This window comes from Pisolithus orientalis, assembly GCF_024613125.1.
Source record: "Pisolithus orientalis strain OTSU chromosome Unknown F5J12scaffold_50, whole genome shotgun sequence".
NCBI classification, from domain to species: domain Eukaryota; kingdom Fungi; phylum Basidiomycota; class Agaricomycetes; order Boletales; family Pisolithaceae; genus Pisolithus; species Pisolithus orientalis.
Window position 1 is genome coordinate 2,130 of NW_026260831.1, and position 122,150 is coordinate 124,279.

At 46.6% G+C, this 122,150-nt stretch overlaps 24 protein-coding genes across 24 annotated transcripts in view; 15 read left to right on the forward strand and 9 right to left on the reverse strand.

The window, feature by feature from the left end:
* Window positions 1-94, forward strand: part of F5J12DRAFT_786134 (uncharacterized protein) — a gene marked incomplete at both ends in the record, with an annotated part of 2,199 nt that extends 2,105 nt beyond the window's left edge. The window contains one exon of the mRNA XM_051743373.1: window positions 1-94. This exon is cut by the window's left edge and continues 31 nt beyond it. Within this exon, the coding sequence (XP_051595657.1) occupies window positions 1-94 (94 nt within the window).
* A 2,955-nt stretch (window positions 95-3,049) lies between these two features.
* On the forward strand, window positions 3,050-4,090 carry F5J12DRAFT_786135 (uncharacterized protein; the record flags this gene model as incomplete). The annotated part of the gene is made up of 6 exons (XM_051743374.1): window positions 3,050-3,271; window positions 3,325-3,426; window positions 3,451-3,642; window positions 3,674-3,751; window positions 3,779-3,837; window positions 4,066-4,090. The coding sequence occupies 6 exons, from the start codon at window positions 3,050-3,052 to the stop codon at window positions 4,088-4,090; spliced, it is 678 nt and encodes a 225-aa protein (XP_051595658.1).
* A 4,873-nt stretch (window positions 4,091-8,963) lies between these two features.
* Window positions 8,964-10,749, forward strand: F5J12DRAFT_907396 (uncharacterized protein; the record flags this gene model as incomplete). Its single annotated transcript, XM_051748932.1, has 9 exons — window positions 8,964-8,968; window positions 9,070-9,257; window positions 9,334-9,413; window positions 9,459-9,827; window positions 9,858-10,075; window positions 10,106-10,170; window positions 10,192-10,233; window positions 10,290-10,492; window positions 10,516-10,749. The coding sequence occupies 9 exons, from the start codon at window positions 8,964-8,966 to the stop codon at window positions 10,747-10,749; spliced, it is 1,404 nt and encodes a 467-aa protein (XP_051595659.1).
* A 1,703-nt stretch (window positions 10,750-12,452) lies between these two features.
* On the reverse strand, window positions 12,453-13,197 carry F5J12DRAFT_859832 (uncharacterized protein; the record flags this gene model as incomplete). Its single annotated transcript, XM_051746828.1, is given in 2 exon segments — window positions 12,453-12,595; window positions 12,606-13,197. A coding segment is annotated over 1 exon segment (409 nt), but the record flags the coding sequence as incomplete, so codon positions are not given.
* F5J12DRAFT_859834 (uncharacterized protein) lies at window positions 12,946-14,240 on the reverse strand. Its single transcript, XM_051746829.1, has 5 exons — window positions 14,008-14,240; window positions 13,793-13,951; window positions 13,521-13,738; window positions 13,113-13,471; window positions 12,946-13,067 (listed from the first exon to the last, which is right to left on the reverse strand). The coding sequence occupies exons 1-4, from the start codon at window positions 14,202-14,204 to the stop codon at window positions 13,113-13,115; spliced, it is 933 nt and encodes a 310-aa protein (XP_051595661.1). The 5' UTR covers window positions 14,205-14,240; the 3' UTR covers window positions 12,946-13,067.
* Window positions 14,241-14,677: 437 nt separating this feature from the next.
* F5J12DRAFT_859840 (uncharacterized protein) lies at window positions 14,678-16,475 on the reverse strand. Its single transcript, XM_051746830.1, has 4 exons — window positions 15,928-16,475; window positions 15,255-15,875; window positions 15,161-15,188; window positions 14,678-15,102 (listed from the first exon to the last, which is right to left on the reverse strand). The coding sequence occupies exons 1-4, from the start codon at window positions 16,079-16,081 to the stop codon at window positions 15,087-15,089; spliced, it is 819 nt and encodes a 272-aa protein (XP_051595662.1). The 5' UTR covers window positions 16,082-16,475; the 3' UTR covers window positions 14,678-15,086.
* Window positions 16,476-19,735: 3,260 nt separating this feature from the next.
* On the reverse strand, window positions 19,736-20,879 carry F5J12DRAFT_859853 (uncharacterized protein). The gene is made up of 4 exons (XM_051746831.1): window positions 20,743-20,879; window positions 20,646-20,702; window positions 20,139-20,518; window positions 19,736-20,092 (listed from the first exon to the last, which is right to left on the reverse strand). Exons 1-4 carry the CDS (start codon window positions 20,872-20,874, stop codon window positions 19,744-19,746), a joined length of 918 nt encoding a protein of 305 aa, XP_051595663.1. The 5' UTR covers window positions 20,875-20,879; the 3' UTR covers window positions 19,736-19,743.
* Window positions 20,880-21,447: 568 nt separating this feature from the next.
* Window positions 21,448-22,511, forward strand: F5J12DRAFT_915481 (uncharacterized protein; the record flags this gene model as incomplete). Its single annotated transcript, XM_051749153.1, has 3 exons — window positions 21,448-21,546; window positions 21,622-21,642; window positions 21,700-22,511. Coding segments are annotated over 3 exons (930 nt in total), but the record flags the coding sequence as incomplete, so codon positions are not given.
* Window positions 22,512-22,594: 83 nt separating this feature from the next.
* Window positions 22,595-25,574, reverse strand: F5J12DRAFT_786142 (uncharacterized protein; the record flags this gene model as incomplete). Its single annotated transcript, XM_051743375.1, has 7 exons — window positions 22,595-22,938; window positions 23,307-23,564; window positions 23,843-23,991; window positions 24,170-24,417; window positions 24,723-25,070; window positions 25,377-25,454; window positions 25,488-25,574. The coding sequence occupies 7 exons, from the start codon at window positions 25,572-25,574 to the stop codon at window positions 22,595-22,597; spliced, it is 1,512 nt and encodes a 503-aa protein (XP_051595665.1).
* A 572-nt stretch (window positions 25,575-26,146) lies between these two features.
* Window positions 26,147-30,646, reverse strand: F5J12DRAFT_929650 (RNA dependent RNA polymerase-domain-containing protein). The gene is made up of 16 exons (XM_051749505.1): window positions 30,513-30,646; window positions 30,342-30,452; window positions 30,204-30,287; window positions 30,009-30,145; window positions 29,868-29,955; window positions 28,828-29,816; window positions 28,586-28,780; window positions 28,339-28,511; window positions 27,883-28,292; window positions 27,740-27,829; window positions 27,606-27,689; window positions 27,513-27,558; window positions 27,305-27,461; window positions 27,217-27,250; window positions 27,151-27,161; window positions 26,147-27,102 (listed from the first exon to the last, which is right to left on the reverse strand). The coding sequence occupies exons 1-16, from the start codon at window positions 30,601-30,603 to the stop codon at window positions 26,326-26,328; spliced, it is 3,477 nt and encodes a 1,158-aa protein (XP_051595666.1). The 5' UTR covers window positions 30,604-30,646; the 3' UTR covers window positions 26,147-26,325.
* Window positions 30,647-31,866: 1,220 nt separating this feature from the next.
* F5J12DRAFT_457302 (uncharacterized protein) lies at window positions 31,867-33,283 on the forward strand. Its single transcript, XM_051739532.1, has 3 exons — window positions 31,867-32,398; window positions 32,447-32,551; window positions 32,604-33,283. Exons 1-3 carry the CDS (start codon window positions 32,123-32,125, stop codon window positions 33,117-33,119), a joined length of 897 nt encoding a protein of 298 aa, XP_051595667.1. The 5' UTR covers window positions 31,867-32,122; the 3' UTR covers window positions 33,120-33,283.
* A 78-nt stretch (window positions 33,284-33,361) lies between these two features.
* Window positions 33,362-34,244, forward strand: F5J12DRAFT_726956 (uncharacterized protein; the record flags this gene model as incomplete). Its single annotated transcript, XM_051741762.1, has 4 exons — window positions 33,362-33,644; window positions 33,706-33,951; window positions 34,010-34,114; window positions 34,150-34,244. 4 exons carry the CDS (start codon window positions 33,362-33,364, stop codon window positions 34,242-34,244), a joined length of 729 nt encoding a protein of 242 aa, XP_051595668.1.
* A 4,245-nt stretch (window positions 34,245-38,489) lies between these two features.
* On the forward strand, window positions 38,490-40,239 carry F5J12DRAFT_859908 (Rcb2.42). The gene is made up of 5 exons (XM_051746832.1): window positions 38,490-38,806; window positions 38,856-39,035; window positions 39,101-39,238; window positions 39,295-39,733; window positions 39,781-40,239. Exons 1-5 carry the CDS (start codon window positions 38,578-38,580, stop codon window positions 40,028-40,030), a joined length of 1,236 nt encoding a protein of 411 aa, XP_051595669.1. The 5' UTR covers window positions 38,490-38,577; the 3' UTR covers window positions 40,031-40,239.
* A 3,049-nt stretch (window positions 40,240-43,288) lies between these two features.
* F5J12DRAFT_907401 (uncharacterized protein) lies at window positions 43,289-43,894 on the forward strand (the record flags this gene model as incomplete). Its single annotated transcript, XM_051748933.1, has 3 exons — window positions 43,289-43,501; window positions 43,551-43,739; window positions 43,844-43,894. 3 exons carry the CDS (start codon window positions 43,289-43,291, stop codon window positions 43,892-43,894), a joined length of 453 nt encoding a protein of 150 aa, XP_051595670.1.
* Window positions 43,895-45,044: 1,150 nt separating this feature from the next.
* Window positions 45,045-48,288, reverse strand: F5J12DRAFT_786149 (uncharacterized protein; the record flags this gene model as incomplete). Its single annotated transcript, XM_051743376.1, has 21 exons — window positions 45,045-45,357; window positions 45,400-45,414; window positions 45,562-45,692; window positions 45,733-46,128; window positions 46,174-46,228; window positions 46,289-46,316; window positions 46,469-46,637; window positions 46,699-46,706; window positions 47,045-47,104; window positions 47,197-47,230; window positions 47,285-47,318; window positions 47,361-47,395; window positions 47,438-47,471; window positions 47,602-47,635; window positions 47,678-47,711; window positions 47,754-47,787; window positions 47,829-47,864; window positions 47,917-47,949; window positions 47,991-48,024; window positions 48,067-48,141; window positions 48,216-48,288. The coding sequence occupies 21 exons, from the start codon at window positions 48,286-48,288 to the stop codon at window positions 45,045-45,047; spliced, it is 1,665 nt and encodes a 554-aa protein (XP_051595671.1).
* A 1,781-nt stretch (window positions 48,289-50,069) lies between these two features.
* F5J12DRAFT_915488 (uncharacterized protein) lies at window positions 50,070-53,143 on the reverse strand (the record flags this gene model as incomplete). Its single annotated transcript, XM_051749154.1, has 8 exons — window positions 50,070-50,753; window positions 50,808-51,289; window positions 51,339-51,416; window positions 51,474-51,560; window positions 51,634-51,726; window positions 52,595-52,720; window positions 52,774-52,941; window positions 52,988-53,143. The coding sequence occupies 8 exons, from the start codon at window positions 53,141-53,143 to the stop codon at window positions 50,480-50,482; spliced, it is 1,464 nt and encodes a 487-aa protein (XP_051595672.1). The 3' UTR covers window positions 50,070-50,479.
* Window positions 53,144-54,365: 1,222 nt separating this feature from the next.
* Window positions 54,366-55,284, forward strand: F5J12DRAFT_907402 (uncharacterized protein; the record flags this gene model as incomplete). Its single annotated transcript, XM_051748934.1, has 4 exons — window positions 54,366-54,658; window positions 54,744-54,869; window positions 54,923-55,085; window positions 55,135-55,284. 4 exons carry the CDS (start codon window positions 54,366-54,368, stop codon window positions 55,282-55,284), a joined length of 732 nt encoding a protein of 243 aa, XP_051595673.1.
* Window positions 55,285-55,337: 53 nt separating this feature from the next.
* On the forward strand, window positions 55,338-55,793 carry F5J12DRAFT_726978 (uncharacterized protein; the record flags this gene model as incomplete). The annotated part of the gene is made up of 1 exon (XM_051741765.1): window positions 55,338-55,793. The coding sequence occupies one exon, from the start codon at window positions 55,338-55,340 to the stop codon at window positions 55,791-55,793; it is 456 nt and encodes a 151-aa protein (XP_051595674.1).
* Window positions 55,794-57,451: 1,658 nt separating this feature from the next.
* F5J12DRAFT_897247 (uncharacterized protein) lies at window positions 57,452-59,833 on the forward strand (the record flags this gene model as incomplete). The annotated part of the gene is made up of 8 exons (XM_051748005.1): window positions 57,452-57,622; window positions 57,670-58,064; window positions 58,116-58,241; window positions 58,290-58,405; window positions 58,467-58,607; window positions 58,664-58,845; window positions 58,878-59,207; window positions 59,258-59,833. The coding sequence occupies 8 exons, from the start codon at window positions 57,452-57,454 to the stop codon at window positions 59,831-59,833; spliced, it is 2,037 nt and encodes a 678-aa protein (XP_051595675.1).
* A 630-nt stretch (window positions 59,834-60,463) lies between these two features.
* Window positions 60,464-63,415, forward strand: F5J12DRAFT_726969 (uncharacterized protein; the record flags this gene model as incomplete). The annotated part of the gene is made up of 8 exons (XM_051741764.1): window positions 60,464-60,678; window positions 60,733-61,023; window positions 61,075-61,444; window positions 61,500-61,737; window positions 61,765-62,153; window positions 62,204-62,870; window positions 62,919-63,049; window positions 63,098-63,415. Coding segments are annotated over 8 exons (2,619 nt in total), but the record flags the coding sequence as incomplete, so codon positions are not given.
* Window positions 63,416-63,756: 341 nt separating this feature from the next.
* Window positions 63,757-65,248, forward strand: F5J12DRAFT_786153 (uncharacterized protein; the record flags this gene model as incomplete). The annotated part of the gene is made up of 8 exons (XM_051743377.1): window positions 63,757-64,024; window positions 64,067-64,150; window positions 64,194-64,243; window positions 64,296-64,376; window positions 64,429-64,531; window positions 64,612-64,736; window positions 64,786-65,027; window positions 65,086-65,248. The coding sequence occupies 8 exons, from the start codon at window positions 63,757-63,759 to the stop codon at window positions 65,246-65,248; spliced, it is 1,116 nt and encodes a 371-aa protein (XP_051595677.1).
* A 965-nt stretch (window positions 65,249-66,213) lies between these two features.
* On the forward strand, window positions 66,214-68,404 carry F5J12DRAFT_897249 (uncharacterized protein; the record flags this gene model as incomplete). Its single annotated transcript, XM_051748006.1, has 9 exons — window positions 66,214-66,447; window positions 66,510-66,847; window positions 66,901-67,032; window positions 67,086-67,192; window positions 67,265-67,612; window positions 67,652-67,836; window positions 67,956-68,221; window positions 68,276-68,326; window positions 68,383-68,404. 9 exons carry the CDS (start codon window positions 66,214-66,216, stop codon window positions 68,402-68,404), a joined length of 1,683 nt encoding a protein of 560 aa, XP_051595678.1.
* Window positions 68,405-92,919: 24,515 nt separating this feature from the next.
* Window positions 92,920-95,565, forward strand: F5J12DRAFT_786156 (uncharacterized protein; the record flags this gene model as incomplete). Its single annotated transcript, XM_051743378.1, has 13 exons — window positions 92,920-92,937; window positions 93,131-93,266; window positions 93,539-93,708; window positions 93,739-93,810; window positions 93,910-93,970; window positions 94,051-94,223; window positions 94,274-94,455; window positions 94,500-94,532; window positions 94,565-94,623; window positions 94,730-95,020; window positions 95,068-95,199; window positions 95,272-95,294; window positions 95,341-95,565. The coding sequence occupies 13 exons, from the start codon at window positions 92,920-92,922 to the stop codon at window positions 95,563-95,565; spliced, it is 1,575 nt and encodes a 524-aa protein (XP_051595679.1).
* An 8,267-nt stretch (window positions 95,566-103,832) lies between these two features.
* F5J12DRAFT_786157 (uncharacterized protein) lies at window positions 103,833-104,764 on the reverse strand (the record flags this gene model as incomplete). The annotated part of the gene is made up of 5 exons (XM_051743379.1): window positions 103,833-103,912; window positions 103,969-103,996; window positions 104,254-104,296; window positions 104,326-104,526; window positions 104,718-104,764. 5 exons carry the CDS (start codon window positions 104,762-104,764, stop codon window positions 103,833-103,835), a joined length of 399 nt encoding a protein of 132 aa, XP_051595680.1.
* Window positions 104,765-122,150: the final 17,386 nt, after the last annotated feature.

A 122,150-nucleotide genomic window follows, 5' to 3' on the forward strand; every position in this document is an offset into this window, starting at 1 on the left:
GAGGGGTATGTGGCATTCAAACTGGGTGCAGAAGGTACCAAAGTGGCCTGATGATGACTTTCCTACTCCTAGTCCCTCCAAGAAATGTAGGTGATGTTAGCATTTGTATTTTTCATGGCCATGGAATGTGATACTACTTGTTGACAACCAATAGCTACAATTACAATAAATCCTCATCCAGTTCCAATTCATCCTCACCATCCCAATCCCTGGTCATCAAATCTTGTATGTATTGCTGAGTCCTTGCCAGCTGTGCTCTCCTTGCAAGCAACAGGCAAAACTGGATGCTTGATTCCACCAATATATTGCTGTAGTGGTTGTAGGCCACAATGATTGGCCCATTGGTGGTGGTGTTAAGATGGGGTGGGTGCTCATCAGCCAGTCCCAAGAGAAGAACCACAAGCTGCCATACTTTTTCCACTGCTGGATGATTGATATATATGTGAGGGATATCATAAAACAACTTACATGTTGTAATTGGCCCTTTGTCATGAATTCCTTGTATACCCAAGTCACTGGTGAACTGTTGCAGCACTGAAAAGCATACTATTACACTTAATACTGGGGGGAACAAGAGATGACATGGAACTCACCACTGGCAGCATCAGTGGCTGTAGGCCATGGAGATGGTTGCCATGATGTAGCCAGGATGGCCTGTGGCTCAGAGGCTGCTGCATCATCTGACTGCTCATCCATCCATCCATGCTTAGGGGGAGATGGCACAGTTGGTGGAATTTGTGCAGATGCCAACAGCAATCTAGGTGGCAGTGAGACTGTCAGGGAAGATGTTGGAGAATCCCAACTGGGGCCAATGGCAGCCAAGGATGGCATGGAATGACTTGCTTGTCACACCTCCCACTGTTGATCAGCAGCAGATGGCTGCACCTCAGGTGAAAGTTGTGGGGAGTCCCAAGATGGTGCAAGCATGCTGAGTCATGGCTGGTGTGAGTCCAAGTGTGGTTCAGTGGTGAAAACCAACCAAAACCAACACAAAAGACAAAAAGAGCAAGTGGTGGTGTGCCTATACAGTACCTAGATGGTAGAACCTTTGATTTGGGTGGGTTTTTGTGAGCTACAACACTCAAAGATGAGTGCTGAGGGTTGGGGTGCTCCTGACAAAGAGGGAGCAAGAATGTGATAGAAAGTGATAGGGTAGACTGCTGTCAGCCTACAGAAGGATGGATGGTGACTTAATTCAATGTCCTAAGCTGCACTGAGCTCAGGGAGGGCTTGGAGCAAAGTATATTGATGATAGACAAGGATAAGTGAAGTAGATGATAGTTAGACCCTTAATAAAGTCTCAACTATTGAAACTGCTGAATGAATTACTGAGTGATGATAAAATGTGAGCAAGAGGGGCTCTCTGATGTCTTCTTCTTTTTTTGCTGTCTAAGTACAGTGATTTATATACAGTACAGGGGTGTTGCCCATGGAAAACAAGGTGCAAACACTTGGTAAGTGATTGGTAACTGATGAGTAAGGAATGTAAGTGATGGGTAATCATCTTGGAAAGCATTGGTAAGCATTGGTAAGGATCAGCAAGCCAAAAAGGTGAAGGATGAGTAAGCAAAGTCAAAAGATTGGTAAGTATTGGCAATAAGTGAGTCAAAGACAGTCAAAACATCAAATTATGAGTCAAGTAATGTCAGGAACTGGGAAAGCACACTGGAATTGCATTAGGGGGAGGCTGTGCATGTCACATCTCAAAGAGATTGCTTCTAGGCCAAGGTGGGATGACAGAGAGGCAGTGCTGATCTGATGCCAATATAGTACATCCAAAAGTGGACAGGGTGAGTCAGATGTCAACAGGGGTCAAGCTTTGGGGGTCTGTGGGGTGACAGGAGCATAGGGAATTGCAACTTTCCCCCCCAAACCATCCTCTCAGTGAAGCAAATAAAAACTTCATGAATGAGGCTCTGTTAGAAGAGAGGATGAAGGGGGAGTGTCTTCTGCTGTATCTTGCAACAAGGAGGCAAGATGCACATCATACTTGTCATGGATGCAATCAGGGAGAGTGGAGAACAGTAGATTATACTGTAGCTGTTGCAATCTTGGAAGAATGATGGATGAGACTGGTATGAAGACATTGCAGGGAGCAGGGAGGAAGGATCTATATGCTTCTTGGACTAGAGAGACTAAAATGACCACATAAGACCTTTCCAAGTGAATGACAGACCTGAGGCAACCAAAGAACATCCCCCTAGAGGTCATACTGACAAAAAGAACACACTGTCCAAGCTGGATGGGCTGAGAGGGCACTGATGAGGGTGGGATGTACCAGGATGCTTCAGGATGGAAGCTGGTAGGAACTCCTGGTAGATATATGTACCATGGTCCCTAGCAAAGGGGACAAGTGAAATGATTGACATGGAGGCAGCCATATCAGAAGAATTAGTGAAATGAGCATCTTTTGGAGGGAGTGCTGTAGAAATGTGTGGAGTGCACAAATCCTTTCCAATTTTGGAAGGTAGGATCATGTGGCTGAGCACTACAAGTGAGTGTGGGAATGGTCTCAGTATCTGCAGAAACAGCAGAGATATGTCAAAAACCAGAATGCCATATACAGGTGCTTAAGAATTTTAACCAGTGCTTAACTCACTCCCTTTCTTTTTCTTTGGCACTGATGACTTGTTCTTGTGCAAGGGATGACTGCCAACATTTCTGGCTGTCCTTCTTTGCATGAGGGCTATGGTCTTCATCTCCATTCATCAGCTGTATCCATGTCCACCTCACCAAACACCTTTGGTGTGTGACACCACACAACAATCTCCTCAAATGGAACAATGGGGATTTGCACCTGTTCCACATTGTGATCAAGGTATGGGCATGAGCTTAATCTGATACACTGTTGACATTGATAATTTTAGTCCTGTGTGCCTTACATGCTGTGGTATCTCACTACCACAGAAACACCACTCCAAGCAACACACTGTTCAATCCCACCCTTGAAAAGCACCTTGTGTGGGCTGCAAATGCCATTGCGAGATAATTGGGCACAGCTGCAAGGGACCAGTATGGTGCAGCCTCTCAGGGTCTTCAACTCATCAATATGCTCAATTTGATTGAAATCATTCGTTATCCACATTCCACCTTTGAAAATTGTCCCAAGCCATTCATCACCAGCCAATCACACCCATCTTGCCAGTCTGTGGTAGAGATGGGTATCCTCTACTTGGCATGCCAGATCAAGGTAGCCTCTGTACATCTGAAGCAGACTGCTGATATCATGGGATGGCCCACACATTGGTTTGCAAACCTAGCCATGGACTTGGTAGGTTTTACATCAATTTTTCACAATGTGGGACTGATACATAATTCCTTCAGAATCAGCTTAATAGCTTGATTCTGGTGACAGTGTTGTGTGCCAGTTATACTCCTCCCCTCCCAGTGTGCTACCATGCATACCTCAGACACCAAGATGATGAGGTTAGCTTCTGCAATCAAATGCAGCTAATTCCCCTTAGTGCATTTTGCATAATCAACAATATCAGCACCATCATCCTGCATTGGACCCCACATGCAGCTGATCCCAATTCCAGCTTTGCATTCCCTTGGTGGCTATATCATTCTGAGGAATATGCAGTGGATTCCCAAAGATTGCAAGGCAAGGGATTGTTTTCTGCAGCCTGGGATTTTTTTAAGGTATGCCACTTATTCTCATCACTGCAAATAGTTGATGATGGCCCAGGGCTTATGGCCATTGCTTGAGGCACCAATCACAGACCATCTTGATGGCCATATTGAGGAGCAGGTAAACTACTGCATCAAAAATATTCAGAAATATGCCAATGTTGTCAACAGTCAGGGTCAACAAATTGACCATTTCTACACTAGGTGGTGAGCATTGTGTGGGTTGTTGGGCATGCTGCTTCAATAGTTTACATGTTTTTGACTGTGGAGTTGGCTGTATATACATTGCTATGAATGTCAATCATTTATGAGATACCACCCATTCACATGATGTCTGAACCCCTGCCCATCTGTGTGATGTCTGACAATCCACCCATCTGCATGATGGCCTGAGTAGGTTTACTTTTGTTGCAGTTTATGATGCACACCCTTTAGCTCTGAGTACCTGCCCAATCTATGATGTCAAAGCACCCACCCATTTGCAAAATCTTGGCAACACCACCCATCTGAAGTTTGAGAGCCAGCATATCCTAATAAAATATGAGATCTGCATCACCTACTAAATCTTACCTTAAATTCTGCAGCTTCAAATCAACAGTTCTCCAGTTGCAACTGGTCTAGGTAGTAGGTCATCCATCCATGGTGATTGACACATGGGAACATGCACTGACTGATGTACATTGGCATGCATGTAGTACACCAGGCATGCTCTGTCACCATCTACAGCTCCCACCCCATGCTCCAATGCTGAACCTGAAAATGCAATGATCATCCCTGGGTTGTAGCACAGCCACAGATTCAACATTGGAATGACAAAGTCCAAGGGTGGGCAGTTGCCCACAGTTACTAGCATGTCATACCATGGATCCCATCCACTGATATCCCTGTGGTAACAAGTTCCCCAAGTCACCTTCACAGACATGCTGCTATATGTGGAGCTCCATATCAGCAGTATGGAGCTCATATCTGAATCCACCTGCTGTTCCACCTGTTTTCCAAGGCAGATCAACACTTCCCTTCCATCTGCATACATTCACAGATGGATGACATGCAGGATTGCAGATAATAGGGCATTGGTGTCAGACATTTGGTCAACCCATTCCCTTGTAGGAGTGTTTTCTGTCCAGATTTGAGCAGCCATGAGGCTTCTGGGAAGCCATTTTGGGGCTTCAAGACAGATGAGTGCTTTATTCACAAGGCAAGAAATGATCACCCACCCCATGACCCTGTTTAAACCATGCAGGTGACAGGTTGATGGTGCCTTTCAACTCAGCATTATTGCAGAAATATGACTTGTCCATCTGCCATGCCTGTGGGGAAGCCTTTATGCTCTCCCACAGTGGTTCCCTCAGAAGATGAAGGTGGTTCCATACATCAGCCTGCCATTCCATTAAGTCAGTAGAATATGAGATTCTGCATTTCCTTACCCTTCTTTTTGGGCTGAGAGCATCCAGCAAATATCATACACAGATGGTGTTTGAGTTGGTCACCAAAATGGATGGCTCAGTCACTTCCATGTATCTCTCAGCAGCTTCTGCATTGCAGGTTTTTCCACCCCAATTTTTCCTGACATTGACTGTGGAAAGATTGAAACTTCCATTGCACCATTATGATGGACTTACTTGGGTGATGATAGGCCTGTGAGATTACTGATGATATGCGATCTGCTTCACATAACACTGGAAATGGAATCGATATATCTGGAAGGGCATGAGGTCTGCTGAATACCTCCTCTTGAAATCTGGCTTTCATGTATGACACAATGCAGTCTGTTAGTTCCATTTGCCATCTGTGGGGGGTTTTAGACATGTCTTGCATAGTATTCATGCTTGGGGTGGATGAGGTCAGAGTTGTGTAGTGGGCAAGCCACTTGCAGCTTGTTGGAAAATTACAGCATGTCAGGATGCTTGCCTCAATATTTTACTGTGATCTGATCAATATGTTGTGATGCTATATGTGCTATTGGTGTTGGGCCCATCTTATGTTGTGACAGGGGTGGATCTTACTAGATGGACCCATCCTTGTTTTATAGTGATATAAAAGATATTACTGAAGGGCCCATCTATACATTATGACCATATAAATAATGCTGCTGAAGGGCCTGTCCTTATGTTGTGACAGGGGCATATCTTACTAGAGGGCCCATCCATCTGTTGTGACAATGTAATTGATAATACTGACTGGCCTGTCTTTATGTTGTGACATGGGTGCATCTTACTAGATGGGCCCATCCATGTGTTGTGACCCTGTAAATGATATATATTGAAGGGCCCATCTTTATGTTGCAACAGGTACATCTTACTATGGATGGGCCTGCCCATGTGTTGTGATGGTATAAATGGTATTATGGAAGGGCCTGTCCATATGTTGTGATGCTATAAATGACATTACTGATGGGCCCATTGTTATGTTGTGGCAGGGATGCATCTTACTAGATGGGCCCATCTATGTGTTGTGATGCTGTCAATGATATTACTGACAGGCCCATCCTTATGTTGTGACAGGTATACATCTTGCTATGGACAGGCCTGTCTATATGTTGTGACAGGGGTATATTATCCCAAAGATGGGCCCTTCCATATGTTGCCAACTCTGTAATCTATCATAGAGGGGCCCCTCTTTATGTTGTGACCCTATAAAGCATATGATGGGCAGGCCCATCCATATGTTGCAACCTTCTTCATGATACAATAGGCAGGCCCATCCTGATATTGTGACTGGGGCACACTCTACCATGGATGGGCCCATCCATGTCTTACAGTAGCTCAGCATACTTACTTGGTCACAGGCCCATCTATATGTTGCAGCATCCTTACCCTCCACAGGCCCTCCCATATGTTGTGGAATTGCATTTATGGGCCCATACATATGTTGCTCTCACTATAGGCCCTCAGGCCTGTCCATGTGTCATGGCTAATCTATTTAGACAGGCCCATCACAGGGTCTATATAAGTGTTGGCATTTTGGCATGCAGGCTACCTATATGTTGTGACTAAATGGACTACATGGGGTCTGACAGTGTATGTCAGGTCATTCAGATCATCCCAAAGTTTGCTGTCAAGGCCCCTAGGGGGATGACATATGACAACTGTCTGGATGTGGGGCATGAGTTCTGCATCAATAGTTTTGTGGACAAAGAGACCTTTCATGCCATCCTGAGCTACCAGTGATACATCAGGAAATTAACACTTTACTATTTTTGACTTTTTTGTGACTATTGTGACTATTTGTGACTTTTTGGGAAGGAACCTACTATCTGTACTTTTTTTTTGACCATATACAGCATTTTGAAGAATGAAAAGAGAACAGAATCCATTGAGACAACTAAGTGATGATATATCTAAGTCAAGAAGACTAGAAAATGTCTGAAAATTCAGAGATATTGAGCCATTGGTGTGATGCACACTGTCTGAGAGAAAAATCACAATATCTCTTTGGAACCTCCATCAATTTGAATGTATGTGGTATCTACTGAAAGCTACGGATTAGGTGGTTTGAACAAGACCAAAATCAGCAAGAAAAGTGCAGCCATGCCTGCAGGACATGGGTAATGATAGTAGATTCCTTCCCAAAAAGTCACATTAGTCACAAAAAGTCAAAAATAGTAATGTGTTATTTTCCTGATCTAGTAGTAGATCCTCTGTTCTCTTCTTCACACGTGTTTCCATCCATGATGCTATCCTATGTACAATCAATACCAGACTGTTATTGATAAGATCTGAGGACTTTATCAGACTTCTTGACTGCATCACTATGATAAGTGTGTGCCATAATAGATAAACCCTTTTCGGAGACATGGGCTAACACAATATTATGCTGAGACCAATATCTCCCTAATGGAGCTATACGTGGTTTTTGGCCAGTAGAACCCAGTCAAAGCTGGTTGCTTGGCAACAAAATGGTCTTTTCTGGTTTCATCAGCTACTGGTTCACTGATGAATAGAGGGGTAGAGGGGTTGGCTTACTGTGACTGTGGCCCAGTCACAGATCCAGATAAAAGTCAGCCAGCATTATATGTTATTACAGAACCACACAACGAAAACATGGGGAAACTTCAGGAGGATTCCAATGCGCGTGAGTCATTACTTATTGTCCTCACCCGGCTTGAATTGACGGGGGCATTCCAGGAGCACTTCGGTCATTACAGAGCCAATTCGACGACTTTAGAACACAGAATTTAAATAATCGACTAACTGACTCTCGAGAGCTCAGTGGCCTCAAGAGACAGGCTGCTCGTTTGGATCGAAAGATCAGAGACCTCGAGCGCAAGGTTGCTCGTTCAGATCGCGACATCATCAGACTCCGGGCGGACCTTTCTGCTTCTGATCGCGAAATGACAAGCCTGTGGGACAAGGTTCGAGACCTCAAGAGCAAGGTTGCTCGTTCATATTGCGAAAACATCAGGTCTGGGCGGGCCTTTCTGCTTCTGATCACGAAATGACAAGCCTGTGGGACGAGGTTCGAGACCTCAAACTGGTAAGTAATCCTTCTCTCGCATGAGCCATGTTTGGTGGTTGACATCTCTCAGGTTACGTCGTCTCTAATGCCGGTGCAGCGGCACAAGCTGCTAGAGTCTGCAAGACAGAAAGTCATGGACCTCACTGGCAAGGTTTGGGTTCGACGTATGCCACAGAGGATCCTACACGAGATTTACAAGAAGCTGCAACACGAACTCCCGCACTACCATTTGTCAGAGGATGCGCTCGATTTCCTTGCCAACAAGAATACCATTCTACAAGAAGGTAATGCAGCAGCTCGCAATGCCAGAGTGAGCGACATCCGGACAGCCCTCACAACGGACCCACACTTCGCTGATGCCTACACGAAAGGCCTACTCCAGAATTTATTCGAATTTGTCTACGAGCAACCACTGCATCAGCATGTTGCGAATTGATCCAATAATTTTCCTTCGTGTAATTAAACTATTCTATTCATTTGAGAAATGATGCCATTGGTAGGCTAGTAAACCCGCATCGCTCAGATCGCTCTGTGTTCATCAACCATAGGGTCCTCTACATCACTTATGAAGGGCGTGACCAGAGGCGATACCGTGGTGAGGCCGTGGAGATTGTTTTCGAGCTTGTCGACTAAACTCTGGAGGTCGCTTTCGAGGTCCCTCTCTGAATTTCCGCTGGGAGCGTCCTCTGTGCCGGCGGCCAACCCCTCCAAAACACTCACTATGGTCCCCATGCCGAGCGGAGCACATTTCGTGACAAGACCCTCAGCACCATTCCTCAGCTTGCCTTTGAGATCCCTCTTCGTGTTGCTGTCGGTAGTGCCCTCTACTTCACTTGTCAATCCCATGAGGAGATGATCTTGATGTTACAGATACCATGGTGTGTCACACTTAGTCTCCCTTGTAGGTGTTCCCAACTTCGCTGTACAGACAATGACGACGATGATGGAGCACCCCGAACTCCTAAGCGGCGAGTCCCTTAGCGGTGCATCTCCCTCCATCGCCTCGCATGCTACCACTGTCTCCCAATATGATATCTCGCAGTGGGAGAGAGCCACATACTACAACGGAATCTCTTACGACCCTCCTGACCTCCTCTACTGCTCGGATCTCATCGAAATCCCCATCCCCACCCCCAAGGGCAGATACCGGTACTCCCCCTATCAAGACCGTCTATGGAATCTTCAATATGCCGCTTAACACCGTTTGGGACACTGTCGCTCCCCAAATCCGCGACCTCTTGAAAGCTCGGATGATTCGTTACTCAGCCATCCAGACAGCTCGTTTCCTCACCCATGACGAGGATGGGAAGGATACTCTCGGTCCCGTCATCATGTAGAATGCGACTCATTCCAATACCACCACCGCTAAGAACGCACACAACGCTTCCCAAGACATTCTCGCTCTTCTTGAGGACAATGGAGTCAAGGGTGTGGTAGTCGAATGGTACGAGGGAGCTGTAGAGAGACTGTCAGGTCTACCCCTTCTGCACGTCACCAGCAAAATTGACCCCACCCACTGCGTCTGTCACTTCCTGACTGTTGTGCTCGGCATGCCCATTGCTTCTGTGGAGAGGGAGGCTGCCGACACTCAGGGGAGTGTTGCACTGTTCTTCCATGAGAACAAGGACAACGATGGCAACCCTAGCGCCAAGGTCTTCGCCATTACCAACTGCCACGTTCTCCACGAGGACACCACCATCACGTATGAGTTCAAGGGCACTGGCGCACCTCGCCAGCACGTTTGACTTGCTGGATTTCACCATTTCCAGCATGGCCTTGACGAAATCAAGGATTGCATCAGTGGCTGTGGAACTAACGCCAACCTTTTGGCTAGGGAGATTGTGCAGTTGGAGGTGAAGCTGGAGAGCGATGACCAGGAGCTGGTGGCAGAGGACAAGGCAGAAGTGGAAGCTAAGCGGAATAAGATGGCCAAATTCAAGAAGTATATCGGCATACTCGAAGCCTTCTACAACGAAATCAAGAGCCAGTGAGGTGATATTACATGCCGAACCACCAGCCACGTCCATTGGGCTCCCGAGATCTCCGTTGATGTCCAGAGTTGCAAGTACACCAAAGACATTTGTACGTTCGAGGTTGATGCAGCAAGGTTCAGGGACCATTTCAAGGGCAACGTCGTCGACTTAGGTGCGTTTTGCCTCATCTTTTGCATAATTACCTCCTCTAATAAAAGCAACCTTCAGGAGTCAAGTTTAGTCCCTGGCAACTCACCAACATGTTATACCCTCAAAGTGGAGGTAGAACGGTGTTCAAGTTCCCCATCAATGGCCTGCTCAGGATCAATGGTTGGGTCCCGCGTGAGCTCCTGGCTCATCCCGACTGTTTTGACAGCAACGGCGAGCCTTGCCTCATTGTCATGAAGGACGGTAACACCACCGACCTCACGGTTGGACGACTCCTGGCCTGGAGGCCTACCTTTGCAATGAGTTTGGCATTGAGTGCCTCGAACTCGCCATCTACAACTACGATAGGAACTCCGGCTCGCTCATCTTCGATGGCGAGGGCCATATGGCTGGTATTCTACACTCCGGGATGGGGAAAGACGGGAGCAACCATGTCACCTACACCACCCCTGCCTGGTGGGCCGTCGAGCAACTCAAGCACCAGTGTCCGCATGCCGACTTCAACCGCAAGACCTTCTAAATGCGAACACAATCGTCGGCCATTTGCTCTCCCATCTCTCCATTCCTTCTTACCCTCCACTATGCCCCCTACTTTATTGTTCTCGTTTCTTGGACTCATCCCCCCTCCTCGACTGTGTTTTCTCCTCTTTTTCTGACTGCCCCTTATCTGGTCCCTGGTCGTTGGTTCAGATGATGCGTGTTTCTACCTTTGATTCGCTGTTCACGTTCGTCCCTTTCTTCCGTCCCATCCTTTCATGCTGATAACCAACAATCTTGACGTCTAGATCTTTAAGCGAACCTGCCCGCTTCCTTCAACTTCGACTCGGTTCTCCACATTCGTTATCTATTGGTTGGTTGTCGGTGATGATGGATGCTTTGACCGGTGAATTGCTGCCTTGATTCGTTTCTCTCCCTTACCTCGTTCTTTTGTACTTGTAACCAACGACCTTGACGTCTAGGCCTTGGATTCGCGGACTCGTCGTTTAGGTATGTCTTGTCCTCTTCCCGTTTCTCGATCTGTGCAGCTAATATCTCTCATCAATGGTTCAGGCTTTGGACTCGCGGATTCATCGCATCGATCACTGTAGCGTCTTTTGCAGCCTCCCGTATACTATCAATCCCAAGGAGAAACATACGGGTCGAGAAAGCCTTTCTCGACCTGTATGTTTCTCCCTCCCCCAATCCACACTCACCCTGCCTCTTCCAGTCGTAGAAACCCCCACACATTGTTGCTACTCAGTAGTTATAGCTTCGGGCGCATCTATCGCAGGGCGTTGTTTCTGACGATCTAGGTCGTAAAATGTCCTAATCGACGTCCCACCTGCACCAAGAGTGCACAACGCCAATGCCCTGTGATTAATATCGCTGTTCAAATATTTAGCAATGTGCATATAATAATATAGTTCCGATATACGAATTTGTGGGATTTACGATAATTGAAAAAAATATGCCATCGCTTCTGATTGTCCTTCAAGACATCCTATGGGGCAGCAACAGATCTGACGCTAGTCCCCGGGAGCCGCTGAGGAGACTACAAAGAAGGTGAAAGAGTCGGGACTGAGAACACCTAGTCAAGGTATCGTTCATCGATTACGGTCCTGTTGTTGTCGAAAGCCATTCTGAAATTTGTTTTCAGAAAGTGATGACGGGGTAGTAACACACGACGAAGTACAGCATTTAAATGCATGCATCCGAGGTTTTGATCGTACCTTGGGTCACGAGGCGGGGTTGTCGCTGACCACTCAGCACATTTCATTTCATCACCATGGAAAGAACATATGCAATCTCTCGGCTTCTTCTACATCCTCAAAAATGGCGGAAACTATATTAGTGATGTTTAGTAAATTTCCGCAGTCAATGGGTAACCACGGCCATGAAACGTGACTGGCGAGCACTCCGCTGAGGTGATCTTTTTACATAGGCTTACACATTAAAAGTGTAACATGGGTCGCTGAGGCGCAACGAACGCAGATGGCATCAGGCTCGAAGGGCAACGAATGACGCATGCGCTGAGTAAGAGCATGCAAGACCTAAAATTCCTGGAAATCAGAAAGCCCTTTGAAAAATCTCTACGATCATCGAACCACACCTTCATCAGGACCTACCTAACCTGAACGGCCGCAGACTACCACTGACCTGAGAAAAAATGTAAATCACCGAAGTGCTCAGGTGGACAATGACTGTCACGTGCCAAGGTGCTGGCTGTGCCACTGATCGGTAACGCACACTTTTGAGTCAGAGCGGACCCACTTTCTCAAGAATTACATCGAATCATCCGCGGATGTCCTTCACTGAGACGGGAAATCTAGCAGCATACTGCATTAAGATTGTCTCACACGGAAATACCAACAATACACGTCGATTTATCTCTAAAAGAAGCCACTAACACTCCAAGTGTTTGCCTCCCCCATGTAATTCGCTGTCAGTAAGGCTGCCCGAACGAACAACGAACCATCAAGGAGTTCCGCACCTTCGAGTTCCGTACCTTTGTGGTAGCCTGCTGGCCTGTTGCCATAGAGGGTGCTGAAGTGCGCGAAAGAACGTTGGATGTTGGGTAAGTGGTCGTTGGGGTGGATGATGGATGATTGAATGATAGGCAAGAAGGGATTGGAATGCTCCTTTTGGAAGTCAGAGTCATCGTTTCCCTCGGACGGTGGAGCCGTAAAGTGAGTGGTTGTGGATGCCATGAAGGATTCGATTTTCAGGGCTGGGCTACCACGCGCTACCCACCATGTCAACACCGTCACTAGGTACGCACGCAGGAGCAGCGCCTGGGAGCTCGGTGTCAAGGGTCCGATCAGAGAGGGCAAGAACAGACTTGAAGTAACCATATGCATCCTGACCACAGGTCAGCTAGCGGAAAGATATAGTGGAGATTAATTCTTACAGGAAAAATTCGCCAGTGAATCCCTTGGCCTCGTCGAAACCTCCAATGGCGTACAGCGATGAGGTCAACCAGATTAACTCCTCCATTTTTCTCTCGATTTCCCCGCTCTTCGTCACGTCGATAGTCCATTGAGCTGCATAGCCGCGAATGCGTTCCGCGTGTTCGTCCACTGCTTGCTTGAACTCTCCGAAGACCTGTACATTTTCAACTTTGAGATTGCCATCTCGGACCATGCGTGCAATAATATCGAAGACATGTGTATGGACCTCAGTCGCCAGGTGCGTGTTTTCGATAATGAATCGCGTAGGATAAAAATCTTTTCCATCTACGTCTTGAACCGCAGCTAGTGCAAGGCCTAAGGATCCAACTTGAGCTTCTGTTCTCCATTTCACGTGTCTGCTCACCTTCAACCACCATGCCCTTCAGACCGAACTCCAGTCCGTGACCTACATGGATGAGTGCATGCAGGAGGGATGCCGTGAAGCGAGACAACATTTCTGGTTGAATGAAGGCTCCCTTCTGGTACTGGAACCTGTCGGAAAAGATGTACTTCTCTAGTACCATAGGAATACCCTTCTCATCTATTTCCTGGCCAAAGAAGGTGACATAACCCTTATAATAGCTTGCAGAATACAAGGTCAGCGGATGCAAACACCTAAAGGGCGGCGCGACTTACCGTTCGTCCCCCAGATGATCAACGAAATTGGTAAGGGCAATAGCTTGAGGTGACTCAACTGCAGGGAGCTGTCTCTGGCTATCTTGTTTATAATACTCTCGAATTAACGACCCGCTCCCACCCAGAGCATACAAAGCTAGAGCTCTGTGCGTGATGTGACTACCAGAACCATTAGTCACATATACTACGATACATGGCCCGTATAATCCACAAACTTATGAAACTTCAGGTCGTTGAGAAAAATATGCCATTGCTTGTGGTTGTCCTTGAGAACATACTGCAGAGCGGCAAGCGATTCAATGCTGGTCCCCGGAAGCCTACAGGGGGACAAGGTAGAGGGAGGAGCGGAGGGAGGGGGGAAAAGAGTTTCGATTTCAAAGTCGAGTTGGTTGATCAAGGTGGTGGAAGTCATTGCGAGGTTGATAGGCGACTGCTAATGAGAAACCAGACACCATAAAGTTATGGTATTTAAGCTGCGAGGGCACATACTATAAGCACCAACCGGCAACAATGTCCACGAATCATAGGCAAATCCGCATGACGCGAGTCGCTAGATTATTAAGTGGACTGATAAACTACTGACCACATGCGTACTACATAATATCACAGGTCTGCGTCCGTTTCGTTCTGTTTGAGACAGCTTTCATCGCAATCCGGTGACCAACAAGGGGGTAGTGCTGACGGATGAACGCGACTTGCCGGTGGATGAGGTGGACTTGCGGCAAACCACATATTGGCCAGATGACAGTCAGAAGAGTAAGGTAATCACCTTTGAGCGGGTCGCTCCGGAGGCTCTGAGTTTGTTCGTGTGACAGATGTCGGGTGAGTTTCTAATAGAGCAGTGTGTCGAAGGACAGTGTCATGTTGACACCCGCCGTGTACTTAGTTCAAGAATCTCTACAAAACTGACTGTCTATGTCGGCATCACCTCTCCAGCACCCTGTCCGAGATGATATTCCCAAGACCTTAGCAATTATCTCATTAGGACGAAATCGTCAGACGAAGTTATAGTCGGGACCTTGAAGTGGCGAGCGAGAAGAGAGACAAGCCATTGCCAGTGTAGTACCAGAGTACCAAGTGCCTAAGTCGACTTTACCTAGGTATCGAACTTTGGTTTATCGCACGCAAGGTAAACACGACATGAACACTGTTATTTCAAGATGAGATTCACATAAGCGATCGAGAGGGGCTAGAGGAGTAGGCCAGAGGAGTTGGGAGGGTGGTAGTACTAGCTGCGTTGCACATGTCCGAAAAAAAAACTCATGATGCCACCGCGAAGGACCAACTAATCGAATCACGTCGTCAAAGACCTAAATGTCATAGTCGTCAGTTAAGCAAGGGAAGAGAAAAGAAGAAAACGAGGCGAACGCAGACGACATGTCGACGAGTCTCATGCCTATACCGTTAATAAAGGCTATCAGTTGTATGCGAAAAGGAAAGTATTGAAAAAAACGGGACGAACCTAAACAGCAATCTACCACGTCGGTACCGACAACGAACTGATAGATAAACGAGCGTGACGGAAGGAAAAGAGCGTGATGGAAAGAGACGAAGTCGCACAATCGCATACGAAGAGGCAAGACAAGGATCGAGACGCCTCGCCAGCGTCCCCGATATCGTTGTGCATTGATGCCGCGACCTAGAAGTCCAAAGACCTTCTTAACGTGCTCCCCGAGCCAGAAATACGGCGTGATGTAGGTCAGATCAGTAGACTCCGTCGTGCCGGAATCGCCTGTGACCAGTCCGACGATGGAACCAGAGTCACCAGAGGCAGAGAACGCGCCATCTTTATGGTTGTAGGGGTATACAGCAACTTCCAGAGACGTCTTCTTGAGGCCATACTGGTCGTACTCGCGGATGACCGACTCGATACCTGTCATGCGACCAATAGTGGCTCCCATGGTCTTGACTACGAGAAGGCGCTCCTCGCTGTAGGCCTCGGGCTGCTTCGGGCTGCGTAGTTCGGCCTCCTTGACGACGCCTTTAACTTGGAGGAGGCCACCAAGCGGGTATTTGAGGTCCGATTGGCCTTCGGGATGAGGGTGCATCCTGAGGACAAAGGCAGCTGACGAGATCTTGCTGCCTGGATACAATAGTCAGACCAAATGACCTTGGTAAGACACAACGAAACGCACAGAGATAGAGAACATTGCCCTTGAACGTGTCCCAATCAATCTTGTCAAGGTTGAGATCGACCAAGGCCCAGTCCTCTGTGAGCTGCTTGGGGTCGGTAGCGCAGGAAATGGGAGGGGCGTGGAGGACGTAACCGAGCACGCGCTGGCTCAGCATGCTCTAGTGCTTGGTGATGTCACCACGGAAGTCGTTCACGCCAGAGACTGTATGCATCGCCTTCGCCAACGCTGCCTGGTAGTCCTCTCGCGCTCTAGTTCTCCTGGCCTTCTCCCCCTCAACGTCCTCCCCCCAAATTATCAAGCTCCCTCTGGTCCGTCCTGATGAGGATGAGCTCGCGCCCGATTTTGCCCATCATGCCCTCAAGGTCGCCGGTGTAGGTTTTGCTGCCGAGAACGACAGTGTTGACACGACGCTGGTTGGACGTTTTGCGAGAATAGAGCTGGTTAGAGTGTGCAGGCGGCAGGAGAGGGACATGGCGGGCGGTCAGAAGGAAGACCCTCTCGCTCTGGCTGTCTTTGGGAGTGATCTGATGCCGAGAGAGGGAGTGAAGGGGTACCGAGTGTATGCGATGGGGTCTTCAGAGGGAACGTGTTCAAGAATCCGTGGACTAGGCGATGTCGGGGAAGTCGGCCTTGACTAGGATTTGCTTGCAGCAGACGGCCGCGGCCTGGGCATCTTCAAAGGACGGAGACTTAGGTGTGACGCCAATCCAAAGGTAGACTGGACTGGCTTCCTTCTTTCCCTTCCTCGGAAAAGCGGACAGGTCGATGGTCGACCAGACGACTCCAACAGAATCGAGGAATTCACGAACTTCTATGTGCAGCTTGGGCTCCACGTCTGGGAGAGAGTGGTTCAAAACCGACCATGCCTCCCTTGGCACGCGCTGCGCCTCGGGGCCCTGGGGCACAGGCCACTCGTGGCCGGTTCGGTAGATGCAGATGGGATTAGTAGGACAGCCCTGGGGTAGGACTGAGAAAGGATGTCTTTTGGAGGCGGGTTGTAATCAGAGAGCAAAAAGTTTGGAAAACCGGACAATGAAAGGGAAAAGTGTGCTCTGGGCGGAACGCCAGAGTGCATCAAGAATTCCGGACAGGTCCTCGCTCGGTTTCGGCGTGTCGCACCTGTGGTTTTCTTTTTTCCCCTTCCCAGATTACTCCCAGATGGCTGTTCCTCTGCACGATCATTGGGCCTGCTTTTCTTCCAGTGGTCGCGGCGACGCCCCTGCCTGGAATTTTTCGCTTCTTCGGGAGAGGCAGCAGCGCTTCCAACTGCATGTTTCTGGCTTTGCCATCTCTAGGATTTCTCGCCGGCGATTGACTGCGCAATCTCGAGGACTTCAACTGATGCCACAAATTCCTTTAGTGACAACACCTGTGGATTCCGTTTGTCTCTCGACAAGTCTCGCTGTAACTCTTTGCGGAGCCCAGACCAAAGCTTATGAACTTCAGCGCGTTCGTCTGTTTCCCCAATCACGGTCCAGTCCATTCAGTTCGTATAGGTAGTCTTTGACCGTCCTAGAATTCTGGTAGCAACACTGCAGCTTGGCACACAGTCGCCGATGAAAGTCAATCGGGAAACAGTAATTGAACAGTTCCGCGAAGAAATCAGAAAGTCTCCACCTGTAAGGGTTTCCTGACACCTCTCGTGTATAGAACTCATACGCCTTCCGCGTAAGGTAGTGCGAAAGTATGAACGCACATTTCTTAGGTTCGACGCAGCCATCCTGGACATAGGCTGTTCCTTCTGTCATGAAGCGGTGGAAGGCCTGCATGTCATCTGACCCATCGTACTTGGTGGGTAGGATCGGTTCAAGAATAGTTCTGCGTCGCGACGTTGAACGTTTCTTAGCTCTGCGAGAGCCTCTGCTTCGACCCTTACTATGGTTCTTATGGGAATCAGTCCTTCCCCCACGATGGTGTCTTCCTCGTTTTCTCGGTGAGCTGGTGGAGCTCGATAAAGATCCGCTGGAAGTTGTGGAGCATCCACCAGAAGACCCGCCGGAACTAGCAGACGAGTCGCTAGTGTCCGAATACGAATCATCTTCGCTCGAGGAGCTCGAATCGGTGCTGTCGCTTGTCGACGAACTGCTGCAGTCGTGACCAGAGCCAGGCTCGGTCTCCGTCGCGTCGGAACTTTTGTCGCTCGAGGAGTTTGCTCGAGCTCGAGTTCTTTTCTTTTCGGCCTTGGATTTCTTTGAGCGCTTCTCATGCTTTTCAAGGCGCTGGAAGGCTAGTCCAATGCGGCTTTCTGGATTGATCAGCCCAACTGGCTCCATCGCGCTTAGGGTCTTTTGTCGCCCTCGACGCTTGACGTCGCGATGAATGACCTCCTCGACCATCGTCCTGACAGGATCCCCAGGCATTTTAGAAGACCTCAGTTCGTCTCGACGCAAGTTTTCTCTTGTCTTCGACTTAGTTCTCTTTCGTCGTTTCTTAGTACGTTTGTCCGGGCGATAACTTTTGCCGCCCGTTTTTTGGCCCGTCTGGTTATTATCCGAGATAGCTTTCTTGCAGGGACCAGGTTGTTCATCACCGTCCCTGGACAAGTCCTGTGCCAACCTCCAAGATGCGAGGGCCGCACGTTGTGCGTCAGAATCTAGTTTGTCGCCACTGACGTTTAAAGCCCCCCAGTTCCTAGGGTAAAGACCTTTTCCTTTTGAGGCCACCGGGTGCCTTCCGCGATCAGACACGGCGCTCTCATGGTCGTAGACATTCTTGAACAATGTCCGTCTCCAGATCTTTTCTCTTTCGTCTGGGGTCAATCGCCTTTCAGCTTCACGCACTATGCGTTCTCGGTCTGGCCGTAGTTGCCCACCAGTTGTGCGCCGTTCGTGCGGCTTTTCATGCTCTACAGTCCACAGCTGTGGATCGTATGAGTCGTTTTCGTTCCCACTCGCGGATAGAGGTGACGACGAGTCATTTTGGACTTTATTCAGCAAGTCAACATTGGCACTGTGAGTGAGCATCTCAACTCTAACAGTAGGAACTGCTATAGTAGCCTCCGGAGCATCAAAGGCTCCGGGATACACCGGTGAGCTGGTTCTCAAACCGGGAAGTTCGTCAACGGCAGGTTTTTCGATGGGGGTAGCATAATGGCCCCCAACGGGAGTCAATTTTGGTAGTGGAGTATTATCGAGAGCCTCAGCACTAGGCTGGGATCTCGGGCTGTGGGGTAACGAGAGTGCTCGAGCACGGGTCGCTCGGCATAAATTGTAACGTGTGTTAAATGTCTCGGTGATTTTAGTCATGATACACACTTTTCTCTTTACGAGGGATCACGAGGGATTGGTGTTTGGAGTTTTCGACCAGTGAGGGCAGGGGGAAAAAAGCGGCGTCTAGGAGAAGTCACTTTTGAAGGTGATCGAGGTAGGAAAAAGAGTCCCCATACTTATGGCACTTTGGTCCTTTTATATGGTAGGAGATAGGCACCGAAATGTCACCGCATATATACGGGCTAAATGGGATCAAAACCAATATAGGGAAGTAGACATATCTGTCACTGATTTTTCACCATCAGAGCATTCGTCCTTCCACGCCGGGTCGGAGCGTCACACTCCATCTCTCTGCTACTTGCTTTCTTGTGTGCATAGCTTATACATAGTGTTTATCCGCACGTTGGAATAGTGAGAGAGAGCCTCGTAGGCGAGGAGCTGAACTCGAGGTAAGCAATGGGGTAATCTATCTCGTTGTAGCCAGTGCATGATGTCTGTCGGACTAAGCATTCTGTGGCTGTATCCGGTCTCTATCAAAAAATTCTACCCAAATTGTCATTGCAACGTTGCTCACTGTTACTCAGGGACAGACCAAGGCCTAAAACTGTCATCGAGGTAAGCCGCCCATCCTCGCCAAACAATCCAGAACAAGCCCGAGCACTATAAAACCGAAGCTGTGCGATCCAAATTGCTCGGAGCCAGACTCGCTGGAAGCCCTCTGGAAGTCCGGAGCATAGGTCCACGCATCCCAAGACTTCCACGGGCGTACCAGTTGCCCACATAGTTCTTCCGCCGGGCCTTTGTGTAACTCCCCAACATGGCTTTCCCTCGTAACACGAAGGAGGGACGACAAACTGTCATTCATCGCATGTACTCGTTCTTTCTTGTATCCTTCGCTAGAGCCTGAGCAGGCCATAATTGTTCCAAGTACCAGCTCTTCTTCAGTCAGCGCGGTCCTGGAAAGGGAGTGTGGTGGATATGTATATGGGCTCTTCCCGATACATGGCGTACACCGAGTCTACTATCTTTACCCAGGATTGGTCTGTAGAAGCCCTATAGCCTGACAGTTTACGTTGCACGAGTGGTTGGAGCGCATTTGATATAGCATCGTTCCAACAGGACTGCATGTGGCGGCATCTGTCATCGGGTAGTTTTTCGAGCTTGATGTTGCGGTACATGTACCCCAAAGCCCTAGAAGATTCGTAATAACTTGCTTTGAGATTCTTAGATTGGTCGGGCTGTTCCGATTCATGCCAGTCCGGCAAGGGATATGGCGTCCTTGGCAAGTCATCAAAACTGACTTTGCGACCGTTCTTGGCATAGTCGACAGCCTGACCGCGTAGCTCCGCAAGTTTGATGCAGGTAAGATCCAAAGTTCCATCCTTGACGGCTCTTAAACACCACTTCAAGACAAGATTACGTGGGCTTACTTTCGACTCATCTAATAGTCACGTTGACGAAGTGAGGCTTAGCAAGATGGTTGAAATATTATTTGCCTGCTATGGTTACATGTTTGTCGGAGACTAGGCCCCGAGGGTTCGGATAAGCAAAGCGACAGACAGACAGCTTGGTGGAAATCCATACCACGACATCAGAGTTAATATACTCGACAATGAAATCGCAGACAGTCATCTACGGTGCTTGGGCTGTCGAGCGTACGTGGTTTGGCAGGAGGGTATATAGCCGGTTCACGAGGTTTTAGATCCAGAAATGGCTCGTGCTGTACCACTTCATACATATCACTGCAAAAAAATCGGTTGGTCTCTGCATAACGGTTCCCTAATGAGCTTACCCGTCCAGATTGCTGCCTGCCGGTGAGTTCGGTAACGACCGAGTCCCTGCAAGGTAATTAATGTGGCAAAAAGAAAGTATGTCCCGCTCAGCACCTTGTGCAGGGAAGACCACGACATTTTTAAGCTTGGCAAATAGGCAGTTCTTGGGAGGTTTTCCGACGGCTTCCACACGCTGCACTGTGGAACAGCTTAAATGTACATGTCATAGATTTAGCAGAAGTGCTTACCGTCGCCTGGGTGTACGACCGGGCTCCTACTCCTATAGACGAGGCACGCGCCGCTGATCCACGTATGGACTACCCCTGTGACTAAACGCACTTGCTTTCGTCACAGTACAGTGGTTCTCCTTTCTTTGGCACGTGACTCGTGCCAGCCACCCCTGTTTGGTACGACCATGCCTTCCTTACCCTACTTCCCACCGCCTATACCTTGTCCCCCATCTCCTACATTTTCATTTTTCCCGAGAAATTCCACCAATACGACGACATATCCATATTCCACAACTCCGACTAGGCGAAATGCTAGAACCGGCCGCACCCTTGCAGGATCTTACCGTGCTCGCTGACGGTGCCGTCAACACAGCTGCTTCTGCGCTTAACGAGACATATCAACCAGATGTGCATTAGACTGTGGATATGATGCATGTGTCAGGATCATTCGTCGTTACAGAACCACGTAATGAAAACATGTAGAAACTTCAGGACGATTCCAATGTGCGTGAGTTGTTACTTATTGTCCTCACCTGGCTTGAATTGACGGGGGAATTCCAGGAGCACTTCGGTCATTACAGAGGCAATTCAACGAGTTCAGAACACAGAATTTCTCTCGAAAGATCAGTGACCCTCAAGCGCAAGTTTGCTCGTTCAGATCGAAAGATCAGTAGCCTCAAGCGCAAGGTTGCTCGTTCAGATCGAATGATCAGTAGCCTCAAGGAAGAAGTCAAGAGCCTCAGGGGCAAGACCATTTGTTCAGATCGAGAGATCAGTAGCCTCAAGGACGAGGTTGCTCGTTCAGATTGCGAAAACATCAGGTTCCGGGCGGAGCATCCTGCTTCTGATCGCGAAATGTCAAGCCTGTGGGGCAAGGTTCAAGACCTCAAACAAGAAGTGTGCAACGTTACCAATGCACTCGGACAACTCCAACTGGTAATTCTTCCCTTGCATGTGTCATGTTTGGTGGTTGACGTCTCTCAGGTTATGTCGTCTCTAATGCCGGTACAGCGGCACAAGCTGCTAGAGTCTGCAACAAAAAAAACATCACTAATCTCACCGGCAAGGATTGGGATCCACAGATGCCACGGAAAACCATACGACATATTTACCGGGATCTGCAAAGCAAATTCATGTGCCACTATTTGTCACAGGACGCGCTCAATTTCCTTGCTGACCACAGTACCATTCAAAATGAAGGTAACATGGCAGCTCACAATGCCACAGCGGGCGACATTTGGATGGCCTTCACGATGGACCCATACTTCTCCGTTGATGACCACACGAGAGCCATACATGAGAATTTATTCGCATTTGTCTACCAGCAACCACTTCATCAGCACGTTGCGAATTGATCCAATATTTTCCCATTGTGTAATTAAACTATTCCATTTGTTTGAGAAACGATGCCATTGGTAGGCTAGTAAATCCGCACCGCTCAGATCGCTCTGTGTTTTCATCGACCGTGGGGTCCTCTACTTGTGAACAGCGTGACCAGAGGTGATACCGTGGTGAGGCCTTGGACATCGTTTTCGCGCTCGTCGACTAAACTCTGGAGGTTGCTTTTGAGGTCCCTCTTTGAATTTCCGCTGAGAGTGCCCTCTGCGCCGGCTGCCAACCCCTCCAAAATGCTCACTATGGTCCCCACGCCGAGCGGAGCACGTTTTGCGACAAGACGCTCGGCGCCATTTCTCAGCTTTCCCTTGAGATCCCTCTTCGGGTTGCCGTCGATAGCGCCCTCTACTTCGCTCGTCAATCCCGTAAGGAGATGATCTTTCCCGATGTTACAGATACAACAGTCTGTTGATTCAAGGCAGGAAAAAGAGTCCCCATACTCAATGATACATTGGTCCTTTTATATGGTAGGAGGTATCTGTCACTGATTTCACCATCGGAGCATTCTTGCTTCCACACTGGACCGAAACTGTAAACATCACGCTCTGTCTCTCTGCTACTGTCTTTCTTGTGTGCATAGCTTATACATAGTATTCATCCGCACGTTGGAATAGTAGGAGAGAGCCTCGCAAGCAAGGAGCTAAGCTCGAGGCGAGCAATTGGATAACAAATGGTCTTGTCACCAGCTCGTTTGCCTGGTCAGTCGGTCCAGCGTCCGCGTTCGCCCCCGCTCCCGTCTCCTTGTGACTTAGTTGATGCACCGTCGTACGCACCAGCCAAGGCCGTTGTGCTGTCAAAAGAGGAGCCTGCCCTTGTAGTACCGGATGAGCCACCTAGCAACCCATCGCCGTCCCGCCCTCGCTTCAAGCCGTCGAATGCACAGATTCGGGAGGTCACACCACTGGCTATGCGCACTCGCAGTCCGTCGCCCATACGCCGTCCAGTTGGGTCTGTCAGCACACTCCCTCGCAGTACCAATGACATGCTCTCGCGCTCCGTCGCACTCGTGTCCTCGTAGCAGTTCGCCACCACTATCGCATGCACTCACACAGCTAGTTGTGGGTCAGGATAGCTCGCCTATCGTATGGCTTCGTCCACCACCGGTTCCGCCCAGGCCACTGACCATGGCCGATTCAGTTCGGTCATCGCATTCCCTCATTCACTTGCCTTTGCGGCTGGAAACAGTGGACCTCATAGAGTTGTGATCTCACTTTGGCATGGTCTCTTTCATACACTATGTAGATTTGTCTTTTCATCGTTTTCCTTTGGTCGTTTTTGTGTTACTTAGTTTTTCTGTTTGTATGTACACTCATCCCCGTTCCAAGCCGAGCAACACCCGTCGTGTCAAGGCCATATCTTGCTCGTTTCTCCGCCGCGCCTCTCGCTTTCCCGCAGCCTTGTACTACTTGACGAGCGCTTTCTAGGGATCCCAGGAACGTTCCGGTGCGCTCAGCGGTTCTGGAGTTATGCCACATTTTGTGCATGTGAGGTCTTTTGGTTGTATCTCGCTCGTTCCTCCGCCGCCCCTCTCGCTTTTCCGCAGGCTGATACTACTCGGACGAGAGCTTTCTAAAGATCACAAGAACGTCTTGGCAGCGCTCAGCGGTTCCGGAGTTATTCCACATTTTGTGCGCACGAAGTCTTCTGGTGTATCTCGCGCGATTCTGCGCCGTTTCTCTCGCTTTTTCCGGTCACAGGTCCCCCTTGCTGAATCCCTTTCCAGGGATGCTTCGTTTGTCCAGTTCCCCCTAGCCGTTGTGAAGATATGACCGTTCTCTTGCTTGGAGGGCAGGGTTGCAATTTCACGCATAAGTCGGGATCGGGTGTCCCGATCGTAGCGGTTCCTCTTTCAACGTAATCGCCTAGGAGCCCCCTGCCTGTGTTCTAGAGGTCTGCGTCGATCGCCTCGGTCCTCGTCGATCGAGGGCATCTTCTCTCCCCCCCCTAGGGTACCGTTTCGCGTGTTTCGCTCGTTTTCGCGCTGTGCCTCTCACTTTTGGCAGGCTCACACTAGTCGACAACAGCTCTCTTTCGGTACCAAGCCCGTTTGCATGCACCCAGCCGTTCAGGAGATATTCCCGTTTTCATGTTTGGAGGGCTTCAAGACAGTTCTGCGAATAACCCAAGATCGGGTAGCCCAGTTGGCGTAGTTCCTTCTTCTCCATGTTCGTCTAGGAGTTCTCTATCACCTCCCGGAGTTTTGTGTTGATCGTCCCTGCCATCGCCGTGCGAACCGCTCTCCTCCCCGCTCTTGAGGTTCTCTCGTCATATCTTGCGCATCCGAGCGCCGTTCCTCTCGCGTTTCCGGCAGTCCATCCCCCTTGCATAGCCCTTTCTGGGGATGCCTCTTTTGTCAAGTTCCGTGCGGCCGTTGTCGAGATACGCCTGTTTTCGTGGTTAGAGGCACTTTCTGACAACCTTGTGAATATCTCGGGCCCGCATGCACAGATTCCCTCTGTTTCTTTTTCGGCGTATTCGTTACGTTCCCCTCCATCGTCACTAGCAGTTTTGCCGCGTTCTGAGCATCCGTCATTAGTCTGCAGTTTTCCCTTTTCAGTCAACAATGTTGTATGCGCGATAACTTGCCCCTTTCACCGCCGGACCTTTCGCTTTTCAGGGACTTTGTACTACTCATCGATGGCTTTCTGATGGTGTATCATACATTGCGCTCGCTGCTGCCGTTGCGGAGATGCTCTCCGTTTTATCGTTAGAGACACTTTAGGACGACTCTTCGAGTGTCTCGCCCATTTCTTGACTGGATCTCTCGCTTTTCTGGAGCCTGATGCTACTATTCGAGAGCTTCCAAATGGTACCCTTTCTGTCGTCGTCGCTGCAGAACTCACGGTACTGTTCGGTTTTTGGTGGATGAGGGTACCTTTGGATGGATTTGCGGATATCTCAGGGTCGGAAGCGCGGATTCCCTAATGTCGATGGTGAATGCTGGGCCTTGATACTTCAAGTTGTTCGGCTTCGACACAATGTGCGCCCTCGAAAAGTATGCGGCGCGTGAATTTCTTTTGGTAGCTTGCCGCAATATCCATGGGGAGTCTGGACTTTGTAGATCGATGCCTCGCTCGATTACTGACCGCCATGGGCTGTGGGTTAATATCAGCAAAATGCGTGGCATGTCACTTTCGGCTGCAGAGGTTTTCGAGAGCTTGGGTTTCATTGACATGATCTGACTTTTGGGGGGTTGTATGCAGAAGCATGTATCCCTTTGTCCGTGGTCAGTGTTTTCTGATCGAGGGCGATTCGTGAGTCTCTGCTACTTGTCCGCTGTGGGCTGGTTGCTGATCCAGCATAGACGTGAGCTGCTCGGACGTCAATTCCTCGGAAGTGAAGGGACTGCATAGGCGTGAGGTTGACAGCTGTCGTGAGCGTGTAAAGTATGTGTACTATGTCATCATGCGTGTGGGCCGTGCTATGGGTACATGAATCAATTGGTTGTACATCTCTTTCGACGGTGGTGCGTGCTGCGAGGGCAGCGCTCCGGCGTGGTAAACAAGGTGCCTGCCGGCGGCGCCGGCCATGTTCTAGTGCAACGCTGCTCACCGTTATTCAGGGACAGTTTACTATTGCTTTTTCACGTCGCACCTGGTTGCCTGGGTCTGCCGTACCATCAAGTCGAAGATGAGATTAGTAACAGCAGAAAATGGGATATAATCCGATGGCGGGATTTTCGTACAATGATTCAGTAACAAGCTGTGAGTGGTACTACAACAGCAAGATGAGGGAATACAGTACAAAGCTCGATCGTCGTCGTTCATACACTGAGTGTTCAATGTAAATCTGTCATAGAGGTAAGCCGCCCATCCTCGCCAAACAATCCAGAACAAGCCCGAGCACTATCAAACCGAAGCTGTGCGATCCGAATTGCTCGGAGCCAGACTCGCTGGAAACCCTCTGGAAGTGCGGGGTATAGATCCACGCATTCCAAGACTCCCATGCGCGTGCCAGTTGCCCACGTAGTTTTTCCACCGGGCCTTTGTGTAACTCCCCAACAAGGCCTTCCCTCGTAACACGAAGGAGGAACGACAAACTCTCATTCATCGCATGTAGTGGTTCTTTCTTGTATCCTTCGCTAGAGCCTGAGCAGGCCATAATTGTTCCAAGTACCAGCTCTTCTTCAGTCAGCGCGGTCTTGGAAAGCGAGTGTGTGGTGGATATGTATATGAGCTCTTCCCGATATATGGCGTACACCGAGTCTACTATCTTTACCCAGGATTGGTCTGTAGAAGCCCTATGGTCCGACAGTTTACGTTGCACGAGTGGTTGGAGCACATTTGATATAGCATCGTTCCAACAGGACTGCATGTGGCGGCATCTGTCATCGGGTAGTTTTTCGAGCTTGATGTTGCGGTACATGTACCCCAAAGCCCTAGAAGATTCGTAATAACTTGCTTTGAGATTCTTAGATTGGTCGGGCTGTTCCGATTCATGCCAGTCCGGCAAGGGATATGGCGTCCTTGGCAAGTCATCAACGCTGACTTTGCGACCGTTCTTGGCATAGTCAACAGCCTGACTGTGTAGCTCCGCAAGTTTGAGGCAGGTGGGATCCAAAGTTCCATCCTTGACAGCTCTTAAACACTACTTCAAGGCAAGATTGTGTAGGCTTACTTTCGACTCATCTAATAGTCACGTTAACGAAGTGAGGCTTAGCAAGATGGCTGAAATATTACTTGCCTGCTATTGTTATATGTTTGTCGGAGACTAGGCCCTGAGGATTAGGATCAGCAAAGCGACAGACAGACAGCTTGGTAGAAATCCATACCACGGCATCAGAGTTAATATACTCGACAATGAAATCGCAGACGTCATCTACGGTGCTTGGCCTGTCGAGTGTACGTGGTTTCGCAGGAGGGTATGTAGCCGGTTCATGAGGTTTTAGATCCAGAAATGGCTCGTACTGTACCACTTCATACATATCACTGCGAAAAAAATCGGTGGGTCTCTGCATAACGGCTCCCTAATGAGCTTACCCGTCCAGATCGCCGCCTGCCAGCGAGTTCGGTAATGACCGAGTCCCTGCAAGGTAATTAGTATGGCAAAAGAAGGTATGTCCCGCTCAGCACCTTGTGCAGGGAAGACCACGACATTTTTAAGCTTGGCAAATAGGCAGTTTTTGGGAGGTTTTCCGATGGCTTCCACACGCTGCACTGTGGAACAGCTTAAATGTACATGTCATAGATTTGGCAGAAGTGCTTACCGTCGCCCGGGTGTACGACCGGGCTCCTATAGACGAGGCACGCGCCGCTGATCCACGTAGGTTCCTTGTCGCCGGGATTTTGTATACACGCTGGTGACGACATTCTATCGGTGGTGGTGTTGGAAGTGCACTCGTTAGCTTACCAAAAATCTTTCCCTCTGGAAGGCAGTATATGTTATTGTATCCCACAGCGACAAACGCTGGTCCTTCATCTGCAACGCCAGGAAGCATGTAGCTTTCCGGAATAGGAATGCGGGCGCGATACTTGATGCCACGCACAACATGGTTGATTGCGGCAGAACGAAGACGAACAAGAAAGGGGCCATCCAGCTGCTTTTGCGCATGATCTGGATTCAGTTCGAACCCTAAAGTCTTCAGCCTTCTGAGAATATCTGGAACCCAGAAATCCTCGCCAAGGTTATACCTCTTCAGCAAGTTGGTAAACATTAGCATCGATCCATCAGCTCCATGTGTGTTCGACACTACTTTCTCTTGAAGTTCCAGGAAAGCTTGTATGGGGACACCGCGATCCTCAAGTACCATGACAAGTGGCCTATCCATTGGTGAGTGTTAAAACGTACCAAAAATATTTGGTTTACCTATTCAAGTGGACCGGCTTTGGTTCCGTGAATGCAGAGGCAATCTCTATTTCTGCCCAGTCTTTTCCCTGGACATCGAATTTTCTCATTGATGTCCGCAGACGCATATGTATCCCTTCTAGGAAGGGATCCACAACCACCATTCCTTTATAGCCAAGAAAACGAATCTGGTACTATAAATTGGTGTTCCGGTCAAGGGAATACAGTGAGCCTCTGAACAACGAATAGACTCTTTTTTGTGACATACCGCAGTAGGCTGGACAGCATTTGCCCCACCATCCGAATAATTTTCGCACAAAGCTTGCCATATCAAAGCGGCCAATTCTTGAGATATTGTTCCAATCCCATCTGTGAACACGATGCCGTTCTGTTGAATGTCGGACATTTCGCTCCACTGGGACTTGTGAAGTTCGACAGAAGGGTCAGTTGCAGTGAAGGCTTGCTGGATAGTTGTCAGCAGCAGCATCAAGTTCTGCGTCCCTAACTCACCCCGATACGTGCACCATACTTCGACGGAGAATAAATGACTGCTTCAAAGTTTCCAAGACCACCGCGTATGCGCTCTGCTGTCACCCATCCTTTGTCGGGGTGCCAAAAGCGGCTCATGAACCAAAACGCGTGAGTCCTGAGAGCAGAGGAGGAATATGCCAAAAATTTGAAATGTCTTCCCGCAAGCTCAAATCCCTCCTTCAATAATTTTCCTATCCGCTCCCGCACAAAATTTTCACTGTTGGCGTCTCGAGCACACTTGAATTGTTGACGGTCTTCGTCACGGAAAGAGACTCGAAGGAAGTAGTCTTCGTAACCTTTAAATTCCCGTGTGACCCTGTTGGTCTGAGTGACATTCGGTCCTTCTAATAGAAGTCGAGTTGGTGTGAATGTCACACGATGACAGAAAAAACGTCCGACTGGAGCAGTTAATCGTCGGTGACGGAGCTGCCTCTGCAGAATTGCTTCGAAACACTTCTGCAGGGGTTGCACCGCAGATCGACGAGCTGCAGCCTCTGTGAAGTAACGCATCAGTTCACCTGCAACACTTTCGTGGTGGCTGACGAGCCAGTCGATGCGGGGCATAAGTTTTAGCACGTCACGTGTATGGGCGATACCATTGCGCAAAAGCGCCTCAATCTGGAAAGCAACTCGCCAGTTGTCGTGAAACACTTCGAACCACCCGTCTACGCAGTTGAGATTGGCACCGTTGAAGAACTCTTCGTTCCTTGCATTTATCGAAACACGTCGGATTAGAGGATCGATGCCGGCCACAACACATGAGTCGTAAAACCTGTCGAGGACGTCACGCTCGCAATGGTCGTCAGGTAGAACGATGCGAATATGATGGGCATAAGGAGCAATGGCGCCGTGGCTAGCGCACAATTCGCCTACACGCCGGAGATAGTTCTTGTTATAATTTCCAGTCTGGGGGTGATGCATTTCCTCCTTCTGAAACACGGGAGGTGTCAACAAATGAAAGCAAATATCTATTATAGTCGATAGTCAGTTACCAATCCAGTGTAGGGGAAATAACTGACAGGGTTCACGGGTGTCGCAAGGCATTGATATTTCGGCTATATTGTGGTATTTCATCACGATACTGTAGCGCGTCAAGGGGTCCTCTATCTGCAATGATGTAAGAACAATAGCAAGGATAGGTCGCATTATTAATCCAATACCTCGATTCGCATCAGCTTGTAATAGCTCTCAAATTTGATCCGCGGCATGCTTTGCTGCACAACGTCCATCTCCCATTCTATAGAAAAGTCCGGAGGACGATCCCAGGGTCCTGTATTATCTGGGCGGTAGAAAGTACCTAGATCGTGTGCGATTAAACCCTACTTCAAAACCTTAAGAAAGAACGGGCCGCTAACCAATTTGGAACTTGCGAAGGACGAAACCATCCAGAGACGCATTGATCTTCCTCTGGATTTCCGGGTCGACGAAAGGGATCTCTTCTAGTCTCATTTCTAAGCCTACATCCACAGGTATCCCACTTGAATGAAACTCACCGACGGGATTAGTGATATCGTCTTGGTTGTACCATTCGAGGGGTTTACCATCGATCGCGGTCGGAAGGACGGATGCACCAGCACCATCGTTCGTCACATTGCCGTGATCGTCTGGATTGGGGGTCATCTCAAAGTTAGGTAGGAATTGTTTTCCGCCGAGCAGGAACAGACCAGGACATCTAGGTAGCACTTGATATTCTATTGCATTCATCACAGTGTACTTTGTAGTGGGGGCATGCACATTCGAGATGTGAAACTTCATGGTATCGAGTCGAAGATGAGAGCGATAACAGCGAAGGAGGAGAGCGCATGTTCTTTAAGAACCATTCTATTCTTGGTGACTTTAGGGCTTGCGTTACTAATTATTGCCCATTATCTGACTGTACATGGGTTGAGGGTTGCATACAAAGTTAAAAGGCCCGAGAAACGACCTACCAGCGTGGACGGCTCTATGTGTGGCCGCCCTCTCCTTCTACCTCAACGTCGTCAATTGCATCGTCACCATCCCGAGCGAGCATTCCGACTATGTCAGGAGGTGGTTCAGGGAGTTATGTTTGGGAGCCCTCAGATTTCGGAGCCATTGAGCGATTCAAACTAAATTATCTTGACAGTATCGAGCGGAGGAACACGATGCCCGGCCAATTACGAATGGCATCGATTTCGAGTAACATGGGTGGCGGTTCTAGATTTGAGAACTGGCGATCCCCTCTGTAGGTCAAAGATCCAGTCATTTTGACACGCCGCCGTCCTCCGTTCATTCCATTGACTTGTGTAAGTGACCTGGGCCGAGCGATCACGCTGTCACTTGCCTGCTTGCTGAGGACAATTCCCTAGTGGCTGGAGTATATTAATACCAAATGCCCTCCCAGACACTCCTGGACACTACAAGTACAAACACGGTTCATATTAACTTGACTGGCCTAGGCCGCTTCTGGGTCTGGGAGCCTAATATTGTTGTCACGGTGGGTGTTCGTGAACTGGAATTGCTGACCTAACACAGCCTTTGCGGCAGCCGCCGTTGTCCGGAAACGCGAATGGCAGACACCGGCATCCAGCTCATGTGTACGCTATGAACGCAGCCCAGTTGGATTTCCCCCATTCGTGAAATAGTTATTGCGTTCATTATACGTGATAATCCAATATCGACCATTCTCTGGCGTCATCGAACAGGTACATGCCAATGAATCCTGGCAAGTTTGGTGCGAAAGTGGCGCATCCACCTCCCTCAGTTCCCTGCCATTCCTTCCCAGAAGGTGGCATTTCGGTAAAGCATCCGAGACTGCGGTGCGTGCCACCTGGTGAACAATTGACTATCTTGCCATATGATCCTCAACGTGGACAAGGCATTCTAGGGCATTCTCCGCATCTGCGTCCGCCGTCCACCCAGAAGTCATCCTTATCAGGTAGGTTTAATTCGCCGTCCCTGATGTCGCAAAATGCCGCCTGTGACCAGAGCGACGACCACGGTGGACGAGGACAATGCAAGTTCATGGACAACACAGACGACGCTTTGGCTTGTCAAAGCTTCCGCAGGATGATAATAGATAAATACGAAGACATATCTTCCTCCCGGATTGCGAACTCTCCACAGCAGATCTGTGTATCTTCACCGTCGCACTCCTCTGGAAGGAACCTGCTGCATCTTCTTAATATTTGTTGCATCGATCGAGCGGCGCCGACCTTTTGCCCTTTACATTAATTCCTTGAGGTTGGTTATTGACTCGCACATCCCTTGCTCCTGTTGTTGGCGACTCAATCCTCCGACTAGGATTCTTTACCTTATGCTCACCCGAGCTCTACCCGCCGTCGGCCCCCCTTGTCGGCGGATTGTGTCCCGCTTTCAACTTGTACCGCAACTCAAGTGTGCGAAAATAAGCAGAGAGGCCAAGAGATTTCTTGTCTTCCTGCTCCGCCCTGCCTGGAACCGTGATTCGTTCCGTCTTCGACGTAAGAGTTCCGTCACGACACTGACGGAAGCGCTCACCTCAAGTTCGTGCGAGACGGATACTCTTGTCGACGATGGTGGGGAATCATCATCTGATCTAGCCCGCCGTAAGGTGAGACGACTTCGCCTCTATTAGCTATTTTTTAATCGCTCCAAACAGACGGTCCGCTTTGACGACGAACCAGCCATCTTCTTTCGGAAATCACGCATAACGCCGCCCAAAGGGTCGCCAACCAAGTCACCAGAACGACCGTGTCTTGTGCGCGTAAGTGCAAAGTTCTCTATTACTATCACGTCAAGTAACGTTTTATGTGTAGAGGTTCAGCGAACTATCAACTCCCACGTCTGACGACGCAAGTGACGGTGATTCACAGTCAATCTATGAAGACTGCATGTGCGACTTTGACCGTCAGCTTGTCCAACGTCTTCGCCCAAAGGACTCTCGCTCATCCTTTTTCTACGAAACGGAGTCCGGCACCGTCAAGTTTGATGAGCAAGGGTATGGACATTACTGTCTTACCAAGTATCTGGACAAACAAAGAGCAGAGATGATGAGTCCCCAAACGATCACGTTCGAACATCCCGCGTTACTACCATGGCCCAGTCGTAACCTCGCTCCTGAAATGCCCCAACCACTAACATGCGTACCACCATCTTCCCTGCAGCTTGTCATTTCCCCACCCCGATCTCGGTTTCAACGCTTGCAGCAGTGCATCGTGGACGAGATCGAAAACGCCGTTGCCATTTTGTGTATTGGGGTCATCATTTACACGTGTATATTTGTCTTCTTTTTGTATCGTGTCTTCACTGGTGGGCTTCTGCGATCACACTGACGGGACTTTGGAGCGACATCATTGGGTTCACACTATTTCACTCTACTCACTCTTTATTGGGATCTATTTTTGTGGGATTGTAGTAGTAAATGTATCAGTATACCCGAAGTACGCCGGTGTAACCAGATCATCAGATAAGGTCAATAGTAAATCGAATTTGCCAAACCGTTGGCGTCACGTGTTGCCACGGGTCATCTCCTGCTGGGTATGATCTCAGTACCCACACCCAACTCTCGCGATCCATGGTAGACGGACAACCGTCTCCGACCGATGGCCCATCGCGTGGCCGAGGACGTGGAAGGGGTAAGTCTCGTGGTGGGTTGGGCAAATATCTCCGTGCCAGGGGTCGTGGCCGCGGATACGGGCGCCCAGCGGAGTTCTCGAAGCGCCTCGTACTAGAGGGCGAAGAGGAAGTAGAGCTGGACCCTGAAGAAGCGGAGGAACAACGTCGCAGGTATGGGAAGAGGCAGCTTGCATCCAATGCTGATCGGTATGTCGAACCCGAACCGGAACTTGGATCAGACGGTAGGGGTGGACAATCGTGCTTGGAGTCCAGGGTTTAGCTGATGCACATTTTCTTTGGAAGGGGAGGAGATCAGGGAGCCAGAGGTGGATCTGTCTGCTTTTCTGGAGAGGCAAAAAATATCAGAGGATACGGCGACATCCTCTACCACTCTGCCCGATGACGACGACGTTGACCACGATTTTGATCACATAAGATTGGGAACGCAGACACGTACACGGTCCAAGAAGGGAAATGTTCATACAATTGCATGGGATGACCAGTTAGAGAAATTGCAGCGAGAGAAAGATGCTGCAGATGCTGCCAGAGGTCTGGTCTTCACTCGTAGTCTGCGTCTGTTAAATTGACAGGCGATGTCGTTGGCTAGACCTCAAGGAAAGATTCCGGGAAAAGTCTGGTAAGTTGCGAGAAAAGCCCGTGTCCTTTGAGCCACGCAAGCATGGTATGTCTGCTACGACCGACATTCTTTGGAGTTTGAAACAAGTTCGTCCTCTATTCCTTGCACAGACAATACTATTGTTGCCCTACCCCTCCCAACAGAACGAGCACCGAAGACACCGAAAGAGGAAATGCAAGATTTTTTGGATGAACTACTTGGCTAGCATGATACTAATCGTTTTCCCCAAAAATCAACATGACGTTCCCAATATGTATTCCCTTGTCTCTACGTGACACCCTACTTGAAGATAACCGGGATATGAAAATTGTCTGGACGCCCTGGGAGTTCCTTACAATGCCACGAAGTGACCACTACTCGAGGTACATGTGCAACATTCATTGTTCCCCGTACAGCCTGTATATCAAAGTGGGAAATGACTAGTAAGCGACATCGTATCTTCGGAAAGCAAAGGGGTAGACGATTAACTCTCAAGTCATCGAATACTTTGATCAATGACGTCTATCAGGAGAATTGATCTCCAGAACACGCGCAGCTGTTGGTTACGTTGAGTAAGGGTACTTGGCGTTTATCATGATCACTACACTAGCGATACACGGGCATGGAAATCGATGGAGCGTAACTGGTAAGTATGCTTGTACAGCAACAGTAAAGACTGCAACTCTCATTTGCTCTCAAGGCTCAGAAAGACGAAGACAAACAATAAAAATGACAGATATAAAAAATTAATCAATAAATAAACAGCTGAGGAAGACTGTCTCAGTGGGGAGGCTGGTTAGATGGTTGTCAGTATACGGAACATGTATCAGTATATCCAGAAAACTACACACTTCACGTGCACTGTGGCGCAATACGGTCATGCAATGACACAAAAAAAGCCAGTAATTGTGCCGTGATTGTACTCCTGGTCAGTTGGTATGGATGAAGTTTCAGTGGATCGCGGCAGCGGAGGCTCTTCGACGAGTAAAAGTGATTCGACGCTGGTAAACGAGTCCATTGGAGTGTTCGAGCCGGAAGATAGTGAACGCAAGCGTGTGGTTCAGCTAACGCGAAAGCCGGGATGTTATATATATACGCGAAGCCCGCAAGGCCTTACTTTATAAACTGGACGGACTTCGAGGGCCCCATTATTCGCCGGTTTGATGCTCTATTGTCTAGTATAGGAGCTGACCTCGCTAATACAGTCACGTGACCAAATCCGATCCGGCTGGTTGTACTGGACAATGGGGGATACGATGATACTATTGTCCATTTTTTACACGGTACTCGTCGCCATTGTCGAGTTCCGAACAATGGTGGTCAACCCGGTCAACAACGTATAAGAATTTTAAAATATGACTGTGGGCTGCATTTACACCCCCGCACTTATCTTCGAAAATAGCTGAAGCGAGTTTTACCGTCTCAAATGGACACCTTCATCTCCATCCTTGATGTTACTCGCGACGATTTGGACCGAATAGCAGACGACGCACTACCCATTGACGAAGAGCGCCCTGGATGGGGGCAGGGTATCGTTGATGCACCTTTCCCCGTTGATCATGAAATGCATGCCGGACTCACCGGCATCGGCGGCCTATGTACCATTTGCTGAGTATCGTCATTCTCCCACTGGTGAGTGTACCTCTGTTCACCTTCCTTGAATTTACTAGCTAACATATCGAAAATAGTCTCAACCTATTTGTTATAACTATTTATTCGGTCAACTACAACTGTTGTCAGTCTGGACTAGCATTTGTTTATCTTTATGGGCTGTGCTCCCTGTCGAAGTCATGTTAGAGTTTCATAGTTTGTATCACATTACTTCCGTGTGCAGCGGTCACCGGTTGCAACTCAACGATAGCATATTCATCAATATTGTCGCACTGCTCAGCTGGAAGCACATCTCTGCCTCCGCGTCGTGACTGTCGAGACGCACATGTGCATAGGTCGGATGTGCGGGCCTGCACACCCTGGTCTCATCTGGCTGTAACCAGTCGACGGGACCCCAAGTACGTACTAAGTATTTGAGCATGAGGAAGACTGTCATATCTCCCGAGTTTGCTTCCATTTCGCCCAGCTCTTAGGTACTGGTTACCTTGTAAGCCCCCATTTCCTTGGCTCACACCAGTTGGCTAGTTTTCGTGTATATTCTGACAAACTGTTCTGTTCAACTCAACTGTTCCTTGATTCCTTGATCATCCACAAGTCATTCTAGCTTATCTTTGTATTTATGTAAATTCATATCACCATGCATTCCGCTGACTACCATCACTACCACCCTGCAAAATAAGCACAGATCTGCCTGGGATGTAGTGCTGTTGGCAGAAGTTTGCCATTTCACCAGTGGCAATTGCTGGCCATAGTGTTCTGGATCTGGCAGAAGGTGGCAGAATAAACAAGCTGTCAGATTAATGTCCAGTCACATATGCTATGGAAATTTTAAACTGTATGAGCACAAATGGTTGACTCTGATGCTACAATGTCACAGAAAGGCTGCCCACCTTGTAACAGACAATTTCTGGTGGCTTGAGAAAGTCAACAACAAGTCTAATCACTGGTACTATGAATGCATACACTGCACAACATCAGCAGGCTCTTGCAATCTCTGTTGTCCACAATCTCCAAGAGTACTATAAATGCTCTGGTGTCTTTGCTGGTGGAGAAGCAGATGCTCTTGCATGGTGGGAATCACTTCCTATCAGTGCAGAAAAATGTCCATTAAAGCTTATGGCCATCACAATCCATTTGATGGTCCCTCACACAACTGATGTTGAGCATTATTTTTTGGACCTTGGTGGTGTTCAGTCTTGAAAGTGATGCAGCCTTACAGTCAAAACATTTTCAAATGCTTAGCAAAGCATGCATGCACTACTCTTACCATCTTTGGAAAATGGATCACACAGCTGGGAAGTCAACACATGGGAAACATGCCCACATGCATATCCAGCCAACACCTGGAATCAATACAGAACTGGCAGCTGACCTCAAACAGACTTTCTCATGGGTCCCACCACTGGCAGCTAACACTCATGACCCAGATGACTATCTTGCTGGCCCTGAATCCATCACAGACAAAGAACTTGTTGAAGCTTTCAAGGAGCTCAAGCATGAGAAAGCAGAGGCATGCATGAGTGATGCCCATCAGTTGGATGATGGCTCACTATCTAGAGTTCTTGATGGAGGTTTGTATGCATGAGACAAACTTGATCATGTGGATAAGGGGTTGGCTCCAAGAGGATTCAGGGAGGAGGTTACTGCACTTGAGAAAGCATTTGAAGGCAGCACAACTTGGGATATTGGCTCACTGATGTCATCAGAAGGTCTCTAGTTAAGAATTGATATTCATTTACAATAGTTGTATGCATGGTAAGTAGGGGGAAAAAAACTGATTCTGCCACCTTGCACCATTTCACCAACTGCCATTGTGCCATTGTGCTGGCAGATATCAACTGAAAATAATTCTGCCCCCAGCACTACCAGTGGGATGTGATGATTTTCGATGATAATCAATTGCGGAACTTGAAATTTGCTTCATTTTGTTACATTCAAGAGTTTTTATTTTTGGAGCTCCAATTCTCTCACCTTTGTTGCGACTACTCGAGTGTCTCAGGGTGAAGTACGTATGTAGTACACGGCGTGGATGGTGCTGTAAATAAGGTAATTGCCCTTTTCTAAGTTAGCGATAGACGGTGAATTCACACCTACCAGAAGAACAGTATTACAACCCTGCGGGACAAGACAATTGACCGCATCAATGCAAAACGGATACATACGTGACTAGTGACTGCTAGCCAGCAATACATACGATGACAAATACAAAATAACTATACGCTCGTAAGGGCACTTGAATTCTGCACTACACAACGATCGGCGCAAGTGAGATTGGAATAAATAATCAATAATGACAAAAGAAGGTCAAAGTAGGTCGAAGGGTAATAATCCCAGAAGGCGGCTAGAGGGGACGTCGGTAATTCCTCGTCAGGAATCGGAAAAAAATCGTACAGTTGGGGCCGGTACTGCAACAGGGCCAGTTGGCACTAAATACTTTTGACAAGCACGGGTAACCTGCCAGAATAATTCAGGCTGAGGATATTACTGAACGGTGTAGAAAAAAAATTACTCAGGCGATAACGCAAAATCCTCCCTGGCCCCACCCCCCGAAGTATTCTTCGTCAACAGGAATAAGGGCGTCCACTATTTGATGATCAGCATCGCAGGTAAAGTCATCGAGGGCGGTGAAGGTGTCCATGTGAGATTGATAACACTCGCAGCAATGCTTGTAGGGCAGAATAAGCAAGGGGGGTGCAGATGGCAGCCCGCAATTATACTTTGGCGATCTTATACCATTCCACCAGCATTGTTCAAGCTCAAGGACAAATGGGATCGCTTAGCACGCATTTATTCATTGTCTGGCAAAATTGGGTTGACCAGGCCACGTGACAGACGTGCGAGGTTTGAATTGCGAAGTCAGCCTTTGTTCGCCTAGTAGGCTCGCAGAAAGCAAGCGGACGCAACAATGGATTCCTTGCAACTCTATAAACGGTCCCCACTAGGGCCTAATGTCCACCATTTACTCTCTGCATTCTGTCATGCGTGCTGAACTCTCCGTCGGTGCCTTCATTGCTGCTGGCTTAGTTCTGGTTCCTTTGCCTTGGCATTGGCGTGCTCGTAACGTTGCGATGCTTTCCACTATTGTGTGGTTGCTTGTTTCAAATATTATATATGCCGTTGACGCTATAATATGGGCCGGAAATGTTGCAGATTCTGCACCGGTTTGGTGCGACATAAGTAGGTGTAGTCCACTGAAGCTTCACTGTCGCTTCTCACCGTTTCCCAGCAACCAAGCTGCAGGTCGGCACTAACATGGCACTTCCGGCATGCTGCCTATGTATTTGCATCCATTTAGAACGTATTGCGTCAGTCCGTCAAGTTCGCACTTCCCATTCGGACAGGATCCGGCGCAAGATTTTCGATGCTACACTTTGTTGGATGATACCCATCGTCTATATGGCCCTTCGTGAGTAGACCGCTCTTTTTTTCTCTCGTGACGCTAGCAATCAGTACCCATGAACTATACGATAGACTATGTTGTTCAAGGCCACCGGTTTGATATTATCGAGGACTTCGGTTGCCGCCCGACGGTTTACGTGTCCGTTCCTGCTATCTTCTTGATCTGGGTACCACCTATTACGGCCGCTCTTGCAACCTTCGGGTTTTCAGGTACGTCGCACTGTACAAGATCTCTTACAGAGATTGGTACTGACGTTTTCTTATAGCCGTTGCCGTTCGGCACTTCTTTCGTCGACGACTTATGTTTGCGAAGCATTTGCAGAACTCCAATTCTGGGTTGACTACTTCGCGTTACTTTCGGCTTATGAGCATGGCCGTCGTCCAGATGTTTTGGAGTTTACTAATAATGTCCTTTAACGTGTGGTTCTCGTGCCAGAACGGTTTGCGACCATGGATCAGTTGGGATAACGTTCATACGGGATTCTCGCAAATTGCCTATTTTCCCACTGTTCTTATTCCGTCCTCAACGCTAATTTGGACATACATTTTGTGGTGGGCATTGCCGGCGTCTTCTGTAATTTTCTTTGTCTTCTTTTCCTTCGGGCATGACGCCATGAACGAGTATCGAGAGTGTTTCTCCTGGGTTCGTCGTGCCGTATTTTCCCGTATTCCTGAAGAACAGTTGAAGAACTTGTCACTCCCACGGTATGGGGTACCATTCCAGCCCTTACTGTTACTGACATAAACTCAAGAGGAGGACATGGTTGCCAGTCTCTAGCAACTCCGCAGAAGTTACGAATGCAATTCCAGTGCAATCGGCGTACCTTCACGGGTTGTTCTGAGAAAGAGAGCACCGCGTACGACCGGGATTCCGTTGGGAAAGACACCGTGGAATTATCGCCTGACTCCCCCACCGACGGTATTCATTTCTCAACTCCGCCACTGTCCTTTCATTTATCGTCTCCTGGGAAGCATGATCATGATCAACTCGCATTCGCATGAAGTACGTGTAGATGTGTTGCTTGTCAGATTTGTATCCTACCACTGCCGCTCTTTCTTATGTTTTCCGAAATGTTCGCATACCCGCGTTTCGTGCATGGATATCTTGATTTTTGGATTTCGCACCCCCGCGTACCGTGTACCACTATCATGTATCCTCTTACGTCGTAACAGAGCATTGAGACCTCTCCCCAGCCTTGGTCGGGAACTTCTTCACACTCGAGCTCCCAATTCAGTGCCCTCAACCCCCCGCAGTCATCGACATTGCGCGTACTACATATTCCCTCTTGAATACGGGATACCCTGAATTATCAGACGTACACTGGTCGTGCCATGTCATGCTCACTAACAACGACGAAATTGTCTTCTATCGTGCCTCTGATGCCAACTGACTTATTCCTTTATGTGACTACGCTCAACAAGCGAAGAGCCCTCATGAATGCCCACCATGCCAATAGTATGGGCTCAAATAACGGAAACGTACGTCATACATACAAAGGTCCTCCAGGCATTTCTGCACACGTGTTCATCATCCCCATGCCCCTACCCCGTCGGTCAGGTGACTGGCCCAGGAATACTTCATTTACTACATTAACCTAATTGCAAGGGTTCTGTCGCACCTATAATTCACGTGGGAGCTAACTGACGACAGAAATTGTTTCCTTTTTCGCGTGTAGACACGGCTGGAAAGTCTGTCCTTTTTCATGACACGGAGACACTCGCTAGGCAGACATAGGGGTAAGGTAGTGCACGGTATTAAGCAAAGAATGGACCTGTTGTCAATAGCGAAGTCTTGCACCACTTACATGTATGTACTGCTCGACAACTTTCGCAATTTGCACCACGAAATCACGACTACCCACATTGAACATATGATACATCATTCGAAAACCCTCGTCAAGTAGTACCACTCAAATCAGCGAGAGGCGCGGCCGTAATACGGGGTTGCTACAGCCCAGACACCATCTAAGGTAGTACCATGGAAGGGAATGAAAGCTGTCGAGTGAAGACGGGTGCTCAAAACAGCATGAACTTGGAGAGAACGGTAGAGGGGAATACGAAGAATGAGGCGCAAAAGGAATTAAATGAATCTAAGCTTCCGATCCGAGATATTCGCAAAGCTGTCCGAAGTTGCCTCCAACTGGGAAACAGCGAATATCTCCAGACGCGCTGAAGCAAGCATGACCCCCTATACACCATTCGATAACTCTTAGCGAATAGTGACATCCCCCAAAAGCGAGAGGAACGGCGACGAAACGGGGCGAGATATGGCCACACAGCATCATGAGATAACACTTGGGGTTGGGAAGAAGGGGGTCCCTCGAACAACAACGGCTCAGGCAGTCGACAAAAACCTCTGGGAGATGGTGGAGAATACCTAGAGGACACGGAGAAAAAGGAATCACCCCGATTGGAGTTCTTGATGCCGAGTTGCATCGACAACGGCCACACAGAATTTGACAATTGAGGAGTCCACAAGAAGGGTTCAGCAAGGAGGATTAAAGGCCGAAAAAACGAGAGGAACAGCACTGAGATGCGTAGGATACGACATGTCCTCGAGGCACAAAATTCCAGAACTGCTGGACAATATCAAGCTAATTACACGGCAATGCAAGTCGGATGGCCACAGGTTGAACCCACCCCTTTTAACTGTGATTTCAAAGTCAGATAAATGTGAATCAAATGCTCTCGTAGCTACTGGATTGCCATGACTGGCACGAGCATAATACTAGGACTTGTATTTAGCGTGATAGGCATAACTTGATAGCACAAGCTGATAGATGTCCGATGAAGAAAATCAAGTTCACCCTGGGTTTGAATCCTGGACAACCCAGGTACGGCCTCCCAGATGGAGTATCCTAATACTGATAGTGACCTACGTACGTTGCGCCATCTCACACAGATAGTGTGTGCATCCCATCCACTGTTCAACTCGGAGATCAAACCTGCACTGTCTGGATTTCATCCAGCAATCATCTGCACATCACCCAGGCTGCATCCAGCAAGGAGGCCGCCAAACACCCTTGTGTGTATCAGTGGTGCGTATGTACATCTAATCTACTTTTCGACTTGGAGATTGAACCTGCATTATCTGACATTCATCCAGCGGTCATCCAGACATCATCCACAGTATATCCCGCAAGACAGCTGACAAACATCAGTGCGTACACCTGTTGGGCTTTGGCACCAGGATCTGTGTACCGTAGATTGGGTAAGCATCGCTTATCATGATTATTACATCTCTGGGCCCACGACAACTTGACAGGCCCCTCCTGATCACAATATTATTGGCACCTACCTACACTTAAGTGTGTATACAATTACTGCTGATTGTCAATTACTTGTGCCTAATACATTCAGTCACAGCCATACTGCCTACCTCACAGTAACCATTGACATTCATTGTGGGACAGTAAGCAAGCTTATCTACTGTAGATCTGACTCTCAGGTCATCAGCAGTCACTTGATCTTGAGTGTTCCAGGGGAAGTATTATTGATGGTTGAACACTCATTTCCTAGTGCTGAGACAGCAGAATGTAGGTCATCACAGTGTCCCCTGTATTTTTGTGCTGAATTCTTTTCAAAGGGTGGAGGCAAGTTGGAAAAAATGGATGGACATGCTTGGCATGCTGGGACAACAAAGTCCACTCAAGAGACCATGCAAGGAGGCATGAAAAAACAGACACATTTGAGCTCTGTTCAGTATCATTGTTCTAAGCACCAGGGAGCTTTTGATGCAGGGGGCTGTGTACCAGGTGATGGTGAAAAGTTCCCCAGTACCCATGATCAATCCATGCATGGTATTGGCCTTATTCTTGAGGAGATATCTGTCCCTAATGTGGAGGATGGCTTTGGGGAATACATTGGTGCAGACTTTAGTGAGGGGGGGTTCAGTTTCAAGGGTCTCTTCTTGAGAAGAGCCATGCCCAATTTGCAGCAGCTCTTTCTAGCTTACTTGATGAGGATAAATTATCAGATGAAGAGGGACCAGGGGAGCAAGATGGGGAGACACTGGATAGTGAATCAGAGGTGAATATGTTTATGGGGACTGGAAATGGTATGGGTTACTACTGCTAATGTCAAATTTGTGATTTTTGACCTGAATTTTAGAAGGGGATACTGGAATGAAATCTGATGGATGGATGACTACTTCTGAGGGAAATGAGTGGTTTCCATGGCCAAACAAATTGGTATGCAGCTATTAACAGAGAGGACTGACATTCACTAATAATACTCCAGTCTTGTACAATAGATATCTTGATGCACATCCCTCACTCTGTCTTCTCACAGCATCAACTTGATCTCTTGATGTGGCTACTACACATCAATGGCATTCAAGATGTACCATCTGTTAGAACAATGAAGACTCTTGAAGATGGCCTTCAAAAAATCTGTGGTATTGAAACTTTGCCTTTCACTGGTGCTTTTGGGCACCAATATTATATGAATTCATTTTCAGACATTATCAGGCAGGTTGGTGGTTCATTGCCATAACTGACAAATACTGATTATGATAATATAGGAGATGGCTAACCCACATATTCAACCACAACTTCACTTCTACCCAGAAAATTCAGGGGGACAGTTGAATGAGGCATACCAGGCCAGAAGGTGGTTAAAAGAAATGGATCCAACACAGCTGACTCCTATGATTCACCTTCATGGTCAAGATTTTTTCATATTTGAGCCAGCCCTTTTGTCAAATGGGCAGGTTTGCCACATGATTCAGTCACTTGTAGTCCTAAAAGTGGGTCATCCGACATGTACATTTCGTCCTGAAACTGGGACTAACTGACATTGGCCGGTGGTCCCTAGGGTTGGGTAGGCCGGACTGTGAAGGTGGGGTTGGCCTATGTCACAGGATGATGGATCAACTTCCCTGGAAGTGGGGTCGGCTGACATGACTATAGGATGGATTGATGACCTGGAAGTGAGGTTGGCTGATGCAGCTATGGGATGAATTAGTGTCCTGGAAGTGGGGTCAGCCGACACAGCTATGGGATGAATTAGTGTCCTAGAAGTGGGGTCAGCCGACACAGCTATGAGATAGATTAGTGTCCTAGAAGTGGGGTCAGCCAATGCAGCTATGGGATAGGTTAGTGTCCTGGAAGTGGGGTCGGCCGACACAGCTATGGGATGAATTAGTGCCCTAGAAGTGGGGTCAGCTGATGCAGCTATGGGATAGGTTAGTGTCCTGGAAGTGGGGTTGGCTGACACAGCTATGGGATGAATTAGTGCCCTAGAAGTGGGGTTGGCCGACACAGCTATGAGATAGATTAGTGTCCTAGAAGTGGGGTCAGCTGATGCAGCTATGGGATAGGTTAGTGTCCTGGAAGTGGGGTCAGCCAACACAGCTATGGGATGAATTAGTGCCCTAGAAGTGGGGTTGGCTGACACAGCTATGAGATAGATTAGTGTCCTAGAAGTGGGGTTGGCTGATGCAGCTATGGGATAGGTTAGTGTCCTGGAAGTGGGGTCAGCCGACACAGCTATGGGATGAATTAGTGCCCTAAAAGTGGGGTCGGCTGACGCAGCTATGAGATAGATTAGTGTCCTAGAAGTGGGGTTGGCTGATGCAGCTGTGGGATAGGTTAGTGTCCTGGCAGTGGGGTCAGCTGATGTGGCTGGGGGGAATGAACCATGACCTGGAGTTGTGGTTGGGCAGACACTTTGCAAGAAAGACCAATATCTTGCTAGTGGGTTAGTGGGGCTGGCCAATCTTATTACTCAGTACACTACTTCCTTGGTAGTTAGCTGGCTGAACCCACATGGTTGTGGAAAAATCCTATATCCTATCCTTATCCTGTGGTATTGAAGTTAACTCTACCAATCTGGCCATTGTATTGGAATTAACATTGGGCAAATTTACTCAGTTGTGTATCAGTACTTAAGGAGGAATTGTCCTGCAGGAAATTCCTTTTTTTCTGAACATTCAATGTCATATGAAAATTGAAAACACAAAGCAGCTATTTTTGATTGTAGTACATGCATATCATATGTATCAAGGTAGGGTATTTTACAAAGATTCCAACAGCCAGGATGATGTTTGCCCCTTTCCCTGTGTCAGTTTGGTAGCCCCTTTGGACATGCAGATAGTATAGGTTTGGGGAGGCTGAGATGTGCCTTGTGTGTCCTTCCCACAGCCAGGATTCTTGCACTCATAGGAATAAGTCTGCCCTGAACAACCAGCTTCCCACTTCTGAATGCTATAACACTGAGGGCACTGGGCAGGCAATTGTTGTCCCCAAGGCCTGATGAACTTGTCAGTCCAGACAAATTTCTCCACCACTACCTTCTCCTGCCACAACATCAGGATGATGTTGGAGTGCCTACCCAACATACCACAGTCACTCAGGGCATACCTGACTCACTTTGGACATGGAAGCCTTGAACAAGGGTGGAGTCAAGGACACTCATGAGGAAGGGAATGGTGGTGACTAGTTGAAGTCTCTCAGCATCAAAAAGCAACATGGACCTTGGCTTGAAGCTGATATGGTGTCAGTCATAACCACCAACATTGAAAGAAAACCTACTGTTGCACAGCTGCCTTCAGTCCTTGGAAGCTCTGCTCCTTCCTTACAGTAGAACCACATACAAAGAAGATGAGGTCTCCACCCTTGACAATGTTGGAGAGGGGTAACAGAAGGCCTTGCAGAAACTGCAACTGGTCAGATGGGAGTGACAGTCAAACAATGGTGACTTACCTCAAAGACCTCTGTGGCTATTGGAACCTTATTCTCCATTCCAGAGAACAGATCCCCCCTGTCTTCATCAGTATGGGTAGTAAGGAAAATGACTACCTTAGCAAAGGTAGTCAGACTTGAAGCTAGCTTTGATGCTGCAGTGTCATAGGCAGCTCTGGACTCCTCAGTGGCAAAGTTGAAGGGCAGTTGTGAGAAGTGGTAGGTGTCTTGTCTGAAATATCCCTGCAACATGGTGTGAAGGATATGCACAGGGGCATGGCCAAGCTCTAGAGACTCAAGGTGGAGGTGGATAATGGCAGTAGAGTTACCAGCCACTTCAGAGGTGGTGGCATGCTCAAACCCCCCAATGACCACAAGAGGGTGTTTCAGGACTGGCTTGCCTGACAAGTAGAAGCCCTGTACTTGGAGTTAGAAGTGATTGGGGTGGCAATATGCACTTACAAAATAGGGCTGAGGACTTTCAAATCTTGTCACTTTCCAATGACAGGAAACACACCTGAAGTTCATCCAGAGTTTGAGTCAATGGAATTAATTCATAAAAGGGAGGTTAACACACCTGAAGGTCACAGGAAGCTGGGTGACCTCTGCAAGGCAATCCTCAGGTACTACAACACACTTGTTACACACTACCCTTCTGCAACCTGCCTGATCACAAGGCCACAATGTCCCTCCATCCCTGCACATCACACAGAACTGCATAGAATGTTAGAAAGATGGATGGAATATAAAAAGAGACTTGCCAAGTTCCTCATCCTTCTCTTCTTGGCAACAGGGGCCTTCCTAGCATGGGCCTTGCTTGACTTGGCAGCATGTTTTTCCCTAGCTTTCAGACCAGCAAGAGATACCCTGGGAGCTCTACCCCCAGTGGTCTTCTTAGCTGTCTGCTTGGTCTTCACCATCTGAGTCTATTATGCCAACATTAGTGAGTGGCAGCAACATATGACACAGAAGGGAACAGTAGCATACCTTATTATCTTTACAAGACACAGAAGGTGTAGGGGACAAGCAGTAAGATAACAATAAATGCATTTAGTTTAGTACATATATCATGCAGCAGGGATAGATATCTACATATTTATGGAAAAGAGAAGCCAATGTATGCAACTACACAACACTGGGCACTGGATAAGCAGACCAAAGAGGGTGATATGTAAGTATCATCTGGACACCATGAAGTAGAAGTCCAACAACATACCTTATTGGATGAGACACAGCAAGGGAGATGCAGTGTGGCAGGAGGGAGATATGAATTGATAGCCTACTAGTGTGTTTTGTGAGTGGTACAGGGACACCAGGAACTGGGACAACATACCTTTTGTAGGATGAGACACAGCAAGGGGGTGTTCTGTGAGTGGTAGAGGGATGCCATGACCTGGGACGACATACCTTTTTTTTTTTGATAAGGCACAGCGAGGGGGTGTTCTGTGAGTTGTAGAGGGACACCACGAAGCTGGGACAACACACCTTTTTTTTTGGATGAGCACAGCGAGGGGGTGTTCTGTGGGTGTTTTGTGAGTTGTAGAGGGACGCTGTGCGAGCTGGAACGACGTACCTTTTTTTTGGATGAGGCATGGCGAGGGGGTGTTCTGTGAGTTGTAGAGGGATGCCGCGAAGCTGGGACAACATACCTTTTTTTTTTGGATGAGCACGGCAAGGGGGTGTTCTGTGAGTGGTAGAGGGATGCTGCAAAGCTGGGATGACATACCTTTTTTTTTGGATGAGCATGGCGAGGGGGTGTTCTGTGAGTTGTAGAGGGATGCCACGAAGCTGGGACAGCACACCTTTTTTTTTGGATGAGCATGGCGAGGGGGTGGTCTGTGGGTGTTTTGTGAGTTGTAGAGGGACGCTGTGCGAGCTGGGATGACGTACCTTTTTTTTGGATGAGGCATGGTGAGGGGGTGTTCTGTGAGTTGTAGAGGGATGCCACAAAGCTGGGATGACATACCTTTTTTTTTTGATGAGCACAGTGAGGGGGTGTTCTGTGAGTGGTAGAGGGACGCCATGAAGCTGGGACGACATACCTTTTTTTTTGGATGAGCATGGCAAGGGGGTGTTCTGTGAGTGGTAGAGGGACGCCGCGACCTGGGACGACTTACCTTTTGTTTTTTGATAAGGCACGGCGAGGGGGTGTTCTGTGGGTGTTTTGTGAGTGGTAGAGGGATGCCATGAGCTGGGACGACGTACCTTTTTTTGGATGAGGCACGGCAAGGAGGTGTTCTGTGAGTGGTAGAGGGACACCGTGACCTGGGACAACTTACCTTTTTTTTGGATAAGGCACAGCGAGGGGGTGTTCTGTGAGTTGTAGAGGGATGCCGCGAAGCTGGGATGACATACCTTTTTTTTGGATGAGCACGGCGAGGGGGTGTTCTGTGAGTTGTAGAGGGATGCCACGAAGTTGGGACGACATACCTTTTTTTTGGATAAGCATGGCAAGGGGGTGTTTTGTGAGTGGTAGAGGGATGCCAGGAAGTAGGACGACATACCTGTTTTGTGGATGAGACAAGGCAAGAGGGTGTTCTGTGAGTGGTAGAGAGACGCCACGCACTGGGATGACATACCTGTTTTTTGGATGAGACCCGGCGAGAGGGGGGGGTGTTTTGTGAGTTGTAGAGGGATGCTGCGAGCTACTTACCTTCTTTTTGAATGAATGGGCTTTGTGAGTAGTATGGGACACTGAACAACATGCAATAGACTGAGAAGAATGGCAGTGTCCTGGTGTGTGATGTGAGTGTTGAAGCCATGAGAGGTTTGACAACATACCTTTTTTGTTTTTTTTTTGAAGGGAGATGCAGCACGACGTACCTATTTTGTGTTTAGAGAGGGAGAGGTGCGAGAGATCCAGAGGATGATGACATACCAAAAATTTCGCTGAGATGCAGCAGGGCCAGAGAGTGGGATAATGCAACAACAGTTGGTGAGGGAGACACTGTGTGGCAAGAGGAGAGGAGCAAAAGACCGTGTCAATCCGGATACTTGGATGCACAGATCTTGATTTTGGACAGGTCATGTAGTGAGACCTATGATAATCTTGGACACAACCTTAATTGTGACATGAACAATGTCACGGCTGTCATGATTATCACACGTGTCTACCCATACTTCAGATGCATCTCTGGAACATTACGTAGGACTATATACGGAGTGGTCAGTCACCACTAGGCCAATTTCCAGTTTCAATAAGTGACTACATGTATTAAATGATCCGGTAGTGCTACTACAATACATTTTCTGTGAAATCCCAAGGGTAAGCCACCACTACTGCTCAGCCAACGGCACGAGGGAGTGCTTGCTCAGCTCGACAATGCAATTACGAGAATGTCAAGCGAACATTTAGTATTTAGTATATAGAAGCTGAATCCGGTGACAGTGGAGTCACGTGACATCGCTATTCGTGATGTATAGTACGACATGTGGTACTGACTCAGAGGAAGTTGCCGGCACTCATGGCAACTGAACACACACCGAGGCCGAGAATGTGACATTGACGGCGACCTTGCTAGTTGGACTGTGGCCAAACAACGGTACATAAGACTCAAGTATATAAATCCCCCCCAGTCAGTGGCATGTTTTTTCCCTTACTGCATTTCCCTGCAATGTGACGCTTCCCCTCCATCATCCTCCCTCTCCCTCCATCTCCATCTCCCTTTCCCCCTCTCTCTCTCCCATTTTGTGTGCTACATCATCTTTGTTTTTATCTCAGCCCATCGTCTTGGCTGTCATAAGGTAAGTGGCACCTCTGATCCCAGAATTTTCACATTACTTGATTACCATTACTTTGCAGCATCCTTGGCACTGTGAGTCAAAGTGTGGTTCAGTGGTGAAAACCAACCAAAACCAACACAAAAGACAATGAAAGCAAGTGGTGGTGTCCCTATGTGGTACCTAGATGGTAGAACCTGTTCTTTGGGAGGGTTTTTGCAAGCTACAACACTCAAAGATGAGTGCTGAGGGTTGGGGGGGCTCCTGACAAAGAGGGAGCAAGAATGTGATAGAAAGCGATAGGGTAGACTGCTATCAGCCTACAGAAGGATGGATGGTGACTTAATTCAATGTCCTAAGCTGTACTGAGCTCAGGGAGGGCTTGGAGCGAAGTATATGGATGATAGATGATAATAAGCAAAGTAGATGATAGCTAGACCCTTAATAAAGTCTCAACTATTGAAGCTGATGAATGACTTGCTGAGAGATGATAAATTGTGAGCAAGAGGGGCTCTCTGATGTCTTCTTTTTGCTACCTAAGTACAGTGACTTATATACAGTACAGGGGCGTTGCCTATGGAAAACAAGGTGTAAACACTTGGTAAGCGATTGGTAACTGATGAGTAAGGAATGTAAGTGATGGGTAATCGTCTTGGAAAGCATTGGTAAGCATTGGTAAGGATAAGTAAGCCAAAAAGTGAAGAATCAGTAAGCAAAGTCAAAAGATTGGTAAGTATTGGCAATAGGTGAGTCAAAGACAGTCAGAATGTCAAAGTATGAGTCAAGCAATGTCAGGAACTGGGAAAGTGCACTGGAATCGCATTAGGGGGAGGCTGTGCATGTCACATCTTGAAGAGATCGCTTCTAGGCCAAAGTGGGATGACAGAGAGGCAGTGCTGATCTGATGCCAACATAGTACATCCAAAAGCAGACAGGGTGAGTCAGATGTCAACAGGGGTCAAGCTTTGGGGGTCTGTGGGGTGACAGGAGCATAGGGGATTGCAACTTTCCCCCCCAAACCATCCTCTCAGTGAAGCAAATAAAAACTTCATGAATGAGGCTCTGTTGGAAGAGAGGATGAAGGGGGAGCATCTTCTGCTGTATCTTGCAACAAGGAGGCAAGATGTGCATCATACTCGTCATGGATGCGATCAGGGAGAGTGGAGAACAGTAGATTATACTGTAGCTGTCGCAATTTTGGAAGAATGATGGATGAGACTGGTATGAAGATGTTGCAGGGGGCAGGGAGGAAGGATCCATATGCTTCTTGGACTGGAGAGACTGAAACAACCACATAAGACCTTTCCAAGTGAATGACAGACCTGAGGTGACCAAAGAACATCCTCCTGGAGGTCATACTGACAAAAAGAACACACTGTCCAAGCTGGGTGGGCTGAGAGGGGGCAGACGAGGGTGGGATGTACCAGGATGCTTCAGGACGGAAGCTGGTAGGAACTCCTGGTAGATATATGTAGCCATGGTCCCTAGCAAAGGGGACAAGTGAAATGACTGATGTGGAGGCAGCCATATCAGAAGAATTAGCGAAATGAGTGTCTTTTGGAGGGAGTGCTGTAGAAATGTGTGGAGTGTGCAAATCCTTTCCAATCTTGGAAGGTAGGATCACGTGGCTGAGCACTACAAGCAAGTGTGGGAATGGTTTCGGTGTCTGCAGAATTGGTGGAGATATGTTGAAAACTGGAATGCCATACACAGGGCACTTAAGAATTTTATTGGCGCTTAACTCGCCTCCTCCTTTTTCTTTGGCATTGACAACCTGTTCTTGTGCGAGGGATGACTGCCAACATTGCTGGCTGTCCTTCTTCACATGAGGGCTATGGTCTTCACCTCCATTCATCAGCTACATCCATGTCCACCTCACCAAACACCTTTGGTGTGTGACAACGTACCACAGACCCAGACACACATGACACCCTCCAGCTCCTTGCACCTTCAACGCCAAAGACTTCTGAGTGGTGGAGCGATACCTGGATCCCAGTCGTTGAGCCAGAATATTAATAGCATTGTGCGTGGACATCACGTACCACAGATGAACATGGCACCCTCAAACACCCTGCAGGGCACTCGCCTCCCTTCTGCGCCAGGCCTAGATGATCCATTTGGCCCTGGCCCTGCTCAGTGAAGAGACCACAGTGGACCATCGGTCAGTCACTACTAATTGTTGTTGTCAGTCGATCAACTCACCCTATCTGCCAAGCTCTTGTCACCCAAGTTCTCCTTTGATATGATGGAGCCGACCAGTGCCGTCAATTCGCAGGGATTGCAGGACGAGGTATCCTATCCACACCAAGGAAACCAACCAAGCCAACATCTTGGCTTCACTCCTTACCATGGGGGTGTCAACGGTTGTGATGAAACGTCCTTCTCATATGCTGGAAGGCCTTCCCATAGTCAGTCGAATGGCAGAGGACGTAGTGAGATGCCAATGGAAGACTATCAGACTTTATATTCAGCATCCCGCTCTTGAACTGGATCTTACCAAGGAGACCAGCTTAGCTTGCATGCTACGGTTCCACAGCTCACAGCTCATGTCAAACACCTCAGCAAGGCCAACACCAGCATGGAAGAACAGCTTACCAGCATCAGGGAGGCAACTGAATCTCTCGTTTCGCACCTTGAAACTGTCGAGCAAATGCTTAGAGAACTGCAGGAGAAATGTGTGGATCAACAGAAGCATACTTTGTCGAGAATAAATTCAAATGACCATTCTGTTCTCAAGGTACGTTACGCTATCATTCAGTATCGGAGTGCGCACTCACCAGGCACCAGTCTATTATCCAGCCACTCTTCTCTCACATGTGTGGAATCGAGTGTGAAGGGACAAAAAGAAACTGCATCGCAGCCCTTGCTGCTATCAAACCACTCAAGAACAATGAACCTTTCATATTGATGAGTGACAGCACACATCTTTGGCACCCCAACTGGCTCGGCAACGTAGACAACAAACTGAATGACATGTTCATTAAAGAAGTTGCCAAGCATGTCTTTAATAATGAAAAGGTATCATCTGGTAGCACGTGAATAATATGAGAATTGCAAGCGCTCACCCAACATGCAATAGAGCCAGAGGGAACAGCTCCAATTAAAAACCATACCTGACGAGTCTTTCGACCTCCAAATAATGAAAGATTGCGCAAAAACATACTTCCGCCTCCAACTTAACCCCACCAGTACCAATGTTAGCACTGAAGTTGACAATGCACTCTTGAGTTGCACGAAAGGTATCATTGCCAAGCTCTGGTGACATCGTCATTAGGGAGATTTCTATGGTCTGGTGTATGGCTGTGAGTGGAAGACACATGAACAGTAATTAGCCACACGTACCACAGGGCCTTGGGAGTTTGGCTCGAAAGAGAGCATAACGTTTTGGACACTGGTTGGGACATGAAGTTGAAGGATGTGTGGCCTACATTTGATGACTGTCAGGGGACCAACAAACTTGGTTTCGTCGGCTTGTGAGGTTGGAACCACCTGGTTAGCATTGATATGGAACTTTTGGAGGTGAGTAGATAGGCTGGAGGACTTGAGTATGACATACCTTGGGTTGGTTCATGGTGTACATGGCAAACCGGTGAACTTGGAGACCAAGGAAAATTTTCGCAAAGTCCATTATTTTTTCTGAGGGGTGCAAGGGTGGCAAGAGCCACTCTTCCGATGGTATTATAGTTGGACTATGGCCGATGGAGTCGAGCATAGTCGGGGTGGGGAAATGCACATGCGAGAGGTCAGGCTATTGGTGTATTGCCTATATTCAGATCTTGCCTACGTTGGATTGTTTGGATATGTTACTCAAAAATCATTGAGTCGGACTTTACTCAGACTAATAGCTATATCTTACAAAAAAAAATCAAGGTCAGATTATCTACATTTGGAGAATCCAGTTATGCCCCCTGCTAAAATCTCGTTTCCACAGTGATTGGTGCATTATGTGAAGGACAAAGTACATGACTGACTCAAGGTCACAAGACCAGCATGGACTACCCAAAAGGACATTCTTGGGTTGGCTGTCAGATACACTTAAAACACATTTTAGTGGCAATTTTTGGGTACAAATATTTTAAATACATTTGATAACCTTGTTCTGGACTTGTGTGGTGTTGTTTTGGGGATGAAAATTTTTCAATACAGCTGAAAACCTTGCTTTTGACTCTTCCTGTGCTCAATCATGTGTCGTTGTAGAACCAAAGTCCTTGGCAAAAGCTCTGCAGGAGGTTTGTATAAATTTGAAGTCACTAAAACCCGGAGAGGAAAGGACACCTACAAGGAGGTGGATGCTAGACACCTCTACCTCCCATCTCAGAGTCAACCTTCAACTCCAAGGACCCCCAGGACAATAGGCTCCCAAAATGTTGTCCCAGACTCCTTTGACATGCCTACCTTGGACTGGAATGATGAGGAAGATACCCCAAATACTAGGAGGGTTACCAAGGTGGGAAGTTTTGCCTGATACTGCATTGGCTAAATTATCCCCTAGAGTCAAAATGATTTCATCAGAGAATGGCTGCCTTGGAGAGCAGAATATCTCAAAGTCATTCTTGAGGGAGAGCAGCTGGCTAAGGGGGGGATATGTGAGCAGTGCTGTCAGGCAGAAGGAAGTATCAGATGCATGTCCTGCATTGGTGTGCATGCCTGGTGTGGTCCTTGTGCTGTGAAAGTGCATCAAAATCTTCCATTCCACAAGGTACAAAGATGGAATGCTACTCATTACCAGGATACCTCTTTGATGGCACTTGGGTTCCTTTGGCACATTGGCCATGGGGGTTGTCCTTGCCCTCAAAACAGACAGAATCAGGATCCAGACTCAGAGGAGTTGGGCTATACTTCTGGGGAAGGGCCTCCCAATTACAGGTCAATGGCAGTCATATCCTGTAGCCTCCATGTTAACCTCTGGTAGCAGGAGATCCTTCAGATCAAAAATGACCATAGTGCACACAGAAGGAATTTTCACTCATGAGATTTCTTGGTGCAATTGCCCTGGGTCAGATCCAATCGACTGGCACCTTGATTTACTCAGGGAAAGACTCTTTCCAGCCAGTATAACAAAGCCCAAGACTGCTTTCACCTTTGATGTTCTTAATCACTTTCTCATTGATGCCCTGGAATGCAAGACTTCAGCTATGAGTTTCTATCAGAAGCTGAAGAGGTTCACCAACAATGCATTTCCTGACTGTATACCAGTTGAGTGCCATGCACTATTTGCTCTTAGGGGGTTCTATCAATGCATTCATTTCCAATTAGGACAGGTACTGAGAGCTGATGAGGGTTTCCAGACTGTGGAGGGATTTGAAACATAGGAAATGGTTTGGCTTTGGTCATGATAAAGAACAAGATCCTAGACAAGGAGAACTTGCACTCTTTTGTCCTGCCTGCCCACAACCAGGTATTAATTTACCTCCAGATTGGAAAACCCAATATGACAGGTATGGAGTGATAATCTGTAGGGTTTTGATTTCTAACTCCCCTCCCCCCTTAGTGATACCATAATGAGGCAATATGTCATGGATGGCAACTTCACTGCTCAGCATATGAAAATGAACAAGCCTGAGTTGGATGTGTCATTAGCAGATGGAACTGGTTACATGGTTGCTGAAAAGCCCTACCAGGCCCATCTTGAGCAGTCTTTGGATAACAAGGAGGTGAGTTGTCCCAAGGTCATGGAGTTTAAATGACCCACTGTACTGGTAGAGATCTGCCTGCAGCAATCACAGGGCAATCAATGCTGCTAATATTAACAAGTCCAATCTCCGGTCCACCAGGATTGGTGCCACAGCCTGTGCTTGGCATGGTTGCTTTGTTCCCCATTCTGTGGTGGACTTTCAGAAAGGGGAAAAGTGAGTGGACCTGATGGATGTACTGGAAGCCTTTGGAACTCATTTTGTGCTAGGTACATGAACACAGATTACTCCATCTGCAGTGCTCTTGATTATCATTCAGAAAGCATCACAAAGGCCCTTGTCATTTATGATGTTGGGTGCCAGTGGAGTATTAACTTCCAGAGTTGGGTAAAATCCAGCTGCTCTCTCCATCTCCCTCCCTCCCTGGAAATCATTCCTGCTGTGGGGAAGTTTCATCTTGCTGCCCACAAACTCTCTTGCTTTCCAAGATATAGCCTCAACTTTATCAAGGGTGCTGGTCATCTGGATGGTGAAATTTTGGAGACATTGTGGGCTCCATTCAATAAGATCTCTCCCACTGCAAGGTCTATGACTCAGGCCCACAGACAAGAAGTGTATGATGACCATATGAGAGATTCTAACTGGAAAAAAATTGTCAACATGGGTGAGAGACCTTTTCTTCAAAGAGAAGTTAATTTACCCTGTACATCTCAGTTCCTGCACTGTTGAAAAAATACAAGACCTCACACAAGTGCCTAGAAGAAATTAATCAGGCATATGAGCAGTTGACAGCTGTTCTAGACCCTGTCCAACTTGCCCAATGGGAGTCAGATGTTCTTGAGGCAGAAGCAAATCGAGGTGATTCCCTAGACATTTATTTGTTGAAAGGGGAAAAAAGGTCAGTATGTTCCTAAGAAACCCTGGGCATGTCTGATGGCCTGTAGCCCCTACCATGGGTGAAGTGCAGTTAAAGCTCATGAAAAATCCACCTGTGTCCCCAGGGAGCCATGGTTCTGTGGCTTGGCTTGTGGAAGGAATTAGCATAGAGGATGCACAGTATGGTCTGTGGTTTCCAGAAGCAATAGGTTGCTAACCAGACCTGCAGGGACCAGCTAAGATCTGAGCTTAGACAGAGCCACATGTCTACCAGACAAGAAATCAAAGTCTCAGAGAAAAGAAAAAGACTTTCTGCCAGGATTGACAAATTCCATGGCACCAGCCAGGCATTTCTCAAAGGTTTGGAGGTGGACGATGTCTTCATACCCCAGGATGATCCAGCATTCCTTGGGCAAGGTGAAGAAATTGATGACAATGGAGAGTACTGGGAAGATGATGAGGATTGGGAGGCTACAGAAGAAGGAGAGGAGCTACCTGCTGAGCTCATGAGTATATGGATGCCCTCATCCATTGGAGCAACCAAACTGATGGAGCTTGGCCTTCATGACCTCCTCAAAGAAGAAATGGAACTCAGGATTGGGCAAGCTAATGATTGTCTAGACCAGCTCCAAACCAACCTTGGACACAAGGCAATGTTATACAGACAGAACTTCTGCAGTGCACAATCAACTAGGGAAGGTACAAGAACCAAGCAGGACATCCAAAAAGTGGTGGCTCAGGATAAACAAGCAGGTCAGAAGTTATCAGAGGGCAAGGCAGGCCATTCTCCAGTTGGAACCCAATCAAGAGATTGGACAAAAATATCAGGCTATTCAGCCCCAGGACCTGGCAGTGAGTAAGGATGTTACAGAGGAGAACCAGGTTTGGGCAGGGAACCAGCAAAATGGCATGGTTTTGGATGATGGATGGTGAACAGGGTCAACTGAATGCTGAGAAGGGGGGTTTAATGGAGGAGTGTAAGTGTTAATACTACTCAAAAAAATCTCACCAATAAATTGTGGGGCAGTTTACAGGATCAACTGGCTCAAAGCAAGGGCAAGAAGGGACAGGTGGAAAGAAGCATTGTCATTGGTGAGGCATGAGATGGTTTGGGCCATCTTATGGTTTGAGTTCCAGAAGGACATATGGGAGAAAAGGGCTCTACAATTGTTGGAACCAGGGAAAAAGGCTTATGCTCATAAGCAGATAGTGTTGTGGACTGACTTTTCCAAAAAGGCCCAATTGATGTTCCAAGGTAAACAAATGGATTGTATTTAGAACATGGGTATATGTGTATAGTTTTCCAATTACCCTTGCTTTGCACTTGGCATCTGAATCAAAGTGAATAGCAAATACATCAAAACAATCATACCATAATGGTACCTTTCCTAAAAGAGTGATGGCCAAAAACTTCAACCTCCTGCCTAAATTGGGAAAGGCTGAAAAATTTTCACCTTGCTTCCAACCTCCATCATCTGTGCTGCTAATTATCCCCCTGATTTTATTCTCTCATGGCTGATTGGTCTGAAGTCTACTCTGATCTGCTGTCCTCCTATGTGGAGCAGTACACAGATGCCCGAGGGAATCCTGACCTCAGGGCCCAGATCCTGGCTGATGTGAAATCCCAGATCCTTCAGCAAGCATCTTCAGGATCTGTGGAATTGCCCCAGAACTTGAGAGTGGTAGGGTATCTTTTTCATCAAGTTTCACATATCTCAAGTGTATTTAGGTCATCAGAAGGGTGTTTTTGCCAGAACTAGACCCTGAAGACCAGGATGATGAGGAACACATCATTGAGAGCATCCTGGCTGCAACAGACAAGAGGAAGGAGCAGCCTGGGACTGGTGAGGATGAGGATGGCAGAGAGGAGAGGACCAGACCTACCAAGGCTGGAAATTACAGAAAACCCTTCACTGATTTTACTGCCTCCCAGCAGCTCTTCAAAGAGGACATGGATGCCTATGATAGGGAGAGGAGGGACACCAAGGACCCCAAGACCATAGGTCAGAGGACCAAAATCATCCAACAGTGGTGGGAGTCTCTTGCAGATGACAAGAAGGCTGAAGCAGGGAGGGCTGCTTCCAAGTGGAATAAGTTGGGAGCTCCAAAAGAAACTCATGAATTGTCAGTGCTGGTCTACTTCAAATGTCTTATACTAATCATGCAATAATTCAGGTACAGGAGAAAAAATTTTCACAACATGGCCAGAGACTTTATTGAAACAGTCAGGAGGACCATGGGGTCAAATATAGTGATGTTTCTGGCTCATGAGACTACTGATTCTCAGATCAAGATGGCAGTGTAGGTTCCCCTTTACCTTGTCTATCCAATGCTAATGAAGAAACCTAGCTTTGAAACACAACCCCCTGATGGGAAGAAGGCCTTCTCAGAGTCTTCAGAGCCCACCAAGGATTGGGTTCTAAAGGGAGAGCAAATGTTAACCAATTATCTTTTGACTGAAGCTGGTAAGTGATAAACAGTTGGTGATCAATGTAATATGTGTACCTAGGTTGATTCCATACTCAGCTGAGGAAGATTTGAATGATGAGAATCCAAAGGTGGAGATAGCCTTGGATGATGAAGGAAACCCAGAGGTACCAGCTTGGACTGGTCAGAAACTCAAGGTCCAGCAGAGTTTGGCAAGAATGGTCTTCCAGGCTGCCTATGGTATGTTCTTGATTGTCAAGTGCATCTACAGTTGTTGATGGAAGTTGGAAACATAGCAAAGTTTACAGGGAAGCCCAAGGCCAAGGTTCCCTGGGGCCTGCTTATCAAGTCCCATTTGGAGTATCTGAGTTCCGATTCCATCCCAGAAGGATTTGTGATGAAAGATCCTTCAAAATGGACCAAGGCCGACATGTGGATGCTTTGGAATCATTGGAATTCCCAAGAGGAGGAGGATAAGGTGATTGTTTCATTCATCAAGTGCACAAAAAGGAGGATGAGCCACTGGGAAGGCCCTGGAACAGGAAAACCCCATCCAAAAAGAGAGAGTGGATGAGCCCTGGGGAGGACAGTGAAGCTGGGGTGGAGGCCAAGCCCTCAGATTTAGGGGAAGAAATTGGTGGGGCTGGTATGACCCCTATAGCAACTTCATCAGGGGCCCAGGATATCCTTGACTCTGGGAGGGCCCCATCTGAAGATACCCCTCATGAATCCAGCCCTGCTTGTCATGCCAATGGGGACAGGGTGAAATATTTAAAGTCCCTTTGCATCATGCCCAGGTACCAGGAACTTGTTGAGCTTGTAGATGGCTTGCCAGAGACAGTAAGTGATAAACTTTCTTCAAATACCAGGTTAACAAACATTTTGTACAGGAACCTGATGCTGGACCAGTCAACCTGCCTGTCTGGGCATCTTGGGCCTGGAGTGCCCAGTATTTGCCCCAGGAGATGCATGGCAATGGGGATTCCTTCTGGAAGGCACTGTATCAATTGCAAAGTGAAAAGTTTGCATCCACCCAGAAAGGTCTTACCATTGTACTGGGATTTGGTTTGTTGTGGAGGGAGTGCAAAAGAGCACAGGACATAGAATCAGATGACCCTGAAGCTGCTAATCTGGGCTTTTTGCTAGGCTCAGGTCTTGATATCCACAAGGGGGAAGATGTTATGGGTGCAGTGGGGCTGGTAGTTGCAAGACTGCAGCAGAATTCTGGTGGCTCAAGCAGAGGGATTGGTGCACAGGAAACAACTGGGGTCAGTGCAGGGGATTCCTGTCCCACCCAGGGGGGTGGCATGAAGGAATCCCAGAATACAAGAAAGGATGTGAGGAAAAGAAAAAGGGGAGGCAGTGGGGATGTTGATCAGAAGATGGCAAAGGAGGGTGAAGAGGCAAGCAAGAAATCAACTAGAGCTCATCAACCAACCAAGAGAGCTCTGGGTCTTGGTCTATAAATAAACTGTAGATGGTGTGAATCAAAAGGATCCCTATATATGGCTACCCATGCTCATTGCAAGTTTCAAACCCTGTGAGATCACTGACATCACCTGGAGGTGAAGAATGGCCATGGATTCAGGGGGTAAGGCCACCCCCCAGTGAGGTTGGCCAACACTGGTCTCAGGGGGTATGTCCATCTGGAAGTGTCATCAGAGTCAATACTTCTGGTAACATCTAAATTGACAAGCAATTGATTATGCCAAGGGAATTTTCAGGGTTTGGCCAACCCTACTTCCAGGTGGTGAGGTCTGTGTCCATCCCCCAGTGAAATTGGCCGACACCACTTCCAGGGTGTGAGTCCATCCCCCAGTGAGGTCGGCCGACACCACTTCCAGGGTGTGGGTCCATCCCCCAGTGAGGTCAGCCGACACCACTTCCAGGGTGCGGGTCCATCACCCAGTGAGGTCAGCCGACACCACTTCCAGGGTGTGGGTCCATCCCCCAGTGAGGTCGGCTGACCTCCCTCCAACATGTCGGCCTATCCACCATCAGGGTCTATAGGCCGATGTCAGTTAGTCCCACTTTCAGGACCAAATGTGCATGTCGGATGACCCACTTTCTGGATTACATGTGACTGAAGGGTCTGGGTTTGCATGCCTATAAGGTGGTTTAAATGTGGAGGGCTTTTTTTTGCCAAGGCATGGTCTCTTCGTGCTGTTGTTAATGACACAGGAAGTGGTTGGATAGTTGAGGGGCACACAGAGATTGAAATCTCAGAAAGAAACTTACTGGTATCATTCAAGAATTGGAATATCAGTCAATCAACATCTGTTCTCCCTCCTGCACACAATATCTTAGGTATGTTTCTTTTACTACTACATTTGTCCTACTCAAAACAACTAGGAATTGAAAATAGTTGTCAGGCTGGACTGTTGTTGGAACCATGGACACTCACAAACCCACATGAGGGAAATCATTGGCATGTGCTTGCAAATGGAGCTTATGTCTATGGTTTTCCAATCTGGCTTTACTGTGATGATACTTCAGGGAATGTATCAAAACGTTGGAACAAGCACCATTCATTCCTGTTCACACCAGCTGGCTTGCCACATGCTGCAGTGCATCAGGAATACAATGTTCACTTCCTATGCACATCTAATGTTGCACCACCCCTTGAAATATTGGATGGTTTTGTAAATCAGCTTGAGTAAGTTTATGTTATTTTTGGTATTCACTCTGATTTATACATATTTTCTAGGGCTGCTCAAGAGACAGGTGTATGGGCATGGGATTGTGTACACAAGGAGCAAGTGTTAATGATTCCCTCTGTCTTAGCCCTGTTGGGGGACAATCCAATGCAAAGTGAGCTTGCCTGTCATGTAGGGTTGAGGGGAAAATACTTCTGTCGTGTTTGCAATGTCAAAGGCCATGACACTCAAGACTTGGACACAAATGCTAATGATGAAACACTGGAGCAGAGTGATGGAGGACAGAGTGATGGTCAGAGGTCAGTCAGGAGTGCAGGGGGGGAGTCAGTTAGTGGTAGAAAGAAGGGAAAAGGGAAAGAGACAATGAGTGGTATGGTTTCTCCAATTAAGCAATTTCTGAAGGTATGGGCACATATGACTGTCTAGGCAACTACTTAAAATTTTAACCAAGATTGGTGAACCTCGCCAGTGAGAGCAGTCAATAATTGAGCTCAAATCAATGTTTACAATGGCATCTACCATAGGGAATCAAACCAAAATCAAGGAGAAGATGACATCAACTGGATTGAAAGACACATATCTTGAATACTTTATCAATGGGATGGCAGCATCATGTAAGAGGCAGCAGGGAAGCAGTTCAAAGCAGGAGGCACTGGATGTGTTCATCAAGGGACTTCCTGAGAATGTGTATAGCCCAGTGTGGTGCATCAAAGGTGAATGGCTTGACATGTGACACAAAGAAAAAAATCCTCACAACCTCATAGGACTTAATCCTCATGCAGACACTCCTGTGGAGGTGCTGCACACTGTTCTTTTAGGATTTGTCAAGTATTTCTGGAGAGATGTGGTGAACATCAGGGTTGGCAAGAACAAAATAAAGTGTGAACTTCTTGAAGCTTGCCTGTCTTCATTTGATACAACAGGGCTAGGGATACCACCCCTGTCTGGTCACACCCTTGTCCAGTATGCTGGATCATTGGTGGGCTGTGACTTTCGTGCAATAGCACAGGCTGCACCATTTGTTCTCCATGGACTTGTTCCACAAGAATGCTATGAGGCCTGGGTAGCATTATCAAAAATGATCCCCCTCATTTGGAAACCAGAAATTGAAGATGTTGATGCTCACTTGGTAAGTGAATAGAACTTCCCCTTTTGTTTAAGACTTATTTCATGTGCCAGACACAACTTGAAATTGCAATTCAAGAATTTCTTGCTTGCACTGCATGCTGGACACCTCACTGGTTCAACAAACCCAAATGTCATATATTGCTCCACCTTCCAGAGCATATCCATCATTTTGGTCCTGCTGCCTTGTTTGCCACTGAAGGATTTGAGTCATTCAATGCAGTCATCCATGCCAAAAGTGTTCACTCAAACCAACAATCTCCATCACGTGACATTGCAAAGGCATTTGCTCATGGAAACCGCATTCATCACATTCTCAGTGGTGCTCCATTACACATCCATGCAAATCACCCCAACCTTGGAGTTCAAATAAAGAAGCTGATTGAGAAGCCACCTCTGGATGCCCTGAATGCTGGAGATGCTGGAGTTTGGTGGCCTGCAGGCACAGCCCTGCTGACACTTGTTAGTAAACCCAATATTATCACAGATTATCTGGGTATGGATAGCTCCTCTCTATCAAAGCCAGGATCTTGTGTAAAGGACAACCTGCCCTGGCATCCATACCATGAAACCAGGACTGGCCAACAATTCCCCACAGCTCTCTCTTTCCTTTCCCAGGAAATACTCCATGACAATAATTTTCATACATGCAGGTCTATGATCTTGATGAATGGGGACAGATGCATTCCAGGCCAATGGGTTCTCATTCACCAACAGAATGGTCAGCAACCTCTGGTTGCACAGGTGAAGGAGATTATTCAAAGGTGAGGGTCAACTGCAGAGATGACATCTTCCCCAGATGCCATTTTTCTTCAGTCAGGAAAAATACAGGGATCCACCAGACCTTATCAGATGCCATTAGTGCAGTATGATGATACCAATATACTTCTCCCCATTGAGGTAAGTTTACTACATTTATCCATTCATGATACTTAGTTCAAGTAGCAGTTACTGTGCTCAGTCAACCTTCAGCATTGTTGTGATATCCACAATTGTGCTGCAGCTCACCAGGGAACATCCAATACCTCCCCCAGTATTGTTCACAAGGGAAACCCAAATGATTTTGTGCTAAACACTGCAAAAATGTGTGATGCCAAGCACATTCTGCCCCTAGTTTGTGAACCCCTAACTCCACTCAGCACAGATCATGCAATTATGGAGGGTTGTGATTGTGAGATAGACAATAAAAAATCTACACAATACCCAAACAATACCCCCCAACCTTGGGCAAGCTCATCAGGGCATTCTATTAGGCTGATTAAATAGTAGATGCTACCATTATGCTCCAAGTCTAATAGATGTGTTGTTCATATTACTGGTCATGTGTTCCTTAGTCAGCATATCACTGTGAGTTGCACTGTGATACACCTTTGTGAAACCAGTGCAGGGGCCTCGTTCTTGGATGTGGTGTGCAAACCATCATGTCTTGTTATGCCTGTGTACAGCCTTTTGATGATCCTACCAGTCCATGTTGGAAACATGTGGATGAACATGTGGACACCTATCTCAGTTCCAATGCACATAAAAACTCACTCAGCTGCCCTCCATGGTTCCCCCAGTCTGTCAACTCACTCCACTCATTTCTACTACTGTACCCAAGACCCTCAATGTCTTTCAATTTTTCTAATATCAGGAACTCTCCATCTACTCAGTCTAGTAGTCATTCATTTCCTACTCCATCCACCACCCCATTCACCCATACCCCATCCACCACCCCACACTTCCCCCCTGCTCAAAACAATCCCAATATCAATCCCACCCTTCTGGATGAAGATGTCATCCCAGCTCGCTTTATTGATGCCCTCACCAATCAGTTTAGTTTTGGTGATTCCGAGCAGGACCTACAGCATAACCTCCATGGCTTTGCAAAGGCAGGTAACTCTTTGTGACAGAATCGTAATACTATTACATTGGCAGATGGGGCATGGCCTCCAGAAAGCAGATATTGCTACACATTCATACTTACTTGCAGCCATTTTCAGCTTAATCAAGGAAAACCAGGTAATGACCAATGTGCACCACAACACACAACAACTTCTTGCAGACCTGCAAATTCAACTCAAAAACACATTTACACTATCACACGAACAGAAGGTTAGTTTATTTAGCACACAAATTCAGCCATTCATCCATTTCTTTCTTGTAGGCTAATGTCCATATTGTTGCTGGAGACATAATTTTTGAGGCTAGCCAGATCACATTTATGACAATCCACTTTGACGTTGAGGTTCACAACCATATATACTGATTCTAAGTCACTCTAATTCCACCAGTCAAAGGTCCAGCAATCCCAAAAAGAATTACAGTTCACAAATATCTATGGTAACCCAGCACAAGAGAAAATCCTAATGGCATATATCAAGCAGCAATGCTCAAGCATTTGTAATTCATTCTGAGAGCTGGTATGTCTCATTTTCTGTTTCCAACTCCATCCTGATTGATTCATTTGTCATAGCTGTGAGATAGTGTCATTGGAGATGGAACATGCACACTCTCTGATTTTGTGTTTGAAAGTGCACAGTGGTACAAAATTGGTGGACCCACTTTGGGCCTCACACCAGCATGCACCACTCGACTTGCTATACTTGTAAGTGGTACATACCAATTACAATTTTTGTATTAATTTTGTGTGTTAGCACCATTTTGCTTATGAAAATCCTGAGCTCCTTGACTGTGAGGAAGATGTTGAGGATGATTCACCACCAATGGAAGATGACTCAGGCTCACAGCACCACTCTGCCCAAGAGCCTCAAAAGAAAAAGCAAAAGCATGGTGGCCGTGTCCCCAGGGGAGAGGATTTCTGGTTGCAAGTGGAAAAATGGTTTGATGCATGCAGAAAGCAATGGGGCAATTCATGGACCACACCCAACTGGAACAGGTGAGAATATGAGCCATCATACACACAGCAGTCATGCTAACACCTGCCTACACTCTAGCTACATCTCAGAAACAATTGCCAAGGACGAAGATTGCTACAAGGTCCATGTCATTCACAACCCATTCATGGAAGATGTGCACACAGATGACAGGTTTTTCACTGGGCCCATCACTTCAGCTGGTCTTGGGGCTGCTGAGGATCTCCTTCAAGAAATGGTTTGATGGTTTACATCCATACTGTACCCCATTCAATCTCCTGTCATCCATAGCACAACACTCCATACATTTTAGTACCATATGATTAAAGGATGTTGTCTACATTGAGCATTACACCCACTTTCATTATACATCACCCAATGTTTGAGCATCCAACTCCACATGTGTGATCACAGCTGTCAGAGAGTGCATCCTCGATCTCCTCCCCAGCATGTACTCTGCTCAGCATGATGTCCAGTTGAGAGTTGTCACTGTTTGTCAGCTTGTCATGTGACACATGGTCCTCGTACCATAATGCATTCATATGTGATCTGTAGCAGCAGCCAAATGAGTGAATAGACAACAAATTCATGCATTACAACCTGAGGCAGTGGCATAATAATCTGTGGGCCAACTATTCTTCAACCTACAGCTCAGCTACATTGAAACATATTATTTGCCAAGCTCACCCATCCAATGCCACAGAGCAAACCTTGTATTCTACTTCAACCAGTGACAACAACCAGCAACAACCAAAATTTGGTGAGCAGAGTCCATTGTAACCACCAGACAGAATTCCCTTTTTAACTGCATTCTCAATGATAGAATACACTAATTGCATCTGCCTATGGTTAACCAGGAGCCAACAGTTTTGCATGCTGGTGTAAGATACATTGATATATTACACAGAAGACTCACCAACACATACCTTTTAGGATCTGCATTAATTTTTCATTTTGAATGCAGTGGCCTAGATCCCTAATCAATGTAGATCACCTAGTGTAAGATAAGATGTGTTGACACACTCCCTGTTGAATGCAACAAATGTATCAGTGTGTTCTGCATCAACATGTTAAGTATAAAATGTTTTGTTTATATGCCTCACCTTGTCTCGACTCTCTGTCCATTGCATTATAACTGTTGGCTGCCAGTAAGTTTGATTTTGTTGCACAGTACACTTTAGGGTTAGTGACTGGCATCATGTTGTAGACATGCCAAGGAAGGAATGGACAATCCCCAAGCAGAAGAAGTTTTTGCAGGATGAGTTAGTGCAGTACTTGAGTATGAGCACCAAGGAATACTCATGCTACTGGCTGACTGTCTTCAAACAATGGTCTCAACTCTGGCCTGAGAGGGCTGTTGCATTCCTGGACCTCCCACTGGACATATCATTGACTCTTGAGCAGGACAAGATCCTTGGAGATGCTGTCACCAAGTGCCAACAGGTCAGCAATATCACATTACTTCATGGAAGAGCTCACTGAATTTCGTGCAGCAATTATGACAGTGGTTGTGCTGGCACATGGGAGCTGGGAAAAATTGGGCTGCAAACAGGAAGACATTGACCATTATTGACAGCTTGATGAAAGCTAAAACTCACATAAAAAAGCTGCTGGAAATTTATTCAAAAATGTACTATACCTCACAGGTCAAGCCTGACATCTCAACTGATAGTAACATTTCCAGCCTTCATGATCAGATTGGCAAAAAGTTTAGGGTGGAACCTCAAGAGATCCAAGATGAAGTTATGCACATCCATAACAAGCAACATACCAGTAGGAAGATGCCACCCACTGAGAGTGACAATGAAATCAGTGCTGATGTTGATGCTGAAACATGTAGAAGGTGGGAACACTGGCTGTGATGCTGAGGGCAGTTAGCACTCATTCCTCTTTCAGTAATATACAGCAGTGCATGCCAGCACTCATACAGATTCTCACTCATTTGTCACAAAAGACTGGCTGGTCCTTTTCAGTTCTGATGGGTGGGCCAGATCCAGCAGATGCTGAAGAGCAGTGTGTGGTTGCAAGGTGAGAAAAGTACTACTAATTGTGTTTTAGCTCACACAACAGTGTTTGTAAAGCCTTCACATCGGGAAGAATAGATGTGGACTTAATTTTGCAGAGTCTTACCATCACTTTGACTCCACTGTGGTGCAAGCATATGCAGAATTCCTTGACTCAAAGCTTTGTAAGTTTCTATTCTTTAGTTAGAAAAGCCACAATGCTGACTGGGAAGATGATAATGTACCCATTATTGCAGCCTCCTCCATCAGCAAGAAAACAGGCCATGACAAGGGCAGCAATGCAAATGATTGTGCTGATGTCATGAAGGGTGACAATGACAATGAGCCTGACAACCACAGGAACATGGATGATGAAGATGACACTGATGTTGGTGAGGGTCAGGAAGGTAATGATGCAGGCATTGGCAAGGACAATGAAGGGGACAATGTGGGCATTGGTGATGACCAGGAAGGTGATGATTCAGGCATCGATGATGACCAGGAGGTCAACAATGCTGGGCATTCAGACAAGTTGAGCAATGCTTCCACTCTCATATTTATATTCTCAACACTTTGGTATTTAAGTGTTGCAACTTCTCATGATGGTATGTCTGTTGCAACAACTCCACCCTGACTCATCACAGGTTCTGCTCTTGCAACATCATGTTATCCTATCATCTCACCACTGCACATTCAGACCATGCATCCAAGTATTGCAAGTCTGGCCAAAACTCCAGCATATGTTGCAACACCTTCACACATTGCAATGCCCAGTTCCATCATGGGACTTCTGAGTGTTGCAATGCCTGAGTGCACTCTTGTCCCTTCAGTGAGTATCCAGCCTTCTGGTATTTCCAATCATCTTTTATCTTCATAGGATTTTGGCTCTTTTGGTGTGGAACTGGATAGCATTCTCCAGCCAACACAATGTTGATGTTTACACCACAGTGGAACTTTGATGGCCTACCCCTCATTACCTCTAACCTGGCAACTGTCCATGCTATGAACCATTTGATGTCTCTTACTGGTAGTACTACCAATCCATCTCTGGACTATTTCACAACAGCAGGGCAATATGAGCACTTGACACAAGACCTGCCTTTGTTACCTCCCACCCCATCTGACAACAGCTCTCTGCCACCAGCCTCCAAGGCACTTGGGGACCCTCCACCAGGCTGTCCTAAATGCAAACCAGTCCCATCCTTGCATGCCCAGTGAGACAACATGATAGGCAATGTGGATAAGGAGAATGGTTTGGCAGTGCATAGGGTGAAGAAGAAGTGGTCTGAACTCAAGGATGGTGTGGCAAGGAAGTCAAAGTAAGTTGTGCAATTCAATTGAGATGCTATATTTTGATGATAATTGTTCACACCAGGAAAAGGAAGACAGTTCCTTAAGCTTTTTGTAATTCATACTCTTTGTCAAAATTGTCTCATCATCATGTATATGTCATACTTCTATGTGCAAACATGCTTGAGCTATCCAACTGTATTTGCTGGCAGAAACACAATTAAGTTGTAATTAATATGGTGGACACAAGGAGTTGCAACATATTGCATCTTGAGAGGAGGCTGAAAGAAAGGCTCAGACTTCTGTGGTAAGAAGGCTATAATATTAACAAGCTAACCTGAAAGAAAGGCTTAAGGTAGAACATCAGTAAGGTAGCTATGGAGTTAACATAGTGAACACACCTCAGACTTCTGTGGTAAGAAGGCTGAGGTGCATGAGGAAAAACTAACTGCCTAAGTGTGAAGAATTATTATGTAAGCTTGTACACTGTAAATAAACAAATTCACAGGGGACATATGTTCCAACATTGCAATGAAAGTAGTATAGACATTGCAATGGGTGTTGCAACATTACAATGCATTGCAACAAAAGGGGCAAGGGCACTACAATGCACTGCAATGAAAGTAGTATAGACATTGCAACAAAAGGGGCAAGGGTGCTACAACACATTGCAATGAAAGTAGTATAGATGTTGCAATGAGTGTTGCAACATGCTGCAACAAGATTAGTATGATTGTTGAAACATTGACAAAATGTTGCAACATGTCATAGCCATGCCTTGACCCTGGCCAGACTTGGCCTCGTGTTCATTCAGTTCAGCCTCAGCCTTGCCAACCCCATACCTCCAGTTAGTCTAGTGCAGTGAACACTGCTTTGCAGTGCATGTCACTTTGGTTAAGTTCTGCCCAGTCTTGTCCCCAGTCTGCTCTGTCCTTGTCTCCATTGTCTTTGTCATACATTACTAATATTTGTCTTACCAATCATCTTAGCAATCTTTGTGAGACTGGCATTACTGGTCTCTGGACTATAGTTGTCTCTAGTATATAAGCTTGTAGACACTCAGCCTGTACCCCAACAGTCTGAAATCAACTAAGTTACTCTGATAATCTCACCTTGGCCTTGGACTTGGACTGAGACCCACACAAGGGAATAGTGCTGTAGCCTCAGTCACTAAGTCCAACCAGTCCACCCCTCTGTACCTTTGTCTTCCCCCCTGACTCTGACCCCTCAGCCTTGCACCTGCTTTGGTCTCTGGTCTGGCCTCAACCCAGACAACCATGAACTTGACAGTATTTCAGACTTGCCACTTGTGTGGGTCTAGCATATCATGGAAACCAAGACTTGTTTCCAACCTCCCCATGGCCACTTGGCCACCAACCCTGACTCTGCCTCCACCAGTGGAGCCTGCCACAAGACAGCACTAGCTGCCTTAGGCACCACTAGGTGCTCTCCAGATCCCATCAGTCCTGTCAGGGACTTCTCAGCCCAGACATCTAATACCCCCACCCCATGTTGTCCCACTGCTCCCATCCCTGAGGATGACCCCAGCGATGATGGACTGGGCAACAATGATGATGATAACCCTGATGATGACCCCAGCAATGGTCCCAGTGATGATGGGCCTGGTAACACTAATCTGGATGAGAATGACCTGGAGGATGAACCAGACTTCCCAGATCTGGACACTGAACCTGCAGTTGTGGTCTTCAACAGTCTTGCAAAGGCCATCAAGCTACTGGCCTGCAACACCTGCACTAGTCCTGAATCCTCAAGCAGGACTAAGTTGTGTGAGCCTGATACCTTCAATGGCACTGACCCCAAGAAGCTTCATGCTTTCTTCATCCAGTGCAAGCTTAATTTCCAAGACTGACCCTGGGCTTTCAGGACTGACTGCACCAAGGTCATCTTTGCCCAGTCCTACCTCAAAGGCATGGCCTTAGAGTGGTTCCAGCCAGACTTGCTTGGACTCAACAACCTCAATGACCAGCCTCTCTGGATGGACTCCTGGAGGGAGTTTGTCCTAGAGCTACAAACCACCTTCAGCCCTCATGACCCAGTTGCTGATGCTGAGAACCAACTTGACCATTTACACATGAAGGATGGTCAGTGCATTAATAAATATGTGGTGGACTTCAATTGGCTTGCTTTGCAAGTCCAAGGCTATAGAGATGGTGCACTGTGAGTCAAAGTGTGGTTCAGTGGTGAAAACCAACCAAAACCAACACGAAAGACAAAAAGAGCAAGTGGTGGTGTGGCTATGCAGTACCTAGATGGTAGAACCTGTTCTTTGGGAGGGTTTTTGTGAGTTACAACACTCAAAGATGAGTGCTGAGGGTTGGGGGTGCTCCTGATGAAGGAGCAGGAATGTGAGAGAATGCGATAGGGTAGACTGCTGTCAGCCTACAGAAGGATGGATGACAACTTAATTCAATGTCCTAAGCTGCACTGAGCTCAGGGAGGGCTTGGAGGAAAGTATATTGATGATAGACAAGGATAAGCAAAGTAGATGATAGTTAGACCCTTAATAAAGTCTCAACTGTTGAAGCTGCTGAATGAATTACTGAGTGATGATAAAATGCAAGCAAGAGGGGCTCTCTGACATCTTCTCCTTTTTTGCTATCTAAGTACAGTGATTTATATACAGTACAGGGGTGTTGCCCTTGGAAAACAAGGTGCAAACACTTGGTAAGCGATTGGTAACTGATGAGTAAGGAATGTAAGCAATGGGTAATCATCTTGGAAAGCATTGGTAAGCATTGGTAAGGATTAGCAAGCCAAAAAGTGAAGAATCAGTAAGCAAGGTCAAAAGATTGGTAAGTATTGGCAATAGGTGAGTCAAAGACAGTCAGAATGTCAAAGTATGAGTCAAGTGATGTCAGGAACTGGGAAAGCACACTGGAATTGCATTAGGGGGAGGCTGTGCATGTCACATCTCAAAGAGATTGCTTCTAGGCCATGGTGGGATGACAGAGAGGCAGTGCTGATCTGATGCTGATATAGTACATCCAAAAGTGGACAGGGTGAGTCAGATGTCAACAGGGGTCAAGCTTTGGGGGTCTGTGGGGTGACAGGAGCATAGGGGATCACAAATTTCCCCCCCAAACCATCCTCTCAGTGAAGCAAATTAAAACTTCATGAATGAGGCTCTGTTGGAAGAGAGGATGAATGGGGAGTGTCTTCTGCTGTATCTTGCAACAAGGAGGCAAGATGTGCATCATACTCATCATGGATGCGATCAGGGAGAGTGGGGAACAGTAGATTATACTGTAGCTGTCGCAATCTTGGAAGAATGATGGATGAGACCAGTATGAAGATATTGCAGGGAGCAGGGAGGAAGGATCCATATGCTTCTTGGACTGGAGAGACTGAAATGACCACATAAGACCTTTCCAAGTGAATGACAGACCTGAGGCGACCAAAGAACATCCTCCTAGGGGTCATACTGACAAAAAGAACATGCTGTCCAAGCTGGATGGGCTGAGAGGGCACAGACAAGGGTGGGATGTACCAGGATGCTTCAGGATGGAAGCTGGTAGGAACTCCTGGTAGATATATGTAGCCATGGTCCCTAGCAAAGGGGACAAGCAAAATGATTGATGTAGAGGCAGCCATATCAGAAGAATTTAGCAAAATGAGCATCTTTTGGAGGGAGTGCTGTAGAAACGTGTGGAGTGTGCAAATCCTTTCCAATTTTGGAAGGTAAGATCATGTGGCTGAGCAATACAAGCAAGTGTGGGAATGGTCTTGGTATCTGCAGAAATGGTGGAGATATGTCAAAAACCAGAATGCCATACATGGGTGCTTAACAATTTTAGCTAGCACTTAACTCACTCCCTTTCTTTTTCTCTGGCACTGATGACTTGTTCTTGTGCAAGGGATGACTGCCAACATTCCTGGCTGTCCTTCTTCACATGAGGGCTATGGTCTTCATCTCCATTCATCAGCTGTATCCATGTCCACCTCACCAAACACCTTTGGTGTGTGACAGCACTATGCCATCACTTCTACTCTGGCCTCCCAGACTGAATCAAAGATGAGGTCTGTTGGGTTGGCAAACTCCAGACACTTCACAAGCTCTGCCACCTTGCCCAAGAGATAGATGCACACTATTGGGAGTGCAAGGAAGAAGTCCAGTGGGCAAGCAGGCACCAAGGCTTGTCCAACTCTAGTAACAACAAGTCTGGCAGCTCTGGCAACAACAATCAGCCCAAGACTGGTCAGGAGAAAGCCATGACTGGCAGCAATAGTAACAATAACTCCAGAACTTCCCCCAAGCTGGTGTAAGTTAGGTATAAAGCAATCCTAGGGAGTGCAGGGGACTCCTAAGGCTTGACAGGAATGGGTCTAGTTCAACCCAGAGGGGTTCTGAGCTTGGAGTGGTGAAAAGAGGTGAAGGAGGGACTGGAGTTGGTCAGAAACAAATGGAGTGGGGAAATGAGTGAATAATGTTGTTTGGAGGTCATCTGGGGGTGCCTCAATGAGGGCTTGTCACAGTCTTTTGCTCGCAGTCTTTACTTCTCACTGTCTCACAGTCTGGTTCTTCTTCTTTTTTTTATTTGCATACTCCAGATCTACACTAGTGTGCAAAAACACTGACTAAGCTACCAAAAATGCGCCACACAGGTAGGCTAAGTATCACTAATGTAAATCAAAGCAAAAATACAGTAGAAAAGATAAATAACTAAATCCCCTTAGTAGGGAGTACCTATTCCCTACACCAGCTTCATCAAAGTCAGGCAATAACAGCAACTCATCCAAGCCCAAGCCTAGCAAACTTGGGAAGGATGGGAAGCTCACCCCAGAAGAATGCAAGTGTCATATCAAGGGCAATCTCTGCATGTTCTGTGGAGGTCCTGGCCACTTCACTGAGAAGTGCCCCAAGAAATCCAGAAGAGCCAAGGCTCATGCTGTGGCTACCACCGAGACCACACTGGCCTCAGGCTTGGGTTCTACCCCCAAGACAAAAAAATAGGTAGCAGCTCCCAGGACTCCACACAATCCAGGAGCTGTGTTGACTCTGGTTGTGCAAACTTGGAGGCTCATCTCAACACATCTGCTCTTTCTGGTGTGAGTCAAAGTGAGGTTTAGTGGTGAAAACCAACCAAAACCAACACAAAAGACAATGAAAGCGAGTGGTGGTGTGCCTATGTGGTACCTAGATGGCCTAGATGGTAGAACCTGTTCTTTGGGAGGGTTTTTGCGAGCTACAACACTCAAAGATGAGTGCTGAGGGTTGGGGGTGCTCCTGACGAAGAGGGAGCAAGAATGTGATAGAAAGCGATAGAGTAGACTGCTGTCAGCCTACAGAAGGATGGATGGTGACTTAATTCAATGTCCTAAGTTGTACTGAGCTCAGGGAGGGCTTGGAGCAAAGTATATGGATGATAGATGATAATAAGCAAAGTAGATGATAGCTAGACCCTTAATAAAGTCTCAACTATCAAAGCTGATGAATGATTTACTGAGAGATGATAAATTGCGAGCAAGAGGGGCTCTCTGATGTCTTTTTTTTTTCTACCTAAGTACAGTGACTTATATACAGTACAGGGGCATTGCCTATGGAAAACAAGGTGCAAACACTTGGTAAGTGATTGGTAACTGATGAGTAAGGAATGTAAGCAATGGGTAATCATCTTGGAAAGCATTGGTAAGCATTGGTAAGGATTAGCAAGCCAAAAAGCAAAGAATCAGTAAGCAAAGTCAAAAGATTGGTAAGTATTGGCAATAGGTGAGTCAAAGACAGTCAGAATGTCAAAGTATGAGTCAAGCAATGTCAGGAACTGGGAAAGTGCACTGGAATCACATTAGGGGGAGGCTGTGCATGTCACATCTCAAAGAGATGACTTCTAGGCCAAAGTGGGATGACAGAGAGGCAGCGCTGATCTGATGCCAATATAGTACATCCAAAAGCAGACAGGGTGAGTCAGATGTCAACAGGGGTCAAGCTTTGGGGGTCTGTGGGGTGACAGGAGCATAGGGGATCGCAACTTTCCCCCCCAAACCATCCTCTCAGTGAAGCAAATAAAAACTTCATGAATGAGGCTCTGTTGGAAGAGAGGATGAAGGGGGAGCGTCTTCTGCTGTATCTTGCAACAAGGAGGCAAGATGTGCATCATACTCATCATGGATGTGATCAGGGAGAGTGGAGAACAGTAGATTATACTGTAGCTGTCGCAATTTTGGAAGAATGACAGATGAGACTGGTATGAAGACGTTGCAGGGGGCAGAGGAAGGATCCATATGCTTCTTGGACCGGAGAGACTGAAACGACCACATAAGACCTTTCCAAGCGAACGACAGACCTGAGGCGACCAAAGAACATCCTCCTGGAGGTCATACTGACAAAAAGAACATGCTGTCCAAGCTGGATGGGCTGAGAGGGGGCAGATGAGGGTGGGATGTACCAGGACGCTTCAGGATGGAAGCTGGTAGGAACTCCTGATAGATATATGTAGCCATGGTCCCTAGCAAAGGGGACAAGTGAAACAACTGATGTGGAGGCAGCCATATCAGAAGAATTAGCAAAATGAGCATCTTTTGGAGGGAGTGCTGTAGAAATGTGTGGAGCATGCAAATCCTTTCCAATCTTGGAAGGTAGGATCACATGGCTGAGCACTACAAGCGAGTGTGGGAATGGTTTCGGTGTCTGCAGAATTGGTGGAGATACATCGAAAACCGGAATGCCGTACACGGGTGCTTAAGAATTTTATTGGCGCTTAACTTGCCTCCTCCTTTTTCTTTGGCATCGACAACTTGTTCTTGTGCGAGGGATGACTGCCGACACCGCTGGCTGTCCTTCTTCACATGAGGGCTATGGTCTTCACCTCCATTCATCAGCTACATCCATGTCCACCTCACCAAACACCTTTGGTGTGTGACACCAGTCTGAACTCTTTAACCCCCTATGTCACATTAGAAAACCCAGAATTACCTTGGCTTCATACTTTAGTGGACTCTGGTTCCACCCATTGTTTTATAGATAATCAATTTATTAATCAACACTCATTTACCCCATACTTGGTCTCCCCAATCTGACTCTGACTCTTTGATGGAATGTCCACCTTTACTATAACCCAAGCAGTAGATGTCAATATCCATTTCACATCTGGTGATGTCACCCCAGTAACCCTGTTCTTAACCCCATTGGATTCTGAGTGTAAGATAGTCCTTGGACATGACTGGCTCACCCACTACAATCTGTTGATTGATTGGGTATTGGGCAGTCTAACATTCCAGACTCCTGCATAAGGAATGTCAACCCCATTGACACCCCCTGTAAGCCCAGTTTCCCCCAGCCCTCCTGACCCCAGTCCTAGCGACCAACCCAGCCTTGTGCCATCTGTACCAGTCTCCAACTCCCTAGCTCACACCCCCCTGAACGCCCCTCTCATTTCCCTAATCAATGCAGCTGCCTTTGTGTGCACCTGCAAACTTGAAGGGTCTGTCCAGTTCCAACTTCAGCTCCATCCCTCAGACTCAGCTCAAGCCTGATTGGCCTTGGCTTCCTCTCCTCTGGCCTTACCCAATGTACTGGAAGAGTACCATGACTTCACTGATGTGTTCAGCAAGGCCAAGGCCTCAGCACTCCCACCTCACTGGGAGTATGACCTGAAAATAGAGCTTGAAGAAGGAACAACCCCACCTCTTGGCACTATCTACTTGCTGTCCTCAGTCAAGCTCCAAGCTCTCCAGACTTTCATTGATGAGAACCTCACCACTGGTTTCATTCAGCCTACCTCCTCCCCCAATGCTGTGCCAGTCCTCTTCATTAAGAAGAAGGATGGCTCCCTCCAGCTTTGTGTAGACTTCTGCAGCCTTAACAAAATCACTAAGAAAGACCAATACCCACTACCACTTATCTCCAATCTCTTAGATTCACCAAGCTGAGCCAAGATCTATACCAAGATTGATCTCCAGCATGCCTACCATCTCATCCAGATTGCCCCAGGCAATGAATGGAAGACCACATTCCAGACTCAGTATGGTTCCTACAAGTGGTTAGTGATGCCTTTCAGCCTCACCAATGCCCCAGCCACCTTCCAATGCTTCATGAATACCATCTTCATGGACATGTTGGATGTCTGTGTAGTCATCCACCCAGATGACATCCTAATCTACTCCAGAGATAAGGAGTCCCATAAGCAGCATGTCCAAGATGTACTCTGCTGGCTTTGGCTTCATGGCCTTTATGCAAAGCTGGAGAAATGTGAGTGCCACTCAGACTTGGTCAAGTACCTCAGCTTCCACCTGTCCCCTGCTGGCCTCACAATGTCCAAGGAAAAGGTCCAGACCATCTGTGACTGACCTGAGCCTTGCAAGGTCATGGACATACAATCTTTCCTTGGCTTTGCCAACTTTTACTGCCACTTTATATTCAACTACTTGGACATTGTTGTACCACTGACATGGCTTACCTGCAAGGGTGCTCCTTGAATAACCTCAAGGCCACCTTCACCACTGCACCAGTCTTAACTCATTTCATCCCCAGGGTTCCCATCACTGTTGAGACTGATGCATCAGACTATGCCATTGCTGGAATTCTATCTATCACTTGCAGCGACAGTCAGATACATCTGGTCACTTTCTACTCCTGAACTCTAACTGCCCCAGAGTTGAATTATGATACTCATGACAAGGAATTACTTGCTATTTTTGAAGCATTCTGGACCTGGTGCCATTACCTTGAGGGTTTGGCCACACCAGTCAATGTTGTCACCAACCACAAGAACCTCAAGTACTTCTCTACCTCTAAAATACTCACCCACTGCCAAGTTTGCTGGTCAGAATTCCTGTCTCAGTTCAATATGATCATCAGATTCAGGCCCAGTAAGCTTGGGGCTAAGCCTGACACCCTAACTACACAATGGGATGTCTACCCCAAAGAGAGGGGTAGCAGCTATGCCTGGGTGAACCCACAAAATCTGAGACTGGTCTTCACCTAGGAGCAACTAGTGGTCTCCTTCACACAACCTACCTCGAGTACCTGGCCTTATGAGCAGTTGCACTAATGGATATAGAAAAACTTCATAATGATATCCTGACCACACTGCCAGATGACCCAGTCTCACAAATCCACCTGTCTGACATGTCCAATCCCCAGTGGTCAGTAGATGACACTGGCTTCCTTCAGCTTGATGGAAGGATCTATGTGCCAGACTCAAATGACCTTTGCCTTAGGATCTTGCACCTTAAACATGACCATCCTCTGTCTGGCCATTTTGGCCAAAACCAAACCCTAGAGCTCATTTGGCATGAGTATACCTGGCCCAGCCTCAGGACATTTGTCAAAGACTATGTCTGGTCTTGCATGGCCTGTGCTCAGGCCAAGGTTCCCTGCCATTGGCCTTATGGCCTCCTCAAGCAACTACTGGTACTGGAGAAGCTATGGAACTCCATCTCCATGGATTTCATCAAGCAACTCCCAGCCTCATCTGGCTTCATGGCCATCCTCATAGTAGTTGACTGGCTTTCCAAGCAGGCCATCTTCATCCCCACCCATGACACCATCACAGCCCCAGAACTTGCCAAACTGTTCCTACTTCATGTCTTTTCGAAGCATGGAGTGCTGGCCCATGTAACCTCAGACTGAGGCTCAGAGTTTGTATCCATTTCTTCCAGTCACTTGGTAGGGCCTTAGATATGCACTTACAGTTCACTTTGGGCTACCACCCTGAAGGTGATGGCCAGACTGAAAGGACCAACCAGACTCTTGAACAATACCTCTGAGTGTACTGCAACTACCAGCAGGACAACTGGGCTGACCTCTTACCTTTGGCCAAGTTCACATACAACAATGCCCCTAGTGCCACTACTGGTGTCTCCCCATTCTTCACTAATAAGGGTTACCACCCTAACATCTCAGTGTACCCAGGGCATGATCTTACCTCTGCTTGGGCTTGTGACTATGCAGTTGACTTAGACTCACTGCATCAATACCTATGGGAAGAGATGACCCTGGCACAACAGAACTATCAAGGACTGGCCAATGCCAAACACATGCTGGCTCCAGACTTTAAGGTCAGTGACCAGGTGTATGTAAAAGCTAAATACTTCTGGTCAACCTGGCCTTCCAAGAAGCTCTTGGAGAAAAACCTTGGGCTGTACCCAGTCATAGCTCAAGCCAGCACCCATTCGTTCACCCTGCACCTGCCAGACTCAATGTGTGCAGTACATCCAGTCTTCCATGTTTCCCAGCTTGAACTGGCTGTCCCTAATACCGTCCTGAACTGGACTCAACCACCACCCCCTCCAGTTGAAGTCGATGGTGAACTAGAGTTCAAGGTAGCAGAAATCCTCGACTCCAAGGTTGACTGATATCACCAGTGTTGGTTACAATGTTTAGTCTGGTGGACTGGCTACAAAGGGACAGATACAGATGAAGAGACCACTTGGGTACTTGCTACCAAACTTGACAATGCCTCTGAACTAATGCAAGAGCTCCACTCCAACTACCCCAGACTACCCCAGTAAACCTGACCCATACCAATAAAGACCAGTCTCAACTGGCTTCAACTTCTTTTTCTGTTTTTTCCTATCAGTATCTAGTTTCCTTTGATCTCTTACTTACCTTGCTTTCTTCCTCTCATTTCTCTTACTTTACTATATAGCACTGGACACTGGGCACTGGGCACTGGACACATCACATTTGCAGAATAATAACAAAGGTGCTAGGCTACAGTCTACTCAGCCTTGGCCATGGCCTCATCCTCCTCCTTGGTCTCCTCTTCCCCACCCTCATTGTCAGCCCTTAACCATTCAGCCTCCTTGCACAACTCATTGGAGTCAAACTTGGATGAACTCAAGTCTGATGGTGCAGCCAACACCCTGTACCCATAGGACTTGTCAAGGAGGGCCTCAAGGGCATTGGCAATGCAGCCCAAGTTTTCATTTGTGGCCTCCTGTAGGTCGTAGAGGCTGGCCAAATTGTTGGCAATCAGCCCTGCAGCCTTGATCAGTCACTCGAGCTTTCCTTCCAAGCCTGAGTACCTATCTGTGCCAGCCTCCCTCAGTCTGCTCCCACCAGCCTCAGGCTCACTGATGTCCAACATCAGTAAATCACTTTTGCTGGCCAGAGCTGTCCAGAGCTGTCCAGCACTGGACAGATTCCCTAGGACTGCCAGCACACAAAGTGGTTTACTGATGAACACCTCAACTGACCTTGACTTCACCCACTTCTTCTTGCTGGGCCTGGTCTCAGGCACCTCCTCATCAACCTTCCACTTCTTCCCCTTGTCAGCCCTCCCAGCCTTGGTGTCCTTCCCATCCCTGGGCCAGCAATGCTTGCCCTTCAATAGATTGCATTTCACACAGGTGACATGTTTCTTGTTACCATCTACAACAAATTTGCAGATGACTTTGGCCTGGGCACAATGGGTACAACTAAAAGTGTTGTCAGGAGAGATATGCACAAGGTTTGGAAAAGTACTCACCTGGGATCCATAACCACTTTCTTGACCTCACTGGTCTCACTACCATCAGCCCTGGCCTCACTGCCCTTCCCAGCCTCAGCCTTGCATTTTCGCTTGGCCTCCCTTTCCTCCTCAACCTTGTGTCTCTCTTCATCCTTGTGCACCCTTCTCTCCTCAGCCTCCTGCTCTGCCTTCTCTGCCTTCTCCCTCTCCACTCTCTCAGCCTCAAGCTGAGCCTGCTCCTCCCACCAGGCTTGTTCAGCTGCCTTTCTTCTCTTGCTCTCCTTTGCCTTCACCCTCATCACCTCCTCTTCATCATTGGTGTCATACCTGATGTCATCATCAGGGACTTGGGCCCAGTCAACAACAACTCAGCCTTTGTTGTTGTTGTCAGCAGTGATGATCAGTCTTGAGTCAGACATGATGGAAAGGATGTGAATGAAAGATGCAAAGAGCTTAGCAGGCCACAAGTATCAACTTTGCAAGCTCAGCCAAAGTTTGGACTCAGCCCACCACTCTCACAGGTGTTATGCCCACATCAGGGGTCTTTCCTTTTTTGACTTCTTGTGGTCACATATGTCATGTGCCTCATTGCATCTCTCATAATTGTTGCCATCTTGGGGGCCCATATGCTGAATGGGTTGTTCAGATCTCCTGCTGTCATGGTATTTCCAATACCAGTCAAGACTGCACCTCCCTGTTGATCCAGTGTTCCACTGCCCTCTCTGATGGATGACATGTTACATTTCTCCTTTATGACTCATCTCTGACTCATTTATATTGCTCTGATGTTGTACTATAGCTCTGGTGTCTGGCTCCTCACTGCACATTGATTGTGCAGCCAGTACAGCCTTTGTTCCCCTGACTCCCCCCTTTATATGACACTGTATGACTCTGACTGACTTATCTATTTGACTGATTGTTCTGTTGATTACTGCAGATATGTGTCATGATGCACCTCGTTGCAACTGGTATGGCACTTGTACTTAGAGGTATATAAACCTGTGTACTTTACCTTGTATCCTCAGTTTTTCAATAGCTTGCAACTCAGCTTCATCCCTTCACTCTCATCCTTGTTCCCTCCTCCATGTGATCTCAGAAGAACTCACCAGAAGGAGTGAACCTCTGTCAGACAACTGCAATAACTGAGCCATAGGGGTTACAACACATTTGGCCTGTAGACTCCCCCTCATGTGCTTCATGCCTATTCCATTTGAAGAAGTCACCATGCTCGGGCATAACAGCAGGGGTCTCATGGGTTTGACCCCTAAGAGGGGGATACTGTCATAGCCATGCCTCAATCCCAGCCAGACTCAGCCTCATGTTCATTCCATTCAGCCTCAGCCTTGCCAACCCCATACCTCCAGTTAGTCTAGCATGGTGAACACTGCTTTGCAGTGCATGTCACTTCAGTTAAGTTCTGCCCAGTCTTGTCCCTGGTCTGCCCTGTCCCAGTCTCCATCATCTTTGTCATACATTACTAATATTTGTCTTACCAATTGTCTTAGCAATCTTTGTGAGACTGGCATTACTGGTCTCTGTACTATAGTTGTCTCTAGTATATAAGCTTGTAGATACTCAGCCTGTACCCTGGCAGTCTGAAATCAACTAAGTTACTCTGATAATCTCACCTTGGCCTCAGACTCAGACTGAGACCCACACAAGGGAATAGTGCTGTAGCCTCAGTTGCTAAGTCCAACCAGTCCACCCCTCTGTACCTTTGTCTTTCCCCCCTGACTCTGACCCCTTGTCCTCACACCTGCTTTGGTCTCCAGTCTGGCCTCAACCCAGACAACCACAAACTTGACACAACACTCTTTGCAACAACCCTGTCACTGTGAACAATGCAACACTACCTGCAGTAGTTACCACTTTCCATTGCAAGAATGTTACACTAATCACTCAGTCACCAGTATGATGTGGCAGCTGCTGGTATGCAGTAGGAAGAGGCTGTTTATGCAGTGGAAGGCTCTGGCAGGTGGTGGCATGCACCAGCATATTGTGCAACACTGACAAGAGTTGGGTGGCCAATGGCATTGTACTGTGGGGTTGAAGTAGGGGAAGTACTGTGCACTACTGGAATGTGGTAAAGGATTGTGGGGCAGCCCAAAGAGCTCAATATGCTATTGTGTTACACTAAGCCATGCTGCAGAGGTGTATGGTGGTGAGTAAGAGTGAGCAGCAACCAAAGAAGAATTCTGGACCAGGTTGGCATGCAATGTGCAGCATATGGCAGAGCTTGGCATGCAGCATGATTGCTGTACACAGGGGCTCTTGAAGGTGCCACAGGCCAAATCACATTCATTGCCTTTTGCCAGTACTGCCTGTTTCTGTTAGCCTCTAGCCCAGAAAGCTCCTCCAATGTGATTTCAGTGGCATTTGTGATGACTTCATGCAGGAGGGTGATGGAGGGAACAGCAGTGGTGGCTTGTGAAGATTGAGCTTGTGGGAACATTGTTTCAGCCAGGAGTATGAAAAAGCAGGATGGACACAGTAGGTGGTAGGGGACAATGGTGTGGACAGTGCATGCTGCTTTTTTATATTTTGCTGAACCATTGTGCTGGCATTAATATTGCGACTGTGGCCAGTGCACAAACATGCACAAATAACAGATGCAGACATTGCTACATCCTGTGCGGTCCATCAGCTCATCAGCATCAGCAGCATTGCCCAATACATGGATCAAAAATCTGTCAGGTGGAGACCAGGCAGTCTGGACACTCACAGTAAGTGGTCATTATAATATCTGATATAAGGCTAACTGTTGCTAGTCATTTTGCTGTGCAAGAAGCATTGGGGGCTGCCAAGTGTTGATGATGCTGATATGGTGGTAGATGAACCTGATTACCTGCCATTCAGAGTGGCTGCTGCCACTGGCACATGGGCTGAGCAGCTAGCATCATCATCATCCTTGTCACAGTCTATGGCTGGCACTTCCCACCCACTGCTACAAGTGGTTGCACCTTTGTGGGACTCCCCACCATTATCCCTGTCTTTCCAACAGCCCTGTACTGATCACAGAGGGGATGATTGTGTAGGGGCTCATTCCATGCCTTCCCTGGCTGCCATCACCCTCAGCTGGGATTCACCAACATTTTCACTGCCACACACAGCTCTCTCACTGACACCAGTGTGAGTCAAAGTGTGGATCAGTGGTGAAAACCAACCAAAACCAACAAAAAAGACAGTATGAAGTGAGTGGTGGTGTGCCTCTACAGTACCTGGGTGGCAGAAGATCTAAAACAGGTGGTTTTTGTGAGATATAACACTCAAAGGTGAGTGTGAGGGTTGGGGGTGCTCCTGACAAAGAGGGAGCAGGAAATGCAAGAGGTTGTGATGGGGTAGACTGCTGTCAGCCTACAGAAGGATGGATGGAGACTTAATTTGATGTTCTGAGCTGTTCTGAGCTCAGGGAGGACTTGGAGTGAAATATATTGATAATAAGTGGCAGATAAGTGAAGTATACAGTAGCTAGACCCTTGATGGAGCCTCAACTGCCATAGATGATGAATGAAATGTGAGCAAGAGGGGCTCTCTGATGTCTTATTCTTATTCAACTACCTAAGTACAGTGGTTTATATACAGCACAGGAGTGTAGCCTATGGAAAACAAGGTGCAAACACTCAGTAAGTGATTGGTAACTGATAAGTAAGGAACATAAGCAGTGGGTAATCATCTTAGAAAGCATTGGTAAGGATCAGTAAGCAAAATAAAGCAAAAAATCAGTAAGCAATGCCAAGAGATTGGTAAGTATTGACAATAAGTGAGTCAAGGACAGTCAAAATATCATAGCATGAGTCAGGGATTGTCAGAAACTGAGTAAGCATACTCATATTGCATTAGGGGAGGCTGTGCATGTCACATCTTGAAGGAATCACTGCCAGGCTGAAGTGGGATGACAGAGGGCAGTGCTCATCCAATGCCAATATATTACATCCATAAAGGGACAGCAGGTGTCAGGTGACAAAGGACTTGAGCATTGGAGGTCTGTTGGGTGACAGGAGCATAGGGGATTGCATTTTACCCCCCTTCTGTCCTCTCAGTGAAGTGAATAAATACTTCATGAATGAGGCTCTGTTGGAGGAGAGGATGTAGAGGGGGCATCTTCTGCTGTATCTTGCAATAAGAAGGCAAGATGTGCATCATACTCATCATGGATGTGATGAGGGAGAGTGGAGGACAGTAGAGCATACTGTAGCTGTCACAACTTTGGGAGAATGATGGACAAGATTGGTATAAAGATGTTGCAGGGAGCAGGGAGGAAGGATCCATATGCTTCATTGACTGGGGAGACTGAAATGACCACATAAGACCTTTCAAGCTGAATGACAGACCTGAGGCAACCAAAGAATGTCCTTCTGGATGTCATACTGACAAGGAGAACACATTGTAGGGAGTTGTATACTCCCTGAGGCTGAAGAAGGATACCATCAATTAATTCTCCTGCCTCTAAGGCAAGCCCCTATCAGTGTTTCCCAGTTCATTGCCTTCAGAATTCTTTCTGCCTGTCACCATGTGTATTCCCCTATCCCAGTCAGCTTTGGAATTTCCCCTGGCCATCATCATGCCATCCAGAATCATCAGAACATTGATCCAGAATTCCATACCCTTGTCAAGTCCAAGCCCACTCCGACCAACTCTGATGCTGGATGAGGTCTGGGGAGAGGTTCAGAAGTAAGTCCAACAGAAAGCACTGAACTCCAACTGGCAGAGTGTTGGCAGGAATGAAGTCCACTGAGATAAAGGTGGAGTGGAGTGAGGGCATTGGGTTTAGCTTGTGCACTACCCCCTTGCATGATATCAGCCCTTGTATTTCAGAGGGAGAGTACAGATGGATAGACAGAGGTAACTCTGACAGACAGAAGACAGAGACAGAGGGAGTAGGAACTAAGTCAATATTTGTACTGAAGAACAGTGGAGTATGGTACATGCTTTTATACTACTATGGAGGTACAGTAATCAGAATCAGAACTGACATATGGAGACTTGTAAAACTTCAAGTAAAACTTCCTTGACAATGAATGAAGGGTAGACAGAGGACATACAAACAGGTAACACAGAATATCCCAAAAAGGAAACAGTCCAGGTGTTGGACCATGTGGTGCATGCACTGTGGAGTACCTGACTGCACACTGTCAGGGAGGAGTCCAAAGGTAGTCACATGACACCTCAGAGGATGGTCCATTCAGTCTGGTAGGAGAGCAACACAAGTCCAACAGCTGTCAGAGTGGAGATGGTTTGTAACCAACAGAAGTTGGGTGGAGTTGGTGTGGAGTGAGTAAGGACTTAGAGTGAACACATGGTTATGACAACTCTCTTGTCACCAGTTGATCTCACCAGATGCCAGTAAAAACTCCAGTTACCCCTGTCACCCCAAATTCTGCTAGCCTGTCTCTGCACTCCTATTCTCTTCCCTTCAGTGCAGCTGCTCTCCCTTCAAGCTTTGTCTGTTGATTTGTATGCACATACCCTTGTTCTGTTGGAAGATACCAGTCCTGCCCTTTGTTCTTTTTTCTTCTTCTCCCATTTACCACTTACTGGACAATTTCATGTGCACCTGTACTTCACTGATGTCTGTCACCCCTGTCCTTATTTTCTGGAGTTTTACTTTACCTACTCCATGTTACTCCAATATGTACCTGCACTCCATGTACCATATAAAATTCTGCCATAGTGTCAGAAATATAACAACCCACCTTTTGGAGTCACTATCTGTGTGTCTTCTGCAAGTCTAAGAGTTCCTAGTGTCTAAAGAGTGAATTGTGTCTACAGTGTCAACAATGTCTTCAGTGTCTTTCATGCCCCCTGCATTCCTTATGCCAACAAGTCTCACTTTGCATTCCCCCTTGTCTCGGAATTATCTCCTATGTGTCAAGATCATTGTTTGGAATTTTGTATACCCAGCTCACTCACACCCACAAGCCTCCAGAATTAAATTCTGCATCCCTTGCATGTTTCCTATATACCTCTAGCATTGAATTCTACTTCTCCTTCCAACTCAGCACCCCTTGGGATGACCCTAGGGAGTTTTCCCTACAGCTTTCCCCTAGTTGCATGCTTCCCAGAAGCTGTGTCCCACATCATTTTGGAGCCCACCACAAGGGGTCTGTAGATCTGGAAAGGAGATCCTTATGACCCACTCATCAAAGAACCAAACTCAAAGAGCTCTTAGAGCCCTTCCACAGACTATCTATTTCCTCATCAGAGATCTTAATCCCAGTAACTGATCCCCAGAACATTTCAGAGCCCCATTCATCAGATTCAGACCTCAGCCTAGACAAGATCTTCCAGAGTTCAGAGTCTCCATCATTTTACCCAGTGTTTCCTGGAGGTTTTGACCTCAATGAATCCTTCACTCCTCCTGCTGAGCATCAAGAACTTTCACCTCTATCAGACCCAACTTCCTCATTGTCCACATCATCTAGCAATTCCAAACTAGCTGCTGAACAGCTTCTCATCCTGTCATAACCATGTCTCAACCCCAGCTGGACTCAGCCTCACATCTACTCATCCCAGCCTCAGACTCACATGGTCTAACCTCTAGTTGGTTTAGCATGGATGACACTGCAAAGCAGTGTGCATTTGAGGTGCTAACTCAGTCAAGCCCACCCCAGCCTCATCCCCAGCCCACCTTCTCCTCTGTCCTGGTCCCCTGGTCTTTGTCATGTTCACTAGTACAGCCCACTATTCAGTCATGTTACCAATCCTTACAAGACTGGCATTACTGGTCTCCATACTATACTTCATTGTTGGTATATAAACTTGTATCTACTTAGCCTGTAGTCTCAGTCTGAAATCAACTAAGTCTCACCCTGAAACCTCTGTCTCTGTCTCAGTCTTGGACTACATCCCACACAAGGGAATAGCACTGTGCTCTCAGTCACTAAGTCCAATCAGTCCACCCTCTGTTCCCTGTTACCTTCTTTTCTCTGACCCCTCAGCCTTGTGCTACTACTGGTCTTGACCCCAGAATCTTGGACTTGACACATCCCTTCACAGTGGCTCATCATAATCCCTGTTATTCTTTCCCCTGCTCCAGCTCCTATACTGAATACCCTAACCTCATTACTTCCAAATCCTATACCTCTTATCCCCCAAATTCCAAATCAAAATCCCACACCAGTTCACATAATGTCAGGAGCTAGAAATATGCCACTGAGGGGTTCCAATAAAGCCCTGCAGTTTTCTGGTCACACTGAAGACATCACACATTACCTTGAGGACATCAAACAGCTCTGCATTGAAGCTGGTCTCATCACTTGAAAAGAAAAGATCCACTGGGTCATTTGCCACATGGACCACAACAAGGTGGAATTTTGGTCCACCTTAGACACTGCTACTGACAGCAATGATGACTGGGACACATTTACCAAGGAACTCTTGGACTACTACCCCAGTGCTTCAGTGGAGGACCATCACTATACCAAAGCCAACCTTGAAACTCTGCTCTACCATCAGGTTCAGAAGCCAATGGAGTCACTGGAAGATCTTGGAAGGTATGTCTGTGAATTTAGGTGCATCCTTGGCCTTGTTCAGAAGAAGAACAAGCTCCCCAAGGACTACAGTCGCTCAAAAAACTGTCTGCATGTTTGTATGTTGTACATTAGTTATGACTAAATGCAACAACCCCTGACCCTAGCCCTAAATCATGAGTGTATGAAATAAGGTACTTACTCTTGGCTTTCTATTAGTCCATGAATCAAGTGATTTAGATAAGAATTGATAGAATAGCAGCCATTTGAAAATGACATGTCATGTGGACAGTTTTTTGACTTAAATTTTTGATTACATAGTTTTGAGTTTAAAAAAGTTTAAAATGCTGTGAGGTGCTATGCAAGGTAGCACCTCCATGAATTGGAGTCTCATCCACATGACTGGTACCATGAGCATGCCAAGTTTACTGAGATAGGCACCAAACCCTTCAAATCCTGGTGGAGGAATGTGCCAAATGTTCCTCTCCATGACATGAATTGATAAAAAGAAAGAAGAACTCACCTTAGACAGTAGCATGAAGGTGGTCATGGATTAAGACATGTGGATTGTTTGAAGGGCTTGCAAAAGAAGTGTGACAAGTGCAGTGAGCATGTGATCATTACCACATTAAGTCAGAGCTGACTTAGCATGAGAAATTTGCTGGTGGTGCCATGGCAATGTTACAATGCCACCAGTATGCAGTCAGGTTCACACATGTGTGGTGTGAGTCAAAGTGTGGTTCAGTGGTGAAAACCAACCAAAACCAACACAAAAGACAACAAAAGCAAGTGGTGGTGTGCCTATGTGGTACCTAGATGGTAGAACCTGTTTTTTTTTTGGGAGGGTTTCTGCGAGCTACAACACTCAAAGATGAGTGCTGAGGGTTGGGGGTGCTCCTGACGAAGAGGGAGCAAGAATGTGATAGAAAGCGATAGAGTAGACTGCTGTCAGCCTACAGAAGGATGGATGGTGACTTAATTCAATGTCCTAAGCTGTACTGAGCTCAGGGAGGGCTTGGAGCAAAGTATATGGATGATAGATGATAATAAGCAAAGTAGATGATAGCTAGACCCTTAATAAAGTCTCAACTATCAAAGCTGATGAATGATTTACTGAGAGATGATAAATTGCGAGCAAGAGGGGCTCTCTGATGTCTTTTTTTTTTCTACCTAAGTACAGTGACTTATATACAGTACAGGGGCATTGCCTATGGAAAACAAGGTGCAAACACTTGGTAAGTGATTGGTAACTGATGAGTAAGGAATGTAAGTGATGGGTAATCATCTTGGAAAGCATTGGTAAGCATTGGTAAGGATTAGCAAGCCAAAAAGCAAAGAATCAGTAAGCAAAGTCAAAAGATTGGTAAGTATTGGCAATAGGTGAGTCAAAGACAGTCAGAATGTCAAAGTATGAGTCAAGCAATGTCAGGAACTGGGAAAGTGCACTGGAATCGCATTAGGGGGAGGCTGTGCATGTCACATCTTGAAGAGATCGCTTCTAGGCCAAAGTGGGATAACAGAGAGGCAGTGCTGATCTGATGCCGATATAGTACATCCAAAAGTGGACAGGGTGAGTCAGATGTCAACAGGTGTCAAGCTTTGGGGGTCTGTGGGGTGACAGGAGCATAGGGGATCACAACTTTCCCCCCCAAACCATCCTCTCAGTGAAGCAAATAAAAACTTCATGAATGAGGCTCTGTTGGAAGAGAGGATGAAGGGGGAGCATCTTCTGCTGTATCTTGCAACAAGGAGGCAAGATGTGCATCATACTTGTCATGGATGCGATCAGGGAGAGTGGAGAACAGTAGATTATACTGTAGCTGTTGCAATTTTGGAAGAATGATGGACAAGACTGGTATGAAGATGTTGCAGGGGGCAGGGAGGAAGGATCCATATGCTTCTTGGACCGGAGAGACTGAAACGACCACATAAGACCTTTCCAAGTGAATGACAGACCTGAGGCGACCAAAGAATGTCCTCCTGGAGGTCATACTGACAAAAAGAACATGCTGTCCAAGCTGGATGGGCTGAGAGGGGGCAGATGAGGGTGGGATGTACCAGGATGCTTCAGGATGGAAGCTGGTAGGAACCCCTGGTAGATATATGTAGCCATGGTCCCTAGCAAAGGGGACAAGTGAAATGACTGATGTGGAGGCAGCCATATCAGAAGAATTAGTGAAATGAACGTCTTTTGGAGGGAGTGCTGTAGAAACGTGTGGAGTGCGCAAATCCTTTCCAATCTTGGAAGGTAGGATCATGTGGCTGAGCACTACAAGCGAGTGTGGGAATGGTTTCGGTGTCTGCAGAATTGGTGGAGATACGTCGAAAACCAGAATGCTGTACACAGGCGCTTAAGAATTTTATTGGCGCTTAACTTGCCTCCTCCTTTTTCTTTGGCACTGACAACCTGTTCTTGTGCGAGGGATGACTGCCGACATTGCTGGCTGTCCTTCTTCGCATGAGGGCTATGGTCTTCACCTCCATTCATCAGCTACATCCATGTCCACCTCACCAAACACCTTTGGTGTGTGACAGCAGCAGGCTAATTGGTGCCTGAACCTAATATATAACATAGGTTGTAATGCCCCCATGTTCAATTCAAACCAGAGTCCCAGAGGAAATACTGACAAATTAATTGTCACAGGTGTGTACTTAGTAACCAAACATACACAATGTTGACACATTCACACACTTGTTTCCCATCTCCACTCTCCACTCTCCACTCTCCACTCTCCACTCTCATTGTCAATCCTATGCCAGGGGAACACTTGGTGTGTCCCCTACCAAGCATCAGGGGCTTGGTGCCCTTGATGGCTCTCGAAGGCTCCAAGCCTTTGAGAGTTGTCTTGGTATGGATTGGCTGTCAGTCACATGGATGAGACTCCATCTCATGGAGGCACTACTTTGTATAGCACAACTCAGGGCATTGAAGACTGCCAGCTTTCCTCAGCTACCCTGGAGTCCATCTTTTACTTCCCAAATGAGACTCAGCTGTTCACATTACCCACTGGTGAGTTCAAGGCTTGCATCTCCCCTAGACATTAATCAAATTTTTCTTCACTTTCTCAAACTTCCTGATCAACACTACATTCTCTCTGTCATCTGTTAAGGTTGACATTTGTCCTTGGCTGCCCCCATCTCTGCCTTCTCCTTCTCAGACAAGACTCTGTTCACTTTGCCCATTGGTGAGTTCAAGGTTTGCATCTCCCTTCCTTGGCTGATTTCCAATTGTTTTTGTATAGGGATGCCAATTGGGTTTCTCTTGCTCACTTTCTTACTTTCCTGGTTAAGGCAGCATTCTCTCTGTCATCTATTAAGGCTGATGGTTTTCCATGGCTACCCCCAGCTCTGCCTTGTCCATCTCAGACAAGACTCCTTCACTTTTCCCACTGGTGAGTTCAAGGCTTGCATCTCCCCCTTCCTTCACTGATCTCCAATTGTCTTTGTATAGGGACACTAATCAGGTTTCTCTTGCTTTCTTTCTTACTTTCCTGGTTAACACAGCATTCTCTCTATTATCTATTAAGGCCAATGAGTTTGAGGCTTGCATCTCCCTTCCATTGCTGAGCTCCAACTGCCTTTGTGTGGAGATGCTAATCAGGTTTCTCTTCTTCGCTTTCTTACTTTCATGGTCAATGGTACATTCTCTTCAACATCTATTATGCCAGGGGAACATTTGGTGCATCCCCTACCAAGTTCCAGGGGCTTGGTGCCCTTAGCAGCTCTTAAAGGCTTGGAGCCTTTGAAAGTCATCTTGGTATGGATATACCCTAAACTCTACCTTTTTGTTTCCCAAGGATATTCCATTCATTTTACAAGCTGGTGAGTGTGAGGCTCACTTGTTTCCTCAGTTCCTGATCCCCAATTACTTCTGTGTAGGGATGCTAATTAAGTCTTCCTGTCCTTCCTAGTGTTGTCTCCACTTCTGTCCTAGTGAGCCATGAATGAGTAAGTGTTTAGCCTTTGCATCTATTCTGTTAGTTATATTCTTTACCTGGGGTGCACAATGATCCATTTAACAAGAGTGTAATTATGACATCTCTACAGACCATGCATGCAGGATTCACCAAGGTGGATCCTACATGTTATTCCATGGCTGCTAACAAATGGGGAAGAAGAACCTTCTGTTGGAGATCCACCTATCAACTTACAATATTGTCTGTGTTTCTCTCCCTCACCCTTCCAATCCTCATCTCACTATGTGCCAGCCACCCTCACTCAATAATGGGTGAAGCATAAGTGCCATCAACCTAAGTGCATGATTTTCTAACCACTGCCTGATAGCTAATGTTCAAGGGTTATGCAGGTGCTCTAATCACTATTTTTTTGCATCTCAAACTGAGTGCAGTCAATGCTGCAACCCTTGCTGACATCCTGCTTTTGAGATCCCAGCATGGAGGTGTTTAATTTTCCAAAATTTTTGTTCCTTGACAGTAATCATCTCCCATAGCACCATCATTTCCATTGAGTTCAGCTCCCTCAATGTTGTCATCCTGTCAGGAGGGCACCACTGCAGTCCCTTTCCTCCCCTTTTCCCCCATCAGACTGGAGGTCCCCACTCCCCCCATATCAATACATCTAACATCTGCTGACACCCCTGACTCTGCCACTGTTCTTATCCATGGACATCCAGACATGGAACCAAGGGATCTGTCCCTGGCAGACAAGTGTTGGCATACTTCAACCAGAGTATTTTTCATGGTGACCCTGTAAACATACCTGTTTTGTATAAAGCTTTGCTTTGTATTTTTAATTCTTAATTTGGCTCAAGTGTTACCAACAACATGACTACTAATGGATTTTCCACCTGGTGCAGGTAAGTGGAGATATTGCAAATACAAAGATTTCAAGATTGGGATCTGTTCATGGATGTGTTGTTACTGACCTCCATCTGTTCTTGCCCTGACCATTTGGCATGGTTGTCCACAAGAGTTGAGTGCTTGGTGCCCTTGGGGGTTTGGAGCCTTCGAAGGTGCTTGTCGATTGCATCTATGAGACCCTCAGGAACAGAGTCATGGCATCATCTGAGCCTTTCTGTTCACCATCATCACATGTGTATCATATTACTAAGTGGTATGTATTCCCTCTGTCTTGGTTGTTGCATCTTCCTTACTGTTCTCTTGCTGTTCTGGCATTTACCAATGTTTTGTTGTCAATTGCATGCATGAAACCCACACAAACAGAGCTCATCTTCCAAGGCTCTCCATTTACCACCATTGCACACATATCCCATTACCAAGTGGTATGTATCCCCTCTGTTTTGGGCCTTCAGGGGTTCCAGTCTCCACTGATTAGTGATGTATTTCCTCTGTTTTCATTATTACATCTTCCATTCTGCTCACTACCATTGCATGCATATGTTATTATGAAGTGGTACATACTCTTTCTGTATTGGTTGTTGTATATTCCTTATGGTTCATTCCACCTGGTATTTATCACAATATGGCATGACACCAATCTTCTTTTCTGATATTTTCCTTTTGTTCCACTCACTACTCATGTAATCACCACAAGCATCATTATTCCATCCCAACAACCTGCCATTTTACTGAATAACTCCATGGGTTTTTTTATGTCAGGTAAGGCATGACTTTACTTAAATACCTCATCTGACTGCTTTTCCCCTCCTCCCCCATTGTTCTTGACATGCCTTGCATGCCAGAAGGTGTTGACCAAGTCACAGATGACTCTATAGATTTGCACACCCAGGTTCTTTGAAACTGCAAAATCCCCACCACCAAGATGGCCCCTCCACCAGAGGTAAGTTATCTTGTCACTGTCGATCCCATCTGACCCCTGCCTTCACAGATCAAAAAAGAAAAGCCCAAGCCCCCATGTGGTGCAACCACCTGAAGGATGGGAAGAACACATGTTCAGTCTCCATGACAGGAGGAGATCACTCACTCCTAGTGTCTCTGTGTTCTCCCAAATTTCCACTACCCTGATCTTGCAGGAAGACCAGGTTGAGGGCACTCCAATGGAGGAGGATGCTGGTGAAGCTGAGGCCAAGGAGGTTGAGGTCAATGTTCAAGCTGATGAGGGCAGTCAACATCCTGATGATGGGACTAGTCAACTTCTGGACAATGAAGGTTCATTTTTTTTGAATATTTTTCTTGTTCTCTCACAGTTCTGTAGATGTTGCATTGTTCTATCCTTGACTCTGGGGTTTGGTGCCCCCTGCTTCTCTCATCTGACTGTGGGTTCAGTGCCCAATGGTCTAAAGCTAGGTGCTTTGGATCCTCATGAGAGTCACCAAGTGTCCTGTGTCATTTTCACATTTTTTTCTAGACACTTTGTTATCCTTTGATGTGTCTTTTGTCACACTTCAATGTATTCTCTTCTGATATTGATGTGCTCATAGTAGATGAGGATGGTTCTGAATCATCACTTCCTCCATCTTCACCACCAGCTGAAGACTCCAGTTCTGATGCCAAGGATGAGTTTCCCCCATGTTGTCCTGGTTGCTGTGTGGAACACAAACCTAAAATCAAGGGCAAAAGTAGGGCTATGGATGTTGACAACAGTGATATAGTGAGTCAGGATGATCATGAACCTGCCCAGAGCACAAAATTTAAGAAGACTGGGAACTTGTCCCATGCTGCTCTCAATGAGATATGTGACTTTGTGGCCAAAGTCAAGGCAAAAGCAGAAGAACTTGGACATTGACATGGCAAGTCTCCTTGTGACATCCTTGTTGCTGCTGGGCTCAGTGTCAAACCATCTCACATGAAGCTCAACAAGGCCAATCTCTTCTGCTTGTGGTATTGGGCCACCCAACTGAAACCTGATGGTGGTATGCATGCCCTTGTCACAGATTTTCTTTTATAACATTCTTCCCAGCCAACTGAAACATGGTCAACAATATCATTACAGCAGAGTACAACCAACTCATGAAAGATATCCCCAAAGATGACACCACAGCAAGAAAGGAGAAGTTGAAGGCTGTTTATGAATGGAGAAAGAGCTCCTCAGCAGTGCCCACTAACAAATCAGTCAAGTCCATTGCAGTCAGAGTCCACAATGTGAAGACACAGTTCTCTGGATTGGTAAGTGGTTGTAAGTGGGTGGATGGGGGGCAGATCTTACTGTTGAGCAGGCTGAGGTGTGGTCAGCTCTTGAAGACATCAAAATTGCTGGAGTTGTGATGTATGTTGGACAAGACCCTGCAGGATGCCAGACCTCTGGCATGTTTGGTGGTTCCAATATCATACAAAAGTACATCAATGAGTGTGCCATTGATGTTCAGGGACTTATGGACAAGTACACCTCAATATTTAAGTAAGTGATGTTACAGATATCTTACTTGGACTCATTGCAATTAGGTGTCTCAGGGATGGTAATGGTACTGAAGCTGGGTTATTAGGGATGAATGCTTCTCCCAGTTCAGCTGTGGCATTGGAGTTGTGTTGCTGAATGAAGGAGACACCAAGAGATTGCAACTGCCAGGTATTTGGATCTATGATGAAGGAGAAGTTGATAACAGTGCTCAAAGATCTACACATTACATATTTCTAATATTCCAAATACTCTCTTCTAATTGTCTTCCCATAAGTGACACATGGGGTCAAAGTTGGTGATCCCCAGAAAATCATTTGGCAGCAGCTTCTTGAGTTTGTTAGAAGGAACTCTCTTGTCATAATCAACTGGCCACTTGGGGTGCCTCCACTGAGCCCTGGTTTTGAGTACAAGAAACTCAAAGCTGATGCTCTCCACCAACTTGTGGTACCTTATCTGCAGAGAAAGCTAGGCTCAATGTATGATGGACAATCTGATGATGATGATGACAAGAAAAATGATTTTCTGGATGGTGTGCTGGAGGTTGAAATCAAACCCTGGAATGAAGGTATTGTGTACATTTTTTGTCTAACTGATTGCTGACCATTTTTGCAGATATCATCAGCATAGGGGATGCACACCCATTAAAGGGAGAGATTGCACTGGTCAAGGCTCCTGATGGCACAGTTTTGTGCAAGGTGTCTGACGATCCTGAGTGGCAGAAGTCTCACAAAGAAGGGAATCCAGGTATGGTGGCACCTCATGCACAGAGCAGAATCCCATTTCCATCATGCAAGTGGCCTCATGTGGAGGTGACAGATAATGACACAGTTCCTTGTGAAGTGAGTCAATCCACTCAACCTTTGGTGTCTACTAATGTTCCCAAAGGCTTCACACTCTGACCACCAAATGCCCCTGCATGATGAAGGGAGGGATGCACACCCCATCACTGGCAACCATGGTGTAGTGGTTTACCCCACTGCATTTTGGTTGAAACTGACAGGTGACATGCACAGGATGCACTTTGTGACCCACCAGCACACACAAGCCATGAGAACACTTGAGAGTCCAGTCAATCTGAAAGCCCCTTGCTGGCTCAGCACTATGGGGTGAGGTCTGGACATACCAGTTGATGAAAAGACTAATGGAGGACTGTACAGGATCTGCATCATGATGCTGTCCCAAGCTATTCACACCCATGGGACCCTGGCTCTTCTCAGCAGTTTCCACCATCTTGGCATTATGAGGTGAGTATCCCAGGCATTCTGCTTCTTGAAGGAGACCAATAGGATGTCCCACAGGACCCTCATTATGACCATGCCAACTATCATGATCCTGGCCCCTCCAATGTTCCCTACAATGTTCATGATTTGATCCTTCATTGTCACATTTTGTTTAGCTTCTCTATAGGTATTACTGCCCACCCACCATGGTTCAGGGTGTTTCCCTCTGTCCCATCAGATATATCACATACTGTTATGTTTCACCCCTGTTTTCCCTTTCTCTCTTCATGACTACCTTGTGTTTGATCCAATGGACTACTTTTCCTTTTTGAGCTGCCTTCTCATTGATCTGATGGCTCTCTATTTCCACCACTAGTGTTATCTGCTCATTGCATGCCTAAGACATGTGTCATCATTGTTCAGCCAATGGCATAGTTACCTCGATACATGCAGATGCCTCATGGTCCATTCTTTGTACAGTATTTAGTCTGTTGGCTTAAGTCCTGGAAACCCAGACTTGAGCTGCTCAATCATATGCAGCATTCTCTCAGAACTTCACCCTCAGTGTCCCTAACCTGGACCACTCTTACCAGTGTTGTCTAAATCCTCTGTCATTTACAGAGGTTACTGCAGCCATTGCTCAGTAGAAACAAATAGACTGCATTTGAGCTCTCCCTACATCTTGACTTCAGTTGAGGATAACAAAAGCTCAAGTCTACCAGCCTTTGGCAAAATCAGTCACTGCTTAGTGCACCACCACAAACCCCTGAAACAATTGATGTTGGGCACCATTTCAACCCACTTGTGAAGAATCATCATCTGATGAAGAACAGGAGAGCACTGTCACTGACACCTCCAATGAACCCAAACAACTGGATAGAGGATTCACTTCTGGTATCCTCTCAAATCTCTTTACTGAGTCCCTTGCCATGCTTGGTACTCCCATCCCACTAGTACCCATGACCACTTTTCCTACACCCCCACCTCTACCACAGACTATGATGTCCTGTTCATCATCAAAGGCAACAGTCAGTGCTGTCACCACCAAAGCCACTGAACTGAAGATTGGTGCCCCATCTGACTTTGATGGCAACCAAAAGAATGCCATGAGTTGGTTGTACTCTGTACAAACCCACCTTTTGGTAAACAAAGAAATTTACAACAATGACACCAAAAAGGTTGTCTATGCCTTGTTGTATATGAAGAAAGGAGTTGCTCATTCCTGGGCAGCTACCTTCCAGAAAACCTCTCTGGAAAAGAACCCCCTGAGTTTCAGCACCTTTGCTGATTTTATGAAAGACTTCAAAAGTTCTTTCACATCCTCCAACACTGCTGGTGCTGCAATTACCAAGCTACACACCATGAAACAGAAAGAATCAGTGGAGCAGTACATCACTGATTTCTGAACTGCTGCTGCTGACTCAACCATCACAGAAGATGTTGCATTGATCAAGTTCTTCTTGCAAGGACTCAAACCTTTCATCACAAACTGAATCCATATGATGGAAACCACTCTGACCAAGATTACTGAGTGGTACACACAAGACCAGAAGTTTGATGTGAAGTGGAGGAAGGTGAATGAACTTTCTGGAAAGAAAGAAAAGAGGACATTCTACCCCAAGAACAACCTTGCCAAAGAAAAAGATCCTAACACTATGGACATGGATGGAGTGAGACTCTCCAAAGAAGAAAGAGACTGCCACATCAAGGAAGGAAGATGTTTCAGATGTGGCAACAAAGGACATCTCTCTCAAGAATGTCCTGACAAGGGGAAAACTCCCCAGAAAAAAGTGAAGAAAATCCACAAAGTCACAGAGATCAAAGAAAGCAATGATGAAGAAAAAGTTGCTGGTCCATCCATTGCTCTCATAAACATTGCTAGAGCACTTGGGAAGGATTTTTAGAAGGGAACTCTGCATTGATGCCAGACATTCCTAAAACTAAGGACAGTTCTATTTCTGTTGTGCCTGTACTAGTATCTTCTACCCCAGATCATACTATGCAAATTCCCATCACCCTTTACACATCAGAAAGAACTGAAAAAGTTGTCAAAACCACTGCACTGGTCGACTCCAGTGCAGAAATTTCTTGTATCAACTGGGGATTTGTTCAAAAGCATCAAATCCCTACTCAATGACTCACTGAACCCATCCTTGCTAAAAACATGGATGGAACCCCAAACTCCAAAGGAAAAATCCTGTTCTCCACTACTCTCTATTTCAAGGTTGAAGGGATCGTCCATCAAACCTTCTTCCATGTCATTAATTGTGGGATGGAAAATGTCATCCTAGGCCTCCCTTGGCTTCAAGAAAATAACCCTGTCATTGATTGGAGAATGGGAACCCTCTCCATCAATGAAAAGACCAATAGGTCTAAAGAATTGAAGCACAATGTCTCTTCTGTTGCAGTCAAAGAACCTGTTGTGAACCTTGTATCCCCCATTGAAAAGAAGGGGATAAACAGGTTTATGGATTATGAAGAACCAGAGGATGAAACCATCCATGCACATTTCATGATGTTGGTTGGAAAACTCATAGAAGAAGCAAAGAAGATTAATCCAAACAATAGTCTTCTTCGAAAAATCACTACAGCCACCAAGTTGGCCCAAGAAGAACACAAGAAAAAACCAAAAGCTGTCCTCCCTGAAGACTATAAGGAGTTTGCTTCAGTTTTCAAGAAACCCTCTGATGGAGTTCTCCCTCTGTCACAGCCTTATGATCATTCCATTAACCTTGTTGAGGACTTCATCCCCAAGGTGGCTAAAGTGTACCCACTCTCTCCTTCGGAAAGAGAGTCTGCAGAAAAGTTCATCAAGGAAAACCTTTGAGAGGGAAAGATCTGCCACTTGAAGTCTCTCCAAGCAGCACCCTTCTTCTTTGTAGGAAAGAAAGATGGTTCCCTTTGCCCTTGCCAAGACTACTGATATCTGAACAAGAATACTGTGAAGGATGCCTACCCCCTTCCCCCCATTTCAGATCTCATTGATAAACTCAAGGGAGCATCTATCTTCACAAAGATGGATGAGCAATCAGGCTATAACAATGTCTGCATCAAAGAGGGTGACCAATGGAAAGCTGCATTCATCATGTACAAAGGACTCTTTGAACCAACTGTCATGTTCTTTGGGTTGTGCAATTCCCCTGCCACCTTCCAGTGTTTCATGAATGACTCTTTCCAAGACATGATTGCTGAAGGATGGTTGGTCATTTATATGGATGATCTCCTCATCTTCTCCACTGACCCTGAAGAACATAAATGCAGACCTTGTTGAGTTCTTGAACAAATGAGGGAGTTATCACTCCCTCTCAAATTAGAAAAGTGTCATTTTGATCTGCCCAAGGTTGAGTACCTGGGGATGATCATCAAAGAAAACACTGTCACCATGGACCCTGTCAAGGTCCAAGGCATCACTGAATGGCCTGTCCCAAAGAAGGTCAAGGACATGTGATCCTTTCTTGGATTTGCAAACTTCTACAGGAGATTTGTCCCATACTATTCAGACATTGCCTGACCCCTGATTGACCTCACCAAGAAAATGATTGCTTGGGAATGGTCAAAGAAATGCCAGACTGCCTTTGACCTCCTAAAATGAGTCTTCATGGCACAACTGACCCTCCAAATGCCTGATACCTCTCAGCTGTTCGCAATAACCACCAATGCATCCAAGTATGCAACAGGAGGCATTCTCCTTCAGGAAAACTCAAATGGCCAGTGGCAACCCTGTACCTTTATCTCCCAGTCATTTAACCCTGCCGAACAAAACTATGACATCTATGATAGAGAACTACTAGGGGTTATTTGCAGATTGAAGTCCTGGAGACACTATCTCCATGGATCACTGTTCCCAGTCAAGGTGTTCACTGACCATAAAAACTTGACTTATTTCAAAGCACTGCAAAACTTGAATCATCACCAGGCATGCTGGCTACTTGATCTTGCAGACTTTGATCTACAACTAGAACATGTCCCAGGCAAAGACCTGGCTGCTCCTGATGCACTCTCTCACTGACCTGATCACAGTCCTGATGATGATGATCCTCCTCTATGAAAGACCTGTGGTCCAGATGGCACTTCATGCTATAGAAAATGTTGACATGCCACTTCTGTTCAAATCCCATCTCTCTGATTGGAGATTTGATGATGGGGTGTTACTTTATAAGGACAGGGTTAACATCCCTGACAACCCCTCCCTTCATTGAACTGTTGTATCCAACCACCATGATCACCCCTCTGCTGAACACCCTGGTGTCCTGAAAACCCAACAGCTTGTCTTGTCTGAGTTCTGGTGGCCTGGACTTGCCTCCTTTGTCTGAAAATATGTTGAAGGCTGTGCTACTTGCCAGCAAAATAAGGTTAACACCCACCCAACAACACCACCCCTTACACCTATCCCCTCAACCTCAACCCATCCCTTCCAACAGGTCTCTTGCAATCTGGTCACAGATCTTCCCCTTTCTAAGGGTTATGACTCTCTTTTGGTCATGGTAGACCATGGGCTTATGACAGGGGTAATCTTAGCACCCACAAAGAAAACTGCCTCTGCTGCTGATGTTGCAACCCTCTTCTTCAAGAAGGTCCACTCTCATTTCAGATTGTAGGACAAAATTATATCCAATAGAGGACCCCAGTTCACCTCTGCCTTTGCAAAAGAACTTGCTTCTCTTCTTGGATACTCCCTCACCCTGTCAATGGTGTATCACCCTCAGACTGATGGGGAAACTGAACATGTTGACCAGGAGGTTGAGACATACCTCTGAATCTTCTGCCAGAATGATCCCACCTCATGGGTGGATAACCTCCCCATGGCAGAATTTGCACATAACCACCATCCTCATTCCATCACCCATCAGTCTCCATTTTACCTCATGTACAGGTATGAACCAAAACCCCTTCTGACTCTTGTCATGGAAACCCACCTTCCCACTGCCAAGTCCAGACTCGAAGAACTCCAAAAAGCTAGAGAAGAAGCCCTAGTGGCACATGATCTAGCCAGAAAGATGATGAAAGACTGCTCATCATGACCCTTCTCCCCATTCCAAAAAAGGAGATAAGGTTTGGCTCAAAGCACAGAACTTAAAATGTTCCTATGAAAACAGAAAAATTGCCCCAAAATGAGAAAGACCCTTTGCTATCTCTGAAGTCCTATCTCTGATTACCTACTGCCTCACGATCCCTGCACAATGAAAGATTCATAACATCTTCCATGCTTCCCTTCTATCACCCTATCATGAAAACAATGTCCATGGACCAAACTTCCCAGCTCCACCACCTGATCTGGTTAATGAGGAAGAAGAATACAAAGTGGAGGCAACAGTTGGCCATAAAAGGTCCAGCCATGGACATGCCTTTTTAATCAAATGGAAGGGTTATCCTTCATCTGAAAACTTGTGGCAAAAAGAGGCACACCTTGAACATGCAGATGAAATGCTTTCTGCTTATAAGAAATGTTTCCCTAAAGACTTCCCTCCTCAGAAACAGTCCACTCGACATCCCACTCACACTGTCAAAAGAATTTCCATTGAAATACCACCCTGTCATTATACCTATCCCCATGAACCTTCTCACCACCACACCCCTTTCACTCAATGTCAGTGACAGCCTGCTAGTGATCAGATGATTGCTTCCTACCAACTTTTCATCACTGATCCTGCCATCATTGGCACCATCTATCACAAAGTTGATGAGAACTCTCCTCTCAACCTCATCTATCATGCCACCATCCAAGCCCTTCAGCTTGAAGAATTGTCCAGATATGTCAATTGACAGAATCCTCTCCTGTCCCCTACCCATACCATCCTCAATGAAATAGCTTATAAGCAAGTTCCCCTGCTTCTCTGACTCTTTGATATCCTAGGTGGAGCCAACCTCATTTACAACATCCATCAATATCCAACATTGATTGCTCCCCCTCCTCCTGGGTCTAGAAGACCTTTGACTGCAACCTCTCCTCCTGTTTCCTCCATGTCATCCTCTCCTCCAGTGTCATCACCATTGTCCTCCAACTCCTCCCATTTGTCTTGCTCTCTCAGAAGAGCCAATCAGCCTCATGCCTGCTGTTTATCAGGTGCTAACCCACAACCTTGCAAGTCCCATGACTCCCCATCAGAAATCGACCCTGAGACTGCCTTTGGCATCTCAAGAGCTGAACTCGACTATACTCTAAATGTTGTTGAGACTCTCACACAACTACCCCCATCCCCTGTCCTGAATGTGGTCACTGAGGCTAATCATCCTCTCACCCCTTCTGATCCATGATACCATTAGGCATGCTATGTCTTTCATCATCTCAGGCACATCCATGTCAATTGTGGACTCTATGAGTGCCCCTTTGTCACACAACTCACCCAGGCATACTCAGGCTCAATGCCCATCTCCACACCCTCATCACACATTACAAGAAAGAATTGCCACCCCAGGTGTGGTAGATGATTGTACCCTTGTCAGGAGTGAGGATAATGACTTGTATGACAATGACTTTGATTTCAACAACTCTGCCATCAGCAACATGACTGGAGAGCCTTATGGAGGGTAGTTGAAGTTGGAGACTTCAACACTTAGAAGGGGGGTAAGGTTACATTTCACCCCTGTTTTCCCTTTTTCTCTTCATGACTACCTTGTGTTTGATCCAATGGACTACTTTTCCTTTTTGAGCTGCCTTCTCATTGATCTGATGGCTCTCTATTTCCACCACTAGTGTTATCTGCTCATTGCATGCCTAAGACATGTGTCATCATTGTTCAGCCAATGGTGTAGATACCTCAAAACATGCAGATGCCTCATGGTCCATTCTTTGTACAGTATTTAGTCTGTTGGCTCAAGTCCTGGAAACCCAGACTTGAGCTGCTCAATCATATGCAGCATTCTCTCAGAACTTCACCCTCAGTGTCCCTAACCTGGACCACTCTTACTGGCATTGTCCAAATCCTCTGTCATTTACAGAGGTTACTGCAGGCATTGCTCAGTAGAAACCAATAGACTGTGCTTGAGCTCTCCCTACATCTTGACTTTGGTCAAGTGTAACACATACCATCTCTCCCTGACCATCATATATGCCATGATGCTCCATATATCTCTGACTACTACCCTGCAGCCCAGCCCACAGCACAGCAATGGGTTGACAGAGGTAGTGCTGCACAGTATGAGGACGAATTTCCTGAGGATTACTTAGATTATTAGTCTCCTCAGTATTTTCTTTAGAAATACATGTTTGTTTTTCCATGATAGGGTGAGCAATGAATGAATGAAATCTCTCAGTTCTCCATCATTTTCAATGCAAGAGCATTTGTGTCTGCTTGACTGTTATTTTGTTACCTCCTGTGGCCACACTGCCATATTGCTGCTCACTTGATCTACCAATGAATTTTCTACTGATCACCATTCTATAGGGAAGATGCATCTACTCAAAATACTGTACTCTTGTTTGAAGAGTTTGAGCTGCAGAGAGCTGGGTCAAAGGACATTTGTGGTGAAGCTTGGAGGCCACACCCACAGATAAAGGAGCCTCCAGCAATGGGGAGGGGATATGGTGACATTAAGCAAGTGTTGATGTGGTGATCACTGAGTGGCAACTCTCCTAGTGTCACTGTGTCCAATGGCCAGTGGCTCTGGTGAATTCTGCTGCCTGGTTTCCTGTGTACTTTATCTATATTTTATTACTGTGATCAAGTAAGTGTTTTTCCCTGGTGAGTTGAGGGAACTGAGTGAAATTCAAATGGAATTGACATGATTATCTTGATGTTGCCCAAGTCCCTTTAATCTGAAGTACTGCTAACCTTGCCTCAACACCACTTTCAATCCTTGCTTTCCAACCTTCCCACCCCCCTCACCAGGTGGAAAAACCCTACCTGTCAAACTTGAAGGAAATTGAGTTTTGAGTGTTTTTATTCCCCTCAAAATTCAGGCCATCTACCCATTATTTCAGGGCAACATCTTATGCTTACTAATCAGGGGTTATTATCATCATCAAGATACTACAGTCCTATGTCACATGCAAGCACTGTAGAGCTGCAGAGGCTGACTTCTGGATTTATTTTGGTCTTGTCTGGGTTCTCTCATTAACTTTGCCCCATAAACATTGTTCAATGCTTTTTCTAAGAGCCTATTTTTATGTTGAAAATTAATCTACCTGCATTTCTACTAAAACAGGTCTATCTTTTATCAGACCCACCATGCTGTTACCATTTGCAGCTGCACAATTTTCCCCCATTTAATCTGTGACATTGGCCCTTCACTGTGCTCTGTGAGTTAGTATGAAAAGTAGATAATATTACCTGTGCAATATGTCAATACAGACCTGCATGGTGGATCTGGTTGTCTTGAAGCTGCCACAAAATTGATTTGAGTGCATTTTGGTATTCTGACATATGTATAGTACATGGACATCCTACTGGCCTCTATGGAGAGGGGTGGAATGTCACATAGTAGCCTCCAAAGCTATCATGGGACATCCCACTATCTATAGAATGGGGGGTTGGATGTCCCACAGTAGCCTCCAAAGCTATCATGGAACATCCCACTGACCTCTGGAATGAGGATTGGGATGTTTCATAGTAGCTTCAGAAGCTATCATGGGACATACCACTGGCCTCCAGAGAAGGGGGTGGCATGTCCCATGGTAGCATCTGATGCTCTCATGGGACATCTCACTGACCTCCACAGAGGGGGTTGGGACATCCCAAAGTAGCCTCCAAGGCTATCATGGGACCTCCCAGTGGCCTCCAAAAATGGGGGGTGGGATGTCCCATCATTGCCTCTTGGTTTTTCTACATAGATGACCTTAATGAACATGTGACTAAAGGTGGGATTGAACCAGCATTCTCCTGGGTGTTGACCTTGTGGTTTGATCACCGAGCTATATGGTTTGAGTACTAATGTCAGTTGCTTTGGGGTTAGATCAGAACTTTGGGAATAATTATCCATGAAGAGTAATACACAGAATGCACCATCTCCAACAGACTTGAGTGGTCTTTGGCAACACAAGTCCACCCTTCCTTTGAGAATCAACAAAGTTCAGTTTTCTGCCCATCCTGGCTGGATAGGTACTTGAAGCACATGATGGTCCACTGGAGGGCCTTACAGCCCAGGGTCATAATGGGACAGTGGGGTTCTCACATGCTTGTGCCCCACAATTGTGTCATGTATTGTGCTACAATCTATTCCTTGGCTGGGAAGGTCTTCCACTCATCCTCATTCAATGCATTTAGTATGATCTTACTAATGTGTGCTCCTTCTATAAGCAATGGAACTTACTTATAGGATAGTGCTGAATCTGTTAAAATTTATACAATGATGCAAGGCTCACTTCCAGAAGTATTGTATGATTCTGGAGATGACACCTCACAATTGCACTGATTTCCCACCTCAAATCTGTGCATAATAAGTGTACCAAACAGTTTCAGAAAATCAGCAGCTGCCACATACATAGGCCCCTACTTTTCCAGGTATTTTCATCATCCTGGATGATTGTGATAGCTATGGTTTCTTCATCAGAGGTGGGAATTCAGTGTGAATATGAGCTGCACTTTTGCAGTTGAGGACCCCTGACACCTAAGGCAGCCATGGGACAGCCCAAAATATATTACCAGGGGGCTGGGATTATGGGACATCCCAGGTCCTGCACACTGAAAATAGCCCTGGGACATGGCCAGATGTCCCTGGGATGACCTGGTCTGAGTGGCTTTTAGCCTGGATGATTTGTAGAAAAACTTCAGCCTAAATGTTTATGAAAATTGGTTACCTGAAGTGTATATTGAAGGGCCTGTCTTTATGTTGTGACAGGTACATCTTACTATGGATGGGCCCACCCATGTGTTGTGATGGTATAAATGATATTACAGAAGGGCCCATCCATATGTTGTGATGCTATAAATGATATTACTGATGGGCCTGTCTTTATGTTGTGACAGAGGTTGTGCTCTGAGCACCATTACAGCATTCACTAGATCTTGCTTGGATCTGAACTGTAGATGACTGGGGAAGGATTATTTGGTCATATGTGACCAAAGGCAATATTCAGGGCCAGATGAAAGCACAGGATTCTGCTCCATGGCAGTTCAGTAGCATATCCTTCTGATGACACCCAGGGGTAAAGAGGATTTTGTCTTGCCCTAACATCCATACCACTGTCCCTGTGTCAGAAATGCATTGGTTGAGAGGGGGCTAGTTTGTCCACCATGTGCTGAAGTTCCAGATTGACCTCCATAACATTTTCAGCCTTCCAAGCACTGATTAGTCCCAGAACATATCAGGCATGGGGGGAAACAGTCCAGGGAATGACTGACAGCAGGTTTTTTAAGGGACTGATGGTTCTGAGAGCATGTTATACTGATGGAACTGTGGTGGCCACCAGTATTTGATTAGAATTCCTTCAGAAAATGACCATGTGAGTTAGTGAGATGGTTTCATCAGTTGTGGTAAAAGGAGGGTTAATGGTACAAGTCCAATGATTGTCATTGTTTACATGCTGACAAATCATCTGGAAGATCATGTGGTCTATTATGTAATCATATTTTCCCATCCCTCATGCCCTCAATCCCATCAAAAGGTCAATTTTCACTATTTCACCAGTCAGGGACAAAAGCATTGCAATGCACTTTTCAGACAGAATAGGGTGTATCTTGGCATGTATTGCTTTGTTTGGACTGACCCCTAGTGCTCTGGAATGCTTAGAGTCACCCCTTTCCAATGGTATAGGTATCATCATTATCTGTGCAGAATAGCCTGAGCTACATCAGCAGCAAGTCACACCTCACAAACATTGCAATAGTTTTGTCCTTCACTGTATGCTGCTGCTGCCTGCATCTATGGGTCATCTCTTCTTTTCTCTCTTTTTCTCTCTCTCTCTGCAAATTGCCCTGTATCAGTGTATGTGCTAGATTGCTTAATCCCACATGCCTGTCCATGTTCTATTGCAGTTGTAAACTTTTTTTGAACATGCCATAGTGTGTGTCAATGCCTGATAAAGGTGTCAAGCTGCTGTCTTGTTGTGTCCCCTCCATCCTTGTGCCCTTGACCACCCATAGTTGAGGGAATAACCCCTCTGCCCACAACACCATTGTTGTCCCTGCTGCCTTCATCTTTGTCTCTGTTGTCTCTGTCACCTGCCACTCAGTCACCTACACCACTGCCTGTGGCTCTTCCTAGCACCAACCTGTCTCCATCCACCTCTCCTCCACATGTTCCCCAGCCTGTGTCTTCCCTGCATACTCAACCAGTATCTCCAGCCTCCTCAGATAGTTCATCATCATCAGACAGCTCTGCTATAGTCTTCCCTGCCATTACAATGTCTTCAACACAACCTCAGACAGTGTGGTGTGAAAATACCAATCCTGGTAAAACCCCTCCCTTCTTGACAGTGGGTGATATTACTCTGGAAGGGTTGCAGAGCTGGGAGTTGGGGTGCAAGAATTACTTTTGACTGAAGAGCATGGGAGAGGATGCCCAGGTTACCAAGGTTGTTGGCCACCTTCTAGACCCCTGCATCCAAGACTGGATTAGTAACAATGGTAGTTGTCTGACTACTCTCTCCTTTGCAGAGTTTACAGAGGAGGTCCATATTTATTTGCTTCCTAGCAACTGGGCAGAAGCTACCCAGCAAAAAATGTTGTCATTGACACAGGGTAGCAAGGCCTTCCATTTGTAGGCTGTCAAGGTGGAGAGTTTGAATGTCCTGCTGTGAGGAAGCAAGTTTCTCCTTACTGAAGATCATCTCCACTTCCACTTGGAATCCCACATGCATCCAGACCTCACTGCAGAGTACTGCTTGATGGGTACCTGTTGTGAGAAGTGGTTCTGTGCCTAGCTTGATTTGGTCTGCCTCCTTGATGAGAAATGTATCCATGATCAGCTCTTTGCAAGAAGCCTTTCCAGCCTAGCTGTGCAACCAATGCTACCACATCAAACTTGAAGGCACCCAGCTTCCTGCTCTAACCATTGAGGAGTGTCAGCTTCCCCAGGACAATTCAGGTTGTTTCAAGTGTCATCACCTCTTCCAGAATCATACCTGCATAACTGCCCAAATAATTTCCCAGACACAAAGAATTACAAAGCCTTGACTGCTGCTGATGTTGAAGCTGCCTGTAAGAAATGTGCCAAGCCCATCAATGCAGTTGTTGAAGATGAGCTGGCTTTGAAGCACTCTTGCATCACTGAAGAAGAGGATATGGATTCCATTGTAGTTGTAATGCCCTCTGCACTGTCAGAACAGAGAGAAGATGGCCACAAAAGGAAAGTAAGTCCAATGGAAAGAAAATGAAGTATACAGCAAGTGAAAATAGGGGTGAAATGTAACAGGTTCCCTGGTCATGTTAGTGATGGTGGAGTTGTTGAAGTCATAGTTATTATCATACTCATTGTTGTCCTCACTTCTGATGAGGGTATGATCATCTACCAGCCCAGGGGGTAGAGATTCTTTCATTCAAAGGGCAGCAAGGGTGTATGGAAGGGCATTGGGCTTGCACATGCCCAGGGCAAGTGGTGTGGCAAAGGGGGCATTTGTAAAGGTTGCAGTTTACTCAGAAATGTCTGAGGTGGTGATAAACATAGCACACTAGATGATAGCATGGGTCAGAGGGGGTCAGGGGTTTGTAGCTTGGCATCCACTTTGAGTAGGAGAAGGGGGTAGATCCTAGGTGAAGTAGGCAATTGCCTTAACATGGTTTATGGTAATGGCTAACTTGTTGGCAGAAACACCAAACATGGCAACAGGGTCAACCACAGAAGAGGATGAAGGTGAGCCATGAGACTTGCAGGGGCAAGGGTTGGAGCCTGAAAGACAACAGGCATAAGGTCTATCTGCTCTATGAAGAGAGCTGGAGGGGATGATGACATGGAGGAGAAGGGGAGAGAAGTTGTGGTCAAGGGTCTTCAAGGCTTGGGAGGGGGAGGAGCAATTAAAGTAGGATGCTGCCTGACATTGTAGGTGTGGTCAGTGCCTCCAAGGATATCAAACAGACAAAGGAGCAGGGGAACCTGCTCACAGGTGATTTGATTCAATATGGTTCTGGTAGGGGACAGAAGAGGGTTCTGTTGGTTAACATAGTGGGAAAGTTCCTCTGAGCAGAGGGCTTGGATGGATGCATGGTATACAAGGTTGAGAGGGGAGTCCTTGTCAACTTCATGGTAGATGGTACTGACAACAGCAGGGTCAGAAATGAACAGGCAGTATGAATTTATCATTTGGTTCCTAGTGGGTTGATGCGGATGGTGAGCAAAGGGGGTGTGGCAGTGAGAGACCTCATGGGGATGAGTGTAGCAATGAGGAGGCATTTCAAGTGTGACAGTTCTGATGGTTCTGGTGGGGTGACAAGTGGGTTGTTTCTGGGGAGGGAAGTCTTTCAGGAAGTGTTTCTTATATGCAGAGAGCATATGATCCACATGTTTTAGGTGTGTTTCCTTTTGCCATGAGTTTTTGGAGGATGGGTAGCCTTTCCACTTGATTAAGAAGGCATGTCTGTGGCCAGATCTCTTATGGCCAACTATTGCATTGACTTTGTATTCTCCCTCCTTGTTGGTGAGGTCAGGTGGTGGAGCTGGGAAGTTCAATCCATGAATGTCATTTTTGTGATAGGGTGATAAGAGGGAAGCATGGACCACAAGGTGATATGTTATTGGAGATAGGACATCAGAGATGATGAAGGGCCCTTGTTTCAGGGCAAGTTTTCTATTTCCATTGGAACACTTCAGGTTTTATGCATCTAGCCAAACTTTATCACCTTTCTGGAATGGGGTGAAGGGTCTGGAGGAGTGGTCTTTCATAGTTTTTGGGCTAGATTGTGGGCTGCAAGGGCTTCCTCTCCAGCCTTTTGGAGTTCCTCAAGTCTGGACTCAGTGGTGGGAAGGTGGGTTTCAGTGATTAGGGAGGGTAAGGGTTTCAGTTCATAGCCATACATGAGGTAGAATGGTGATTGGTGGGTTATGGAGTGGGGTCAGTGGTTGTGTACAAGTTCTGCAATTGGGAGGTTATCCACCCAGAGGGTGTGGTCATTCTGGCAAAAGGTGTGGTGATATGTTTCCACTTCTTGGTTAACATGTTCCATTTCCCCATCAGTCTGAGGGAGGTATGCCATGGGAGTATCCCAAGAGGGATGCAAGTTCTTTTGCAAATGCTGATGTGAACTGAGGGTCTTGATCTGATATGATTTTGTCATACAACCTGAAATGGGAGTAGACTTTCTTAAAAAAGAGGGCTGTGATGTCAGCAGTGGAGGCAGTCTTTGTTGGTGATAAAGTTACCCCCTTTGTAACCCCATGGTCTACCATGACCAAAAGGAATCATAACCCTTGGAAAGGGGAAGATCAGTCTCCAGATTACAGGAGATCTGTTGGAAAGGTTGGGTCAAGGTCAAAGGGATGGGTGAGAGGGGGGAGGTCATCAGGTGAGTGTTTGCTTTGTTTTGCTGGCATGTAGCACAGCCTTCAATGTATTTTTGGACAAAGGATGTGAGTCCTGGCCATCAGAACTTGGAGGAAACAAGTTGGCAAGTTTTCAAGATGCTGGGCTGTCCTGTGGAAGGATGGTCATGGTTTTTTTTTTTTTTTTCTTTTTTCTGTATTAAAGTGCTTGAGGACATTGCTGTCCTATGTTGCACTATTCTAGCTAGGTTTAAAGACTAACAGGGCCCCCTGTGGCCCACCTTACCCTACAAATGAGTGAATGCCCTGATGGCAGGGTCATTGACCACTCATCAATCTGCCATTCCTGCTGGCTGTTTTAGACACTCCATCTTAGAGTAGGGTAGGCTTGAGATGTTGCTAGTTGTTTAAACTCTGTCTACACTGAACCAGCAGCCTTGAGGCCAGCAGGTGTGCTGAGGAACATGTACTCCTGCATCTATTTGTTTAGATTCTGTCTTGTGGTTATCCAGTATGAGGATGGCATGATTTGTGTGAGGGAGATGGATGTGGGGACAAGTTGCTGTGTATTGCTGGGGGAGGAGGGGTGGCTTAAGGTGTGTATGGGGCATGTGGTTCAAATGGGTGGGGGGGAGTGTGATTGTGGGTGTTACTTGGTGTCTGGGTGCAAGGCAGGCCTGCCTGCAAGTGTGTTTGCATGCTTTGAGTCATCTGTATTTTGGTGTTTGTATGGTGGTAATCTGTGTGCTGTGTTATCTATTGTTTGGGCTATTGCATGTATACCTCACCAAAGGTGTTCTGTAGCTGTTTGGTCCTTGATACATATTTGAGGAGCTGCAACTGGGTATTCTGATTGGAGAGTAGGAATGAGAGAGATGTGGCATCTCTTCCTAGTGCATTCCTCAACACATGTCATTCTCTGTCATATCTGGGGCACTGAAAGAGGAAATGGTGGACATCTTCTGGGATGGTTCCTCCACACTGTAAGCACATGGGAGTGTCACTGCATTTGAACCAGTAGAGGTGCTTGTTGAGTGGGACAAGAGCAGTGTGGAGCTGAATGATTAGACCCATTTGCTTTTTGGGAAGTGATGCAGTTAACTTGACAAATGATGTGCCAGGTAGTTCTGGGTCAATGTGTGAAAGACAGTTATAGTGGGGGGATCTCTTCCATGGTTTAATCTACCAGGTCTTCTGCTTTGTGGTGTGGATTTGCTTGAGGGCAGATACACTGCAGGGGAGTCAGTCTTTTAGTGATGGGGGTAGTTCATTTGGAGGGTTGGTGGAGTCTGCTCTTTTTGCTGCCAGTTTTGCCTCCCTATCTGCTAGCTTTTTCCTCTCAACTTCCATATGACCTGCTATCCAATGGGTCATGACATTTTTTCTTGACAATCTCTTCTCCTTGAGTGTCATGGTGATCATTGATCTGAAATGCATCAGCAGGTAATGGCCTGGCTTTGCTGATGGTCACTCACTTGATCTGATAACTGCTTGGTTGTCAGCTAGGATTGAGACTGGGTATGTGACCTCATCCCTGGTGTCCAGGAGGTGTGCTGCAAGTATTAGTGCCACTGCTTCCACCTTGAATACTGTGTGTTGCAAGTCATTGCCCAGGTGGTATCATAGCATAGCCACCTGCTTGTAGTTGACATATAGGACTGCCACTGCTCTGACTCCACCTTCTGTGCTTTATCCATCTGTGAATATGAGTGTGTGGTCTTTGACTTTTGCAAGGCCTTTGATCACTTCTTTCTTGCTTGGGGCTATGGCTGTCATGTGTGATGGGCATGCATTGGGGGGGACTGAACATGGGTGGATTTTCTCTATGCATTTTGGGTTGACTTCTAGATTGTGGAACAGCCAGTGGAGTGCTGTATGATTGCATTTGATGTTGGAATTGGTAATTTTGTCAACATGTGTGCAAAGTGGGTGGCTGTTGGGTAGCATGGACAAGTGTATTGCTACTCTATATAGTGTGTGCTGGATGAGTAGTGGTGTGGGGGGATGTGAGGATGGGCAAGCAAGGCATTGGTGGGGGTGGTTCACATGGCACCTGTGGTTGCTAGGGCTGCCATTCCTTGGACTGACATGAGTTGTCTTGTGATGCCTTTTGAGCCTCTTGTTCCAGTGGCATGACCACTGGTGAAGGCTGGCTTTAGCCAGACCAAGGCTGCATACATTATTTTTGGTACCACTGTGGACTGATAGAGCTGTTGCATCATCTTTATGGGGATGCCCCATGATATTTGAGGAGAGTCTTCTTAGGAGGATGGCTTGCCTCATTCCCTTTGCCAGGGCTTGGGCCACATGAGTCTTCCATTGTAGTTCTTAATCCAGAACTATACCTAAAAACTTGTGAGTCATTGTTGGGGCTATTACCATTCCTCTTATTGTCAGTGGTACCCTGGGTTTGGTCCTGCTGAGCATGAAGTCCATTAGTGCAAACTTGCTAGTTTCAAAAAATGAGTTGTACTTATTGGACCAATCGAAGCCTTCATCCTTACATTCCATCATGTTGAGTAGCATGGTGTGGGTGTCTGAATGTGTTTTACCTATGGTGATGAATGCCATGTTGTCAACAAATGCTAGGGTTAATTCATTTTTACCTTTGGCCATGTTGACCAGGTCTGGCTATATATGACATATAGGATCATTGAGAGCAGGTCTCCTTGGCTGATGCCATTTTTGATGTTGAACCAATTGGATTCATAGTCATTGAACCTTAGCTTTGTTTTCCTGTCTGTTAGTAACCACTCTGTGAATCAAGTTATCTCTGGTGGGAGACCTCTTTTTCTTATGTTGTGTAAGAGGTGGTCAGTTACTGCATTCAGGAATGCTCCTTCGATGTCCAGGAATAGCATGGATACTACTTTTTTCTGTCACCAGGTGTGTTGCACAGCAGTCTTGAGCAGAAGTAGCAAGTCTTCTGTTGACCAGCCTGGCCTGCCTCCAAAGTGGGTGGCTGGGAGCAGCTGGTGCTTTTTGAGGATATAGGACATGCAGTCTGCTACTATCACCAAGAGTAGTTTTGCAGTGGTATTGAGTAGCACTATTGGACAATATGCTGTTGGTGTTGAGTAGTTGGGTTTGCAGGTTTACATAGTATCACCATGATTGATTCTTTCCATGGACCATAGCATGTGCAGTAAGTGAAAACTGCATTAAACAGATGTAGTAAGTAGTCTGATAACAGGGGAGATTTTTGGAATATGATATTGGCTACTCCATCTGGCCCAGGTGCTTTATATGGACTGAGGTTTTTGATGGCATGCATCAGTTGCTCTTTTGTGATGGGGTTCTATCATGCAGCTGGTCCTGGATACTTGTAGTCCTGGGGTATTGTCAATTGGGGGGGTGGCAGTGGGAACAGTGTTTGTGTGAACAGTCAACTCTTGTCTTTGTTGGAGCTGATTGTAGTGATGGAGCTGTCCACAGCAGTGTGTTTGAGTTTGAGTGTCAGTATTTTGGTCTTGCTGCTGTTGCTGTACAGTTTGGAGATGTAAGCATTTGTGATCCAGAGATCCTGGTCACCTGCTTCTTCCAGCCAGTCTCTCCAATGGTGCTTCTTGGCTTTGCCATAAGCTTTCACTTTCTCTTTGCATTTACTGTGGATGGGGTGATCACAGTGTCACACACCAAAGGTGTTTGGTGAGGTGGACATGGATACAGCTGATGAATGGAGATGAAGACCATAGCCCTCATGCAAAGAAGGACAGCCAGAAATGTTGGCAGTCATCCCTCACACAAGAACAAGTTGTCAATGCAAAAGAAAAAGAAAGGAAGCAAGTTAGGCACCAATTAAAATTCTTAAGCACCCATGTATTGCATTCTGGTATTTGACATATCTCTGCCATTTCTGCAGATACCAAAACCATTCCCACACTCACTTGTAGTGCTCAGCCATGTGATCCTACCTTCCAAAATTGGAGAGGATCTGTGCACTTCACACATTTCTACAGCACTCCCTCCAAAAGATGCTCATTTCACTAATTCCTCTGATATGGCTGCCTCCACATCGATCATTTTGCTTATCCCCTTTGCTAGGGACCATAGCTACATATATCTACCAGGGGTTCCTACTAGCTTCCATCCTGAAGCATCCTGGCACATCCCATCCTCATCTGCCCCCTCTCAGCCCATCCAGCTTGGACAGCATGTTCTTTTTGTCAGTATGACCTCTAGGAGGACATTCTTTGGTCACCTCAGGTCTGTCACTTGCTTAGAAAGGTCTTATGTGGTCATTTCAGTCTCATCCATCATTCTTCCAAAATTGTGACAGCTACAGTATAATCTACTGTTCTCCATCTCCCTGATCACATCCATGATGAGTATGATGCACATCTTGCCTCCTTATTGCAAGATACAGCAGAAGATGCTCCCCCTTCATCCTCTCTTCCAACAGAGCCTCATTCATGAAGTTTTTATTTGCTTCACTGACAGGATGGTTTGGGGGGGAAAGTTGTGATCCCCTATGCTCCTGTCACCCCACAGACCTCCAAAGCTTGACCCCTGTTGACATCTGACTCACTCTGTCCACTTTTGGATGTACTATATCAGCATCAGATCAGCACTGCCTCTCTGTCATCCCACCTTGGCCTAGAAGTGATCTCTTTGAGATGGGACATGCACAGCCTCCCCCTAATGCAATTCCAGTGTGCTTTCCCAGTTCCTGACATTAGTTGACTCATACTTTGACATTCTGACTGTCCTTGACTCACCTATTGCCAATACTTACCAATCTTTTGACTTTGCTTACTGATTCTTCACTTTTTGGCCTACTTATCCTTACCAATGCTTACCAATGCTTTCTAAGATGATTACCCATTGCTTACATTCCTTACTCATCAGTTACCAATCACTTACCAAGTGTTTGCACCATGTTTTCCATAGGCAATGCCCCTGTACTGTATATAAATCACTGTACTTAGATAGCTGAATAAGAAGAAGACATCAGAGATCCCCTCTTGCTCACAATTCATCATCTCTCAGTAATTCATTCAGCAGCTTCAGTAGTTGGACTTTATTAAGGGTCTAACTATTGTCTACTTCACTTTGTCTATCATCAAATATACTTTGTTCCAAGTCCTCCCTGAGCTCAGTGCAGCTTTGGACATCAAATTAAGTCTTCATCCATCCTTCTGTAGGCTGACAGCAGTCTACCCCATCATAATCCTATTGCATTCTTGCTCCCTCTTTTTCAGGAGCACCCCCAACCCTCAGCACTCATCTTTGAGTGTTGTAGCTTGCAAAAACCCTCCCAAATCAAAGGTTCTACCATCTAGGTACCACATAGGCACACCACCACTTGCTCTTTTTGTCTTTTGTGTTGGTTTTGGTTGGTTTTCACCACTGAACCACACTTTGACTCACAGTGGATTACCCAGAAGGTGAATGAAATTTTACTTAGCATCTTGAGCTCCCCTCATAGCAACACCAGTTCCTTCATCCACCATCATTTGGCATGTGTGTGTGGGTGAGTTTTTGGTACTTCCTTCTCTAGCATCACTTGTAGTGCCATGTCAATGCCTTTTGTGTATCACTGGAATTCTTGTTCACTGGTGATTGCTCTTGGTAGGCCAACTTTGGCTAGTTCTGTCTTAAGGGCAATGTTGAACCTTGACCAGTCAACTTCATGGTAGTTGTATGTCAGGGGAGACATGGATGGCATGAGAGCAGTCTCCAGGCATATTAGGATCAGTATGTGGTCAGTGTTGGGTCCTCAATTTTCTGGACAGGTGTCACAGCTGATCAGGTCCTCTAGCATGGAGTCCATACAAAATGTGTTGTCTGGTCTTATCCAGTTACCTGAGGATGAGGATTGTAGGGTAGGAATTCCCTTGGGTAGCATTTGGGCCATGCTGTAGTCCACTACAAGTTCAAGCAACTTTTGTGCCAAAGCAGGCACTGCCACAGTGAAGGGGTGGTGGTTGCACACTTTGTCCCACATGGGGTGGTGCCTGTTGAAGTCACCAACCACAGCATTTGGTTGCTTGTTGTATGACAGATGTCTCTTATGTTGGTGGCTAGGAACATTCCCATTTCTTCTATTGTGTGATCATGTGTGCAGTTGTTGTAGATGTTGAACAAGGTGTATGTGCCCTTTGTGGTTCTCAGTCATGTTATGACAATGTCTGCTGAGGGGAATTCAACCTGTTCCCATGTGTTAGTACTTATCTTGGAGTTCATGAGGGTTACTGCTCATGGTTTAGTGTCCTGTGTCATTTTCTTTGATGGGTATACTACCCTCCAATGGTTGTTGGCTCATGTGTTGCTGACTTGATCAATCAGTGGTTCTTGTAAAGCAATTATGTCCCAATCATTGCTAATTGACTGTTGATTAGTGAGTGCAAGACTATATGAGAGGTATTAAGGTTTTGTTGCCATATTTGTAGTTTTGTTAGCATGTTGGATTGTGATGAGTCTTCAGACATTCATTAATGGTTGTGTTGGGTTTGGGTCTGCAGGCTGGGGTTCAGATTCAGGGGGAGGGTGAGTGGGGAGATGGGTGGGCATGTATGTGGGTGAGGCATGGTGGAGGATGTTATGGCATATAGGTGGGCCATCTCTTCCTCCTCATGCAGTGGCTCAAACAACTGACTGCATGTTTGTATGTTTTACATTAGTTATGACTAAATGCAATAACCCCTAACCCTAGCCCTAAACCATGAGTGTATGAAATAGGGTACTTACTCTTGGCTTTCTACTAGTCCATGAATAAAGTGATTTGGATAGGAATTGATAGAATAGCAGCCATTTGAAAATGACATGTCATGCAGTCAGTTTTTTGACTTTAAGTTTTGATTACATAGTTTTGAGTTTAACAAAGTTTAAAATGCTGTGAGGTGCTTAGTAATGCTTACATGGTATATCACATGGTCTATTTGATGATTTGTCATCATACAAACAATGCCAAACAATGAATTGGGACCATCAAGACTCCCTCTTCTACCCCAACTCATGAAACCATCCTCCTGGTCCATCTGGGCCATTTTCTCAGAGTAATCCCCATAAATATTGGTGCCCACTACAGTAATGTCATCAGGGTATATGTCCAACACAATCAAACCCTCAAAAAATCTGCTTTCAGTCATCTCTGTGCTGTTTCCCCCACCCATACCTGATATGTTCTGCACTTAATCAGTACTGAGACAGCTGGAAATGCCATGGAGGTCAATCTGGCACATCAGAAAATGATGAACAAACAAAACACCTTTTAACCAGTACATTTTCACCACAGTACAATTAGTTTCAATGCTGGGGTGAGACAAAACATTCCTGTGCACTTCAGGTGGCATGGGAAGCATGGCTAGACTGTGCTCTCAGCTGACTGTGGATGACTGGGAATTGGTGATTTGGTCATATAAGACCATAGGTAATACCCAGGCCTGAATGGATTGATGGAATCTCCTTCCTAGCAGTTCAGTGGACTATCCCCCCCCCAGGGCACCTGGACTGTAATGAAGGTTTTTAGCTCACCCTAGCCCTCAACCCAGCACCCTTGAGGTGGAAACCCACCAGATAAGAGGTGATTGGATTGTTGGTCATGTTTTAGTGTGCCAGATTAACCATCATGGCTTTTTCAGCATTCTCAGTACTGATTAGGTGCAGAACATATCAGGTATGGGTGGGGGAAACAGCACAGAGATGACTGAAAGCAGATTTTTTGAGGGTTTGATTGTGTTGGACATATACCCTGATGACATTACTGTAGTGGGCACCAATATTTATGGGGATTACTCTGAGAAAATGGCCCAGATGGACCAGGAGGATGGTTTCATGAGTTGGGGTAGAAGAGCGAGTCTTGATGGTCTCAATTCATTGTTTGGCATTGTTTGTATGATGACAAATCATCAAATAGACCATGTGATATACCATGTAAGCATTACTAAGCACCTCACAGCATTTTAAACTTTGTTAAACTCAAAACTATGTAATCAAAACTTAAAGTCAAAAAACTGACTGCATGACATGTCATTTTCAAATGGCTGCTATTCTATCAATTCCTATCCAAATCACTTTATTCATGGACTAGTAGAAAGCCAAGAGTAAGTACCCTATTTCATACCCTCATGGTTTAGGGCTAGGGTTAGGGGTTATTGCATTTAGTCATAACTAATGTAAAACATACAAACACGCAGTCAGTTTTTTGAGCCACTGTATGCAGTTGGGATGGCCATGTCTTGGGGGTCCAGATCAGAGGTTCATTGCTTCCACTAGTGTTATCTGTCAGAGTGGGCACTGTTGTTGATGGTTGGCATGGTTGGTGGTCTTGTGGGTATGATAGGGTTGGTTGGGTGGGCCAGGAGTTCAACATGCATCCACTCTTCTGATGTGGGGAAGTATGGCATATGATTTTCCAGTGTATGTTCATCCATTGCATCACATCTCCTGATAAGGTCTGGGCAGTTTCTGTCTTCACTAGCATGCATGTTGTTCTGGCAGTTGACACAGAAGGGGGTGGGGGAGGGGGTGTTGCATTCTCAAGTATGATGTGGCTGAGTACAAATGCTGCAGGTGTCCAATTGATTGTTTGCATTCCTTTGTGAGGTGGCCTGTACATTAGCATCTGAGGCAGCAAACCAGTTCCTTCTTGTCTTTGTGTGGGCACAGTCTGTCAAGGCCCCAGTAGAGGCCATCTCTGAGGAGTTGGTTAGCTATCTCAGGGGATGTAATGGATGCAAGTGCATGGGCTACTCGTTGGTTGGGAGTGCATTTGGCTGGATCTTTTATCCACTTGATCCTGGCAATTGATCCTTGCAGAATGTTGTTTTCATTTTCCATGTCATGGAGGGTATCTGGATTGTCAGTATCAGTCAATATTGGTAGGAAGGGGATTACTATATTGTAGTGCCTGTCCTTGATTGCTACACCTCCTCCCAGTTTTGCAAGGAAGGCCATTTTGTTGGGTTGATGAGGCTGAGAGAAATTTTTCTTTTGGGGTCCTTGTTGGGGTGCCACTTGGAGCAGAGTCAAGAAGTGTTGGGTCATGGTGGTTAGACATGGTGGTTTGGCAGAGGGCAGGGTCATCAGGGATGTAAACCTGATCTTTGTAGAGTAAAACTCCACTGTCAAACTTCCAATCAGAGAGATGCAAGTTGAAAGGGAGGAGCATGTCAACATTTTCTATGGCTTGAAGAGCTGTTTGGATGACAGGGTCAGACATGGAGGAGGATGCAACCTTTTGGGAGAGATTGGTGTCAATGAGGTTCACAAACATTGTCTGAGGAAGGAGGGTCACTCCTTTGTTATCATCATACATGGTTGGGGCATTGGGAGAGTGCATCAGGAGCAGCCAGGTCTTTGCCTGGTACATGTTCTAGTTGCAGATCAAAGTCTGTGAGGTCAAGGAGCCAGCAAGCCTGGTGACAGTTCAAGTTCTGGGGTGCCTTAAAATAGGTCAAATTCTTGTGGTCAGTGAAGATCTTGACAGGAAATGGGGACCTGTGAAGATAGTTTCTCCATGCTTTCAGCCCTCAGATGACTCTGAGTAACTCCCTGTTGTAGATACAGTGAGGGACAAAACTATTGCAATGTTTGTGAGGTGTGACTTGCTGCTGATGTAGCTCAGGCTATTCTGCATGGATAATGATGATACCTATACCATTGGAATGGGGTGACTCTAAGCTTTCCAGAGCACTAAGGGTCAGTCCAAACAAAGCAATACATACCAAGATACACCCTATTCTTTCTGAAAAGTGCATTGCAATGCTTTTGTCCCTGACTGGTGAAATAGTGAAAAGTGACCTTTTGATGGGATTAGGGGAAGGAAGGATGGGAAAATATGATTACATAATAGACCACATGGTCTTCCAGATGATTTGTCAGCATGTAAACAATGACAATCATTGGACTTGTACCATTAACCCCCCCCCCCTTTTACCACAACTGATGAAACCATCTCACTAACTCACATGGTCATTTTCTGAAGGAATTCTAATCAAATACTGGTGGCCACCACAGTTCCATCAGTATAACATGCTCTCAGAACCATCAGTCCCTTAAAAAACCTGCTGTCAGTCATTCCCTGGACTGTTTCCCCCCATGCCTGATATGTTCTGGGACTAATCAGTACTTGGAAGGCTGAAAATGTTATGGAGGTCAATCTGGAACTTCAGCACATGGTGGACAAACTAGCCCCCTCTCAACCAATGCATTTCTGACACAGGGACAGTGGTATGGAAGTTAGGGCAAGACAAAATCCTCTTTACCCCTGGGTGTCATCAGAAGGATATGCTACTGAACTGCCATGGAGCAGAATCCTTCCATCTGGCCCTGAATATTTCCTTTGGTCACATGTGATTGAATAACCCTTCCCCAGTCATCCAAAGTTCAGATCAGAGCAAGATCTAGTGAACCCTCTCAGGGTGCTTGGAGCACAAGGAGGTTTTGTCTCCCCCCAACCTCCATCCCAATGTCCCTGTGCCAGAAATGCATTGGTTGAGAGGGGATTGGTTTGTCCAACATGTGCTGAAGTGCCAGATTGACCTCCAAAACATTCTCAGCCTTCCAAGTACTGATTAGTCCCAGAACACATCAGGCATGGGGGGAAACAGTCCAGGGAATGACTGACAGCAGGTTTTTTAAGGGACTGATGGTTCTGAGAGCATGTTATACTGATGGCACTGTGGTGGCCACCAGTATTTGATTAGAATTCCTTCAGAAAATGACCATGTGAGCTAGTGAGATGGTTTCATCAGTTGTGGTAAAAGGGGGGGGTTAATGGTACAAGTCCAATGATTGTCATTGTTTACATGCTGACACATCCAAATCATCTGGAAGACCATGTGGTCTATTATGTAATCATATTTTCCCATCCTTCCTTCCCCTAATCCCATCAAAAGGTCACTTTTCACTATTTCACCGGTCAGGGACAAAAGCATTGCAGTGCACTTTTCAAAAAGAATAGGGTGTATCTTGGCATGTATTGCTTTGTTTGGACTGACCCTTAGTGCTCTGGAATGCTTAGAGTCACCCCATTCCAATGGTATAGGTATCATGGTCATCTGTGCAGAATAGCCCAAGCTACATCAGCAGCAAGTCACACCTCACAAACATTGCAATGCTTTTGTCCCTCACTGTATCATTGTTTCTTTCTGTGGGGTTGAATAACTGGGAGATGAAGGCACAGGGTTGCCACTTGCCATTTGAGTCCTCCTGGAGGAGTACTCTTCCTGTTGCATACTTGGATGCATCAGCAGTGATGGTGAGTGGCTGAGAGGTATCAGGCATATGTAGAGTCAGTTGGGCCATGAAAATCCTTTTCAGGAGTTTAGAGGCACATTGCCATTTCCTCATCCATTCCCAAGAGATAGTTTTCTTGGTCAGGTCAATCAATGGTCTGGCAGTGTATGAATAGTAGGGGATGAATCTTTGGTAGAAGTTTGCAAACCCTAAAAAGGATTGCACATCTTTAACTTTTTTGAGATGGGCCATTCTGCAATGCCCTGGACCTTGACAGGGCCCACAGCAATGTTGTTTTCTTTAATGATCATGCTGAGGTATTTGACCTTGGTTAGATCAAAGTGACACTTTTCTAACTTCAGGGGGATGGAGAGTTCCCTCATTTGTTTGAGAATGTGGCAAGTCCCTTGTTTGTGTTCTTTGGGGTCAGTGGAGAAGATGAGGAGGTCACCCATGTAGATGACCAACCATCCTTCAGTGATCATGTCTTGGAAGTAGTCATTCATGAATTGCTGGATGGTAGCAGGGGAGTTACACAACATCATGGTAGGTTCAAAGAGTCCCTTGTACATGATGAATGCTGCTTTCCATTGGTCTCCTTCTTTGATTTGGACATTGTTGTAGCCTGATTGTACATCCATCTTTGTGAAGATAGATGCTCCCTTGAGTTTATTGACCAGGTCTGAGATTGAGGGAAGGGGATAAGCATCCTTCACTGTATTCTTGTTCAGATATCTCCAGTCTTGTCAGGGTTGGAGGGAGCCATCTTTTTTTCCAACAAAGAAGAATGGTGCAGCTTGGGGGACTTGGAAGGACAAATCTCTTCTTCTTGAAGATTTTCTTTGATAAACTTTTCCACAGACTCCCTTTCAGAGGGGAAGAGCAGATATGCTTTTGCCACCTTGGGGACAAAGTCCTCTACACAGTTAATGGCATGGTTGT

Coding starts and splice junctions, on each gene's coding strand:
- F5J12DRAFT_859834 (XM_051746829.1), bottom strand. CDS start 14,204: ATGACTTCCACCACCTTGATCAACCAACTCGACTTTGAAATCGAAACT. Junction 13,952..14,007: donor AACGACCTGAAGTTTCATAA/GTTTGTGGATTA, acceptor TGGTTCTGGTAG/TCACATCACGCACAGAGCTC. Junction 13,739..13,792: donor GATCATCTGGGGGACGAACG/GTAAGTCGCGCC, acceptor GTATTCTGCAAG/CTATTATAAGGGTTATGTCA.
- F5J12DRAFT_859840 (XM_051746830.1), bottom strand. CDS start 16,081: ATGCTGAGCCAGCGCGTGCTCGGTTACGTCCTCCACGCCCCTCCCATT. Junction 15,876..15,927: donor GGGCAATGTTCTCTATCTCT/GTGCGTTTCGTT, acceptor TATTGTATCCAG/GCAGCAAGATCTCGTCAGCT. Junction 15,189..15,254: donor CGTGGTAGATTGCTGTTTAG/GTTCGTCCCGTT, acceptor TTAACGGTATAG/GCATGAGACTCGTCGACATG.
- F5J12DRAFT_859853 (XM_051746831.1), bottom strand. CDS start 20,874: ATGTATGAAGTGGTACAGCACGAGCCATTTCTGGATCTAAAACCTCGT. Junction 20,703..20,742: donor GTCTGCGATTTCATTGTCGA/GTATATTAACTC, acceptor ATTTCCACCAAG/CTGTCTGTCTGTCGCTTTGC. Junction 20,093..20,138: donor GTAGACTCGGTGTACGCCAT/GTATCGGGAAGA, acceptor CTCCCTTTCCAG/GACCGCGCTGACTGAAGAAG.
- F5J12DRAFT_929650 (XM_051749505.1), bottom strand. CDS start 30,603: ATGAAGTTTCACATCTCGAATGTGCATGCCCCCACTACAAAGTACACT. Junction 29,956..30,008: donor ACAAGCTGATGCGAATCGAG/GTATTGGATTAA, acceptor ACATCATTGCAG/ATAGAGGACCCCTTGACGCG. Junction 27,830..27,882: donor TCCAGAGGGAAAGATTTTTG/GTAAGCTAACGA, acceptor TGTCGTCACCAG/CGTGTATACAAAATCCCGGC.
- F5J12DRAFT_457302 (XM_051739532.1), top strand. CDS start 32,123: ATGCTCACCCGAGCTCTACCCGCCGTCGGCCCCCCTTGTCGGCGGATT. Junction 32,399..32,446: donor CTGATCTAGCCCGCCGTAAG/GTGAGACGACTT, acceptor CGCTCCAAACAG/ACGGTCCGCTTTGACGACGA. Junction 32,552..32,603: donor AACGACCGTGTCTTGTGCGC/GTAAGTGCAAAG, acceptor TTTTATGTGTAG/AGGTTCAGCGAACTATCAAC.
- F5J12DRAFT_859908 (XM_051746832.1), top strand. CDS start 38,578: ATGTCCACCATTTACTCTCTGCATTCTGTCATGCGTGCTGAACTCTCC. Junction 38,807..38,855: donor ACCGGTTTGGTGCGACATAA/GTAGGTGTAGTC, acceptor ACCGTTTCCCAG/CAACCAAGCTGCAGGTCGGC. Junction 39,734..39,780: donor AAGAACTTGTCACTCCCACG/GTATGGGGTACC, acceptor CATAAACTCAAG/AGGAGGACATGGTTGCCAGT.